Genomic DNA, 114836 nt, shown 5'->3' with positions numbered 1-114836 from the left:
ATTAATCGATCAATTGATCGGATACATATAGTTATATCAAAAAAAAATAATTATAGTTTGGGAACATGTGATACAATTAAATTTTAATATTATAAAATTATAACACGTAACAAATAGTTTTTTTTTCTATATCTATTTGCCAACAACTAAAACATGTTTTCATTTATCGTAAGTATTATAAATTTATATATAAATTGAAGTGTAATTTTTAAATAAAATAAGAACTATTTCTAAATTAATTGATTGAAATGTTGGATCCTATAAAAATAAAGTCGGTTATTTTACTCCATCTATATCCAATAATAACAAATTAATTCTACGATGAAAATGAAAAGAAACGCATAAACCCACATTGATGAATTTAGGAAATTTGATTTGGTAACCATATAACTATTATCTTTTATATATATATATATCAGTTTTGTTATAATAATAATTATTATTCTTTTAATCACGCGGCGTACTATGTAATTAGGCGTAACAAGTTATTGTGATTTTTCTACACTTGTAGGTATCTTTCTTTAAGTATTAAAAGCTTTAATGGAAAGTTTAATTTTATTAAAAAATAGAATTATTTTAAAATATTTAATATAAATTTGATTGTTAATAAATATATAGACAATATCTTTTAAATACACCATTAAAAATAAAAAGAATAATGTATGTTTGAACCATTTTTAAATGAGTGGGTGCTCAAAGTTCAATGGTATCTAGAATAGTTTTTTTTTTATATTTTAATTATAAAACTTTGAAAATTGATAATTTACTTTTACATTGTTAGTTTTTCATTAGCATGATCTAATTACACAAATAAGAAAGAGAGTTGGTGAAAGTTTCTGGAAGCAGCCAGATTTGAATCTGATTTGGTCCCAAAGAGTAGTTATTAACAAATCACCAGCGTAAAAGTATTTAAAAAATGGATGGAAATGAAACTTTACTAATTAACCAAAGCAATAAGTCTGTCTTCAATATTCTACATTCATGGAGCACCAATACCTCTCCTTTCCAGCAGTCTCCGCCTTCATTATCTTTTTGTTGATGCTGGTGAGACTGGGGAAGCGATTCAGAACCGAAAGCTCGACACCAAATCTACCTCCAGGTCCATGGAAGTTGCCCGTCATAGGGAGCTTGCACCTCCTTGCTGGTCCTCTACCCCATCAAAAATTAAGAGATATGGCAGAGAAATATGGCTCCTTGATGCATCTTCAGCTCGGACAACTTTCCAACATCGTAGTTTCTTCCCCGCAAACCGCTGCAGAAGTGATGAGAACTCATGACATCATTTTCTCCAGTAGGCCTTCTCTACTTTCCACAACTATTTTAACTTATAATGCCACAGACGTTGCGTTTGCCCCCTATGGAGACTATTGGAGACAGTTGCGAAAGATTTGTGTGCTGGAGATGTTAAGTCTAAAACGTGTGCAATCGTTCACTCCGATTCGGGAAGAAGAGGTATCGAAGCTGGTTACAGCAATTTCTTCAAAAGCAGGATCACAAGTCAACCTCAGTGAGTGCTATATTTTCTCACATACGAAATCGTTTCGAGGACTGCTTTTGGTGGGAAATGCAAAGAGAAAGATGAATTCACAATACTTTTCAGGGAAGTGTTACGGTTCGGTGCAGGTTTCAATGTTGCAGATTTGTTCCCTTCAGCCAAATTACTCGAGTATATAACCGGATTGAGGCCTAAAGTTGAGAGGCTGCACCAAAACCTGGATAAGATTTTCGAAAGTGTCATCGATGAACATAAAGCTAGCAAGGGAATTGAGGGTGAACCAGATGGTCTTGTAGATGTTCTTTTGAATCTTCAGGAGAATGGAGACCTCGAATTTCCTTTAACAACTGATAACATCAAAGCAGTAATCATGGTCAGTGAGTCCATTAATTATTTCATATACCTTTTATATGTTGCATTGGAAACTTTGCTCTATTGATTAATGATCCATTGATACGACTTCAGGATATTTTCATTGCTGGGAGTGATACATCGTTCACAACACTAGAGTGGGCAATGTCAGAAATGCTGAAAACCCCAAGAGTTATGCAGAAGGCTCAAGCAGAGGTGAGACAAGTTTTCAATAGGAAAGGTAATGTTGATAGTGAAGGGCTACATGAATTGGAGTATTTGAAACTTGTTATCAGTGAAACATTTAGATTGCACCCTCCTCTTCCATTGCTACTTCCAAGAGAGTGCTCACAGGGATGCAAAATCAATGGATATGATATACCGGTGAAGTCCAGAGTCATCGTTAATGCATGGGCGATCGGAAGGAACTCTGAGTATTGGGATGAAGCCGAGAGATTTTATCCAGAGAGGTTTATCAACAGTTCAGTTGACTATAAAGGGGCTAATTTTGAACTGATTCCATTTGGTGCCGGAAGAAGGATGTGTCCTGGCATGTTGTTTGGTATTGCAAATGTTGAGCTGCCTCTTGCAAAGTTGCTCTACCATTTTGACTGGAAACTTGCTGGTGGAAGGAAGCTTGAAGATCTTGACATGGATGAGGTTTTCGGGGCTGTTGTTAGAAGAAAAAATGATCTGTGCTTGGTTCCAACGCCTTATTCGCCGGTTGCCGGTTGATTTCCATTGCAGTTCTATGGTTTTATGCCTTGAATGTGTTTAGCTTGTAGAATCCATCTGGTGTAATAGAATAAAGGAAAACGATTGTATCAGAATCTAGTCTTGAATAGTACCCCGGGACAATAAGAAAATGAAAAATAGTTTGCTAAACAAAGCTCGACTTTGAATTACAATGTGAGAGAACTTGATGATCTGGTTAAGTAATATACATATAAGGTGTGCTTGAACTTCGAAAACGTGCCCTTATAATTTAACCTAAATCATTAACTCCATTAAAAAATATCAATGATTAATTAAAACATGTCACGGCACCTCTTAATTTTTTATTTTCTTTGTTTATTTTTCAATCCTGTGCAATTTCACAAGACTGCTTAATACGATCTTGCACCTCTTGGGCAAAACTTTTCTAAACTCACGTACATCTAGTGTTATCACCACGTCAAATGATTTTGAACATATTATGGTTCAAATTGATTGTACGGATGTTCACCATCATTTTCTTCATCTTCTTTAGAGAATTCTTTTTCTCTGCTAAGATGTATTGTCTTTTTTTTTATATAATAAAGTATGGTTAGTTGAATTTTTTTTAATACATCACGGCGCTAATACGACTGTTGAGATTTTCTACTAAGAAGGAAACTTTTGTGTTGATATCCCTGAGTGAAACTTCAAGGGGTCAAGAGGAGCCTTGGCTCCGCCATTTTTTTTTGTAAGTTTTAATTAATATTAAAAAGTATATATTTTTAAAAATGAAAAAATTATCCGTCCCTCGATTAAAAGTATAGTTTTAATAACACGTAACGATTTTATTGTATTATCTGTTTATAATTTTAAGAACCCGCCAGAGTTCTTATTCAAAAATAATCCCTACCCAGCTCTCATTATCTCAAGCTTTCCTTGCTAAAACATTCGGATTGGTAAAAACTGGTACTTTTGGGAATCTAGCATGTTTGGTGTCGTTAATTGAGGAAATGAATGAAGTAGGCAGTTAAATCAAATCATAAACTTAAATTATTGTTTGTAAGTGTTATAATATGTGAAGAAAACGACGAGCATAAAAGATTGTAAAATAAAATAAAGAAATTTATAAGGACAAATTCTAAATAAGAAAAAATCATAAATAAAGGATAAACAGTTTTAGTAATACTGAAAAACAAAAATATAAGAGAGTTTTTAATTTTGTAGACACGATAGAAACCTTTAATCATAATTTAATATCTATTTATAATATAATTACGTGATTATAAAGGAAATTTAAATAGTAATAAATCTACTCAAATTAAGTTCCTATTGTTCAACATTTAAACAAAAAGTGTAAGTTTTATACGGATTCAAATTATACAAGCTCCCTCCTTTCCGTTCACATATTCCCCATATTTTATTTTATTTTCTATTAAGCTAGTTGTATCATAATTTTTTAGGTAAACTATGCGTTTAGTACCTAAATTATAAGCTTCAGTTCGTTTTAGTATCTAAATTTTTATTTTTTCAAATCATACCTAACGTTTAGTTTTTGGTTCATTTTAGTACTATGCCTTTAAAAACTTAATGGACAGACTCGTCGATCACTGCGTCTACAGTCGTGACTGTCGTATACGTCGATGAAGTCCAAACTTTCTATCCCATAACTTTTTAAACCCCTAAACGCTATTCTAGCCTCGTTTAACCGGGAAACGCCAAAATCTTCCCAAATTGATGATGGACTCTTTGATTTCTTCATCCTTGGATATCCATGATCCATTGTTTGATGGGCCTGAAATTGGACTAATGTTGGTCTACTCGTCATTCTCTCGTGATCCACCGTTCAGATTGGACATCCGTCCACCGGAGCTATACCACGTCAACCCGTTTGTTAAGTTTTTAACATCGGGTACTAAAATGAAACAAAACTAAATGTTTGGTATGTTGAAAAAAATGAAAATGTAGATACAAAAACAAACCAAAACTGATAAATTAGGTACTAAATACTTAGTTTACCCTAAGTGTTTGTGAGCCAAACCAAATAAAATTTAAATCACCAAACCTCTCTAGCGGTTTATTGGTCAATTATACGGTGTGATGCCTGGTATTTTGGTCAAATATGGGGAAACTACGCATTTAGTCACCAGCTACCACTTTGGTTCCGTTTTGATCACTCAACTATATTTTTCAAAATATACTTACTGTTACAATTTGATCACTTACCGTTAAAAAATAAATATAATTAATGATGTATTTTTTTTATTTTTTAATGATGACATGACATTATCTTATGGTGACACGTCGGCATCACCGTTAATTTTTTAATGATGAGTGACCAAAATGGAACCAAAATATAACTTTAGGTATGTATTTGAAAAAAATAATAGTTTAGTGATCAAAATAAAACCAACGTGATAGGTGATTTACCCTAAAATATTCATGCTTGTAGATCAAAATCAATTCTTACATGCAGTCCATGTGGTGGATGGACTGTATCCGAGTTGATTGGCGTGGGCGTGGCCCTGAATTTGATCCGTGTCGGGCGTAATATCTGCCCATTTGGTTTTGATTCTGAGAAATTAATGTCCAATGGCGTCAACGTGTTTGCATTGATGAATCTGCGGAATAGTGTTAGCTTCTTATATTCAAACTTTTACAAATCTCTAATTTGCTGTCCTACAGATTCATCACGTAAACACGTTGGTGTAGAAAAAATTGACTAAGAACAGTAGCTGTTACTTTTCCCATGGTGGACATACTGCCATTTAGTACAACTTATATCAGTATAAATATGTTATAATACCTGATAGAATGACAACAAACATGATCAAGCAGTAGCTCCATCAATGGCGGATTATAAAATTTCCATGTTTCCTCCATTCATCATCATCCTCACCACCTTCTTATTCTCATTCACGATTACCAGAATCATGAAAACATTGAGATAAGAAACCATTCCCAAGGCTGCCTCCTGGGCCATGGAAACTACCTCTGATAGGAAACATTCACCAGCTTCTTGCTGGCTCACAACCCCATTGCACATTAAGGAACTTGGCTCTCAACCGTGGCCCCTTGATGCACCTGCAACTTGGAGCAGTCTCCACGGTTGTTATATCTTCACCCGAAATCGCCAAAGAAGCTATGAGAAAAAACGATACCGCTTTCGCTTCCAGGCTCTATCAGTTAGCTCCCAGCATCGTATCTTATGACTACTAACATTGTCTTCTCCCCTTACGGTACTTATTGGAGGCAGCTTCGAAAAATTTATGTGACCGAGCTTTTATCCGTGCAGCGTGTGAGGTCATTCAGAAGAGTTAGAGAAGAAATGGTTTCGAAATTCATCGAGACTATATCGTCGTGCCGGAGTTCACCAATCAATTTGAGTCACCAAATTTTCTCATTAACATATCGGATAACAGCCGCGGCGGCTTTCGGTTCAGTATGCAACGAAGAGGAAAAGTTTCAATCTATCATCACAGAAGTTATTAGGCTGGCAACCGGCCTTACAATTGCAGATTTTTATCCTTCAATTAATGCACTTCAGATGGTTAGTGGAATCAGGCCAAAACTTGAGAAACTGCACGGAGAAGCTGATAGAATACTTGAAAATATAATTGCAGAACATAAAGAGAGGAGGATTAACGAAAATGGAAGTGGTGGAGAGGAGAAAGATATAGTTAATATGCTTTTGGACCTTCAAGAGCATGGCAACCTTGACTTTTCCCTATCTTCAAACAACATCAAATCAGTCATATTGGTATGTTTGCTTTAAATCCTCATCCTTCAATAAGTAATTTGCTGAATTCAGATTCACTTTCAGGACATATTTGCTGCGGGGAGTGAAACTTCATCAACAATTGTTGAAAGGGCCATGTCAGAACTGCTGAAGAATCCAACACTAATGGAAAAGGCTAAAGCTGAGGTGAGAAAAGGCTTTAATGGAAAAGGGTTGTTGACAAAAACGGGTAAAGAAAACAAAAGAACACGAGAATTTTACGACGTTCGGCAATGTGCTTACGTCCTCGGTGCCTAGGCGGCGCAAGAAGTTTTATTCAATGATATTTTAGGTCTAGGTTACATCTCTATTTATAATAGAAAACACTGGTACATAATTACAAAATCAACCCTGTACCGTACCGCGGGGGCGCACCCCCAACCCACATAATTCGTAACCCCACAACGAGACTTTCTTTGTAAGGACAGTTTATGTTCGTTCGCTCACTCCGCTCCATCTCCTGTCCTCTTTACTGGTATATTTATGAGCCATACCTAACAAATCTCCACCTTGGCGAATATCCTGCCCCTTGGAAACTTCAATGTGGGTTGGGTTACCTTGCTTTTTTAACAACTCGAAACATTCAACAAGTCCAAGCAATGCTTGAACTTGTCTGTCGTAACTGGCTTGGTGAACATATCAGCGGGATTCTCATCAGTATGTACCTTCTGAAACAAAACCTCTCCAAATGCAACCAACTCTCTGATCTTGTGGAACCTTACATCAATATGTTTAGTTCTAGCACGATACACCTGATTCTTAGCCAAGTGAATAACACTTTGATTATCACAAAGCAACTGAACTCCACCATGTTGAACACCCAACTCCTTCACTAAACCAGTAAGCCATAAAGCTTCTTTTGCAGCTTCAGCCGCTGCCATGTACTCAGCTTCAGTTGTAGATAGAGCCACAACAGATTGAACAGTAGACTTCCAACAAATAGGCCCTCCACCAAGAGTAAAGACATACCCTGTCGTAGATCTTCTATTATCCAAGTCACCTGCATAGTCTGAATCCACATATCCTACAACCAAAGGATTATCCCGCTGACTCCCAAAAACAATTCCATGTCCCACAGTACCCTTTAAGTACCGAAAGATCCACTTGACTGCTTCCCAATGTTGCTTACCAGGTTTAGACATGTACTTACAAACTTGACTAACAACATGAGCTAAATCAGGACGAGCACATACCATCGCATACATCAAGCAGCCAACAGCATTAGAATACGGAACCTTTGCCATATCTTCAGCTTCCTTATCTGTCTTAGGGCACTGTTCTGATGAGCTTAAAGTGATTCTCCAATGGAGTGCTAACTGGTTTCGCGCTGCTCATCGCAAACCTTTCTAGCATTTTCTCAACATAACCCGTTGAGATAGCCGCAGTTTCTTGAGTCTCTGTCCCTGCAAATTTCCATTCCAAGATTTTCTTTGCAGCACCTAAATCTTTCATATCAAATTCCTGACTCAATAAAGTTTTCAAACCGATAACATCATCCATGTTCTTCGCAACAATCAACATATCATCAACATACAGTAATAGAAAAATAAAAGAACCATCATCAAGGCTCTTAACATAGACACAACAATCATACTCACATCGGTTGTAGCCAATCTTGATCATATAGGAGTCAAACTGTTTATACCACTGTCTCGGAGACTGTTTCAACCCGTACAAAGATTTATTCAATCTGTAAACTAAATACTCGTTTCCAGGTTGAGTGAAACCTTCAGGTTGCCGCATGTAGATATGCTCCTCTAAATCACCATGAAAAAAAGCAGTTTTAACATCCATCTGCTCTAAATGCAAATCCCAACTAGCCACCAATGCAAGTACTGCTCGGATTGAAGTGTGCCTGACCACAGGAGAAAAGATTTCATCATAATCAACTCCTTTCTGCTGTGAAAAACCCTTCGCTACCAAACGAGCCTTGAACTTCTCCCCCTCTTTTTATGTTACTGCTGGTTTCTTCTTATACACCCATTTGCAACCAATCGGCTTCTTACACTCAGGAAGGGGAACTAACTCCCATGTGCGATTGTGATTCAAAGACTCCATCTCCTCAACCATGGCTGCCATCCACTTGTCGTTTTCCTGACTAGTAACGGCATCATGAAAAGTAACCGGATCATCACTGCTAACAATAAGTACAAAAGATACCAAGTCTTCAAAACCCAATCTGTTCGGAGGCTTTATATTCGTCCGTCTCACCCTGTCTCTGGCGAGACTATAATCCTGCAAATCATCCGTAGTGGAACCACCAGAAGTCGGTTGAGAAGTTTCTGGTTTCTCAACTGGAAACTGCTCGAAATCCACCATTGTCGTGTCTTGCTTCTGCTGCAACATGGATTGTTCATCAAAAACGACATCTCTACTAATCACAACTTTCTTCGCAACTGGATCCCAGAACTTGAATCCTTTGACACCTTTCTTGTAACCCAGAAAAATGCACTCATTCGATTTTGCATCAAGTTTGGATCTCTCATCAGCAGGACAACAAAAAATCCGTAAGTTATCAAAACTAACATCATGACCAGTCCATACCTCTTCTGCAACTTTCGCAGCCAGCGATGCCCTTGGCGATCTGTTGATAAGGTAACACGCCATGTTAACAGCCTCAGCCCAGAAGTGTTTGGGAAGCCCCGCATTCAACCGCAAACATCTGGCTCTTTCATTCAATGACCTGTTCATTCGTTCCGCAACACCATTCTGTTGTGGTGTCTTGCGCACTATAAAATGCCTCTGAATCCCATGCTCCTTATAGAATTGTAGGAACTATGAATCTGTGTATTTCGTACCATTGTCAGACCGTAAACACTTTATTTTTCGTCCTGTTTGGTTTTCTACCTCAGTTTTCCACAGCTTAAACTTCTCAAAAACTTCAGATTTCTGTTTCAAAAAATACACCCAAACTTTCCGTGAAAAATCATCAATAAAAGTAACATAGTACCTAGATCCACCCAAAGACGATGTCGTGGAAGGCCCCTATACATCAGAATGCACATAATCAAGAATCCCTTGAGTTGTGTCGCAGTCTTAAAACGACTTTAGTCTGTTTACCAAGAACACAATACTTGCAAAAATCGAGCTTACAACTTTTGACACCATGCAACAAGTTTCTCTTGTGTAATTCTGCCATAAACACGTTCACTAAGATGAGCAAGGCGCATATGCCACAATTTGTCGTATCATCACAGGACTCAACAGAGTGAACTCCACCTGCAACGGTACTCCCTAACAATCTGTAGATATCCCTGCAGTCATCTTGCCTTTCATCACAGTCAATGCTCCTTTAACAATCCGAATGGTTTCTTATCCTCGTCAGCCTTAGGGATAAAACCATTCTTATGCAAAGTGCCCAAGGAAATCAATTCTTCTTCAAGTCTGGATATGTCGAACACCACTCAACGTCCGAACGGAGCCATCGTGCATCTTAATTCTGACATCACCAATACCAACAATATTACAACATCGATCATCACCCAAATAAACCGAACCAGAATTAACCGGCCTGTATGTCGAAAACATTCCCTATTTGCGTGATGTGATAAGAACATCCAGAATCAAGAATCCAAGCATCCGTCAATTGTGTCGTTGAAATAGAAAGCATATCACCCTCACTGCAATCAGAATTCATCCTCGACCACTTCAAGACTTGGAGCCATCACGCTTCTCATCAGTCTGTTTTTCAACTTCGGACAATCTCGCTCATATGTCCCGCCTCCTTGCACTGTAACAGTGAATCGTCTTCTATCCCTGGATTTGGATCTGGAATTTCGCTTCCCGGACCCTGCCTTCTCTGGCTTCGTCCACGATCTCGATTACCCTTACATATAAGCTATCGGCTTGAGAGCTTTCCCCTGCATTCTGCTTCGCTGGTTGTGAGCCAACAAGGCTGCAGTAATCTCCTCAACGTTGATAGTCTCTTTCCCATATGTAAGAGTAGTCACCATGTGTTCGTAAGTGGGAGGCAACGAACACAATAGAATCATCGCTCTATCTTCATCCTCAATTTTCACATCAAGCCGAGCCAGATCAGAAACGATTTGATTGAAGACATTCAGTGTTGCGCCAAATCGTGATCGTCCTGCATCTTCAACATAATCGTATGATTCCTGCCGCTCGCTGCTGCAATTCTTCCTAATCTTCCTCATCCATCGACCCTTTAAAGGTCGCAAAGCCTTCAAGATCCCTTGCTGCGCCAATAGATCCTTCACCCTCGTTTTCCATAATCCGAAGTTACCCTGACCATCGAATTTCGCGACTTCAAATTTTGCTCCTGACATCTGATACTAATTGTTGACAAAAACGGGTAAAGAAAACAAAAGAACACGAGAATTTTACGAGGTTCGGCAATGTGCTTACGTCCTCGGTGCCTAGGCGGCGCTAGAAGTTATTCAATGATATTTAGGTCTAGGTTACATCTCTATTTATAATAGAAAACCTGGTACATAATTAAAAATCAACCTGTACCGTACCGCGGGGCGCACCCCCGCACCCCCAACCCACATAATTCGTAACTCCACAACGAGACTTTCTTTGTAAGGACAGTTGATGTTCGCTTCGCTCACTCCACTCCATCTCCTGTCCTCTTTACTGGTATATTTATGAGCATACCTAACAAGGGTCTACCGATAAAGACGACTTTCGCGAACTGAAGTTCCTAAAATCAGTTATAAACGAAACATTGAGGTTGCACAATCCAGTGCCTTTAATACCAATGGAATGCCGTGAGAACTGTAAGCTTGGCGGATATGATATACCTGTTAAGACTAAAGTCATTATCAATTCATGGGCAATAGCAAGAGAGTCTAGGTACTGGAATGAGCCTGACACGTTTAATCCGGAAAGGTTCCTCGATAACTCACTAGACTATAGAGGAACTGATTTCCAATATATCCCATTCGGTGCTGGAAGAAGGATATGTCCAGGCATATCATCGCAAAGCCTTCAAGATCCCTTGCTGCGCCAATAGATCCTTCACCCTCGTTTTCCTAATCCGAAGGTACCCTGACCACGAATTTCGCGACTTCAAATTTTGTCCTGACATCTGATACTAATTGTTGACAAAAACGGGTAAAGAAAACAAAAGAACACGAGAATTTTACGAGGTTCGGCAATGTGCTTACGTCCTCGGTGCCTAGGCGGCGCTAGAAGTTTTATTCAATGATATTTTAGGTCTAGGTTACATCTCTATTTATAATAGAAAACCCTGGTACATAATTACAAAATCAACCCTGTACCGTACCGCGGGGCGTACCCCCCGCACCCCAACCCACATAATTCGTAACTCTACAACGAGACTTCTTTGTAAGGACAGTTGATGTTCGCTTCGCTCACTCCACTCCATCTCCTGTCCTCTTTACTGGTATATTTATGAGCTATACCTAACAAGGGTCTACCGATAAAGACGACTTTCGCGAACTGAAGTTCCTAAAATCAGTTATAAACGAAACATTGAGGTTGCACAATCCAGTGCCTTTAATACCAATGGAATGCCGTGAGAACTGTAAGCTTGGCGGATATGATATACCTGTTAAGACTAAAGTCATTATCAATTCATGGGCAATAGCAAGAGAGTCTAGGTACTGGAATGAGCCTGACACGTTTAATCCGGAAAGGTTCCTCGATAACTCACTAGACTATAGAGGAACTGATTTCCAATATATCCAATTCGGTGCTGGAAGAAGGATATGTCCAGGCATATCATTTGCTGTTGCTAATATTGAGCACCAACTTGCACAATTGGTGTACCACTTTGATTGGAAGCCCCCCAATGGAATGAAATATCGACTTGGACATGACAAGTGCACCGGGTTTAACGATAAGATGGAAACACGACCTGCTTGCGATTCCAGTTCCTTATCGTCCTACTCTTGAATAAAGCATGCATCAGAAATCAGAGATGTTCATTTGGCTTGTATTTGTTCAAGTCATTGTAATACATTGATAAAACAAGTATGAGCTTTATTCTGTTAAACCGTGGCAACGGGCTAAAACTTGGTAGTTTTATATGATATATAAAGTGTAATCAGTTATCTTTCATTATTTTTAGTGATTCAGTTTCATCTCCTAATGGATTCATTCTGCTTCTGCATACTTTTGGAATTCCAAGTTTTGTGATTTAGTTTAGGGATTGAATTGTGATTTTAAAATTTACGGGGACAAGTTTTGTCATTTCCCCTTCACTCCCCACTTGCAGAACGCAGCAAGCAAAACCTTTTCTTCATCAAACACAAGCCTTATTCCAAGAAGCCCCTAATGGTCTCGTGAAGAGACCACTCTTCCATGGGAGATTCTGTTTATTCTAATTGAACCTGAAATTTCTTTTTTCCTTTTCCCTACTATTGTTCAGAAAAGTTTAGATTTTTTTAAGATTATTGACCTTTTTAATGGAAATGGCACTTGAAACCTCAGTTCTCAGCCGACCAACTTTCTTTTCTTCAACAAAGTCTTCATCTTTCAGGATTTTAAATCGAAATTTTAAGTACCCATCAAAGTTTTTATCTAAAACTAATCACTACCCAGCTCCCATTATCTCAAGCTTTCCCAATTCCCATGTCGCTAAAGCCTTTGGATTTCCAAACACGGGTACTTTTGGAAGTCAAGCACGTTTGGGGTCGTTCATTGAAGAAAAGGAAGAACTGGGAAGTTATCAGAGCTTGATTTTTGTGAAAAGAGGAATTTTGGTGGCAATGGTTTGTGGTGTATTAGCATTTGGTTGCAAAAGAGTGTTTGCAGTAGATGGAGTGGTTAATGCCGGCTATGGAGTGATTGGGCAGTCCATATTGCTGTTGAAGAATACTTGGCCAAAGCTATCTATGCTTATTAAAGTTTTCAAGGAGCAAGGTTTGGTTTTGACAGCGCTTTTGGGTCTGTCTGCCTTCTTCTCAATGGCAGAGACTGCTATAACTACACTATGGCCTTGGAAGGTATTGGTTTCTTTGTCCCGGTATTGTATTACTTTTATACCTACTGGGTGCATTTTTTGGTTGTTAAAATGATGGAAATTAGAGTGAATAAATGTTGCAAGTTAGAACTTGAAAAGAATGCAGATGCTTTGCAATTTATAAATTCGGCCTTAGGGATATTTTGATTTTCTTTTTCCTGCTTGTGGTGCAAATTGCTTTGGTAATTTGATATATTTGGCTTAAGTTAATAATGTACTAGATTAAATTTTGACTTGCTATGATAACTCTCGGTATCAATCTCTTACTGATACGTGCTCAATCATAGTAATTTAGAAAAAGGAACCAATGATGGTATGCATGAGCTTAGAAATATTATGGAGAGAAAATAAAAATAGTATAGAAACACTAAAACACATTAGAAGGACATCATATAGAGATAGAAAGAGGAAAAACAGAGTGACAGAGAATAGAGAGAGAGAGCCGAGCAACTTAAATAAGCCATAGAGAACAACAAAATAAAGTGCGTATCGATTCAACTATTAAAGCCTAACACCTACTAATGTTGTTTAGTGTTGCATTTTGGTGAAGGATAAGGACAAGTATTTCGAAGTACAGATTTCAATTTAGTGTTAATTTAAAGTGGGTTGAAGTAGAAATATCATATGCAAGTTTTCTTCATCGATTGCTCATTTGTGTTAATCTGTGTAAGGTACGCGAGCTGGCCGAAAAAGATTCTGAAGATGGTGTATTCAAGATGCTTCGTAGTGATGTAACTCGGTTTCTCACAACCATTCTTATTGGAACCACGTACTTCTCTTCTCTTTCCATCACCTTGCTATGTTACGTTTCCATCTTTTCAGCTTAAACTTAAAAGTTTTTCTTATTGTGGATTTTATTTCTCTACTTAGTGTGGTTAATATTGGAGCAACTGCTTTAGTCACAGATGCTGCAACAGCAATATTTGGGGAAGCTGGTGTTAGTGCAGCAACTGGAGTAATGAGTGTATGTATCAATATCCTGTGCTTTGGTTTGTTTTCTTGAGGGGCTGTGTGGTGCCTAACTGCACATCTTTGAGTCTTTCTCTATCATGCGAAAGCCAGTAAAATAATAAATCAGTTAACTTATGGTTGGCCAGCATATGAATATATAAACATGAGAAATGGAATATATAATTTGGTGAAATAAATACAGAAACCAGTTAACTTTTCTTGAATGGTGCTAGGTTGCCATATTGCTTCTCACTGAAATCACTCCAAAGAGTATAGCTGTTCACAATCCCACAGAAGTTGCCAGATTTGTGGTACGATTTTTCTTTTCACCCCCCATCATTTGGGTATTTAAATTTCACTACAAGTCGGATGTATCTTAAAATAGTATAGCTTTTTCTTCCTTCCTTTTTTTTCCTGTAGGCTTCAGGGCTCTCTTGGTACTTTGCGGAAGTTATCATTTCCAATTTAAAACTGACTGCCTACTTGTCGTTGCAATATTTCTAGGTCAGGCCAGTGGCATGGCTTTCTGTAATACTATATCCAGTGGGACGAGTTGTCACATATTTATCAATGGGAATGCTCAAAATTTTTGGTCTAAAAGGAAAAAGGTGAAGAAAAAACCTCTCTCATTTTTAATTATATCTACAGCTTCTAAATCATTGATTATTTTCTGTGCTGTTTCTTTCTATTGATTTTGTCAAAATTTCAACATATGTCTTCATTGTGTTATTTGCTTTCTGAATGCCTTATGCATTGTCTCTTTGTTTTCAGTGAACCTTATGTTACTGAAGATGAATTGAAGCTAATGTTACGAGGAGCAGAACTCAGTGGGGCAATAGAGGAGGAGGAGCAGGTAGCCACATATATCACATGCTGTACAAGTTCACATCTCGTTTAGTTTTCGATTAACGCATTGTAATTTATCTGCAATAGATATTTTTTCTATCATCCTCGGTTCTTGAAACGCCCAGTAGATTTTATTTGTTGTTAGACCAATCTGTATGTAGAACTTTATCCTCGGTGAACTTCTCAAATTATGTTATTGATGTTAAGTTATCTTCTGAATTGGGATTGTTTTCTGTTTGTACATGTATCAATAAACAAATTTTTGAGTTCAGTGAGGTGCATAACATGAAACGGTTCTGTTGCATATAGTAAGTCAGAACTCCCATGCAAAATGGATCTTTAGAACTCGTTCTCGGTTTCTCTATTGGGCTGAAGCTCAATACGATTATATTCTTCCCCCCAATGGTATCTGGTACAATGCCAATGTACTGTCCCGTTGCACTTATTGCTCTCTATGGTCCATGTTTATACTTGATACAGCTCAAATCCAAACCTCTCTCTTTGTTTATGGTTTTCATGTGCTCTTATTGCTGGAATCCTCTTGCAGGATATGATCGAAAATGTGTTAGAGATAAAAGATACTCATGTTAGAGCGGTGATGACACCTCTTGTTGATGTAGTTGTAATTGATGCAAGCTCAACTCTTGTTGATTTCCACGATTTGTGGTTGACTCATCAATATTCAAGGTAGAGAATCTTATTAACCCATCACTCAGGTTCTTTTCAACTCAATAACATGCTAAGAAATTTGTTGACATTTATTTAGGGTGCCTGTTTTTGAGCAGCGTGTTGACAATATAGTGGGTATTGCATATGCTATGGATCTACTAGATTCTGTTCCAAAGGTCTGACAATTTCTGGTCTTAAATCATTTTCCGATCATATATAAGACATTAATGTGTGCAAAACTACTATAGTGTGCAAAATTATAATATGCTTGATTTTGAAGGGTGGACTGCTAGAAAGTACTACTGTGGGGGATATGGCTCACAAGCCTGCATTTTTTGTGCCTGGTAATTTTGAAACTTATATCTTCTGTTTATTTTGTGCGTTGAATTAATTTGCAGATGAATTTTGCCTTTTTGTCTCTCTATCCATTAGACCGAATGACAGCTTCAGTTAATTACCATTCATTAACATGTTTTGTCAACATGTCATTATGGATTATATTATGAGAAGCGATTACAAATAGAATTGTCAATTTGTTTTGCAGATTCAATGCTAGTCTGGAATCTTCTTAGAGAGTTCCGCATTAGGAAGGTTCACATAGCTGTTGTTCTTAATGAATATGGTGGAACAGTTGGAGTAAGTACTATAAATTTTTGAATTGATTTTGAATTTATATTAGTAGTCTTTAATAATTCCTACCTGTTGAGAACCTCGAAGTAAGACAGTTCAACATTAACATGAGAATTGAGATTGAGCGTGGAACAGTGTTCCTGCATTTGCAAAGTTGAAAAAGATGTCAAAGTGTTTCTAAATCCTTTTATCTCTTGTTAAAAGTTCGTTGAGTGGAGTCTGCGATGTGCTCGAATCTTAGCAAATGCGGCAGGCAACAACTAATCTGCATTTCTACCTACCCCTGCTCTCTTTAGGATTGCCCCTCGTATTCTTTTGTCTTATTTTTTTAATGCTGAAACAGATAGTCACCTTAGAAGATGTGGTTGAGGAGATTGTTGGTGAAATTTTTGATGAAAATGATTCAAACGTAAGTCTTGCCATATCTTTGATGACTTCATCAATGACTTAGTTCTTCTGCTACAGACTTTAATTCCTAATCATTAAGATTTATTCAAACTGCTGCTTTTCATTACAGTCCAAAACCAGTTAATATGATTGATCTACATCAATTTTCTGCTCAGTAGTACACTGTGCTGGTTCCCTAGCTTGTGAACTTTATTTTCAAGTTTCTTTGGGCTTGAAATATTTTTATTTTTTTCTTGCTATGACAGGAGGAGATCCAGAAGAAAACTGGCTACATTGTGATGCGAGCAGAGGGAATCTTTGATGTTGATGCTAATACATCTATTGATCAACTTTCTGAAGATCTAAATATCAAAATGTCCGAAGTATGTTACTCGTATTAATTGATATAATGCATAAGTTCTCATTCTACTCGCTAGTTTCAGCTAGTATAGTTGAAATGTTTATGGATATGCACTGAGGTGTTAAAACGGAGTGTCGTCTGTTAATATCTATACTACATGAAAAGGAGCTTTCAATTGGACCTCCCCTCACACCATCTTGTATATTTCTTTCATTCTCTTTGCTGTTTTATAGGAACATCAATATGAGACAGTGTCTGGTTTTGTCTGCGAAGCATTTGGTTATATACCAAGGACAGGTGAGAGTATTAAGGCAGTCCTTGAAAAGGAAAATGAAGAAGAAGATGATGAGAATTCTGAAGATGGATCTGATCAACAAGATCTGAAGGAAAGGCATCAAATATATAAACTTGAGGTATGGTTTGAACCGTGTACCATATGTGTTTATATTGTTTGGCATTGCTTTTGAATAATGTCATTGTTTATAAGTGTTCCTCAATGGTGTTTGGTCGGATCTGGACGGAACGAGTGCAGCTAGAATATTTTTACATATGGAAACTAATCAGAATCTCTTAACCAAGAATGGAACAGTTGAAATTCCAAACATTTAGTAATTGGAATTATGAGAAACTTCGGTTATTAGGATATTATCCTTGTAAGTTGTAAATCCGGGTCTTCTACCTTAATGGTGAAAGCGAAGTGATCCATCTCCCTTTCTCTGCCAAATCACTAAAATATGATATTCCTGACGAATATCATGAGATTTATTCCAAATTTTAGTATATCTTCCTGCAGATATTTCATTAACCTGACAACACATGGGCTAGATGATCAGTTATGTCACTAACATATTATTGTGGCCAACATGTTTCTGGTGCAGATATTAGCAGGAAATGCCCGGAAAGTTAGTGCCGTTCGATTTGAGCGGATAAACAATGAAGTAGAACTATTACATGCCACAGCAGTAACTCCGATTATTCCGAAAATCATAAAGAGGAAATGGAGCAGTGATGAAGACCCAAATAGTGGTAACTATGATGAAGATAGATTAAAAAAGAGGCAAGAGGAAGAAATATCAGATCATTATGTAATTGCTGACTATAAAGAGGATACTGATAGTCCCAATGAACAGTAGTTAATAATAAACCATTTGTCAATAATTTCCCCCTGAACACCCTCCTCTTCCCCTTCCCCATTTCTTACACCTCAACAAGAAGAGGTAAAGGTTTGAAAAACGGGACGAAAAAAAGAAAAGAAAAGAAGACTAACATTGTACAATTTTTCACAGATGAAGTGAAGTGTCAACATCTGAATCATTAAAGGTGGATGCACGCATGACTGTATCTCTCAGCCACAAATTTGACAAACTTGAAGTATCAATAACCTGATGCCGAGCATGCATGCCAGTTTGACTGTAGATAGATCCTTGGAGAGGAGGTCTTGGCTGAAGGATCAATTCAGAATGAAAAAACGATTGGGGAGCCTGATGAAGTGTGGCATGATTGATCCGCTGCGCTTCAGAGAGCAGCCGTGAAACCTCTCTCTCCTGCCTCATTTCCTTGGCTCTCTGCAACTGTCTGAACCTCTCTTGCAAGAGGGCAATCGACGAATGAACGGCCAGGTCACTCTGCCCACCCATTTGCAAAAACGAAACGAAGCCTACCTAGGGTGCTAAGCAATATGGTATAAGATGATTTGATATTGCTATATTCCTATATATAGGACAGTAGTAAGCTTTGAAATCGTTAATCTATTCAATGTGAAGCACTTTAAGTGATTTCTCAATGATGTAAAAGATAAAGGCACGTAGAATCGGCCACCGAAACGCGAAGTCAAGAAGGCAGAGTTATGTGGCAATGTGTTTGAGGTAAAAGTACATGATAAGAAGGAAAAGGTGAGAAATAAAAATCCAAACTTTGATGGAATGTAGCATTTGGAATGGCATGTTTTGCAGAATAAAAGGATGGTCTATGATGCTCTGTCGACTTGTTGCCAAGAGCTATTGGCCTTTGAAGAGGATAGTGCCCCTTTTTGGTGGGGGATTTGGTGAAGATCTTATATTATTCTCACCTTTCAACATTCTCTTTTCGCTTTGTTGAGAAAGCAAAAAAAGAAAAGAAAGTGGAGACAAAAGTTGGAACAGGGAATATATTTTGGACTTTGGGGTTTTGATGTTTTTCACAATGGAACCCCATTTTTTTATCAGCAAGTAGTTGGATGAAATGGCATGAAAGGCAGCAAGATGTTGGATTCGTTTTGCGGCTCTTCTTGTTGGTATGTATTTTGCCTTTGAACCCTTCATTGTTGGAAGATGGTGCATAAGCTCAAAAGCAGCCTACCCCAAACGAAACCAGCTAAATGGGGAACCGAGTGATGTAACTTTTTTTTTCTAGTTTTCTTTTGTCTGAGACATCAAATTTCCAATGGTGATGGTGTTGGTAAACAATACAAACTATATTGGTTAAATATAGAAATTAAATTCCTTTCATCCTATTAACAAATTATAGCTCATGAAACTGCTAAAACCAAGCTTATAAATAATGATGAATAGTGATTAAGCTTGTATTGGATAGTAATGGATGAAAGCTTGATTCATTAATGGATGAATAGTGAAAGTCTCCTGCATTTGATTCCAGTCTATGTTCATATCTTTGGGATCCCTAGCAATAACAGCAAAAGCAATTCAACTGTTGGTAGTCCTAATCATTTGCAAAGACTCAAAAACCAGAACCAAATACCTGGAAAAATATATAAACCACATGTCAAATTTCAAATAAAAAGTGTATCTGTTTCCACCATGTGGTTCACTGATTGTTTCTTGCTGTAGTCTCCTTAGGGTCTGATAACTCTATAAAATGACTCATTGTTAGTGCTTCTTCTGGCAACCATAATGCCAGATCAAACAAAGCAACTATTCTGGTGAAATCTCACAATTATGGAGATAAACTACTTGTTTTCTTCCTACACTTTGTTTCAAATAAAATTGAAATCTCAAAAAGTTTATTTGATGTTGCAGCAAAAGATTGTTGTTAAGGTATCAATGCAGGGTGAGAAACGCCGAACCGGGGCTCTCAAAATAGCTGCTGCAGCAGATGGTATGTATATATAATATATATCTGTCGACCAAATCTTAAATTATCAAAAGAGATTTAAGAAATGGTGCTTTTGGTTAATCTTTATTTCGTTAATGACAAAGGTGTGGTATCAGTGGCATTATACGGTCCACGGAAAGATAAACTGATGATAGTTGGAGATGGGGTTGATGCAGTCTGCTTGACTAGTTCCTTGAGGAAACAGCTTTCCCCTGCAAGCTTGGAGACAGTGGAAGAAGTGAAAGACCCAAAGCCCATGAGTAATCCAATTATATGTTGTCTTCCTCCACAACCTCAGCCAGAGTTTTTCACAGTGGTCACTGATCCCCATCCAAGCCCTTGCGCTGTACTTTGGAGATATAACACACACACACACAGACTCATTATTATCATATAATTGGCATCAAGCAGCAGAGATTAATATTTTCCTAGTCTGCTGATTTTTCATACAATTTCCAGCTTTGGTTCTTCAAATATCCAGGTTTTCTTCAATAATCACATCATGATTTTCCATGCAATTTCCAGCATTGCATCATCAGTACACTTCAAATATCCAGCTTGTTATACAGTGTAATAAGTTTTTTCTCCTAATTTTCTTTCTTAGTTCTCTTGGTAATCCGCTCAATCTCTTTTTCATTTTGTCTTTGTTGATTGTCGACGACACCAATTTTAATGTTGGTTGTCGACCGTCGGTATTCTTTATTGTCCTTTTATTTTATTTTCTTTTGTTACAAGATTAAGAATATTAATGGGTAATGGCAATCAAAAGAAAATAGATAATTATAATTAAGGTCCAAATCCTTTAAACAATGTTTTTCTTATTAAAAAAAATCCAGAATTCTCTTCATCCATATATTAGGAGATATTAAAAACTTAAGCGCACTCGATCTCACATCCTCTTGTGTAAATATATCAACAACAATAACAACTAAATTAAACTAAACTTCAACTGTCAATAATTGTTTCTTAAATGCCTGCAAATTAGAAAGAGAATAAAAATAACCTAATTAAAGAAGGAAATGGTCTCAATCAATTCCAAGTTATAGTAAAAGGATGACCTCTAAAGTAAAGGGACCAAAAGTTGTCATCATCAAAATGCACAAACAACACTATATATACAAATAAGACAGACAGGGGCAATAGCTGTGCCGACCATTTGTTGATGGGGCCCCAATATGTAAAAGACAAGCCTTGATAAAGACCACGCATCCTTAAAATCTATGTTTGATGTTGATAAAGTCCGATATTATTGGCTATCTTTCATGTGCCACCAATGGTTGTATGATACTGTCATATCAACTCAATGTATGAACATGTGAATAGTTGTATAAGATTAACACAGAGTTAAGACAAGTTATCTTTTCGATAAATTATCTTATTGATCCCTTAATTTTGAAAGTACTCACATTTTAGTCTCGGGTTCGAGATGAAATTCATTAGAAGAGAGATGGATTGTATAATTTAAGTGATTAAGATGGTGATGTAACCAGGAAACAGACCGGGTCGAGATTTCGGCCAATTCAACATGACTCGAGAAACATACTCTCTCCACCCGGACCTGACCTAAATTAAGTTTAGAGAAATCTCACTCAATTCAAAATTCGATCTGAATTTTGGGATAAAAATCATCGGTGGATCCAGGAATATTTTCTTGGGTTAAAAACCTAAAACTTTTGTATATGAGTAGCCACAAATATGATAGACAATGAAATTGTGGGGGTTAGGACGTGTATGTAGTGCTATATAAGCCAATAAGCTCTTGTGTATTAAGTCAAGTAATTTACATTAATTGTGATTTCTTCGGTGATGGATTTAAAAATACTTTTAAGAATAGACATATGTGTATTAATAACATAACATTTTTGTATATAGATGGACACAAATAAAATCTCAAAATGGACACAATGAATAAAAAAATCTAACAAAAAATTAATTCAGATTTTAGGACCAATACGTAAATCTATAAGTGCTCCTCTCTCTCTACACTAGTGTGGAAGTAATTAACCAAGATTTTAAAGCCTAACAAGGGCAATGGAGTCACTTTCTCTTCATGTCAACAAACCCTTTTGAGAATGACTTTGGGTACCAAATGGCTCAAATTAAGCTACAAATAAGTATGCACAAAAGAGAGAGAATTGATGCATTAGAGGAAAAATTAAAATGGGTTCCCTCCTTTTTCCTTTTGGATAGCCTTTTTGAATCCAATTTGGCCTTGTTTTTCAAACATATGAACCATATATTGCCTGGAAAAGATTGGCACTGATTAGGTGGGAAACATGTGAAGCAACTCAGCAAAAAGAAAAGAAAGAGACCTTACTCATTAGCATGCAAAAAGCAGCTCATAGCCATGTTAAAGTTTGACTAGCTACCAACAATCGGGTTTCAAATGATTGTCCATTTTTGAAATTTTCTAGGATATTTTGTATATGATCCCGCCCTATATTGCATGTATTTTTCAATATATATGATGAGAGAAGAATTTCGAAAAATATTTTTTTAGAATAGAGGAAGGGATAAGTGATTGATCAATAATCAAATTCGAGACTGATGTTAATTAGCATACTATTCACGATTCAATTAATAAATTGAGGTTCCTTTTATACAATACATGTATTATCTATATAATTTCTCAGAACTTTTAAGATAACTGTATTTAAATATATTCAGTTAAATTGAAATTTAATAAACGGCGGTAATTAAGATAGCATGTATATATAATAATGTAGGCAATAAATGTTTAAAATAATATAGTAATAATTCAGTGATAATTAATCATAAATAGTATTATGGTAGAAAATATTAATTATAAATTGAACTTTGTCTAGAGGATACGAGTTCCTAAGCTTCAAGGTCCACTCCAACAAAGATACACTTCTAGCGGAGGATCTTCATGAATTACATAATTAAATAGATCCGGAGAATAATGACAATCAAACCACGACATTAATTATTTAATTTTATTTTTTAAATACAAAATTCTTTTGTTTTGACCTATGAACCCCTCATGTCCAGCCTGTAGAATTGGTCACCACCTTCATGAATATGTCCTCTTCAAATTTTCCTCTACCCCACCATATTTTTAGGTAAATTATCCATTCTGTACCTCACCTATTATTTTTTTTTTCAATTAACCTTTTTTCATAAAATTATGTCTAACATTATGTTTTATTTCTACTTTTGTCACCGATCATAAACTTTTCATTAAAAATTAACATAGATGATATGTAATGATACAATAACAGTTTTAGTTTCAAAACTTATATACTTTAACAATTAGATCCTAAGTCTCAAGTATATGGACCAAACTCCAAATTTCTTAATTTCTCAACCTCTTTTTCAATTTTCCCATGCAAGAAAAGATAACGACATACCGTGACACTGACGAGAAACAATGAAGGCAACTACCACATCGACATTCGACCACACCCTATACTTGTCCACCACCATTTTCATTCACTTAACATTAGTGAATGAATTAAAGAACTATACCATGTCATATTATTTTTGTTAAATTTTAATAGAAACTTAATGATTGAAGACTAAAATATAAACAAAACATAACATTAAGTATGATTTTATTTAAAAAAATAAGTAAGTGATCAAAACAAAAACGCAAAATAAGTGAGATACCAAATAAATTGTTTAACCTATTTTTAAAAAATTATCAATCTATCCTGACTGTTCATATTTGTCTCAAAACATTTTTTTCAATTTATTATATTTTTGTGAAAAATAAAATTAAATTCACCAGTGAAACTAAATTTTAAATGATTACATCAATAACTTTTTCAAGTATATGGTAAATTAATTTATAATTGTATATTTAGAAATAAACTTAATACACTTTTAAATGCCTAAACTATATCTCAAATTGACTTTTGGTTGTTAAATAAAATTTCGCTAAAAATAGGTGCTTAACGTTTCCAACGTTAAACATTTAAGTCCCAAGACCGTAACGACTATTAAATTTGGTCGTTATCTGACACATGTCATGCATATAAATTTTCAAAAAAAAATATTTTTAAAAAAGATTTTATATTATAAATAAAAAAACCCAAAATTTATTTTTTTACCATCGATCGGTTACTGTCGGTCTGTGGCCGTCACCATTGACACCATCAAAACCGTCTTGCCACCGCGACCAAAATCCAGTCTCCCACCCTCCTGCAACTGCACCGTTCATCGTGAAAAAAGCCACAAAGTGTTACCAAATTTCTAAGTTTTCCTTCACCTTTTCGACGATTTTGATAACTACAGCTAGTCGTACGTTACACAACTGTCACCATTGAGATCTTTACGTTTTTATGAACAAAATCTAGTCGGTGGTGACCCTTTGTCGTCATATGAGGTGGGAGGATGGAAAGGAGAGGGATGACACGGGGTTATTTTTTAAATTTTTTGTTCTTTTTTACAAAAATAATATTTTTATTATTAAAAAAATCATAAAATATAACGATATGCACCTATAAGTGTAACGGAGAAAACGTTAGACACTTATTTTTAACAAAAAAAATTTAGACACAAAAAATCAATTTAAGATATAATTTATACAGTTGAAGGTGTATTAAGACTTAGAAATATATATAAAACTATAAAAGTGTGTGACAATAAAGGTGTGTACATTAGCATGTAAAGTGTGTTTAATATGTAAAATCATGTTAAGTTAATATTACTTTTAGAGCTAATTGCATCATATGTCCTCAAACTATATTTTAAATTGGTCATTAAGCTTTTGAATATTCTAATATCATCCCCAAACTATGCCTATCATTCTAAACTAGTCCTTAAACTTTTGAACATTTCAATTTCATCCCTAAACTATGACCCTCTTTCTAAATTAGTACCCAAACTTTTTTAACATTCCAATTTAATCCCAAATTTACCCAAACTTGTAATTAGTTTCAACCCTAATTTAACCTAAATTTTATTTTTTCCAAATATATAATAATATAACTTGGCCTACCGGTTTTATTAACAAGAGATGTGATTAGTATTTAGTATATATGTATAGTTTGGGATGAAATTGGAATGTCCAAAAAGTTTGGGGACTAATTTAGAATGAATGTCATAGTTTGGGGATGGAATTGAAATGCTCAAAAGTTTAAGGACTAATATAGAATGATAGTCATAGTTTGGGATGAAATTGGAATATTTAAAAGTTGAGGGATCAATTTAAATGATGGGCATACTTTGAGGACATATGATGTAATTAACTCTTACTTTTAATATCAATGCAAATTAATTATGGTAAATATATTTATTAACGCTTTAAAAATAATATTATTAAAATAATAATTATAAATCTTAAAACATAGACGTAAAACATACCTCAATGATAACTTGGTTCTAAAAAATATGAAAAAGAACATTAATTTGCAAAGTATAGTAAGGTGCATGTGATCTCTATGGCCCTCAGCAATCTATACCGTTGACTAATCATTATCATTTGCCATCGAACGGTAAATGTTTAAGTAGAGTTATCTCCTTCGAAGATAAAATACAATCCACGTTTGAGCCACTCAAGATATTCAATTTTGCCTACACGTGTATTGGAAATCTAAATTTAGCACATTGGAATTTCCGAAAATAAAATAATCAATTTTTTTTTTAATACAATGAGTAAATAAATTCAGCAACTTTGAGTTTCTGTACTATTTTTTAATGATTTTGTAATATTAAATAGTCAAAACTGTTAGAATCAAAATCGAAAACCAAGCAAATTATATTGCCTTAATTCTCTGAAACTTACTTACGAAATCTATCTGTCAAAGATTTAACATTCTCTGTTAAGTTTTACTTAAAATTATAAATAATATCGAAAACAAGAAAAAAATTAACATTTAAAGGGACTTTCTTTTTTCCTTTATAAAAAGTTGTAAAGTTGTGTTAGAAATGAAGGTCGTAGACATTACAAGAAGCCAAGCCAAATTTTCTCGGGAGACAAACAGAGCTTTATTTTGTAGTTTCAGCTATCAGTGAGCAGCTTTGCAATTTAAAACTCAGCACTCAAAAAAGATATACTTTTGGTCGGTAAGTTTAGTGATTGTTTGTTTGTTTGTTCTACTTTCATATTTGAATCTTGTTTTTCTAAAGGATTACTTTTTTTTTTCCAGAGATTATCGTAAATGTAATATTATTTTTTAAAAATTGCTACGCTATTTTTTCCCGATAAAATTTCTGGGTTTTCTGTTTTGAAAACTTTGGACTCTTAAAAATCTTTCCTTTTAGGCTGGGAATTAAGTTCCAAGTTCTCTCACTTTTTTTAACATTTCTGGAAGTTTTTTTTCTCCTTTGAATAATCTAGTATGTTTCTTTGGATGGAAAAAGAATATTTTTTGTTTAATGGTTTTATTTGTTTGCCATATTTGGTTTGTTTGCAAAAATAAATTTTGTAATTTTTAAGATTGCTTGTTGAGTGGATCTGCAATTTTTTTCCCGAAGACATAGATTCTCTGCTTTTAACCTAACAGTTTACTTGGATGTCATGGCTGAGATTTGGATGTAATTATTATTATTATTATTATTCTGAATAATTAAATTTTTTCTTTAATTTGCAGTGATTAAACCGATGGAATTCTCGGACTATACACAGATGTTATTCGATAGAATCAACAAAATTGATCCAGAAAATGTTTCAAAGATCATAGGCTATATTCTTTTGCAAGACTATGGTGAGCAAGAGATTGTTCAATTGGCTACTTGCCCCGATATAGTCATGCAGGAGGTCATTTATAAATCGAAGCTCGAACTGCAGCATCTGCCGTTCAAATCCGCCTCGCCCCCGCCCCCGATGAACCCCGTCCCTGCTCTCGAATTGCCCTCACAGTTCACTTCCTTTTCACCTCCTGTTTCACCATCAGTTTCCTCCAAGCTTTTTCTGTCCCCTACAAGTGTCCAGGTGACACCTCCGTACTGGGAACAGCAACTTGTTGCTAAGCATAGCCCGGATTTTACGACATCTGTTTACTTGGATTCGATGTCCAACTTGCAGGCTCAAACTCAGCTATTGAGTTTGGAAGATCCAACGGAGTTTGTGGAGAATGGCGGATTTTCGATTGCTAATCATGATGTTAAAGTAGGACGTCGATATCAAAATCCGCACAACTTACCTGTTCAGACCTGCCATTATTTCAACAAAGGGTACTGTAAGCATGGAAGTAACTGTAGGTACTTTCATGGTCAAGTTTCGGATGGCTTCCCTCACATGTTTATCCATAATTCGATGGATGCTGTTAGTGACAACCATGTTATGTCGCTAGAGAAGTTAGAGGTTGAGTTAGTTGAGCTTCTGAAAACGAAGAGAGGGGATCCTGTTTCGATCACATCGCTCCCTTTGTTGTATTACGAGAAATATGGAAAAGTTCTGCAGGCAGATGGTTACCTCACCGAGAGTCAGAGACATGGTAAAGCAGGTTACAGTTTGACAAAGCTTCTGGCACGATTGAAGAATGCGATTCGAGTAATTGACAAGTATGATTTATGAATTATGTTCTAAATTCACAGCGAAAAACAATATCTTTGAGGATTCATTCGATTTGTTCTTTCGTGATTGAGTTGCAGGCCTCATGGACAGCATTCTGTCATTTTGGCCGAAGATGCACCAAAGTACATGGAAAATCAAAACGACAGAAACGATCCAGGTCCAATTGTAAGCGGATCACGACAGATATATCTCACATTCCCAGCTGAGAGCACTTTTAGTGAAGATGATGTCTCCAACTATTTCAGGTAACATGATAATGAGTTCTTTTGCAGACTTAATTGTAGTCATATTCGATATCCCGAAGTTTTCTTACTTTTCTGAGTTTCTGAATGCAGCAATTATGGACTAGTCGAAGATGTCCGAATTCCCTGCCAGCAGAAACGGATGTTTGGTTTTGTAACCTTTGTCAGTGCAGATACCGTGAAGATGATTTTAGCCAAAGGAAATCCACATTATGTCTGCAGGGCTCGTGTTCTTGTCAAGCCTTACAGGGAAAAACCGAAGCTGGTTGACAGGTAACTATAATTGCTTCTCTTCTTCATTTCTGCATTCCGAAACTGCGAATAATAGGGATTTATGTACGAAGATCTTATGTTCGTGCAGGAAGTACCAGGAAAGAATAGAGTCTCCAATGTTTTATTCTCCCCATTATATAGACATGGAATCACAGCTTCACTCAAGTAATTAGCTTCTTTTGTAACTTTCTTTATTCTGGTATAGCAAATGCCATCTATTTTTCTCTAGGAACTTAACACAGGCGTTTCAATAGGCGTGTCGTCGCCCTTTTATATTCAGACAACGATTTAACTTCATCGCCAAGTCTGTTTTCTGCGTAACATAACTTGTACTCATCTAATATTTGTGATTTCACAGTTCCGAGAGGATATGCAACATCTAGGTTGTACAAGAAGCAGTTTGTAGAGGATCCAGAGCAATTCTTTCAACCTCCAAGGAGGCGCCCTTCGGATATTCATTTGGCACAGAAGCCTCTGGCCAATCGGTCCTTTGCTTACTCCATGGACGAGTTAAAAGTCTCGGAAGGTATCAAACTTTTCTACATTATCAGACCTCCTCTTTAATTCTATCGATTAAATATCTTCTCCGACGAGCAGATCCACTCGGTTTCCCATCAACCAAATTCAATTTTCTGCTGGAAGCTCTCAACACTTGTACTGCATCTGATGAAAAAATAAAGCATTTAGAGACAGACAACAATGACCAGGAGAGGTATAAGATCTTAGAGCTCAAACTACACATATACATCATCTTATCCGTCGGTTATAATGATCGTTTCGAATGTTCATGCATCTGCAGCGAAGGACTCAATCTGCCAGATAGCCCCTTCGCTCCCGCCATACCTAGCAGCATTTCCGCTGCCGTCTAGGCCCCAGCAACAGGCATAAATGGAAGGAGGAGTTAGGTTACCAGTGACAATCCGCTAATCTATACATGAACAAAAGCACTTTTACGCTTTTTCCGTTACTTTTTTACATCTCCCGCAAGTACATAATATCCGGACGAAGTAAATCTCCGATGGGACTATCTGCCCCCTCAGTTGATTTCGAAGCGGCGGAACGAGAAAGACATGACACATAGAAGCAATATATATAAAGAAGGTTCTACACTTTATTTATGTTAAAATCACTTGAAGAAGGCAAGAGAGAGTATGGATCTTTAGAAGAGGATGTAATATAGGTCTTTTTTTAGGTGAACAAAAGAAATAGAGCAGTGTACAGAGTTTCAAATGTGTTTGAAGTCACTGTAACACTAGCAATAGAATTGAAAAATAAACTTCAACCCAAAGTAGAACCATTTTCAGCAATTTACACCAAGTTCATCCCTGGTTTTCATCCGTTTCCGTTACGAAATAACAGCGTATATCCGAATCAATCGTAACAAGTACTGAACTACACAATTAATTCAAGATAACGGGCATGTATGGATGTAAATGAATGAGCTTGAACATATAAAGTTAAGTTTGTGTTCCTTTATTTACTTTTAAAAGTATTTATGTTGGTTTGTATTTTATTTACTTTTAAAGATGTTCGCGTTCGTTTGATTACATTCGCGAACATCGTTTGATTACATTCGCGAACATGTTTTTTTAATGTTAGGCAATCAATATTCTTTAACGTTAGACAATCAATATTCTTTTCTATGTGTTTTTCAAGCCAAAAAATAGTGAAATTTGTTCCTTAGGTTTCACTGTATAAATTTTAAAGTTCACCTTATGTCGATTTAGTCCTTATTTCCACCGATATTTAAAATGTAAAAAAAAAGGAAAAGAGAATAGAATAAACGAGCTTATAAACGAATTTATTCATGAACATAAATGAACCGAACACACATTTATTAATGTTTATTTGTTTATCAAATGTACATAAAAATTTTGTTTATACTCATTTAACTTAATAAACAAACATAAATAAATGCTATCCGAACGATTAACGAACAATTCGTCGTATTATGTTGATTTATACATCGTTACATGTTTATTGTTGTACATGAAAGTTTCAAAATAGTTTGAACGTTTAGTTAATGCAAAATTCCAATTAAACAAGATGACAAATAAACTTTTGAAAAAGAGATTTGAGAAAGACTGAAGCCATCATTCTTGAGATTTGTCTCATTCATTAGCTTCTGTTTTAGCTTTGATTAATATGTGTAGTTGACAGCACAACCACATGGTGGGTACTGGGACCAAATAATAATATTTTCAACTCCAAAGGGGACCTACATGCGCATAATTGACCTGCTACTCTCAGGTCCAGAATTACAACATGAATCCGCCATTCACGCTAAAGTAACTGGTCGGTCCCTGCAAACGAAGCTAGAAAGTTATGTTGCTTTGCTTCTTAATTCTTGAGAAATGTTTGTTAACACATTTGGTATGAATGTAATTATTTTATATTAGGGAATTCATTTAGATTAAATGGAAAAAAAGAATGTTATTTTTTTAGAGAATTCGGGTGTATGTACATTATCGATAAGTTGAGAAATATTTTGAACATATATTACCTTATAATCATCTTATACTATTAAATAAAAAATTATACTATCAACAACCAGTTGATCTAGTGAGATATAGTACTAGATCTTTTAAGCAAGGTCAGTGGTTCGAATCCTAGTATTTATGAATAGAGCAAATTAGGTTGAGAGGGTCGTCATTGTCTCTATAATACATAATCTAGATTAATTGATTAACATATCAGATATATTAGTAGTTATACTTAAAAAATTAAAAAATTATACTAAGGCGGGTTACAACAACAAGAATAGATTATATTTAAGCGTTAGTCTAACTTATCTTGGACGTGATTGGCGCCGAAGCGAGGCAAAAACAGCTAGAGCTGTACTCGATTCCGCTGCAAATGGCAATGCATGCCGTCAGCGCCGAATGTTTCGACGTGGTTGCTTTCCTTGGTTTGTTTTTCTATTTAAATGGAGGAAATAACCTGAAATGTCAAAAAAGACAGTTGTATGTACGAATATGCATCTGCACTCACGTTCATAGTTAATGACCAATCTAAAAATATTTTTAAGAGTTGAAACACATATATTAATAATAGAAAAATTTTATGTAGGATATACACAATCAATAAAATAAATAATTATTCGATGAAAATTTGGTTCCCACTCTCACACAAACATGGATCTGCCACTGTTCATAGCTATAAATTATATGATAATAAGCATGCAGGTGGACGAAGAAAAAGCGAACTTTTACACACGAGGGACCGGTTCCAACGATAATACATGTTAAAATGAATAAGAAAATAAAATAACATCATTCATTTGATCGATAACATTTTGAAATCTACCCAAATAATCATTGATTTGATTAAAATTAATGATATAACATTTGTTTTTTTTTCATAATTAAACTTTCATCTTCCAACGTTAATTTCTTTCGTCATTTTAATCTCTTTTGTTATTTTAATCCTATTATAGGGTGAGTCTCAATCTTGTTTCGTGTTCTACCATCTCAATGGCCGAATGGTTGGTCGTCGACGGGGATTCAAGGTTGAATTATTCAAGGTGTGATGGTGAACATCGCGAATGCTCGGTGTAGTTGGTTTGATGTGGGATGGTCCGTTTTGGTGTTGTGTTGTTTTCGGGTCTTTGTCCGCGTTGCTTTAACACTACAACAAAACAAGTCTTTCGCGGCATTTTTAGGCATACAACGGCATTTTTAAGCTCAGCTAAAAGCTCTCCCAGTGCTAGTAAGAGCGCTGGTAAATCAAACGCCACAACAGGTTGGGACGTTTGTAAGCATAAAATGCCGCAACAGTTAGAGATCTTTAGCAGTGTTTAAAACGCCACTAATAGACATGATATATAGTAACATTTTCACCCAAACGTCGTTAATAGTCACGATATATAGTGGCGTTTTTCACCCAAACGTCGTTATTAGTCATGATATATGGTAGCATTTTTTCACCCAAATGCCGTTATATTTTATGATATTTAGTGGCATTTTTTCATACAAACGCCGTATTTGAGTATGTATATAGTGGCGTTTTCGTCACAAACACCACAAATGCCTACTACATTAGTGGCGTTTTATTCGCAAATCATCATAAATCATCATGACTCGTAATGGCGTTTTTATTAACAAAACACCACTAAAGTTAACTGATTTGAAAATTATTATTTTTTATTATGTACCACACAATTTTAACATCATGTACCATTATTCAATCATAACAAATTTCAATTTTAATCACGACAGTAATTAAGTTGAAACACTTAACAAAAAATTAATTAAAAAAATCCAAAAACAATAAACAATAAATTAGGGATCATACTAAAGACAAATGGGGATATATAAATTCTATGGCGGCGATTGTCAAACAAGGAAAACTATTTTTGTACTTCATTTCCCAACGAAAGAGCAACGAAGACTAAATTCTATTGAACAATATTTTTTTAATTGAAAGTGAAAGAACCTAGACTAAATTCTAGAGAAAGGTAATTAGCAGCGTTTGTATCCAAAAAGCGCCGCTATAGATCTAATCCTTTGTGGCATTTGTTCCAAAAACGCCGCTATAGATCTGATATTTTGCGGCGTTTGTTTAAAAAACGCCACTATAGATCTCAACCTTTGCGGCATTTGTTCCAAAAACGCTGCTATAGATCTCGACCTTTTGTAGTTTGTTCCAAAAACGCTGCTATAGATCTGAACTTTTGTGGCGTTTGGTCCAAAAACGCCGCTATAGATCTCGAAATTTTGCCGCGTTTGTTCCAAAATTGGCGCTATGGATCTTGAGAGGGTCTAGTGGGATAGATTACTAGATGTCTTAAGTAAGGTCAAAGGTTTGAATCCTAGTGTTTGTGAATAAAGCAAATAGGGTTGAGAGAGTCATCTTTGCCTCTGTAGGACATGATCTGGAATAGTCGATTAACAAATCAGATATAAATAGTTATATTAGAAAAAAAAATACTAAAGCGGAATACAACAACTAGAATACATCATATTTAAGCGTTAGATCTTGGACGTGATTGGCGCCGATGCGAGGCAAAAACAGCTAGAGCTGTACACGACTCCGCTGCAAATGGCAATGCATGCCGTCAGCGCCGAATGTTTCGATGTGGTTGCTTTCCTTGGTTTGTTTTTTCTATTTAAATGGAAGAAAAAACCTGAAATGTCAAAAATGACAGTTGTATGTATGAATATGCATCTTGCACCCACATTCATAGTTAATGACCAGTTAATGAACTATCTAAAAATAATTTTAAGAGTCGACAGATATATTAATAATATAATTTTTTTATGTAGGGTAGACACAATCAATAAAATAAATAATTATTCGAAGAAAATTTGGTTCCCACTCTCACACAAAAATGGATCTGCAACTGTTCATATCTATAAATTATATGATAATAAGCATGCAGGTGGAAGTAGAAAAGCGAACTTTTACACATGAGGGACCGGTTCCAACGATAATACATGTTAGAATGAATAAGAAAAAAAAATGAAATCATTCACTTGATCGATAACATTTTGACCCAAATAATCATTGATTTGATTAAAATTAATGATATAGCATTTGTTTATTTTTTTCCATAATGAAAATTTTAGCTTCCAACGTTAATTTCTTTCGTCATTTTAATCTCTTTTGTTATTTTAATCCTATTATAGGGTGTCTCAATCTTGTTTCGTGTTCTACTATCTCATTGGCCGAATGGTTGGCTGTAGACGGGGATTCAAGGTTGAATTATTCAAGGTGTGATGGTGAACATCACGAATGCTCGGTGTAGCTGGTTTGATGTGGGATGGTCTGTTTTGGTGTTTTGTTGTTTTCGGGTCTTTGTCCGCTTTGCTTTAACACTACAACAAAACAAGTCTTTCGTGGTGTTTTTTTAGGCATACAACGGCATTTTTAAGTGCCGCTAAAAGCTCTCTCATCGCTAGTAAGAGCGCTGGTAAATCAAACACCACAACAGGTCGCGACGTTTGTGAGCATAAAATGCCGTAACAAATATAGATCTTTTGCGGCGTTTGTTCACCAAAACACCGCTAATAGTCATGATATATAGTAAATTTTTTTCACCCAAACGCTGTTAATAGTCACGATATATGGTGACATTTTCACCCAAACCTCGTTAATAGTCATGATATATGGTAGTGTTTTTCACCCCAAACGCCTCTATATGTTATGATATTTAGTGGCATTTTTTTACTACAAGCGCCGGTATTGAGTATGTATATAGTGGCGTGTTTCGTCACTAACACCACAAATGTCTACTCCATTAGTGGCATTTTAATCATCATGACTTGTAATGGCGTTTGTATTCACAAAACACCACTAAGGTTAACTGATTTGAAGAATATTATTAATTTTATTCTGTACTACTCAGTTTTAACATCATGTACCATTATCCAATCACAACAAACTTCAATTTTAATTACGACAATAATTAAGTTGGAACACTTAACAAAAAATAATTAAAAAATTCAATAACAATAAACATTAAATTAGGGATCAGACAAGAGACAAATGGGGATATATAAATTCTGTGGCGACGATTGTTAAACAAATGTTACTCATGCGACATTTGTTTGTCAAATGCCTCAACTAATATATGAGGATATAGCGGCGTTTGTTTGATAAATACCACTAATGTACGCACCTATAGTGGCGTTTGTTAGTCAAATGTCACCAATGTACGCGTATATAGCGGCAGTTGTTACTCAAACGCCACTAATAAGCGTCTATAGCGGCGTTTGTAAGACAAACGCCGCTAATATATGAGGATATAGCAGCATTTGTTACAAAAACGCCACTAATGTATGCATCTATAGTGGCACATTCACGTAAACATCACTAATTTTTCCATTTTGTGGCGTTTTGTATGTAAACGCCGCGAGGTGTACAAGATTAACGACGTTTTTTTAGTAAATGCCGCTAAATACCAATCTTATTGTAGTGTTTCGTTTTATTCTTATATGTATGCTTTTGTTTGTTTTTTATTGTCTTGTTCTCGGTGGAATGTACTCTTTTCCCCATTTTGGTTTAGGGGTTTTTAACGAGGCATACTTCCAAATGAAGTCTTTATAATAAATATTTTTATTGCTGATAATAAAAAAACATCAATGAAAACAAAGAAAATATACCTCTAAACCTTGTATTTATCTTCTGTCCTAATTTATCTAAAAAAATACATATTTACATTTGATAATTGACTCGGTACACGGATGTGTTATCTCTAGTTTGCTTTCATGCATGAAACTACCAATAAGTAAAGTGTGCCCATATTTTAAGTTTAAACAAAGGATGCTTCTACCCAGCTCCGAATTCTCTCAAACTTCAAGCTCTGACATTATATCTTCTTATATATTCTAGAAATGGAAGTGTGACACAATACTAGTTTTATTATTGGAGTTCATAATTATCATTTTTGATAAGTGAAATATTATTACATCACGAGTTTAAAAAAAAGTTATAAGTTTATTAAGCTTAATATTTTTTAAAAGATGTGAATGTCTAAAATAAATATAATGTGTATAACCATTATTTTGAAAACACGCACAATCATGAACTAAATAAAGAGAAATAAACTAAAATTAGCAATTAGGGAGAAAAAATTACATTTTTTTGGAAAAATCATATATATTTTATTATTGTATGGCTATTAAACACTAAACCATTCAACAAACGTTGAAATCACCGAAAATATCTCATCCTAAACTCATTAAATTCCATCTCATTTTCAATCTTAATGATCACTTCTGAACAATTCTTATTGTTTTAGGTTAACGTTAAAGAAGAGAAGAGATGACAAGGATCGTTTTTATTTTGTTCTCATTGGCCCTGATTCTCTCAATGCAATTAGTGGAAGGAAAATCTGAAGAAAAGAAAGAAGACAGTAAAGAAGAGGTCCAAACTGGTAATAAGGCTGAGAATAAAAAAGTGATAGAGGATGAGGCGAAAAAAGACTCCAAGATGCCGTCAATAAAGGCCTTGTGAAAGATACAAATGAAAATTTGGATCCATCATCTTCACCTCAACAGGAGGAAGAATTTCTGATGAAAATATTCTTTGAATCCATGACAAAGATGGCAACCGAAGGAAGGATGGATCCTAAAGTTATGAAGCAGAAGCTTTTTCCAGGGGGAGGTGAAACAATAGATCCTAAGATTAAACCAGCAATCATTGAAGCTTTGAAAGATGCATTGACCGAAATAGAAAAAGTTGAAGATGGTACAACAGATTCCCCAAAACCTGCATTGTAATTGCTTTGTAAATGCACGTGCAATATCTATGTATGTATGCATGCATGCATGCATCTAAATGTTATGAAATTTTCTCAAAATAAAAATAAAATTATCTGTTCACCTACAAATAAAACATTTTTTCGCTAAGTTAATTTGATTAATTCATTACTCAAAATAACTTAAGCCCCAACAGTGAGCCTCATTAAATCCCCTCCAAGCCTAGTCGGAGGAAAAGAGTACACCACGATCAGGGAAAGAGCCTATACAAGAGAAAACAACAATACAACCACTAGATAAAGGAACAGAACAGCAGGTGCAGAACAAATACAAAACGAAACTATAACCCCTTCACTATTCCTGTAAGAACAGCATTGAACAAAAAAAGGAACAAATAACTCTTCCAATATTGTCTTATGATGGTTTCTATAAAGATATCTTTTAAGGAAAATACTAATAGTTAAAAAATAAAGTTAGTTGTATATTACTTGATTCTTGAGTTCATTAAAGTTTTATAAAGCTTAAACATTGAACAAGTAAATTATCAAATCAAGTTTATCACACAAAAAATTTATTCTTTATACTTTAAATATTTGGAAGAAGTATTCAAATTTATGTTCATTTAACCTTAGAGGTCTAATTAGATAGTTATATGGTTCACTAAGATATACGTCAATTAAGAGACTAAATATGAGATATACATCAACTTAGGCAGTGTAAAGAATTTATAATGATATGAACTTTGAGTCAATATTCGTATATTGATCCAAGTAATGAATAAATCAATTAGTAAGTGTAATTGGGTTCATTTGCCCAAATTAAACTTAATTAGATGAAAATTTGATCTAGTTTAGTTTGAAAATGAGACATTTTATTAGAATGAAAGAGGAGGATAAAGTGGGTAATTAGTTCATTCCCTTATTCTCTATCTCTTTTCCATTTCATCCTCTCATCTTTCTCTCAAAAACCTAGAGCGTGACCATTAAAAGAGTAAACATTCTAACGTTTTTCATTTATATGAGATTGTTGAAGGTAAGAATCATTCTTTCTACCATAAGAATTCTAAGAAATGTTAACATTTGTAATGTTAGGCACATGGATTGATCGAGAAATAGTTTACGTACTTAAATGAGAAAAAAGTATAGTTCACGCACTTATTTTTGTATTAAGACAAAAAATAAATCAACTCTAGAACTACCAACCATAATCAACTGCCTTAAAATACTTTAAATTTGAATCGAGTTCCTTTAAAATTGATTTGTATTAAAATGACTTAATATTAAAATAAAATTTAGTCGGAAAAGGTTCCACTTGATGGGTCGGATTCGGGTTTCGAAATTTGTGGCATTACAATTTTGGCCACTCCCAACGCCTTTTCTATTTTATCTCGTTTTGACATCGATTCCTTCGCTATGAATGTCACCGTCAGTGTCATTCAACTCGTCTTGTTGTTTCCGTTCATCTGGTGCCTTTGGTTCCTCTGTCACCGACGGTGTTTGGGAGGAAGCATTATTTCAGGTTTTGCGAAAAACCTCATTTCTATCGTTCACCGCCACAAACCAACCTCGGTAAGAGACTCACCACGTCTTGAAAAATAAAAGTGAAACTTTTGGTGGAATTTTGATCACCGGATGACATTCCACGCGCCACACGCATGGTCGTAGCGCGTATGGGTGTTATTCAAGAAAATCACTAGTCTAAGCTGGTTTAATGGGTTGAGCCGATCTGATCGAACCAGGACTGAATCGGTCTGACCGAATCAGACCTGAACTGTTGACCGAGTCGAACTTGACACGAACTTATTTGACCTAACCCGTTAATTATTGACCGTTGATTTTAATCGTTGATTTTTTGGTTGATCGTTGACTTTTCTGCTGAGTCTTACATGTATGTTTTTTAATGTTCTGAGTTTATTTTCGCAATCTGTTTTGCCAAATTCTGATCCGAAAGTCTCGTTTTGCATCTTTCATTACTTTATATTATAATTATATTAAGTAAACTCTGGAATTTAAAGATTTACTCTTTGATGTTATAGCTTCAATATGTAAACATTTTTTATATATATATGTTTCTATAAACTTTATGATTGAATTTATTTATAATTACATATAATGATCAAGAACAAAAAAAAATTCAAGTAGTGATCACCTTGTGGACATGGGCGGAACTTCACGGGGTCAAGAGAAGTCTTGGCCTCCGTCAATTTTTTTAAGTATTAATTAATATTGAAAAATATATATATTTTTAAAAAATAAATAAAGAAAAATTTACTCGGTCATCTCAATTAAAAAATTGTATTTATGAAAATAAAAAATATTTTAACCCCGCCTTAATAAATTTCTAGTTCTTCCCCTACTTATGGACCAAAGTGACACACTAGATTCATCTTGTACCAGAACAGATTTAGGGTGTCACAGTACCCATATTTTAAACAAAAGGTGCTTCTACCGTTAAGCTCTAAAGTATTTCAAAAGTTCAAATTCGACATTATATTTTCTTATATATTCTAGAAATGCAAGTGACACAATACTTGTTTTATTATTGGAGTTCATAATTTTCATTTTCGATAAATAAAAATATTATTACTTCACTAATTTTAAAAAGTTTTTAAAAGTTTTAGTAAAACTAATTAATTTTATTTTTAAAAAGTGTCAATTTCTCAAATAAAAATAATGTTTATAAAAATTATCTTGAAAACAAGTACAATCATCAAGTAAAACAAAGAGAAGTAAACAAAAATATCAATTACGGAGAAAATATTGCAAATTTTGAAAGATTATGAGAAAAAGTCATCGCTATCTTATTCGTGTGTGGCACTTAAGCACTAGACCAATCAACAAACCTTAAAATCGCCACAAATATCTCATCTTAAACGCTTTAAATTTCATCTTTAATTATCACTTTTGAATAACAATTACTGTTTTTGCTTAGCATTAACGAAAAGAAGAGATGACAAGGATCGTTTTCGTTTTGTTATCATTGGCCCTGATTCTCTCAATGCAATTCGTGGAAGGAAAATCCGAAGAAAAGAAAGAAGACAGTAAAGAAGAGGTCCAAACTGGTAATAAGGCTGAGAATAAAAAAGTGATGGAGGATGAGGCAAAAAAAGACATTTCAAAAGGGCTCCAAGATGCCGTCAATAAAGGTATTGTGAAAGATACAAATGAAAATTTGGGTGCATCAGCTTCACCTCAACAGGAGGAAGAATTTCTAATGAAAATATTCTTTGAAGCCATGACAAAGATGGCAACCGAAGGAAGGATGGATCCTAAAGTTATGAAGGAGAAGCTTTTTCCGGTGGGAGGAGAAACAATGGATCCGAAGATTAAACTAGCAATCATTGAAGCTCTGAAAGATGCAGTGACGGAAATAGAAACTGTGAAAGGTGGTTCCCCAAAAAAGGCATTGTAATAGCTTTGTAGAGGCACATGCAATATCTATGTATGTTATGCATGTATACTTGCATCTAAGTGTTATGGAATTTTCTCAAAACAAAAATAAAATTGTCTGTTGACCTAGAAATTCAATCTTCTCTAGATAACTCTTCCAATACTGTCTTATGATGGTTTATATAAGGATATCTTTTAAGGAAGATACTAATAGTTAAAAAAATAATTAAATTTGATTGTATATTACTTGATTCTTGAGATCATTAAAGTTTTACAATGCCACTAATCATCTTCCAACGTTACTCCTGTCACACCAAACATATTAAAATTGTAATTATAAAATTGTAATAGAATTTCTGATGAAATATTCTTTGAATCGATGACAAAGATGGCAGCCAAATGAAGGATGGAAAATGGTACTGCAGATTCTCCAAAACCTGCATTGTTTAAGCAGATTCTCCAAAACCTAGCCTCCATGAATGTTTAAGCACGTCGTGGATAGCCCAAACCTCTGCCATAAGGACCGAACACCTTCCCAGACTACGTGTGAAACCATAAATCCATCGTCCTTGTTCATCTCTAATCACCCCACCACATGCCGCTGCCTCATCCATAACTCGTACAGCGCCATCCGCATTCGCTTTGGTCCATCCTGATGGAGGTCGCTGCCAATTATTCTTCTCTGTGATCTGCTGCTTGTTGATTTTATTACCTTCTATATGCAACTTTTCTTTATCAATGATAGTGAGTGCACCAATCAACAACTTTTGATCTTTCGGGTAGCTTAGTAGGATCGCAAACTTCACAAAGAAGACCCTTCTTGTCGACCCAAGTATCATACCAAAGCACAAACCAACTTACCTTAATGGTTAAAGGAATCATTGCTCTGCTTAGAGGTCATAGGTTCAAGCACCAACGACTGCAAAGGGTGATTGAGCATTCATTGTCATATAAATGAGGGTACTTAAAACAAATATTACTATATAGATCATACTGAAAATTAGTTTGATGCCCAAAATAAGTGTTTAACAATTCATAAAAAAAAATTCAAAAAATAAAATCATAATTCTAAAACTATTCTCAACCTTTCCCCCAAAGTTTAACTAGTCCTAAACCAAAATTAAAGATGAATATATAACAAAACAAGAGAGAATATACATCTAAATCTTGTATTTATCTTCTATCCTAATTTATCTCAACAAAAATAATACATATTTACATTTGATACAATACAAGCATGTGTTATCCCTACTTTTCTTTCATGCATGAAACTACCAATAAATAAAGTGCGCCCATATTTTAAAAAAAAGGGTGCTTCTACCATTAAGCTCCAAATTCTCATGAAAGTGACATAGTACGTACTAATTTTATAATTGGAGTTTTTGATAAATGAAATATTATTATATTGCGAATTTTTAAAAAATCATAGTTTTATTAAGCTTAATTAATTTGTTTAAAAAATACGTGTCTAAAATAAATGTAATGTTTATATATCTTGTAACACCCCAATTTAGGGGCTAAATTTTAGGATTTATAAAGCATTAAATTTAAAGTGGTATTTTGAAAGAAATTGAGGATTAAAGTGCAGAAAATTCAGTGTCTAAACTCATAATTTAACAAATTTTCTTTTGGAGAGAATTATAAACCTCTCACCGTATGTTTTCTAGAGAATTTTTCATTTCCTCTCCTCCGGTCAACCCACTTTGAGCTCCGATCTATTTACCGTCTGACCATCGTTTGACGAACCAAAACAACCATCGTGTTCGTTGTCGACCGATGAACAAAACCCCTCAAACCTTTCATCGTGAATCAACGTCGTTTCTCGTAAATCTTAATCAGAAGTATCGTCGGTTTTAACTCAATCTTCGTTGGTTTTTCGTCGATTCACGTCGATCCGGCCACCCATTTTCAACACCCCCGCACCATCGTGTTCCTTGCATCGTTCCGAGTCCACCGATGCCCTTCTCGTCTCCGTCGTCGTCGGCGTGTGAAGGGGTGAGGAATTTAAAGTTTCTGATGTTTCGGAATTGAGCTCTCCACTTTTCAAAATTGTGAATCGAGCTTGGTAAATGTCTCAAAATGCCTTAAACATTTTTTAGAAATTTTTCGGACACCATAGCACTGTTCACGCGCCCCCACGCGACGCCCCTGCGAGTGGGGGAGGTTCGAAAACAGTTGGGGCAGTTGACCCGGTTTGACCCGACCCGACTCGTTGACTTTAACCAAAAAGTCAAATTTTATATTTATTGATGTCAAGAGTCCGATTCCGAAGTATGTTTTTCCAAATTCGGACCCGAAAGCCTCGAAATTGTCAATCAAACTCGATGCCTTTGACTTTGACCAAAAAGTCAAAATTTTCGAAAAGTCATATTTAATGTTTCGACGTCCTGAATCCGAATCCGAAGTCTGTTTCGTCAAATTCAAACCCGATAAGCTGTTTTTCACTGATTTATCACCATATTCGATCCGTTTTACGCAATTAAGCTCCGTTTCTAATGAAATTTCTGTTGATATGTATTCGAGGAATTATTGGAAGTTGATTTCAAGATCGAGGACGTTCAAATGGAGTTTAAATGGTCGATCAGTATGGCACAAAAATCGAGGTAATACATTACTACCTCTTTATGCTTTATAGAACATGTTGATAATGGATAAATGCATGGATGTATATGATTGGTCTATTATGCATGTTTGATTATGGGTGGATTCAAACCGAATACGGTTTAAGTGATAAATTAGTTAACTCTCTATTGAATTACAAGTTATATGATTCAGTAATAAAGTAATTAGCTCTGAATATGTAAATTATAATTTATCTCATTAAACCATACTTGGATGATAAATTATGAGAATACTTCGATTAGGTAAAATTACAAAAATACCCTTATCTTGTAAAAAGACAAGAATTGACCCTTGAAGTTGGATAAGAGGTTTGTTAAGGAATAATTTATTGTTTAGAGATTTTTTCGAAAAAATGATTAACCCTAGGATCTCCAAATTATATTATCATTGTTAAGAGTTTAATACCGAAATTATCGGGTTACAGAATTATGAAAATACCCTTGAGAGGTAAAAATAGTTTGAGTTGACTCTGAATGAGAAAGTAACCTGAGAATTTGTACTTAAACCGATAAATTACTGATTTAATTGTTGAGATCCTAATTTTGTATGGAAAATTCCTGATAAGTCGTTAGTAACATCTGAAAAGACTTAACCTGGAAATCTCCGAGTTATGAGTAAATACCTGAAGAATAATTTATCGAGGGTGCTCTTATATCAGAATTGTTCGAAGGGAATAGAATAGATGATAAGTCTGAATTAAATAATAAGATCGGACAGAAGGAAATGATTTAAATACATTGGATCTGTAAAATGACCAAAATACCCCTGTAATGGAAATGACTCAAGAATATCACCAAGCCCAAGAATAAAGGGATATCCTCAAGCTTTGAAATGAATGGAAAAATAATGATCAACAAAATGACTAAAATGCCCTTATGGACTAGACTAAGTAAATGTCTTGGATTAATTAAGCAATCCAAATAAACATGGGTGTTGTACTACCAAAGTTATGGAACAAATTAAGTGAGTTGATCAATATTAATGATATATTCGTACCTAAATGGCATAGATATCACTTGAATCCTTGTTCATCTCCTTAGTTTTGATCGATGATAATTCTAGAAGTACGTAACTCAACTCAACTCAAGATCGCATTCGGTATTAAGAAATGGATATTCATTAGACAAATCAGCCACGAATACCAAATTGAACTGAACAGAAGTATAACATGTATCCGAAATTCAGAAGCGTCCTAATTACTCTGAAAAGCTCTAGAGTAATAGGAATAAACTTGACTACTAAATGAATTAAGTAACCTTAATGATGGAGAATTTAGTAAATGATTGGATGAGTCTGGGAATACCAACAAACTTGTATGATGTACGGTCCCTATGGGTTATGAACTAAGAATCAAATACGTCATCAATTCCTTAAGGTATATTCTGTGATAATTGTGAAGATGATCTATGGACAAAATTTGTTGGTATTATAGAGTGAATACCAGGAAGGGCAATGAATTGACCAGTCGGCAGACATCAGTTATGAGAGTTGTTCAGCTCAAGTTGTTCGATAATCCGATCAACTAACATGGATGGTAATTGCCCTGAATATTCATTTCTTCTTTATCAACTCAATCACTCCAGTTATTCTTGAACACTTTCCTGATGCACATGAAAACATAGTGGGATTCTAAAGTATCAACCTTAAATGTCTGATTAGAACGGTTATAAATTGATTCTCTTTCCTGGAATCCGATCAAATTGTACAAGTTTCATGTTATCCATATTGATAACTACAAAATGCCTCTGAAAAATACTTGGATTCTCTAGTGTGTTCCATATGTACTACATGACGATTTTATATGTTTTAAAATAAGTTTTTAAAGAAAGTATTGATTTACTAGTTTGTGAGCCATGGCAACATGGTATATGATATCTGATTATGGTTTTCATCGAAAAATATGAATTTTTTCTGATTTATGGAATCATGGAAACTACTGGTTTATGAACTATGGTTTTATGTTTCACTGGTTATATTCGAACTGTTTTATTGGGATATTATATGGGTAGACTGGAGGTACATCTCTGATACCACTAAATGTAACCCCCTAAGACCGATGCGGGTAATCCGATCTGATCTGGAGTGTTACATTAGGGCCACCAGAGTGACCCACTGTAAAAATAGCGAAAAATTTAAAACTTTTATCACAACATGTAAACTCATAAAATCATTTATGAATACAAAATAAAATTTATCAGTATTCGAAATTAAAACAGATTTTCAGCCTCAGATATAAAAACAAAATACAAGTTACATGCCCCCTAATCACATGTACCATACTCTATAAGCAACGCCGGAAGAACTCCCTTACTGATGTTGATAGATGTACTGGCACGATTCTTTTAACCTGAAAAAGGTGAGTAACATAGTGAACTTTGGGAAGCACAGTAATACAATACTACCAATTGATGCTACATGAGATGCAGATAAATGTAAAGCCATATAATTCCCTTATTAAATCAGACGTATACCAATTTTTGAAATAATCTGGGTACCACTGGTAGTTCATCGAGTAGAAGCCATGAAGATCTCAGTTCATAGGAAACATTTCATACTATCACGTTTTTATGAGGTCGAATAGGACGTCTAGTGTGTTCCAATCAAAACCATTGAAAAGATATAAATCTTTTAAAATCATAGTGGAACCCTCCAACCAAACTCCATTATGTAGTTCCCCAGAATTGCGTCCGTAAGGCTTACCCTCAGCACACAGCAAAAATGGAGCCAACCTAAGGATATGCCTTGGGGCCTATGGGCCTACCCAAGGAATATCCTTAGGTTGGTTCCCTTTGCTGTGTGCATAAGGTAACCCTACGAACCTAAGGATACCCTTGGGTAGGCCCATAGGCCCCAAGGCATATGTTTAGGTTGGCTCCCTTTTTGCTGTGTGCTGAGGGTTCTGAGTTGATTTTAAAAGATTTATATATTTTCAGTGGTTTTGATTGGAACACACTAGACATCGTATTCGACCTCATGAAAACGTGATAGTATGAAATGTTTCATATGAACTGAGATCTTCATGGCTTCTACTCGATGAACTACCAGTGGTACCCCAGATTATTCCGAAAATTGGTATACGTCTGATTTAATAAGGGAATTATATGGCTTTACATTTATCTACATATCGTGTAGTATCAATTGGTAGTATTGTATTACTGAGTTTCCCAAAGCTCACTCTGTTACTCACCTTTTCAGGTTAAAAGAATCGTGTCAGTGCATCTATCAACATTAGTAAGGGAGTTCTTCCGGCGTTGCTTGTAGAGTATGGTATATGTGATTAGGGGGCATGTAACTTGTATTTTCTTTTTATATCTGAGGTTGAAAATCTGTTTTAATTTTGAATACTGATAAATTTTATTTTGTATTCATAAATGATTTTATGAGTTTACATGTTGTGATAAAAGTTTTAAATTTTCCGCTATTTTTACAGTGGGTCACTCCGGTGGCCCTAATGTGACACTCCAGATCGGATCGGGTTACCCGCATCGGTCTGAGGGGGTTACATATCTTGAAAACATGCACAATCATGAAGTAATATAAAGAGAAATAAACTAAAATTATCAATTACAGAGAAAAATTATAAATTTTGATTTTTTTGAGAAAAAGTCGTCTCTATTTTATTAGTGTATGGCTATTAAACACCAAACTATTGAACAAACTTTGAAATCGCCGAAAATATCTCATCCTTAACTCTTTAAATTTCATCTCATTTTCAATCTTAACTATCAATTTTTAATAATTCTTATTGTTCTAGCTTAACCTTAAAGAAAAGAAGAGATGGCAAGGATTGCTTTTGTTGTGTTCTCATTGGCCCTGATTCTCTCAATGAAATTCGTGGAAGGAAAATACGAAGAAAAGAAAAATGACAGTAAAGAAGAGGTCCAAACTGGTAATAAGGCTGAGGATAAAAAAGTGGTAGAGGATGAGACGAAAAAAGACATTTCAGAAGGGCTCCAAGATGCCGTCAACAAAGGCCTTCTGAAAGATACAAATGAAAATTTGGATGCATCTGCTTCACCTCAACAGGAGGAAGAATTTCTAATGAAAATACTCTTTCAGGCCATGGCAAAGAAGACAGTTGAAGGAAGGATGGATCCTAAAGTTCTGAAGGAGAAGCTTTTCCCAGGGGGAGGAGACCAAATGGACCCTAAGTTTAAACCAGCAATCATTCAACTTTTGAAAGATGCAATGAGTGAAGTAAAAACTGTACAAGATGGTACTGCAAATTCCCCAAAACATGCATTGTAATTGCTTTGTAGATGCACATGCATTGTCATTGCTTTGTAGATGCACATGCAATATCTATGTATGTATGCATGTATGCATCCATCTAAAGGTTATGAAATTTTCTCAAAATAAAAATAAAATTATATGTTGACCTACAAATTCAACCTTCTCTACATAACTCTTCCAATGTTGTCTTATTATGATTTCTATAAAGATATCTTTTAAGGAAGATAATAATAGTTAAAAAGAATTAGTTGTATATTACGTAGCTCATAAGTTCATTAAAGTTTCATAGAGCTTAAATATTGAACAAGTAAATTACCAAATCGGATAGTTATATGTTAATTACGAGGTTAAAAATAAGATACACACTATCTTAGGTAATAGAGTATTTTTCGCAATCTACATTTTGAGTCAACATACGTATGTTTACCCGAGTCATGAATAAATCAAATAGTAAGTGCAGTTGAGTTAAGACCCGATTTGAGTTTAATTGGATAAAAATTAGACCCAAATGAGTGTAAAAGGAGAATTTTTTATTGGGAATGAGTATATATATATATATATATATATATCAAAACCATGTGACGTATTAAATCGAACCTATCAATTAATTAATTAACTCAAATTGATTAATATCACGATGATTTCATCCAAAAATAAAAAATAAATCAAAACTCAATTGGACCATTTCTTAAAATTTTAAGATGTTACAATTCTAGTGTATATCATTCATATCAGATTGCTGAAGGTAAGAATCATCCTTACTATTATAAGAGTTCTAAGAAAAAAATCATCTATCTTATAACATTGACGAATTAAAATCTTAAACTTTTTTAACTGAAAAAGAAGTGTTTAATAATTTATAAAAAAATCAAAATAAAATAAATAAAATTATAATTCTAAAATTGTTTTCAACCTTTCCCCAAAGTTTAACTAGTCCTAAAAAAAATTGGAGATGAATAAGTAGTAATATTTTTCTCCCTAAAAGGTAAAAACAATTTAATAGCAATAAAAACAAAATAGACCATACATCCAGGTTCAAAAGAGGTCCAAAATGGTAATGAGAAAGAGGATGAAAAAGTGAATTCCAAAGAAGACAAAGAAGTACATTCAAAATGGGTCAAAGGTGATAAAAAGGATGAGGGTAAAAAAGTGGCAGAAGATGTTGCGGAAAAAAATATTTCAGAAGTACTCTAAGATGCTGCCAACAAAGACTCTGTGAAAGATACAGATGAAAATTTGGATGCATCAGCTTCACCTCAACAAGAGGAAAAATTTATGTTGAAAATATTCGTTGAAGCCATAACGAAGAAGGTAGAAGAAAAAAGGATGGACCCTAAAGATCTGAATAAGAAGCTTTTTCTAGGGGGAGGAGAAACAATTTATCCTAAGATCCGTGGAAATTGGTGCTGCAGATTCCGCAAACATGACTGTAATTGTTTGGTAAGATGCACATGCAATATATATATGTTATGCATGTATTCATGCATCTAAAGGCTATGGAATTTAGGGTCAAATAATGGTCGTCATTGACCGACGATGGTGAACAACTAAAATAAAATAGTTTGTGGACCATACACTAGGTAAGTTCCCAAGAAAGAGAGGTGGATCACACGGTTCGTTTAAATACCAAACCTTTCTCAGTACTTTCCTAAACACGCACCATCACACTATCGCACTACTTTATCAACAATCAAACAACTCTCACTGAAGCTTTAATACCAATTGTTGAATACCCCACAAGCCAACAAAGGTTCAAAACAATAAGAAAAAGAAACAAAAATCAAATAAAAGAGCACTTGATTTTATTTGGTGTGATTTAAAAGTTAACATAGAGCATCCTTAATATAGGAAAGGAACCACGTAACTTTTACAACATTAAATAAACTATTAAATAACTTCAACTTATTAACATTTATTGAAGTATAACATAATTAATATGCTGGTGTTAATATTTCAACACAGACATAGTATTCACGGTAAGATATTATTTATTTCAGAAACAAAAATAAATTCTTATTCGATTTAAGTTATGTCATTCATATTCACTTTTGATTATTAATTTAAAAAATAATATTTTAATTATTTACATTATCTATTTATAACATTTTGATGATTGAAATGTAAGATAATATTAATTTTGATGACCGATATATTTGTAAAAGAAAATTATTTTAAATTTAAACAAAAATCTTTTAAATAAAATATTAATTTAATTCTTAAATAAAATACTAATTTAATTCTTAAATTTTAGATAAAGTAACAATTTAACATTTAAATTTTATATAAAATAATAATTTATTTTTTAAATCCAATCAAAATTTCTCTCAGTCGTTCACCATCATCGGTCACTAACGACCATTATTAGACCATGAATTCCATAGCCTTAGATGCATGGATACATGCATAACATATATATATTACAAAAAATTACAGTGCACGTTTTGCGAAATCTGCAGCACCAGTTTCCACAGACTCTGTTTCGCTTATTGCATCTTTCAAAGCCTGAATGGTGACTGGTTCAATATTAAGATCAATTGTTTCTCCTCCTCCTGGGAAAAGCTTCTCCTTTAGATCTTTAGGGTCCATCCTTCCTTCGTCTACCATCTTCGTCATGGCTTCAATGAATATTTTCAATAGAAATTCCTCCTCTTGTTTAGGTGAAGCTGATGCATCCAAATTTTCATCTGTATCTTTTACAAGACCTTTGTTGGCGGCATCTTGGAGTCCTTCTGAAATGTCTTTTTTCACAACCTCCTCTGTCACTTTTTTATCCTCATTCTTATTACCACCTTTGACCTCTTCTTTGGGAGTCTCTTCTTTGGATTGTCCTTCTATGAATTGCATTGAGAGAATAAGGGCCAATGAGAACACAACAAAAACAATCCTTGCCATCTCTTCTTTTCTTTAAGGTTAAGCTAAAACAATAAGAATTACTTGGAAAGTGATAATTAAAACTGAGATTGACATGAAATTTAAAGAGTTTAAAATGAGATATTTTCTGCGATTTTCAAGTTTATATATTGATCTAATGCTTAATAGCCATACACGAGTAAGATGGAGATGACTTTTTTCTGAGAAATTTTCAGAAATTGCAATTTTATCTCCGTAATTGGTCTAATGCTTTCTAGCCATTTATTTTAACTTTATGTTTGTGCTTTTCTTTTTTCAAAATAAATATTACAAACATTATATTTATTTTAGGCATTCATACTTCTTCTTTAAAAAGATAATTAGGCTTAATAAAAAAGTTTTATGAATTTTTTTCTTTAAAGATAATTAGGCTATGAAATTTTCTCAAAAAAAAATTGTCTTTTGACCTACAAGTTCAACTTTTCCTACATAATTCTTCCAATATTATCTTATGATAATTTCTATAAAGATATCTTTTAAGAAAGATACTAATAATTAAAATAAATAATTTTGGTTGTATATTACTTAATTCTTGAATCCATTAAAGTTTCATAAAGCTTAAATATTGAACAAATAAATTACCAAATCAAATTGATCATACTAAAATTTATTTTATATTCTTTGAAGGAAGTTTTCAAATTTATGTTGATTTACCTTAGTGATATAATAATAAAACACTTGTTATTGTGTTTTGCTCCCCTTTAATAATAAATTATAATTTTTGATGTTCAAAAAAAGGATATATATTAATTATGAGGCTAATTATGAGATATACATCAATTTAGGTTGTGTAGAGAATTTGTTACAATATGAATTTCGATTCAACATTTGTACGTTGATCCGAGACATGAATAAATAACTGCATTTGAGTTCATTGGTGATGTTAGTAATTAGAGATTTTCCTTTCCAAGTCGCAGTCGCCCAAACCAGTAAATTAGCCCAAGTGAAAGAAGGTTTGTGAAGACCAGAGAGAATAAGAATAGAGTTCCAAATGGAAGCAGCAATCTTGCATTCTGCAAAAAAATGATTCCTGGATTCACTTGCTTCAGAACAGAGGATGCATTGATCATTAGTAACTAATCCAAATCTTTGCAGCCTATCATTGGTGGGTAGTCGATCCAGAATTACCATCCAAGAAATAATGTTGTGCTTAGGGATGTGAAGAGGATACCATATCAGCTTTTGCCTTGGGACTTTACTATTCTTCGAACGTACCTCTTCATAAATTTCCTTAGTGCTCGCGACTCCTGCAGTAAGTAGGGGTTGAGAAACACTTCGAAGCTTCAAAATTTTCCTAAAGCTCCAGCTAGTGTTCAAAGAGTCTTCCATGAGCCAAAAATTTTGTTGCTTTTTTATGTAACTATGAATCCATGCAACCTATAATGAGCCCTCCCCAACAAGTAAATTTTTAATAAGAATGATCATGCACACTCTGTTCCAAGACTTAATGTCCTTGAGGCCTAATCCTTCTTTAGACTTAGGCATGTAAATTTTGTCCCAGCTCACTCTTGCTCTAGCAGCAGGTATGTCAGCTCCTTTCCAGAAATATCTAGAGCAGATTTGCTCAATCTTGTTGATGATGGATTGGGGTAAAATTAGTTCCTTGCAACATTAGTTGGCAACACTAAAGAGGAAAGTTTTAACAAGTTCAAACCTGCCTGCATAGCTGAGTTTCATCCTAGGCCATTGATGAAGTCTAGATTTAATCTTGTTGATAAGAGGATGACAGTATTTAATTGTGAGTTTTCTAGTGACCAGGGGAATTCCCAGATATCGAACAGGCAGGAGACCAAGCTTGAATCCAGAAATATTAGTAATATTATCAATAGCTTGAACAGAGATGCCAACAATAAATATCTCACACTTAAGAGCATTGAGTTTAAGACCAGAGAGCTCATAGAAATAGTCAAGAACTGTAATAACTCTCATGACAGATTCAAGGTTGCCCTTGCAAAATATTAACATATCATCAGCAAAAGTTAAATGGGTTAGATCAATTTTCTTGCATTTGGGGTGTAAGTCAATTAGGGAGAAAATTTTGCATTTTTTTGGGGAAAAGTAATATATATTTTATTAGTGTATGACTATTAAACACTAAACCATTCAACAAACCTTGAAATCAACGAAAATATCTCATCCTAAACTGATTAGATTCCATCTCATTTTCAATCTTAATGACCACTTTTGAACAATTCTTATTGTTTCAGCTTAATGTTAAAGAAGAGAAGAGATGGCAAGGATCGTTTTTATTTTGTTCTCATTGGCCCTGATTCTCTCAAGGCAATTCGTGGAAGGAAAATCCAAATAAAAGAAAGAAGAGAGTAAATAAGAGGTCAAAACTGGTAATAAGGTTGAGAATAAAAAAGTTAAAGAGGATGAGACGAAAAAAAACATTTCAGAAGGGCTCCAAGATGTTGTCAATAAAGGCCTTGTGAAAGATACAAATGAAAATTTGGATGCATCATCTTCACCTCAGCAGGAGGAAGAATTTCTGATGAAAATATTCTTTGAATCCATGACAAAGATGGCAGCCGAAGGAAGGATGGATCTTAAAGTTATGAAGGAGAAGCTTTTTCCACGGTGAGGAGAAACAATAGATCTTAAGATTAAACCAGCAATCATTGAAGTTTTGAAAGATGCATTGAACGAAATAGAAAAAGTTGAAGATGCACTACAGTAGAATAGGCCTACAATGGCGTTAATAGCGGCATTTTTTTATAGTAAACGTCATTAAGTTTAAACATATCGCGGCATTTTTAACCCAAACACCAAAAAATAGTACATTAGCGACATTTTTATAAAAACATCACTAAAAGCTCATACTATAGCGGCTTTTTAGACAAATGTCGCAATAGATTAAATATATAGTGACGTTTGTATTAAAAACGACGCGATATAATTGTACATTACTGGCGTTTGTTATAAAAAATGCTGCAAAAACACATGCATTAGTGGCGCTTTTTCCTCCAAACGCCGCGAAAGGATAAATATATCTCCCTGCCCAATCACTATTTCTTTTGAACTTTTTCTTTCCTATCTTCCCTCTTCTTCCCTAAAATTCTTCTCTGGTACAATATCTTCTCCGCCACACGCCATCCTTGTTGCCGTCAATCTTATTGATGCCGTATGATGTCTCAAATCTATTTATGAAACTGCACCGGCTAAATTAGGGCGCCATGTTTTTGTAGTTGTGGAAGAGAATTTGTTCAGAGACAGCTACAGAGATCAACCTTTTTCTTGACAATTGGAAATACCTTCTTGCCGGAATAGTTTTTCAGGTTTTATTCCGTTTCAGATTTAACCCATATTCGTTTTTTCGATATGTTGCGTTTAAAAATTTTCAAAGTTAATTTCTTTCTGAAACAATTTTCGTATTTGAAATAGTAAATGGTGAGTGGCAAAGCTCCCATCTTTCTTAAAAAACAGAGATGCTTGTTTTGATTTTTTATTTTTGGCAAGTAAAATCTGGCACACTGCTACTTGTTCATACATATAATATTGCTTTACCATGATTTTTTTAATTTTTTTTTACATAAATGGATGTCATTATCGTTTGTTTAAGCTTTCATATGTTGCATTTCATTACCTCTCAATGAGTTTTGGGTGAGCTTGTTTAGTGTTTTTGTATTGTCCAAACTTCAAGTATGCTAAATTAGAACATTCATTCATAAGGTTGTTGGTCTAATATCTGGTTTTGTGTATGTAGTATATTCATGGTTTAGCTGGCCGAGGAGTTCATTATTTACATCGGCCAGGGCGAACACTTCAGGATCTTGGTTTCTTTCTTCTTCCCGTAGGAAAAGCTTTATTTTGGTTTTGTTCTTTGTTTTATCTCTAGTTCATACCAATTATTTGGTGAAATATCTTATTATATCTAGTTTTCGCGTAAATTTAGGAGCTTGGCCAAGATAAAGGCTATAACAGTGAGACATTGTTCAGCTGTGTCTTTTTATCATTTGTATTGGTAAAGTTACTCTTATGTTATTGGTGTTTCTTTTATTACTTTTGTTCAGTTCTTACATTTTGAGTACATCTGTACATGACATGCAGTTCTTTTATTCTGCTCTATTAGCATCTTTTATCTCCATTTCTAACTTGTGAATTGTTCTATTTGCAGTGGACTTTCTATCCTTTCATCTTCAAGAGAAAAAAGATCTATACAGTTCTAGTTTGATGTAGGGTGCTAGCATTCTTAATTGTAAGTACGGCCAACATATGGCCTTGTTGTAAGACTTGTTTTTTGTAGGTCATTCCTTCTGTCAAAGTATGCCTATGTATGTCATTGTGACTATTTACATCGGCCAAGGCAACAACTTTCTTTTGATTTTGTTCTTTGTTATGTAAAATTCCATCATACATATGAGTTCATTTGGGTATAAATATATATTTTCTGTTTTGAAATAATACATTATTGATACAATTTAATTCCTATCTAATTTTACTAGATGGTTTATGAATTTATTTGGGACTCTTTATCTTGACTCTAAACACATGTAGGTATTTTATACTCAGTAATGATTCACTAAATCCTCTGCATTATGAGTTCATTTTGGCAAATAGATGTTACCTAACCTTGTTCCAAGTTGCATATCAGAAAATAAGATTGTTTCATGTACTAACTTTGCAAATTAAAATAATTTGCTACGATATAGATATGCTACTTTGATAAAAAAATATAATTGTTTGCTGCTAATGTCAAACTTTTGCTGCTCTGTGCATGAACTTAATTGGAGAGACTAGTCATGGGAGTTTCATCTAGATTTTTCCTCTTGTTGATTTTTTGTAAGCCAAGCTAGCTGCTGTTTATGAGGCCTGGAAAGATAGGGAAGCTGTTGTTTTGACTCTTGGTGCAGTTGGTGAAGGTTGCATCAGTGGTCTCTACCCTCATTTGTCTGAGGTAATTCTTGTTGTTCTGTACTGATGCATGAATAATAGTGCATATATAACATTTATTTGTTTTAGTTAAAATCAATTTATGATCCTTAATTTATCATTGTTTCTTTTTTCATTGCTTTTTCATTATTTTGTTTTCATGCTTTTGAATGAATAGAAAAACTTATTTCTCCAACTCCAAGGTAACAATCTTTGAATCTTTTCGCCGCTTTTGGTTTGTGTTTACTAATGTTAACACATCAAAAGACATACAGTAAGTAACTCGATCACCCATATTTATGGACAGAGTAAGAGAAATTGATTGTGGATTAAACTTTAGAAAATTTTATCCATAATCCCTAAGCAAAATCATCGGAATGTCCACGTGGTGTATTTGCTCTGACGACATATCAAATTATCGTTGGGAGGCTTTCGGTCCGTTCTTACCGTCGAAACACGATGATGACTCGAAAGAAACTCCTATTGATTCATACCTTTCCATGGCTGATCTCCTACTTCAAGGTAATAATCTCTGAATCTTTTCGTTGATATATTTTTATTTTGTACTCTCAAATTTCATAGATCGTACGCAGGATGTTCGAAGCTTATTGAGAAAGATGATAGAGGAGTGGATAAATACCCGGTATTTAGAACCGGATTAGGGAAATCTGTGGCATTGAAAGAATCTTCAATTGCAAAAGCATTATCTATCCTCAATGAAGGCGACACTGCCTCTACTTTTACTCCAAGTAAACACTTCTCTCTTTTACTTTAATTTTTTTGTTTAATGTTTGATTCAGTTCCCATGCCACCTTCAATCAAGTTTCATACTGTAGGTGGAAGGTCGTTATCTATTTCAAGTGAAGCATTGAAGCGCGCAAGGATTCTTCTTGGTGAACCAGAGCTAGGGGATTTATTTGGTGAAATGGATGAAGAGTTTCTCCATATACAGTTTACACGGAGGAAAAACTTAACAATGCTTCATCAAACAAGGAAACCTGTTTTTGTACTTCCTTTCCCCATGAAAGAGCAATGAAGACTAAATTCTATTGAACAATATTTTTTTAATTGAAAGTGAAAGAACCTATACTAAATTCTAGAGAAAGGTAATTAGCGACGTTTGTATCCAAAAAGCGCCGCTATGGATCTAATAATTTACGACGTTTGTTCAAAAAGCGCCTCTATAGATTTGACATTTTGCTACGTTTGTTTCAAAAACACCGTTATATATCTCAACCTTTTGCGGCGTTTGTTCCAAAAATGTCGCTATCGATCTCAACCTTTTGTAGCGTTAGTTCTAAAAATGCTGCTATAGATTTGAACTTTTGCGGCATTTGGTCCAAAAACGCCGCTATAGATCTTGACCTTTTGCCGCGTTTGTTCCAAAAACTACGCTATAGATCTTGAGAGGGTCTAGTGGGATAGGGTACTAGATCTCTTAAGCAAGGTTAGAGGTTTGAATCCTAGTATTTGTGAGTCAAGCAAATTGGGTTGAGAAAGTCGTCTTTGCCTCTGCAGTACATGATCTAGATTAGTCGATTAACATATCATATATAAATAGTTATACTAGAAAAAAATACTAAGGCGGGATACAACAACTAGAATACATCATATTTAAGCGTTAGATCTTGGACGTGATTGGCACTGATGCGAGGCAAAAACAGCTAGAGTTGTACTCGACTCCGCTGCAAATGGCAATTCATGCCGTTAGCGCCGAATGTTTCGATGTGGTTGCTTTCCTTGGTTTGTTTTTTCTATTTAAATGGAGGAAATAACCTGAAATGTCAAAAATGACAGTTGTATGTATGAATATGCATCTTGCACCCACATTCATAGTTAATGACCAGTTAATGAACTATCTAAAAATATTTTTAAGAGTTGACACACATATATTAATAATATAATTTTTTTATGTAGGGTAGACACAATCAATAAAATAAATAATTATTCGAAGAAAATTTGGTTCTCACTCTGACACAAACATGGATCTGCCACTGTTCATAGCTATAAATTATATGACATGCAGGTGGAAGTAGAAAAGCGAACTTTTACACATGAGAGACCGGTTCCAACGACAATACATGTTAGAATGAATAAGAAAAGAAAATGAAACCATTCACTTGATCGATAACATTTTGACCCAAATAATCATTGATTTGATTAAAATTAATGATATAGCATTTTTTTTACCATAATGAAAATTTTAGCTTCCAACGTTAATTTCTTTCGTCATTTTAATCTCTTTTGTTATTTTAATCCTATTATAGGGTGAGTCTCAATCTTGTTTCGTGTTCTACTATCTCAATGGCCGAATGGTTGGCTGTCGACGGGGATTCAAGGTTGAATTATTCAAGGTGTGATGGTGAACATCGCGAATGCTCGGTGTAGCTGGTTTGATGTGGGATGGTCTGTTTTGGTGTTTTGTTGTTTTCGGGTCTTTGTCCGCTTTACTTTAACACTACAACAAAACAAGTCTTTCGTGGTGTTTTTTCAGGCATACAACGGCATTTTTAAGTGCTGCTAAAAGCTCTCTTGTCACTAGTAAGAGCGCTGGTAAATCAAACGCCACAACAGGTCGCGACGTTTGTGAGCATAATATGCCACAACAAATAGAGATCTTTAGCGGCGTTTGTTCACCAAAACGCCGCTAATAGTCATGATATATAGTAACATTTTTTCACCCAAACGCCGTTAATAGACACGATATATGGTGGTGTTTTTCACCCAAACCTCGTTAATAGTCATGATATATGGTAGCGTTTTTCACCCAAACGCTGCTATATGTTATGATATTTAGTGGCATTTTTTACTACAAACGCCGATATTGAGTACGTATATAGTGGCCTGTTTCGTCACCAACACCACAAATGTCTACTCCATTAGTGGCGTTTTATTCGCAAATCGCCGTAAATCATCATGACTTGTAATGGCGTTTGTATTCACAAAACGCCACTAAGGTTAACTAATTTGAAGAATATTATTTTTTTATTCTGTACTACTCAGTTTTAACATCATGTACCATTATCCAATCACAACAAACTTCAATTTTAATTATGACAATAATTAAGTTGAAATACTTAACAAAAATAAAAATAAAAAATCCAATAACAATAAACATTAAATTAGGGATCAGACAAGAGACAAATGGGGATATATAAATTCTATGGCGACGATTGTTAAATAAATGTTACTCATGTGGCATTTGTTTGTCAAATGCCACTAATATATGAGGATATAGCGGCATTTGTTTGACAAACGCCACTAATCTACGTGCCTATAGTAGCGTTTGTTAGTCAAATGTCACCAATGTACGTGTCTATAGCGGCGTTTGTAAGACAAACACCACTAATATATGAGGATATAGAGGCATTTCTTACAAAAATGCCACTAATGTATGTATCTATAGTGGCGTATTCACGTAAACATCACTAATTTTTCCATTTTGTGGCGTTTTGTATGTAAACGATGCGAGATGTACAAGTTTAACGGTGTTTTTTTAGTAAATGCAGCTAAATACCAATCTTATTGTAGTGTTTCGTTTTATTCTTATATGTATGCTTTTGTTTGCTTTTTCTTGTCTTGTACTCGGTGGAATGTACTCTTTTCCCCATTTTGGTTTAGGGGGTTTTAACGAGGCATACTTCCAAATGAAGTCTTTATAATAAATATTTTTATTGCTGATAATAAAAAAACATCAATGAAAACAAAGAAAATATACCTCTAAACCTTGTATTTATCTTCTGTCCTAATTTATCTAAAAAAAAATACATATTTACATTTGATAATTGACTCGGTACACGGATGTGTTATCTCTAGTTTGCTTTCATGCTCCGAATTCTCTCAAACTTCTAGCTCTGACATTATATCTTCTTATATATTCTAGAAATGGAAGATGTGAATGTCTAAAATAATTATAATGTGTATAACCATTATTTTGAAAACACGCACAATCATGAACTAAATAAAGAGAAATAAACTAAAATTAGCAATTAGGGAGAAAAAATTACATTTTTTTTGGAAAAATCATATATATTTTATTAGTGTATGGCTATTAAACACTAAACCATTCAACAAACCTTGAAATCACCGAAAATATCTCATCCTAAACTCATTAAATTCCATCTCATTTTCAATCTTAATGATCACTTCTGAACAATTCTTATTGTTTTAGCTTAACGTTAAAGAAGAGAAGAGATGACAAGGATCGTTTTTATTTTGTTCTCATTGGCCCTGATTCTCTCAATGCAATTAGTGGAAGGAAAATCCGAAGAAAAGAAAGAAGACAGTAAAGAAGAGGTCCAAACTGGTAATAAGGCTGAGAATAAAAAAGTGATAGAGGATGAGGCAAAAAAAGACATTTCAGAAGGACTCCAAGATGCTGTCAATAAAGGCCTTGTGAAAGATACAATTGAAAATTTGGATGCATCATCTTCACCTCAACAGGAGGAAGAATTTCTGATGAAAATATTCTTTGAATCCATGACAAAGATGGCAACCGAAGGAAGGATGGATCCTAAAGTTATGAAGCAGAAGCTTTTTCCAGGGGGAGGTGAAACAATAGATCCTAAGATTAAACCAGCAATCATTGAAGCTTTGAAAGATGCATTGAACGAAATAGAAAAAGTTGAAGATGGTACAACAGATTCCCCAAAACCTGCATTGTAATTGCTTTGTAAATGCACGTGCAATTTCTATGTATGCATGCATGCATCTAAATGTTATGAAATTTTCTCAAAATAAAAATAAAATTATCTGTTCACCTAAAAATAAAACATTTTTTCGCTATGTTAATTTGATTAATTCATTACTCAAAATAACTTAAGCCCCAACCGTGAGCCTCATTAAATCCCCTCCAAGCCTAGTCGGAGGAAAAGAGTACACCACGATCAGGGAAAGAGCCAGTACAAGAGAAAACAACAATACAACCACTAGATAAAGGAACAGAACAGCAGGTGCAGAACAAATACAAAACGAAACTATAACCCCTTCACTATTCCTGTAAGAACAGCATTGAACAAAAAAAGCAACAAATAACTCTTCCAATATTGATCTAAGTCATGAATAAATCAATTAGTATGTGTAATTGGGTTTATTTGCCCAAATTAAACTTAATTAGATGAAAATTTGATCTAGTTTAGTCTGAAAATGAGACATTTTATTAGAATGAAAGAGGAGGATAAAGTGGGTAATTAGTTCATTCCCTCATTCTCTATCTCTTTTCCATTTCCTCCTCTCATCTTTCTCTCAAAAACTTAGAGCGTGGCCATTAATAGAGTAACCATTCTAACGTTTTTCATTTATATGAGATTGTTGAAGGTAAGAATCATTCTTTCTACTATAAGAATTCTAAGAAATGCTAACATTTGTAATGTTAGGCACATGGATTGATCGAGAAATATTTTACATACCTAAATGGGAAAAAAGTATAGTTCAGACACTTATTTTTGTATTAAGACAAATAATAAATCAACTCTAGAACCACCAACCATAATCAAATGCCTTAAAATACTTTAAATTTGAATCGTGTTCCTTTAAAATTGAAGTTTTATTAAAACGACTTAATATTAAAATAAAATATAGTCGGAAAAGGTTCCACTTGATGGGTCGGATTCGGGTTTCGAAATTTGGGGCGTTACAATTTTGGCCACTCCCAACGCCTTTTCTATTTTATCTCATTTTGACATCGATTTCCTTCGCTGTGTCACCGTCGGAGTCATTCGACTCTTCTTGTTGTTTCCGTTCGTCTGGTGCCTTTGATTCCTCTGTCACCGTTAGTGTTTGGGAGGAAGCATTATTTTTGGTTTTGCGAAAAACTTCATTTCTATCGTTCACCGCCACAAACCAACCTCGGTAAGAGACTCCCCACGTCTTGAAAAATAAAAGTGAAAATTTTGGTGAAATTTTGATCACTGGATGACATTCCATGCGCCACACGCATTGTCGTAGCGCGTGTGGGTGTTATTCAAGAAAATCACTAGTCTAAGATGGTTTAATGGGTTGAGTCGATCTGACCGAACCATGACTGAATCGATCTGATCGAACCAGACCTGAACTATTGATCGAGTCGAACTTGACACGAACTTATTTGACCTAACCCGTTAATTATTGACCGTTGACTTTGATCGTTGATTTTTTGGTTGATCGTTGACTTTTTCTGCTGACTCTTACATGTATGTTTTTTAATGTTCTGAGTCCATTTCGCAATCTGTTTTGCCAAATTCTTACCCTAAAGTCTTGTTTTGCATCTTTCATTACTTTATATTATAATTATATTAAGTAAACTCTAGAATTTAAGGATTTACTCTTTGATGTTATAGCTTCAATATGTAAATATGTTTTATATATATGTTTCTATAAACTTTATGATTGAATTTATTTATAATTACATATAATGATCAAGAACAAAAAAAAATTCAAGTAGTGATCACCTTGTGGACATGGGCGGAACTTCACGGGGTCAAGAGAAGCCCTGGGCCTCCGTCAATTTTTTTAAGTATTAATTAATATTGAAATATATATATATATTTAAAAATAAATAAAAAAAAATTTACTCGGTCACTTCAATTAAAAAATTGTATCTATGAAAATAAAAAATATTTTAACCCTGCCTTAATAAATTTCTGGTTCCGCCCTTACTTATGGACCAAAGTGACACACTAGATTCATCTTGTACCAGAACAGGGGTCAAGAGAAGCCTTGACCTCCGTCAAATTTTTAAGTATTAATTAATTTTGAAATATATATATATATTTAAAAAAAAATTAAAATTTAATCGGTCACCTCAATTAAAAAATTGTATTTATGAAAATAAAAAATATTTTAACCCCGCCTTAATAAATTTCTGGTTCCGCCCCTACTTATGGACCAAAGTGACACACTAGATTCATCTTCTACCAGAACAGATTTAGGGTGTCACAGTACCCATATTTTAAACAAAAGGTGGTTCTACCGTTAAGCTCTAAAGTATTTCAAAAGTTCTAATTCGACATTATATTTTCTTATATACTCTAGAAATGCAAGTGACACAATACTTATTTTATTATTGGAGTTCATAATTTTCATTTTCGATAAATAAAATATTAATACTTTACTAATTTTAAAAAGTTGTTAAAAGTTTTAGTAAAACTAATTAATTTTATTTTTAAAAAGTGTCAATGTCTCAAATAAATATAATGTTTATAAAAATTATATTGAAAACAAGTACAATCATCAAGTAAAACAAAGCGAAGTAAACAAAAATATCAATTACGGAGAAAATATTGCAAATTTTGAAAGATTATTAGAAAAAGTCATCGCTATCTTATTCGTGTGTGGCACTTAAGCACTAGAGCAATCAACAAACCTTAAAATCGCCACAAATATCTCGTCTTAAACTCTTTAAATTTCATCTTTAATTATCACATTTGAATAAGAATTACTGTTTTTGCTTAGCATTAACGAAAAGAAGAGATGGCAAGGATCTTTTTCGTTTTGTTCTCATTGGCCCTGATTCTCTCAATGCAATTCGTGGAAGGAAAATCCGAAGAAAAGAAAGAAGACAGTAAAGAAGAGGTCCAAACAGGTAATAAGGCTGAGAATAAAAAAGTGATGGAGGATGAGGCGAAAAAAGACATTTCAGAAGGGATCCAAGATGCCGTCAATAAAGGTATTGTGAAAGATACAAATGAAAATTTGGGTGCATCAGCTTCACCTCAACAGGAGGAAGAATTTCTAATGAAAATATTCTTTGAAGCCATGACAAAGATGGCAACCGAAGGAAGGATGGATCCTAAAGTTATGAAGGAGAAGCTTTTTCCGGTGGGAGGAGAAACAATGGATCCGAAGATTAAACTAGCAATCATTGAAGCTTTGAAAGATGCAGTGACTGAAATAGAAACTGTGAAAGGTGGTTCCCCAAAAAAGGCATTGTTATAGCTTTGTCGAGGCACATGCAATATCTATGTATGTTATGCATGTATGCTTTCATCTAAGTGTTATGGAATTTTTTCAAAACAAAAATAAAATTGTCTGTTGACCTAGAAATTCAATCTTCTCTAGATAACTCTTCCAATACTGTCTTATGATAGTTTCTATAAAGATATCTTTTAAGGAAGATACTAATAGTTAAAAAAATAATTAAATTTGATTGTATATTACTTGATTCTTGAGATCATTAAAGTTTTACAATTCCACTAATCATCTCCCAACCTTACTCCTGTCACACCAAACATATTAAAATTGTAATTATAAAATTGTAATAGAATTTGTGATGAAAATATTCTTTGAATCCATGACTAAGATGGCAGCCAAAGGAAGGATGGATCCTAGAGTTATGAAGGAGAAGCTTTTTCCAGGGGGAGGAAAAACCTTAGACCCTAAGATTAAACCAGCAATCATTGGAGCTTTGAAAGATGCATTGACCGAAATAGAAAATGTGGAAGATGGTACTGCAGATTCTCCAAAAACCTAGCCTCCATGAATGTTTAAGCACATCGTGGATATCCCAAACCTCTGACATAAGGGCCGAACACCTTCCCAGACTACGTGTGAATCCATAAATCCATCGTCCTTGTTCATCTCTAATCACGCCACCACATGCCGCTGCCTCATCCATAATTCGCACAGCGCCATCCGCATTCGCTTTGGTCCATCCTGATGGAGGTCGCTGCCAATTATTCTTCTCTATGATCTGCTGCTTGTTGATTTTATTACCTTCTATATGCAACTTTTCTTTATCAATGATAGACCAGAGTGAGTGCACCAATCAACAACTTTTGATCTTTCGGGTAGCTTAGTAGGATGGCAAACTTCACAAAGAGGACCCTTCTTGTCGACCCAAGTATCATACCAAAACACAAACCAACTTAGCTCAGTGTTTAAAAGAATCATTGCTCTTCTTAGAGGTCATGGGTTCGAACACCAACGACTGCCAAGGGTGATTGAGCATTCTCATTGTCAAATGATTGAGTGTATTTAGAATAAATATTATTATATATATACATGTATCATACTGATACAGTTTGATGCCCAAAATAAGTGTTTAACAAATCATAAAAAAATTCAAAAAATAAAATCATAATTCTAAAATTATTTTCAACCTTTCCCCAAAGTTTAACCAGTCCTAAGCCAAAATTAAAGATGACTATATAACAAAACAAAAGAGAATATACATCTAAATCTTGTATTTATCTTCTATCCTAATTTATCTCAACAAAATTAATACATATTTACATTTGATACAATACAAGCATGTGTTATCTCTACTTCTCTTTCATGCATGAAACTAGCAATAAATAAAGTGCGCCCATGTTTTAAACAAGAGAAAATAACTTCAGTGACCGAAAATGCCTTATAATGTACTATTTTAACTAACTTTTTTTGGATTTGTGAAAATGACCAACAAATTCGCAACGCAAACTCCAATTTCGCAACTCAGTTTTGAAATTCGTAATTCAAATTTCTTTTCCGCAACGCGATTTTCCAAATTCGCAACACAGAAGTCAAATTCGCAAAGCGCGTTTATTTTCGCAACGCGAATTTTATTTTTGAATTCTAAACACAATATTAATTTCGCAACACAAATGTAAACAGTATAATCGTAACTCATAACCCTAAAACCCTAAATCACAACTAAGTCCCATCTCCATCTCTCACTCTCTACGGCGACATCTGTCCCCATCTCCGGTGAAATCCGTCCCCATCTCCGGCGAAATCCATCTATCTCCATCTCTCAGAGCCACCCTCACAACCATTCACGGCCACAAATGGAAAATCAACCACCGAGGGTTAGTTTTTTTAATTATTTTTATTTTGAATTTTTTGTATTATTATTAGATTTTTCATTTTTAAATTGATGATAAATTTACTGGTATATTGATATAGATTAACCATTTCACTTATATTGCTTAGTAAATTCATTCGGTTGCTGCCAATACTGCTAAACTTTTTAGTCTTTAACCCTGTGAAGTTAGTATTTGTCTTTTGGTTAAAGTAATTCAATTCATTCAAGTTTCAATTTGCAGAAGAATAATTTTTGAAACTTAAATTCGTAACACGAAAATAAAATTCGCGTTGCGATTTTCATTTTCGCGTTGCGAATTTCATTTTCGTGTTGTGAATTTAAGTTTCAAAAACTACTCTTCTTCTGCAAATTGAAACTTGAATGAATTGCATTACTTCAACCAAAAAACAAAGACAAATATTAACTTCACAGTGTTGCGAATTTAAGTTTCAAGAATAAACTACTACTTTTTATGTTGTCCTTGAACCTGCACTAAACCTATATGTTGTCCTTTTAAATGTTTATATAAGTGCTTACTTCTGGAATGTTATCTGATGCATTTTGTGAACTATGATAGAATAATAACTTGGGTGAATACCGTGAACATATTTGGCTGTATTTTCCCTGTTTAATATCATGTCTGTTTATAGTGTATAATTTGTAGTTTTTGGTATATCTAACTTGGTATGTTTATTGTTTTTGTTAGGAATTTTTTCGGCTTCATTGACTTTAAGGAATAAATTAAGCCTAGCCACTACAATTGCGTCGACACTTACACCTGTACAAAGAAAATTGTTTGAGAATACTTGTTTCGGGCCATGGCTGAAAGTACAACATCCAGGTGGAGATGCTATGTTGACCCATTTGTTTCTTCAGACCATGACTAACGATATACCCGAGCGGATGCAACGTGGTGATGAAGAGATATGGTTTCATTTTCCACTGGCGTATACTTGTTTTGGGCGGGAGGAGTTTTGCTTAATTACTGGTCTATGTTTCGGATGACACAATGAAGTCGGTGCATCAATAAAATAATAAACCATAGATTTCAATTTACCATATTCAAAACAGATAAAACAATTAAGTAGTACATAGGGAACACACCTCGATAATAGGGTCAGACAGTAGATCTGTTGAGCACCAGCCTCGTCAGGCTATGCCATAGTTTTCGAATCTAATTCATAATAACACTAAGTTACTAGCGGGGTAACATAATTAATTTATGAAATCGTAAGGTTTACGGGTCATACGAGTGAATACTGGCTCATGCAGTCTAGCGGATTGAGAGGAGTTGGGTTGAGCTATCGAGCGATCAAGAGAGTCTCTTGTAGCTTCAAATAACAATAACTAATCAGCCTCAAGTCTTAATTTAATCATTCAAAGATAAAACTCTTAAGTACATATGTATGTTCGGGTTTAACTGTCAATTTAGAAGCTTTTGGGTTTGAATTTGGAAAAACGGACTTCGGAATTGGACTCGGGACGTCGAAAAACATAAAATATGACTTTTCGAAAATTTTGACTTTGTGGTCAACGATCAACGGGCGGTCAACGGTCAACGTTAGACCGGGTCACTTCGGGTCGGACATGCGGGTCAGATCAATGGGTCGAGTCGGACACGGGTTGGGTTGGATCATCGTGTCGGGTCGGACAACCCATTACAAAAGCTGTCCACACTCAACGAACTTTCCCCACACGCAGGGGCGACGCGAGGGGGAGCGTGCGACGTCCTAAGAGGTCCTAAAAATTCTACAAAAAATTCTAAAGTTATTTTAAGGGATTTTGAGATACTTACCAAGCTCGGTTCACAACTTTAAACGGTGGAGAGCTCGATTTTAAAATGTCAAAAACTTTATCTTTCTCATCCCCTCACACGCCAGCGACAACAGAGACAAGAAGGACACCGGTGGACTCGGAACGATGAAAAGAACACGATGGTGTGGGAGGTGTCGAAAACGGAGCAACGATCGACGATAGATCAACGATTTTCACGACGATGGGGTTTAAAAACTTCGAAACTTTGTGTCGAAATTTACGGTGTTAAGCGGTATTTCACGACGATAGGTTTGAGGGGGTTTGTTTGCCGGTCGACGACGAATGAAACGGGAGTGGTGGCGCGAGCTGGAACGATCGGACGACGACGAATTTGACCATGGAAGAAAGGTCGACAGCGGAGGGATTTTGGGATTTTAATCCCAAGTTTTAAGGTTAACATATATATATGCCTGAAAAATAAACAACAACAATGTTTAGCATAGTGGTAGGGACATGAGTAATCATACCAGGTTCTAGGGGTTTAAAACCCCACGGCAACACTCATTTGGGTTCAAGTCCTTGAATTTTCTATAACTTTCTAAAACAACCTACAAGTTCCAAAAACTTTCAATTTGACCTCAAATTTCACCCAATTGATTAAATTTTCAATTTTTTCCTGGTTCTGACATGGATGCTAAAGTTATGAAGGAGAAGCTTTTTCCAGGGGGAGGTGATAACCTTCGTTTTGCTATCAAAATAATTTCGTCTTCTTAAATAGAAAGGAAAATGAGTATAGAGAAGCAGGGTCGATCCACATGGATTGTGGTGTTTCTGATTTAGTAAAACTGTTTCTTGATTTTAGGAGGAGATATAATTCCAGGTAAAATTGAAAAGATTTAATAAAATAAAATAGATAATAATAAATAAAAGAGAAAATAATAAAATAATAAATAATAGTAGTAAAATAAAAAGGGTTTTTTTAAATTATTCAAAGAAGTATAATGAGATAAAAATTAAAAAAACAAATAAATAAAATAAATAAATTGAGATAAAGAAAACTTATTGTGAAAACAGCTTCAGACTTCAGCTTCGCCTCAAATTCCTCGGATCATCGAAACATATTTTTACTTCAAGATTCACGTCAGCTTACAAGGACAATTCTTCGCTGCCAACTCGGATTGTGTCGTTTTAACAATAACTGATTCCGATCTCAGTTTCCTCTTAGCAAACAATTTTGTTAAGTGTGTTCACGGGAAGTTGAATATGCTTCAATAAGCAAATCCTTCTTCAAACGTTAACCATAACAATATCCGGACCAATGTCGAAATCGTTTGGATTGGAGAAGTAAGCTCAGAAAACAGAGAGAAAATCCGAAGCGATTTAAGTACCTTACAATTCTCACGTTTGGAATTGAGCATTCGCTTTAGTCTTCGGCTTGAAAGAAAATTAGCTAAGCATGATCAAAGTCATACTTAGCATAATTGAAAAGTATGCAAAAAATAGAGAGAAAGCTAGAGAGAAAAAGAAGATTTTATTCTTAGATGAAAGAGATATGTTTCTAGGCTTACCCTGAGAGGTATTTATAGCCTTCAAATTCCTAAAAACAAGCTAAAACATCTTAAATCCTAATTAAAACACTTAAAACTATTTAAACTAAAATACCTTAAAACTAATAATATTTAAAATAATATTCTAAATCCTAATTAAAAATATACTAAAACCTATTTAAACTAAAATACCTAAACAAAGATAAAATATAAAAATAATATCCTAAAACCTAATTAAAATACTAAAACCTATTTAAAACAAAGATAAAATATAATGTTTAAAATATTATCCTAAAATTTGAGTTTAATCCAAATCCGAATTCCAGTCAGCTTTGATTTCGAAAATAAAAAAACTACAGAATTCTGTCCTTTTAGTGTAATTTCCAAAATCTAACGTCCTGCATAGAAAATGAATGAAAACGAACAATTAAGCCACACAAACCAATGATTAAGGAGTAATTTAAAAGCAAAATATTAACTAAATTAAGCACTTATCAAATTCCCCCTCACTTATTCAATGCTTGTCCTCAAGTATTCATCAATTAACATATCAAAATCATAAGTTGCCATCTTCAATTTCAATTTATTTCTCAGACTTCCAATAGAACTAAGTCCATGATATTTGTCGAATTCAAGTTACAATCAAGCAAAGATACAGCCAATAAAATTTAAAGTAAGCAAGATATCACAATTAATTGCCAACTTCAATGAAACATGACTCAATACATCACAAAGATTCATACATATCCGCTCAAAGTGTTTGGGGTAAATGAAATCACTCAAACCGAAAATATTACCATAGGCTTGGAATCCAATCAAGTCTCTACTACAAAAAATGAACATAATGCAATAATCAAGGGGTCTTTAAACAAGATGTAATAGGGATTAGGTTAGGGTATAGAAAAGACTGAAAAAAGGTTTAAAATACCGAAACAAGAGATCAAAATAATTAAGAACAATCCACGAATTAACATGAAGCGCAATGAAGAACAAAACAAGGAAAAAAGAATAGATGAAAGACAATTGAAACGATCGATTTTTCCTTCCCTTTTTTTCCGAACAAGGGTATGTTTTTTTGTTCGAAACAGTGAATAGCTTGCTGTTTTTTAAGATTTTTTTCTTCTTCGAAACAATGAATTTTTTTCATCATTTTTTATTCGTGGAACAAGAGTGATACAAGATCTCAAGTCTCGGTAAGGGTGTGAAAAGAGAGGAAAAATAAAAGAAAGGCTTCGGGTTTAATTATGAGATGTAAAACAAAGAAAGAGAAATAGGATCAAATTTGGTATATATAAACGAGTAGGCTTTTTGGGAAAAAGTGTGTTTATCCTAGGTGCCCCTATCACATTAAAACATTACATTCAACATGTAGTCTCAATATGCATTGTAATTACAAGTTCTAGAACATCCTAATTAGTTCGGCACACACAAGTCGAACAATGAGCAAGAAAGAAAATGTATGCTCGTTAGGCCCAAATCTCACAAGAAAAGTTTATGTGCATTGAGTCAAGTTTATTTCTATCGACAAAAGCATGAAATATCAATACTCAACAAAAAATTCACCACCTATACCAATCACCAATCATGCAAATTAAATTCGATCAAAACATGATCACAATCTAAAAGGAAGCAAGAGTATAAAGCGAAATTCAAGACTAGCAACCAACGATCCCAACACATCAATATCATAATATCTCAATTTCAAACAATTAAACAAGTCAAGGAAAATTACGACGACATTCTTATCCTTCCCCCTCACTTATTCTGTTTTATCCTAAAACTTATATCAAATTTAAAAACAAAGAAAGGGAAAAAGAATACTCCCCAATCTAGTGGCGACCACAGCCACGTCAAGACAAGTTGTTGTAGAGTAGAATGTCCGATACTGTATTGTTCTGTTCAAACTTTTCTGCACAGTTTGAACCAAATCTGTTTTTTTCCTACACTATTTTTTCTGCACTGCATTGTTCGAATCTGCTATGTATTTATCTGCAATGTTCGAATCAAATCAGTTTTTTCTGCACTGTTCTATTCGAATTTTTCTGCACAGTTCGAACCAAGTCAGTTTTTCTGCACTATTTTTTCATTAAATATTCGATAGGAATTCGGATCTGTTCAGAGAAAAATAAAATAAAATAAATAGAATGAAAATAAAGTTTGCTAAAATATAAAATAAAAATAAAGCGAAAATAAAATGAAATAAAATAAAAAATAGAACGAAATGGGTTGCCTCCCATCAAGCGCTTTTGTTTAACGTCGTTAGCTCGACGACCTGATTTTTCAAAGTGTGGGTTCCTTTAAATTGATTTCTTCGATTAGACCAATCGGAGCATTTTCATAATACGACTTCAATCTTTGACCGTTAACTTTAAATCGAACTCCTGAGTTATCTTCAACTTCAACAGCACCTTGAGGAAATACTTGAGTTAGTGTAAACGGTCTAAGCCATTTTGATTTGAGATTTCCTACAAAAAGTTTAAATTTGGAGTTAAATAATAAAACCTTTTGACGACAGAAAAAGTTTTAAAAGAAATTCTACTATCGTGAAATTATTTTGTTTTTTCTTTAAATATCCGAGCATTATCATAGGCATTTCTTCAGATTACCTCAAGTTCTTAAATGTGTAATTTCTGAGCTTCACCAATTGCATCCATGTCCATGTGACATTGTTTAACGGCCCAATAAGCATGATGTTCTAATTCAACTGGTAAATGACATGGTTTACCGAAAATAAGCTGGTATGGTGACATCCCAATGGGACCTTTATAAGCAGTTCGATATGCCCAAAGTGCATCGGTTAATTTTAAACTCCAATCCTTTCTGTCCAGTTTAACAATTTTCTCAAGAATTGTTTTAATTTCTCGATTTGATACTTATGCATGTCTATTTGTTTATGGATGGTAAGCGATAGCAATTCTTTGAGTTACTCCAAATTTCTTCATTAGCGACTCGATCACTCGGTTTATGAAATGTGTTCTTCTGTCGCTTATTATAGCCCGTGGCGTGCCAAACCTAGAAATAATATTTTTTTTAAAAATAACTGTAGTTTTAGCATCATTATTCCAAGTGGCCTTAGTTTCCACCCATTTAGAAACATAATCTACAACTAAAATAATATAAGTATTTCCAAATTATGAAGTAAAAGGACCCGTATAGTCGATTCCCCAAACATAAAAAATTTCACAAACTTGTATAGAATTAAGCGGCATTTCATTCCTACGGCTTAAATTACCTGTACGTTGACATCTTTCACAAGTTTTACAAAATAGATAAGAATCCTGAAAGATGTTAAGCCAATAGAAACCACATTCAAGAATTTTATGGGTTATACGTTTTGACCCAAAATGACCACCGGAAGAGTAAGAATGACTAAATTGCAAAATTGAATTTACCTTACTTTCAACAATACATCACCAAATTACCTGATATGAGCAGTGCTTCCATAAATAAGGATCGTCCCAAATATAGTATTGGGATTCTCGCTTAATTCGATTGATTTCAGCTCTCGGCAAATCTAATGGTAACTTACCTGTGGCAACCATGTCTGCAAACCATAGAGTTATGCTTTGCGCCACCATCAATTTTTCTTCAGGAAATTATTTTCTAAGTGGTGAGTCGAATGTGGAAAGGGGAATTCGACTCAAGTGATCCGCTACCAGATTTTCACATCCTTTTTTGTCTTTGATTTCTAATTTAAATTCCTGTAAAAGCAGGATCCATCGAATAAGCCTTGGTTTTTCTTCCTTTTTGCTCATCAAATGCCTTATAGCTGCATGGTCAGAAAAAAACAGTAATTTTAGTGCCAAGCAAATAAGATCTAAATTTTTCTAAAGCAAAAATTATAGTAAAAAGTTCTTTTTCTGTAGTCGAATAATTTTTTTGAATTGAGTCCAAAGTTCGGGATGCATAGGCTATTGCATGTGGTTCTTTCCCTATTTTCTTACCGAGAACGGCTCCAACTCTAGTATCCGATGCGTCACCCATAAGTTCAAAGGAATAATTCCAATATGGCGACTAAATAATTGAAGCTGAAATAAGCTTTTCCTTTAATGAATCAAAGCTGCATTTTGAATTAAAGTCAAAGTCTTGATCTTTTTGAAGTAGATTGCATAAAGGTTGTGCTAACTTCGAAAAGTCCTTAATAAATCTATGGTAAAATCCTACATGGCCAAGAAAAGAACGAATTTCCCTCACAGTTGTGGGGTAAGAAAGTGAGCGTATAACATCTATTTTAGCTTTATCAACCGTAATCCCTTTTAAGGAAACAATATGACCTAAAATCAAACCTTTATCAACCATAAAATGACATTTTTCATAGTTCAAAACAAGGTTATATTCTAAGCATCTTTTAAGCACATTAGTTAAATTATCAAGACATTCATTAAAAGAGTTACCATAAACCTTGAAGTCATCCATGAAGACTTCAATTCCTTTCTCCACATAGTCAGAAAATATACTTAATATGTATATTTGGAAGGTGGCTGGCACGTTACAAAGACCAAAGGGCATTTGTCTATATGCAAAATACCAAAGGTACAAGTAAAAGTCATTTTTTCTTGATCCTATAGCGCTACTGGGATTTGGAAAAAACCTGAAAAACCATCAAGGCAATAATAATGAGTTTTCCCAGCTAATCTTTCAATCATTTGGTCTATAAAAGGAAGAAGAAAATGATCTTTTCGAATAAGAGAGTTCAACTTCTTGTAATCAATACAAACTCGTTATCCATTTTGAACTCTTGTTGGCACTAACTTCCCTTCTTGATTTTTGACCACTATGACTCCCTTTTTCTTAGGAACCACATGAATCAGACTTACCCAATTACTATCCGATATCGGATAGATTACATCAGCATTAATGAGTTTATGAATTTCCTTCTTAACTACTTCTATTATCGGTGGATTTAATCGGCGTTGTCCTTCTCGTGATGGCTTTTCTCTTTCTTCGACATTGATCTTGTGCATGCAAGTCGAGGGACTCAATCCTTTAATTTCAGTAATGGTCCATCCTATGGCTTCTTTGTGAGAGCGCAACACTAATATCAAAGCTTCATCTTCTCCTTCAAACAATTTACTTGAGATGATCACTGGTAAGGTTCCATTTTCACCAAAAAATGCATATTTCAAATGTTCCGGTAATTGCTTCAATTCCACCTCAGGTGCCTGCAAAACAGAAGGTAAAAGTTTAGTTTTAGAGGAAGATAAAGATAAATAAGAATTTATTGAATTAATATTTTCAAACTCCCTTTCTTCCTCTTCGTGACAAAGTTCAGGATCCTTAAAAAAATCATAAGAAAAATTAGATTCAATATATTCATCAATTAAAGGATCTAAAACATCAACATAATTAATTCTTTCAACATGATCAGGGCATTTCATTACCTTGTAAACATCAAATTCAACGATCTCACCATCAAATTCAATTGTTAATATACCACTTCTAACATCGATCTTTGTATGTGCTGCTCTTAGGAAGGGTCGGCCTAAGAGTACTAAGAGTACGTCAGAATAAGAATCCGAGCTATCATTTTCCATGTTAATGACATAGAAATCTGCAGGAAAAAATAATACATCGACCTTTACCAAGACATTTTCCATTACTCCTACTGGATAGATCACAGATCGATCAGTCAACTGTATGGTTATTCCTATTTCCTTCAAAGGCTCGTTATTAATCATTTTATAAATAGAAAATGAAATAACATTTATTGAAGCTCCTAAGTCACACATTGCACGTGTAATTTTAAAATCACCTATTTTACAAGGTATAACGGACATACCTTGATTCTTCATCTTTGGTGGGAGCTTTCGTTGAAAAATTACAGAGACATGTTCTCCCAAATTTACCTTTTCGTGCCCCATTAATTTCCTCTTTGTAGTGCAAAGTTCTTTTAAAAATCGAGCATACCTTAGTACTTGTCGAATTACTTCAAGAAGAGGTATGTTAACTTGAACTTTTTTGGAACACCTCTAAGATCTCATTTTATTTAGCTCTTTTATCACGCTTCATCAACCTTGATGGAAAGGGTGGTGGTGTGATTTCATGAGAAGAAAGAGAAAGATGTGAGTCAGGCATACCTTATATTTCTGAAAGTGGCGTGTCCTCTTGTTCTTCCTGATGTGCGGCTTTTTCTGTTGGAACTTCGGGTGAGATATCTTTTCCACTTCGGAGTATGATGGCACTAACATTCTTTCTCGGATTTAACTCCGTTTGAGAAGATAGCCTTCCTTGTGATTCCAATTGTCCCATAGTTTGAGCTAGTCGGCTTACTTGGTTATCTTACTCTTGAAGATGTGTTTCGATTCGGCTTTGGAATTTTTCCTGGGATGCAATGAACTTTTCTTGTGAAATTGCTAATTTCTCTATGAGTTCCTCCAATGATGGTTTTTACGTTTGCTATTGAGGAGGATAAGTTGGTCTTTGATTTACCGCATAGCTGAAGTTTGGGTGGTCTCGCCATCCTAGATTATAAATATTGTTGTATGGGTTGTATTGTCTTTGTGGAGGACCTGAAAAGTTCCCTATGGCATTGATTTCTGCATTACCTCATTCTTGTATTAGCGGGCAACAATCCGTTGGATGGTCTAGCTTTGTGCATATCCCACATGCTCTTATTGCTCCAGATTTTCCTGCAACAAGTGAATTAACTACTTCAGTTAATTTATCTAACTTATTTTCAAGGGAAAATGTACTTATCTCGTGAATTCGTCGGCTGGGTTCACTTGAAAACTGTTGAGAGTTGGATGCCATGGTTGAAATCAATTCCCTTGTTGTTGTTAGGGTCATGTTGACTAATGCTCCTCCACTGACGGCATCCACTATTTTCATCTCCATTGGTAAAAGGCCTTAATAAAAGTATTGAAGTAATGTTTTCTCACTTAGTCCGTGTTGCGGACAATGTGCGCAAAGTTTTTTAAATCGTTCCCAATAGTCATAAAGACTTTCTTCGGTATTTTGTTGAATGGAAAGAATGTTCCTTCGTAATTCGCTTGCTTTAGCCACTGGAAAGAACCTGTCAAGAAAAATTTGATTCATGTCAGCCTATAAATTAACTGAATTTGGAGGTAAATAAAATAACCAATCTTTAGCCAAATTGGCTAAAGAGAAAGGGAAAGCTCTCAATTTAATTTGATCCTTAGTAACTCCCTGTAGTTTCATGCTAGTGCAAACCATGTTGAATTCCAACAAGTGTTTGTGCGGATCTTCAGTGGGAAAGTCGTGGAAGGTGGGAAGAAGATGAATGAGTCCCGTTTTTAATTGAAATGGAGTCACGCCACTAGGAAAATTGATGCATAATGGCGTTTGAGTTACATGAGCTATGGCTAGTTCTTGGATTATCTGTTCTTCTTCTGCCATCAAAATGTTGTATGCGTATGCTTCAGAGTCCAGATTTGATTCCGTTTCTAATCTCTGCTCTTGTTCTTCTTGTCTTTTTCTCTTCTCTCGAAGTGTTTTTCTTCGTGCTCGTGCTTCGATCTCCGAATCTAGATCTACTAATTCAATTGGGTTTCTTCTGGTCATAAATAAAAAACTAGAAAAATAAATCATTACTTTCCATTAGTCCCCGGCAACGACGCCAATTTGATAACCGTCGTTTTGCTATCAAAATAATTCCGACTTCTTAAATAGAAAGGAAAATGCAGTATAGAGGAACATGTAGTATAGAGAAGCATGGTCGATCCATAGGGACTGTGGTGTTTCTGATTTAGTAAAACTATTTCTTGATTTTAGGAGGAGATAGAATTCCAGTTAGAGTTGAAAAGATTTAATAAAATAAAATATATAATAATAAATAAAGAGAAAATAATAAAATAATAAATAATAGTAGTAAAATAAAAAGGGGTTTTTTAATTATTTAAATAGTATAATGAGATAAAAATTAAATAAAAAAATAAATAAAATAAATAAATTGAGATAAAGAAAACTTATTGTGAAAGCAGCTTCAGACTTCAGCTTCGCCTCAAATTCCTCGGATCATCGAAACAAATTTTTACTTCAAGATTCACGTAAGCTTACAAGGATAATTCTTTGATGCCAACTCGGATTGTGTCATTTCAACAATAACTAATTCCGATCTCAGTTTCCTCTTAGCAAACAATTTTGCTAAGTGTGTTCTTGGGAAGTTGAATATGCTTCAATAAGCAAATTCTTCTTCAAACGTTAACCATAACGATATCCGGACCAATGTCGAAATCGTTTGGATTTGAAAAGTAAGCTCAGAAAACAGAGATAAAATCTTAAGCGATTTAAGTACCTTATAATTCTCACGTTTGGAATTGAGCATTCGCTTTAGTCTTTGGCTTGAAAGAAAATTAGCTAAGCATGATCAAAGTCATACTTAGCATAATTGAAAAGTATACAAAAAATAGAGAGAAAGCTAGAGAGAAAAAGAAGATTTTATTCTCAGATGAGAGAGATATGTTTCCAGGCTTACCCTGAGATGGCATTTATAGCCTTCAAATTCCTAAAAACAAGCTAAAGCATCTTAAATCCTAATTAAAACACTTAAAACTATTTAAACTAAAATACCTAAAAATAATAATATTCTAAATAATATTCTAAATCCTAATTAAAATACTAAAACCTATTTAAACTAAAATGCCTAAAACAAAGATAATATAAAAATAATATACTAAAACTTAATTAAAATACTAAAACCTATTTAAACTAAAATACCTAAAACAAAGATAAAATATAATGTTTAAATATTATCCTAAAACTTGAGTTTAATCCAAATCCGAATTCCAACCAGCTTTGATTCCGAAAATAAAAAACTGCAGAATTTCGTCCTTTTAATACAATTTCCAAAATCTAACTTCATGCACAGAAAATGAATGAAAACAAACAATTAAGACACAAAAACCAATGATTAAGGAGTAATTTAAAAGCAATTTTTCAGGAGGAAACCAAATGGACCCTAAGATTAAACCAACAATCATTCAACTTTTGAAAGATGCAATGAGTGAAGTAAAAACTATACAAAATGGTACTGTAAATTCCCCAAAACATGCATTGTAATTTCTTTGTAGATGCACATGCATTGTAATTGCTATGTAGATGCACATGCAATATCTATGTATGTATGCATGTATGAATCCATCTAAAGGTTATGAAATTTTCTCAAAATAAAAATAAAATTATATGTTGACCTACAAATTCAACTTTCTCTACATATCTGTTGAAAATATTCGTTGAAACCATGACGAAGAAGGTAAAAGAAAAAAGGATAGACCCTAAAGATCTGAATTAGAAGCTTTTCTTAGGGGGAGGAGAAACAATTTATCCTAAGATTGAACCATCCATCATTCAGGCTTTGAAAGATGCAATGAACGAAACAGAATTTGTGGAAACTGGTGCTGCAGATTCCGCAAACATGCACTGTAATTGTTTGGTAAGATGCACATGCAATATATATATATATATATGTTATGCATGTATTCATGCATCTAAAGGCTATGGAATTTAGGGTCAAATAACGGTCGTCAGTGACCGACGATGGTGAACAACTAAATAAAATAAAATAGTTTGTGGACCATGCACCGTATTTTCCTAAACATGCACCGTCACACTATCGCACTACCTTATCAACAATCAAACAACTCTCACCGAAGCTTTGATACCAATTGTTGAATACTCCACAACCCAACAAAGGTTCAAAACAATAAGAGAAAGAAACTAAAGTCGAATGAAAGAGCACTTGATTTTATTTGTTGTGATTTTAAAAGTTAACATAGAGCATCCTTTATATAGGCAAGGAACCACACAACTTTTACAACATTTAATTTTGATGACCCACATATTTGTAAAAGAAATTTATTTTAAATTTAAACAAAAAAATTTAAATAAAATATTAATTTAATTCTTAAATAAATTTTAAATAAAATACTATTTTAATTCTTAAATTTTAGATAAAGTAACAATTTAACATTTAAATTTTATATAAAACAATAATTTAATTTTTAAATCCAATCAAAATTTCTCTCAGTCGTTCACCATCATCGGTCACTGACGACCATTATTAGACCATAAATTCCATAGCCTTAGATGCATGGATACATGCATATCATATATATATATATTACAAAAAAATTACAGTGCACGTTTTGCGGAATCTGCAGCACCAGTTTCCACAGACTCTGTTTCGCTTATTGCATCTTTCAAAGCCTGAATGGTGGCTGGTTCAATATTAGGATCAGTTGTTTCTCCTCCTCCTGGGAAAAGCTTCTCCTTCAGATCTTTAGGGTCCATCCTTCCTTCGTCTACCATCTTCGTCATGGCTTCAATGAATATTTTCAATAGAAATTCCTCCTCTTGTTGAGGTGAAGCTGATGCATCCAAATTTTCATTTGTATCTTTCACAAGGCCTTTGTTGGCGGCATCTTGGAGTCCTTCTGAAGTGTCTTTTTTAACAACCTCCTCTGTCACTTTTTTATCCTCATTCTTATTACCACCTTTGACCTCTTCTTTGGGAGTCTCTTCTTTGGATTGTCCTTCTATGAATTGCATTGAGAGAATAAGGGCCAATGAGAACACAACAAAAACAATCCTTGCCATCTCTTCTTTTCTTTAAGGTTAAGCTAAAATAATAAGAATTACTTGGAAAGGGATAATTAAAACTGAGATTGACCTGAAATTTAAAGAGTTTAAAATGAGATATTTACTGCGGTTTTCAAGTTTATCAATTGATCTAATGCTTAATAGCCATACACGAGTAAGATGGAGATGACTTTTTTCTGAGAAATTTTCAGAAATTGCAATTTTATATCCGTAATTGGTCTAATGCTTAATAGCCATTTATTTTAATTTATGATTGTGCTTTTCTTTATTCAAAATAAATATTATAAACATTATATTTATTTTAGGCATTCATACTTTTTCTTTAAAAAGATAATTAGGCTTAATAAAAAAGTTTTATGAATTTTTTTCTTTAAAGACAATTAGGCTATGAAATTTTCTCAAAAAATTGTCTTTTGACCTACAAGTTCAACTTTTCCTACATAATTCTTCCAATATTATCTTATGATAATTTCTATAAAGATATCTTTTAAGGAAGATACTAATAATTAAAATAAATAAATTTGGTTGTATATTACTTAATTCTTGAATCCATTAAAGTTTCATAAAGCTTAAATATTGAACAAATAAATTACCAAATCAAATTGATCATACTAAAATTTATTTAATATGCTTTGAACTAAGTTTTCAAATTTATGTTGATTTACCTTAGTGATCTAATAATAAAACACTTGTTATTGTGTTTTGCTCCCCTTTAATAATAAATTATAATTTTTGATGTGCAAAAAAAGAGGATATATATTAATTATGAGGCTAATTATGAGATATACATCAATTTAGGTTGTGTAGAGAATTTGTGACAATATGAATTTCGATTCAACATTTGTACGTTGATCCGAGACATGAATAAATAACTGCATTTGAGTTCATTGGGTCAAATTAGGCTTAATTAAGTGAAAATTAGATCCAACTGAGTGTAAAAGGAGATTTTTTATTAGCAAATATTTTGGAAACAAGTTATGCATTCCATTTAATTTGTCTTGTTTAAACGTGGGAGAAAAAATGTCAAAAATTGATGGCATGAGCTCATTCCCTTCTCTATCTTTTCTTCATTTTTTCTCTCATCTTACTCTCAAAATGCTAGAGCGTGACCATGAAAGGAGCAATCGATCTTGTAACACCCTATATCCGATCTTCACATATTTTGTTTGTATCGTTAGGACGAGCATCGCTATTGTTACATCACGAATTTTTTAAAAAGAAATGTTAAAAGTTTTTTAAGCTTAACTTTTTTTTAAAGAATGTGAATGTCTAAAATAAATATAATGTGTATAACCATTATTTTGAAAACACGCACAATCATGAACTAAATAAAGAGAAATAAACTAAAATTAGCAATTAGGGAGAAAAAATTTCATTTTAAAAAAATCATATATATTTTATTAGTGTATGACTATTAAACACTAAACCATTCAACAAACCTTGAAATCACCGAAAATATCTCATCCTAAACTGATTAGATTCCATCTCATTTTCAATCTTAATGACCACTTTTGAACAATTCTTATTGTTTTAGCTTAACGTTAAAGAAGAGAAGAGGTGACAAGGATCGTTTTTATTTTGTTCTCATTGGCCCTGATTCTCTCAATGCAATTCGTGGAAGGAAAATCCGAAGAAAAGAAAGAAGACAGTAAATAAGAGGTCCAAACTGGTAATAAGGCTGAGAATAAAAAAGTGATTGAGGATGAGACGAAAAAAGACATTTCAGAAGGGCTCCAAGATGCAACCAATAAAGGCCTTGTGAAAGATACAAATGAAAATTTGAATGCATCATCTTCACCTTAACAGGAGGATGAATTTCTGATGAAAATATTCTTTGAATCCATGACAAAGATGGCATCCGAAGGAAGGATGGATCCTAAAGTTATGAAGGAGAAGCTTTTTCCAGGGGGAGTAGAAACAATAGATCCTAAGATTAAACCAACAATCATTGAATCTTTAAAAGATGCATTGAACGAAATAGAAAAAGTTGAAGATGCACTGCAGCAGAATAGGTCTACAACGGCGTTAATAGCGGCGTTTTTATAGTAAACGCCGCTAAGTCTAAACATATCGCGGTGTTTTTAACCCAAATGCCACAAAATAGTAACATTAGAGATGTTTTTATAAAAACTTAAATAAAAGCTCATACTAATCTTTTGCGGCGTTTGTATTAAAACGCCTCTACAGTGCTACTCTATAGCGGCATTTTTGGATACAAATGCCGCTAATTACCTTTATTTAGATAAAATTAATTGATTTTACATATTTCATTTCTACTCTATATCAACTAAATTGACTGATATATGTAGCTTTATCTAATTAACAACAATCATACATTTTAATTAAGCCACAAGTTACGCAGAATAAAACTTAATAACAAAATAAATTAAAATTGATAAACATTAAATTAAATGTATGGTTGAACCTATTGTGGCGTTTGTTGTAAAAAACGCCACTAAAGGTCAGTTATATAGCGGCGTTTTTTGATACAAAGGCTGCTAAATACATTGATTTATATAAGATTAACATTTTTAAAATATTTAATTATGCTCTACATAACATAATTTTACTATCTTGTAGTTTAATCTAATTACCAACAACCATACATTTCAATTAAGCCATAAGTTATGCATAAATATACTTAACAACAAAATACATTAAAATTTAGAAACATTAAAGTTATGCATAAATTGTCTTCACCATATTGTTCACTAGAATATATTTAGTTATGCTCCTTCGTGGGGAAAGGACGTAGGAAAGTTGTTTTCCTTGTTTGACAACGCATCGTTAAGTTTTTCCTCCCTGTAAACTCTATATAGAGAAACTATTCATCCATTTCACCAAATAAATCCCCTACCTCCGGTTCACCAAGAAGACTCCTTGTGCGCTTCAGTGCTTCACTTGAAACAGATAACGACCTTCCACCTACACTATGAAACTTGATTGAAGGTGGCTTGGGAACTGAATCAAACATTAAAATAAATTTAAAGAGATGATATAAACGTTTACTTGGAGTAACAGTAGAGGAAACATCGTCTTCATTGAGGATAGATACCGCTTTTGCAATTGAAGATTCTTTCAACGTCACAGAGTTACCAAAATCGGTTCTAAACATCGGGTATTTATCCACTCCTCTATCATCGTTCTCAAAAAGCTTCGAAGATCCTACATGCGTACGATCTATGAAATTTGAGTGACCGTAGAAAAATAGTATATAGCGGCTTAAAGATTTATAGATTATTACCTTCAAGTAGGAGATTGACCATGGAAGGGTATGGAGCAATAGGTGTTCCTTTCGGGTCATCATCGAGTTTCGATGGCGAGATTGGACCGACAGCTTCCCAACGATAATTTGATCCATCGTCAGAGCAAATACGCCACGTAGACATTCCTAAGGTAATTTCTCTTACTCAAGGCAACACCTGCTCCTTTTTTTCTCCAATACGTTCACTTTCTGGGTTTTCCCCATTTTCATAATACCAATAAAAACAAAAATGAAAAATATCATTAGTGATAAGAGGGATCAAACCGTGCAATTGTGTTATAGTTCGTCGGTCAGAGGGCCGATTTGGTCGTCGGGACATTCAAAAGATGACGTTGCTTGGAATCGTGCTCAACCTGTTGTAGTACCACAAAAGAAGCTTTGAGAGAAGAAGAGTTGAAATGATTTTAGGGTCTGGGTATGAGAAAGAGAGAACCATATATTTAACATTTTGCGGCGTTTTAAAAAAGTGCCACTATATCACATATTTTTTGCGGCGTTTATACAAAATAAGCCACTATTGATTAACACTATTGTGGTGTTTGTCTAAAAACGACACTAAAGTATTATTTATTGCGGCGTTTGTGGTATAAACGTCGCTAAATTACCACTATATTATGGCGTTTGGGCTAAAACGCCGTAAAATTTCTTCTCTGTTGCAGCATTTTAACAATAAACGCCGCTATTGATTAACCCTTCTGTGGCGTTTGTCTAAAAACGAAGCAAAAGTATTCTTCATTGCGGCGTTTGTTGGAAAAACGCCACGATAAACCACCCTATTGCGGCATTTTTGGTAAAAATGCCACTATATGTCTACTCTATTGCAGTGTTTGTACAGAAAACGCCGCTGAAGTATCACATATTGATGAAGCGTATTGTAGGTTTTTTAAAATCGCCACTATAAACAACCATATTGCGGTGTTTATCAAAAAACACCGCACCATTACTACTCTATAGCGGCGTTTGTATAAAAACGCCGCTAAATGACTACTCTTTTGCGGCGTTTGTTGATAAAACGCCACTATAAATAACTCTATACCGGCGTTTTTGCCTTAAACGCCGCTAAATTACCACTCTATTACGGCGTTTGTTGGAAAAATGCCGTTAAAGTATCATTTGGCGGCATTTGGATTATAAACGCCGCTATATTCCAAAATATTGTGGCGTTTACTCTTCAAACGCCGCTACATAACACTTTTGCTGTAGTGGTGGTTCTTCAAAAAAGGACTTGTAATAGCTTTGTAGATGCACATGCAATATCTATGTATGTTATGCATGTATGCTTGCATCTAAATGTTATGGAATTTTGTCCAAACAAAAATAAAATTGTCTGTTGACCTAGAAATTCAATCTTCTCTAGATAACTCTTCCAATACTGTCTTATGATGGTTTCTACAAAGATATCTTTTAAGGAATATACTAATAGTTAAAAAATAATTAAATTTGATTGTGTATTACTTGATTCTTGAGATCATTAAAGTTTTACAATGCCACTAATCATCTCCCAACCTTACTCCAGTCACACCAAACATATTAAAATTGTAATTTTAAAATTGTAATAAAATTGCTGAAGAAAATATTCTTTGAATCCATGATAAAGATGGCAGCCAAAGGAAGGATGGATCCTAAAGTTATGAAGGAGAAGCTTTTTCCAGGGGGAGTAGAAACCTTAGATCCAAAGATTAAATCAGCAATCATTGGAGCTTTGGAAGATGCATTGACCGAAATAGAAAATGTGGAAAATGGTACTGCAGATTCTCCAAAACCTGCATTGTTTAAGCAGATTCTCCAAAACCTAGCCTCCATGAATGTTTAAGCATGTCGTGGATAGCCCAAACCTCTGCCATAAGGACCGAACACCTTCCCAGACTACGTGCGAAACCATAAATCCATCGTCCTTGTTCATCTCTAATCACCCCACCACATGCTGCTGCCTCATCCATAACTCGTACAGCGCCATCCGCATTCGCTTTGGTCCATCCTGATGGAGGTCGCTGCCTATTATTCTTCTCTGTGATCTGCTGCTTGTTGATTTTATTACCTTCTATATGCAACTTTTCTTTATCAATGATAGACCAGAGTGAGTGCACTAATCAACAACTTTTGATCTTTCTGGTAGCTTAGTCGGATCGTAAACTTCACAAAGAGTACCCTTCTTGTCGACCTAAGTATCATACCAAAGCACAAACCAACTTACCTTAATGGTTAAAGGAATCATTGCTATTCTTAGAGGTAATAGGTTCGAGCACCAACGACTGCCAAGGGTGATTGAGCGTTTATTGTCAAATGATTGAGAGTATTTAAAACAAATATTACTATATATATCATACTGAAAATTAGTTTGATGCCCAAAAGAAGTGTTTAACAATTCATAAAAAAATTCAAAAAATAAAATCATAATTCTAAAATTATTCTCAACCTTTCCCCCAAAGTTTAACTAGTCCTAAACCAAAATTAAAGATGAATATATAACAAAACAAAAGAGAATATACATCTAAATCTTGTATTTATCTTCTATCCTAATTTATCTCAACAAAAATAATACATATTTATATTTGATACAATACAAGCATGTGTTATCTCTACTTTTCTTTCATGCATGAAACTGCCAATAAATAAAGTGAGCCCATATTTTAAACAAAGGGTGCTTCTACCATTAAGCTCCAAATTCTCATGAAAGTGACACAGTACGTACTAATTTTATAATTGGAGTTTATAATTTTCATTTTTGATAAATGAAATATTATTATATTGCGAATTTTAAAAAATCATAGTTTTATTAAGCTTAATTAATTTGTTTAAAAAATATGTGTCTAAAATAAATGTAATGTTTATATATCTTGAAAACAACGCACAATCATGAAGTAAAATAAAGAGAAATAAAATAAAATTATCAATTACAGAGAAAAATTATAAATTTTGAATTTTTTGAGAAAAAAGTCATCTCTATTTTATTAGTGTATGGCTATTAAACACCAAATCATTCAACAAACTTTGAAATCGCCGAAAATATCTCATCCTTAACTCGTTAAATTTCATCTCATTTTCAATCTTAACTATCAATTTTTAATAATTCTTATTGTTCTAGCTTAACCTTAAAGAAAAGAAGAGATGGCAAGGATTGCTTTTGTTGTGTTCTCATTGGCCCTGATTCTCTCAATGTAATTCGTGGAAGGAAAATCCGAAGAAAAGAAAAATGACAGTAAAGAAGATGTCCAAACTGGTAATAAGGCTGAGGATAAAAAAGTGATAGAGGATGAGACGAAAAAATACATTTCAGAAGGGCTCCAAGATGCCGTCAACAAAGGCCTTCTGAAAGATACAAATGAAAATTTGGATGGATCGGCTTCACCTCAACAGGAGGAAGAATTTCTAATGAAAATACTCTTTCAGGCCATGGCAAAGAAGACAGTTGAAGGATGGATCCTAAAGTTCTGAAGGAGAAGCTTTTTCCAGGGGGAGGAGACCAAATGGACCCTAAGATTAAACCAGCAATCATTCAACTTTTGAAAGATGCAATGAGTGAAGTAAAAACTGTACAAGATGGTACTGCAAATTTCCCAAAATATGCATTGTAATTGCTTTGTAGATGCACATGCATTGTAATTCCTTTGCAGATGCACATGCAATATCTATGTATTTATGCATGTATGCATCCATCTAAAGGTTATGAAATTTTCTCAAAATAAAAATAAAATTATATGTTGACCTACAAAATCGACCTTCTCTACATAACTCTTCCAATGTTGTCTTATTATGATTTCTATAAGGATATCTTTTAAGGAAGATAATAATAGTTAAAAAGAATTAGTTGTATATTACTTAGTTCATAAGTTCATTAAAGTTTCATAGAGCTTAAATATTGAACAAGTAAATTACCAAATCGGATAGTTATATGTTAATTACGAGGTTAAATATAAGATACACACTATCTTAGGTAATATAGAGTATTTTTCGTAATCTATATTTGAGTCAACATACGTATGTTTACCCGAGTCATGAATAAATCAAATAGTAAGTGCAGTTGAGTTAAGACCGGATTTGAGTTTAATTGGATAAAAATTAGACCCAACTGAGTGTAAAAGGAGAATTTTTATTGGGAATGAGTGTATATACATATATATCAAAACCATGTGACGTATTAAATCGAACCTATCAATTAATTAAGTAATTCAAATCGATTAATATCACGATGATTTCATCCAAAAATAAAAAATAAATCAAAACTCAATTGGATCATTTCTTAAAAGTTTAAGATGTTACAATTCTAGTGTATATCATTCATATCATTGCTGAAGGTAAGAATCATCCTCACTATTATAAGAGTTTTAAGAAAAAAAATCATCATCTTATAACCTTGAAGAATTAAAATCTTAAACTTTTTTATCTGAAAAAGAAGTGTTTAATAATTTATAAAAAAATCAAAATAAAATAAATAAAATCATGATTCTAAAATTGTTTTCAACCTTTCCCCAAAGTCTAACTAGTCCTAAAAGAAAAGTGGAGATGAATAAGTAGTTATATTTTTCTCCCTAAAAGGTAAAAATAATTCAATAGCATTAAAAACAAAATAGACCATACATCCATGTTCAAAAGAGGTCCAAGATGGTAATGAGAAAGAGGATGAAGAAGTGACTTCCAAAGAAGACAAAGAAGTACATTCAAAATAGATCAAAGGTGGTAATAAGGATGAGGGTAAAAAAGTTGCAGAGGAGGTTGTGGAAAAAATATATTTCAGAAGTACTCCAAGATGCTGCCAACAAAGACCTTATGAAAGATACAGATGAAAATTTGGATGCATCAACTACACCTCAACAAGAGGAAAAATTTCTATTGAAAATATTCGTTGCAGCCATGACGAAGAAGGTAGAAGAAAAAAGGATGGACCCTAAAGATCTGAATGAAAAGCTTTTCTAAGGGAAGGAGAAACAATTTATCCTAAGATTGAACCAACCATCATTTAGGCTTTTAAAGATGCAATGAGTGAAACAGAATCTGTGGAAACTGGTGCTGCAGATTCCGCAAATGTGCACTGTAATTGTTTGGTAAGATGCACATGCAATATATATATGTTGTGCATGTATTCATACATCTATAGGCTATGGAATTTAAGGTCAAATAATGGTCGTCAGTGACCGACGATAGTGAACAACTAAATAAAATAAAATAGTTTGTAGACCATACACTAGGTAAGATCCCAAGAAAGAGTGGTGGATCACACGGTTTTCTTAAACACCAAACCTTTCTCAGTACTTTCCTGAACACGCACCATCACACTATCACACTATTTTATCAACAATCAAACAACTCTCATTTGATACCAATTATTGAATACTCCACAAGCCAACAAAGGTTCAAAACAATAAGATAAAGAAACAAAAATCGAATGAAAGAGCACTTGATTTTATTTGGTGTGCTTTTGAAAGTTAACATAGAACATCTTTTATACAGGTGTAGACACCCGCTTTTTACTGGGCTTAAAAAAATATTATTATTATTATTATTATTATTATTAAGTGTGTTTACATATTTTGCAGGTTCAAATTACAAGTCTCTCCCAAGACCCAATTACAACATCCAACCAAGCCCAGATCCAGACCCAAAGGGATCCAAACCCGAGGCCCAAATTTGGCCCAAATCAATAACAATAATTTAGGGTTTTTAAACCCTAGAATATTCAGCCGCCGCCGCCAAACATCCTGACTGCCGCAACAGTGAACTCCGACAAGTGCGAGCCTTCTCCGACCATCGCAACAGTAAACGCCGAGCAATCTGCAAGCATCCAAAGTTATCATCGTCACTGCTTGTATCATACAACAACCGAAATCAAGCAAAAAAAAAAAATTAATCCACCACAAAATCCACTGAGCATATTTTTAATCAAACCAAATCTCAAAAAATTCGATATTATGCTCTACCCACCATTCAGACACCAGTGGAACAACCATTATCAGCAACCAACGTTTGCTATAAATACATGCATAGATTCGAACAGATGGGGGGGGAGATCTGGAGAAAAAATATAGCAATCAAGAGAGGAATCGAATAAAAAAATAGGTTTACCTTATTTTCGAAAGCCCTCGTCGGAGAAGAAACCTATCACGAAGGTAAGAAGTTTTAAGGTTGTATTTTCTAAATCCAAAGGAAAGGGGTCGGTTTTGGGATTTTTTAGGGTTTGAAAAATTTTTAAAAATGGAGAATGAGAATTTAGAAGAGAGATGCGGCTGAGAGGATAGGAAATGTGAATGGGAAAAGGGGTTAGAAGGATAAACCCTATTTTAATTCATGTTACAAAACGGTGCAGTTTTAAAAAAAGGGGATTGATGTGTTCACTATTGCAAAAAGGGTTATTTAATCCCCTTGTCCTTGTAATTGATATAGATCTTTTATTATGACTGCAGAATGAATTTGTTTTCTATTATGGGTGTATTGTTTTCCTCGTTTTTCATTTTGGTACTACTTTTCATATGTTTCTTGTTTTAGGATATTTCAAATTTTTACACTTAGTTGTTACATTTTCTTATTTTAGTTCTGAATGTAATTTATGGTTTATTTACATTTTTAGTACCTTCGTTGTCTAATATTTCCGATTAATACTCTGATTGTTGTAAGTGTTGTTGTTACGTCTTTTAAGTTGCTATTAATGTGATTATAATCCTTTGAATTACTAAGTTTGCTTAATTTCATATGTTTGAATTCTATTTTGCAATGATTCCATTTTTTTAATTTATTTGTTTTAGTCTTTTACATATTTGTACACAAATGTATGTGTATATTATATTTTAGTTTTATTTGTTTTACATATGTCCTATTTATTATATTATACACATGTGTTTGCTATATATATTTATTAAATATTTTTGTACCCTTTTTATATATCAAATGAGCATACATACTCATATAAATTAAAATCATTAGCCATGCTTACAAGTGTGATGATGCAATTTTCTATATTTCTGCATATTAAGGTTTATTATATTATATATATGAATATATATACAAATATAAATGAAAAAATAATCTTATTTGCACTATATCTATTTTTATATAAGTATACGTATATTTTTTATATATATACATTTTTCAATTTATTTTTCATCATTATTTTGTATTCTATTTATTAATGTTTTTTACTCATAATTAAAAGTGGTGCAATCCGATTCAACGTTCGAACAAAATGAGAGCTTGAAGTAAATCTAGTTTATTTTATGAATTAAATTCGTTATGATCCAATGATTTTTTATGTGGTAATTTATTTTACGCAGATGTTGATTTATCATTTATGTTCATTTCGCTTTTTTAAACCATCGATGAGGGATTATTCTTTATGGATAAAAAATAATAGTTTTTCCGACGAAAGATTGCTAATATCGAGATTTCTTTTCAAATTAAAGAATTTTCTCTTATTAATTAATTTGAAGCAAACTAATTAAATTTCAATAAATAGATCGTACTTTAACTTTGTATTTGATTCAGGATTTCCACAATTACGACAATGTGTAAGCGAAAGAGTACTAATTTTGGGCACTGTGGGGGTGCTAATCCTTCCCTACGCGTAACCGACTCCTGAATCCGTTTCAATCGAATCGTTGGTAGACGCAGACCAATTTTTGTCTTAAAAATAATTTTTTCTTAAAATTGTTTTTAAAAAGATGTTTTTATGTGTTCGACCTACCTAACTCAAAGGTTGATGGCGGCTCTTTAATTCAAATTGATCAAAATCACCCATTTTCCAAAATTAAAAGTCGAAACTGTTTTTTAACAATTAAACGATTGTCCCCGCCGGAAAACGGTGACCACAATAGACAAGGAACCACGCAACTTTTACAACATTAAATAAACTATTAAATAAGTTCAACTTATTAACATTTATTGAAGTATAACATAATTAATATGTTGGTGTTAATATTTCAACACAGACATAGTATTCACGGTAAGATATTATTTATTTCAGAAACAAAGATAAATTCTTATTCGCTTTAAGTTATTTAATTCATATTCACTTTTGATTATTAATTTTAAAAATAACATTTTAATTATTTACATTATCTATTTATAACATTTTGATGATTGAAATGTAAGATAATATTAATTTTGATGACCCACATATTTGTAAAAGAAATTTATTTTAAATTTAAACAAAAAATTTTAAATAAAATTTTAATTTAATTATTAAATAAATTTTAAATAAAATACTAATTTAATTCTTAAATTTTAGATAAAGTAACAATTTAACATTTAAATTTTATATAAAATAATAATTTAATTTTAAAATCCAATCAAAATTTCTCTCAGTCGTTCACCATCATCGGTCACTGACGACCATTATTAGACCATGAATATCATAGCCTTAGATGCATGGATACATGCATAACACACACACACACATTACAAAAAAATTACAATGCATGTTTTGCAGAATCTGCAGCACCAGTTTCCACAGACTCTGTTTCGCTTATTGCATCTTTCAAAGCCTGAATGGTGGCTGGTTCAATATTAGGATCAATTGTTTCTCCTCCTCCTGGGAAAAGCTTCTCCTTCAGATCTTTAGGGTCCATCCTTCCTTCGTCTACCATCTTCGTCATGGCTTCAATGAATATTTTCAATAGAAATTCCTCCTCTTGTTGAGGTGAAGCTGATGCATCCAAATTTTCATTTGTATCTTTCACAAGGCCTTTGTTGGCGGCATCTTGGAGTCCTTCTGAAGTGTCTTTTTTAACAACCTCCTCTGTCACTTTTTTATCCTCATTCTTATTACCACCTTTGACCTCTTCTTTGGGAGTCTCTTCTTTGGATTGTCCTTCTATGAATTGTATTGAGAGAATAAGGGCCAATGAGAACACAACAAAAACAATCCTTGCCATCTCTTCTTTTCTTTAAGGTTAAGCTAAAACAATAAGAATTACTTGGAAAGTGATAATTAAAACTGAGATTGACCTGAAATTTAAAGAGTTTAAAATGAGATATTTACTGCGATTTTCAAGTTTATCAATTGATCTAATGCTTAATAGCCATACACGAGTAAGATGGAGATGACTTTTTTCTGAGAAATTTTCAGAAATTGCAATTTTATATCCGTAATTGGTCTAATGCTTAATAGCCATTTATTTTAATTTATGATTGTGCTTTTCTTTATTCAAAATAAATATTATAAACATTATATTTATTTTAGGCATTCATACTTTTTCTTTAAAAAGATAATTAGGCTTAATAAAAAAGTTTTATGAATTTTTTCTTTAAAGATAATTAGGCTATGAAATTTTCTCAAAAAAATTGTCTTTTGACCTACAAGTTCAACTTTTCCTACATAATTTTTCCAATATTATCTTATGATAATTTCTATAAAGATATCTTTTAAGGAAGATACTAATAATTAAAATAAATAAATTTGGTTGTATATTACTTAATTCTTGAATCCATTAAAGTTTCATAAAGCTTAAATATTGAACAAATAAATTACCAAATCAAATTGATCATACTAAAATTTATTTTATATGCTTTCAACTAAGTTTTCAAATTTATGTTGATTTACCTTAGTGATCTAATAATAAAACACTTGTTATTGTGTTTTGCTCCCCTTTAATAATAAATTATAATTTTTGATGTGCAAAAAAAGAGGATATATATTAATTATGAGGCTAATTATGAGATATACATCAATTTAGGTTGTGTAGAGAATTTGTGACAATATGAATTTCGATTCAACATTTGTACGTTGATCCGAGACATGAATAAATAACTGCATTTGAGTTCATTGGGTCAAATTAGGCTTAATTAAGTGAAAATTAGATCCAATTGAGTGTAAAAGGAGATTTTTTATTAGCAAATATTTGGAAGCAAGTTATGCATTCCATTTAATTTGTCTTGTTTAAACGTGGGAGAAAAAAGGTCAAAAATTGATGGCATGAGCTCATTCCCTTCTTCTCTATCTTTTCTTCATTTTTTCTCTCATCTTACTCTCAAAATGCTAGAGCGTGACCATAAAAGGAGCAATCGATCTTGTAACACCCTATATCCGATCTTCACATATTTTGTTTGTATCGTTAGGACGAGCATCGCTATTGTTACACCACGAATTTTTTAAAAAGAAATGTTAAAAGTTTTTTAAGCTTAACTTTTTTTTAAAGAATGTGAATGTCTAAAATAAATATAATGTGTATAACCATTATTTTGAAAACACGCACAATCATGAACTAAATAAAGAGAAATAAACTAAAATTTGCAATTAGGGAGAAAAATTACATTTTTTTTGGAAAAATCATTTATATTTTATTAGTATATGACTATTAAACACTAAACTATTCAACAAACCTTGAAATCACCGAAAATATCTCATCCTAAGCTGATTAGATTCCATCTCATTTTCAATCTTAACTACCAATTTTTAATAATTCTTATTGTTCTAGCTTAACCTTAAAGAAAAGAAAAGATGGCAAGAATTGCTTTTGTTGTGTGCTCATTGGCCCTGATTCTCTCAATGCAATTCGTGGAAGGAAAATCCGAAGAAAAGAAAAATGACAGTAAAGAAGAGGTCCAAACTGGTAATAAGGCTGAGGATAAAAAAGTGGTAGAGGATGAGACGAAAAAAGATATTTCAGAAGGGCTCCAAGATGCCGTCAATAAAGGCCTTGTGAAAGATACAAATGAAAATTTGGATGCATCATCTTCACCTCAACAAGAGGTAGAATTTCTGATGAAAATATTCTTTGAATCCATGACAAAGATGGCATACGAAGTAAGGATGGATCCTAAAGTTATGAAGGAGAAGCTTTTTCCAGGGGGAGGAGAAAAATATATCCTAAGATTAAACCAGCAATCATTGAAGCTTTGAAAGATGCATTGAACGAAATAGAAAAAGTTGAAGATGCATTACAGCAAAATAGTTGTACAGCGGCGTTAATAGCGGCGTTTTTATAGTAAATGGATCTAAGTCTAAACATATCGCGGCGTTTTTGACCCAAACGACACAAAATAGTAACATTAGCGACATTTTTATAAAAAACGCCACTAAAACCTTGTACTATAGCGGCTTTTTTAGACAAACGCCGCAATAGATTAAATACATAATGACGTTTGTATTAAAAATGCCGCGATATAATTGTACATTACTGGTGTTTGTGATAAAAAAAACGCCGCAAAAACACATGCATTAGTGGCGCTTTTTCCTCCCAATGCCGCGAATGGATAAATATTTCTCCCTGCCCGATCCCTATTTCTTTTGAACCTTTTCTCCCTTATCTTCCCTCTTCTACCCTAAATTTCTTCTCTGGTACAACATCTTCTCCGCCACACGCCATCCTTGTTGCCGTCAATCTTATCGACGCCGTATGTTGTCTCAAATCTATTATGAAACTGCACCGGCTAAATTAGGGCTCCATGTTTTTGTAGTTGTGAAAGAGAATTTGTTCAGAGACAGCTACAGAGATCAACCTTCTTCTTGACAATTGGAAATACCTTCTTGTCGGAATAATTTTTTAGGTTTTATTCCGTTTCAGATTTAACCCATACTCGTTTTTTCGATATGTTGCGTTTAAAAATTTTCAAAGTTAATTTCTTTCTGAAATAGTTTTCGCATTTGAAATAGTAAATGGTGAGTGGCAAAGCTCCCATCTTTCTTAAAAAACAGAGATGCTTGTTTTGATTTTTTATTTTTGGCAAGTAAAATCTGGCACACTGCTACTTGTTCATACATATAATATTGCTTTACCATGATTTTTTTAATTTTTTTTTACATAAATGGATGTCATTATCGTTTGTTTAAGCTTTCATATGTTGCGTTTCATTGCCTCTCAATGAGTTTTGGGTGAGCTTGTTTAGTGTTTTTGTATTGTCCAAACTTCAAGTATGCTAAATTAGAACATTCATAAGGTTGTTGGTCTAATATCTGGTTTTGTGTCTGTAGTATATTCATGGTTTAGCTGGCCGAGGAGTTCATTTTTTACATCGGCCAGGGCGAACACTTCAGGATCTTTGTTTCTTTCTTCTTCCCGTAGGAAAAGCTTTTTGGTTTTGTTCTTTGTTTTATCTCTAGCTCATACCAATTATTTGGTGAAATATCTTATTATATCTAGTTTTCGTGTAAATTTAGGAGCTTGGCCAAGATAAAGGCTATATCAGTGAGACATTGTTCAGCTGTGTCTTTTTATCATTTGTATTGGTAAAGTTACTCTTATGTTATTGGCCTTTCTTTCATTACTTTTGTTCAGTTTTTACATTTTGAGTACATCTGTACATGACATGCAGTTCTTTTATTCTGCTCTATTAGCATCTTTTATCTCCATTTTTAACTTATGAATTGCTCTATTTGCGGTGGACTTTCCATCCTTTCATCTTCAATAGCAAAAAGATCTATACAGTTCTAGTTTGATGCAGGGTGCTAGCATTTTTAGTTGTAAGTACAACCAACATATGGCCTTGTTGTAGGACTTGTTTTTTGTAGGTCCTTCTTTCTGTCAAAGTATGCCTATGTATGTAATTGTGACTATTTACATCGGCCAAGGCAACTTTCTTTTGATTTTGTTCTTTGTTATGCAAAATTCCATCATACATATGAGTTCATTTGGGTATAAATATATATTTTCTGTTTTTAAATAATACATTATTGATACAATTTAATTCCTATCTAATTTTATGCACTAACTTTGCAAATTAAAATAATTTGCTACAATATAGGTACGCTACTTTGATAAAAAAAAATATAATTGTTTGTTGCTAATGTCAAACTTTTGCTGCTCTATGCATGAGCTTAATTGGAGAGAATAGTCTTGGGAGTTACATCCAGATTTTTCCTCTTGTTGATTTTTTGTAAGCCAAGCTAGCTGCTGTTTATGAGGCCTGGAAAGATAGGGAAGTTGTTGTTTTGACTCTTGGTGCAGTTGGTGAAGGTTGCATCAATGGTCTCTACCCTCATTTGTCTGAGGTATTTCTTGTTGTTCTGTACTGATGCATGAAGTTGTGAGGCAGATTATGAGGCGAAGAATAATAGTGCATATATAATATTTATCTGTTTTAGTTAAAATCAATTTATGATCCTTAATTTATCATTGTTTCTTTTTTCATTGATTTTTCTTTATTTTGTTTTTCATGCTTTTGAATGAATAGAAAAATTTATTTCTCCAACTTCAAGGTAATAATCTTTGAATCTTTCCGCTGCTTTTGGTTTGTGTTCACTTGTGTTTACTAATGTTAACACATCAAAAGACATGCAGTAAGAGGAATTGATTGCGGATTAAACTTTAGAAAATTTTATCCACAATCCCTAAGCAAAATCATCGGAATATCCACGTGGTGTATTTGCTCTGACAGCAGATCAAATTATCGTTGGGAGGCTTTCGGTCCGTTCTTACCGTCGAAACCTGATGATGACCCGAAAGAAACTCCTATTGATTCATGCCCTTCCATGGTTGATCTCCTACTTCAAGGTAATAATCTCTGAATCTTTTCGCCGATATATTTTTATTTTGTACTCTCAAATTTCATAGATCGTACACAGGATGATCGAAGCTTATTGAGAACAATGATACATGAGTGGATAAATACCCGATGTTTAGAACCGGATTGGGGAACTGTGGAGTTGAAAGAATCTTCAATTGCAAAAACATTATCTATCCTCGATGAAGATGACACTGCCTCTATTGTTACTCCAAGTAAACGCTTCTCTCTTTCACTTTAATTTTTTTGTTTAATGTTTGCTTCAGTTCTCATGCCACCTTCAATCAAGTTTCATACTGTAGGTGGAAGGTCGTTATCTGTTTCAAGTGAAGCACTGAAGCGTGCAAGGATTCTTTTAGGTGAACTAGAGAAAGGGGATTTATTTAGTGAAATGGATAAAGAGCTTCTCCATATACAGTTTACACGAAGAAAAAACTTAACGATCCGATCCGGGATGTCACATTAGGGCCATTGGAGCGACCCACCATAAAAATCTCAAAAAATTTAAAACTTTTATTAAAACATGTAAACTCATAAAATGATTTATGAATACAAAATAAAATTTATCAGTATTCAGAAATAAAACAGATTTTCAGACTCGTATATAAAACATAATACAACCTACATGCCCCCTAATCACATGTACCATACTCTGCAAGCAACGCCGGAAGAATTCCCTTACTGATTTCGATAGATGCACTAATACAATTCTTGTAACCGGAAAAGGTGAGTAACTGAGTGAGCTTTGGGAAGCTCAGTAATACAATACTATCAGTTGATGCTGAAGAACGTGCATATATAGATAGACATGTATTTCCTTATTAGTTCATACATCTACAAATTTTTAGGCTAAGCTGAGGTCCCACTGATATCTCAGGTAGTAACATACAGTAAGATTTTAGTTTAGAAAAATATTTCAGATGACTGAGTTCAGGAGATCAGAATAAGTTATCTAGTGTGTTCCCGTAAACCATTGAAAAGACATATCTTTTTAAAACATATTTTTTTTCAAAAACCATAGTAATCCCTCCAACCAAACACGTCCAAATATGTAGGTTCCCCAGAACCATACACCCAACAGCACAGCCAGTAAGGCCCTGAGCACAAAGCCGAGGAGCCTACAGATATACTTCCTTTAACATTACCCCCCTAAAATAAAACATTTTTCCATTAGTAAACGGAGATATTAGAAATAAAAACATAATTCAGATCAGATATCATATTAGAATTCAGATCAAGTATCAGAACATAATTCAAATAAAAAATCAGATAAAACATTCATGTGATTAGGGAACACACTAGTGTTTCTAGATATTATTAAGAAGAGTGTCAGAAGTTAGAATCACTATTGAAAGAGTTCATTAACTAACAGAATCATCAGTTATTCAGAATGTGATTTATCAAGATTATATCTTATTCGGACATTTTTCGGAAGCTCTACGTAATCATAAGGGTATTCAGAATCCTTTACATCTGAGTTACTTGTGTTTTTAGATATGATCAGAGTGATTTGAGCTGATAACGGAGGACAAAGATTCAGGACCTTTACAATCTATGTCGATTGATCGGATTATCGAACAACTCGAGATGAACAGCTCCCAGAACTAATGTTTGTCGACTGGTCAATTCTTTGACCTTCCAGGAAGTTTACTCTTTAATACAAAAAATTATTGTCCATAGATCAACTTCAGAATCATCTTTGAATAGATCTTCCAATGGTCTTTATTTTATTTCCATGTTTCAACAATATCAGGAAATGCTGACGTACTTGTTTCGTGATTCATGACCCATAAAGACAATACATCATTTAAGTTCATTAGCTTTCCCATACTCATCCAAATCAATTATTTAATCCTCAGTCATTGAGGTTACTTAGTTCAGTTAGCAGTCAAGTCTATCATGGTTACTTCAGAGTTTTCCAGAGTAATTCAGACGTTTCTGAATTTCGGATACATATTATATTTTCTTTTAATTAAATTTGGTATTTATGGTTGATTTATCTAACGAATATTCATTTTTTAGTACCGAATGCGCTCTAGAGTTGAGCTGATATGAGTACTTCCAGAATTATCATCGATCCAAACTTGAGGAGACGAACAAAGATTCAAGTAGTATCTATGTCATTCAGGTACTGATATAGCACTAGTATTGGTTGACCGACTTAATCTGTGTTCTATAACTTTTAATAGAAGTACAACATCCAATCATTCCTAGGCTTGGTGATATTCTTGATTCATTTCCATTCCATGGTTATTTTGGTCATTTTACAGATACAAGGTATTTCAATCATTTTCTTACATCCAGCTCATACCGGTCCAACCGGTCAACCTACTCCTCAGACTGGCAGACAAGGCCCATGCGCATGGGGTGGCACGTGCGACGGCTCTGATCGTCGGTTTGGCATGAAATTTTCCAGACTTGTAGATCGACACCCCATGAGTCTCGTGCAAGTGTTATTTTTCAACGAAATATAACGGATTATAAAATTTTAAAACGTACCAACCCCTCCAACGGTGGTCAGCAAGTGACGACGACGGATCAACAACGACATGATGATTTCGGTTGGGTTTTGAGCGTATGGTGACGGTGAGTCTGATGGTACAGGTGGTGAGATAAACGGGTGGCCGAATCGATCAGAATTGATAAAAACAAATGACTATCGAGTTAAAACCGACAAAGCTTCTGGTTGAGTTTTACGACGAATGGTGCCTATTCACGATAGGATAGAGGTCGGGTTTCGTTCTACGTTCAATGGTGAGTGTATGGGTGGTTTCAGATCGACGAACGGTGGTCAGATGGTGGAGAATTGGGTCTACAAAGTTGGGTCAATGGGGAAGAAAATGGGGGAAAACATCTGGGGAAAACCATATTGTTCGGGGAGGGGTTTTATTTTTCAACTTATAAGAAAAATGGGTAAATTCAGGATCGGGTCCCTGAATTTCTTGCACATTCTAAAACTAACTATAAGTTTCGAAAACTTAAAATTTGACCCCTAAATTAGGGTGTGACAATTCTCCCCTCCTTAAAAGAATTTCATCCTCAAAATTCATTCATGTTACAGAATTACAAAATTAAACTTCCATCAGTTCTTCCATGTCTTCTAGTAGCTTTTACAGTAGTATCAGTCCTCTACTAATCTTTAATCAATTGAGTATACATTTTCTTCATAACTTTTTCTCATTCCAATAAAAGAATCAGAACGAAATTATCCTTGTGGAATCAATTCAACCTTGATTACGAGAATAGGTTCATAGAGCGGTAGCATATCCTAATTTCATTTATGGAGTCAGGTTAGAATTTCTCAGATAAGTAACTCTCACATTACTCGTGAGGTATTTTACAGAATTTAGACAAACGTTACTGGTATTCCTTTATGCAAAGGTAGAGCCCTAACGAATAGAAAACTTAGGTTAGCTCGTTACATAGAAGGACTCAACCTTGAAGTTCCGGCTCAAAGAAGTACGATTGTAGTTTAGGGGCATGTACTGATCAGACATATTTTAACATTCGACCGACCGATCTATCTTGAAAATTTTAAATTAACCTAAGCTCTGATACCACTAAATGTAACCCCCTCAGACCGATGCAGGTGACCTGATCTGATTCGGGTGTCACATTAGGGCCACTGGAGAGACCCACCGTAAAAATCTCAGAAAATTTAAAACTTTTATTAAAACATATAAACTCATAAAATGATTTATGAATATAAAATAAAATTTATCAGTATTCAGAAATAAAACAGATTTTCAGACTCGTATATAAAACATAATACAACCTACATGCCCCCTAATCACATGTACCATACTCTACAAGCAACATCAGAAGAATTCCCTTACTGATGTCAATAGATGCACTGATACGATTCTTGTAACCTGAAAAGGTGAGTAATAGAGTGACCTTTGGGAAGCTCAGTAATACAATACTATCAGTTGATGCAGATACATATATATATATATTTCCTTATTGGTTCAGACATCTATAGGTTTTTAGGCTAAGCTGAGGTCCTACTGATATCTCAAGTAGTAACAGATAGTAAGATTTCAGTTCAGAAAAATATTTCGGATGACTGAGTTCAGGAGATCAGAATAAGTTATCTAGTGTGTTCTTGTAAACCAGTGAAAATATACATACCTTTTTAAAACATATTTTTTTCAAAAACCATAATAATCCCTCCAACCAAACACGTCCAAATGTGTATGTTCCCCATAACCATACACCCAACCGCATAGCCAGTAAGGACCTGAGCACAAAGCCGATGAGCCTGCATATATACTTCCTCCAACATTACCCCCCCAAAATAAAACATTTTTCTGTCAGTAAACGGACATATCAGAAATCAAAACATAATTCAGATCAGATATCAGAACAGAATTCAGATCAAGTATCAGAACATAATTCAGATCAAGTATCATAACAGAATTCAAATCAGAAATCAGATAAAACATTCATATGATAAGGGAACACACTAGTGTTTCTAGATATTATTAAGAGATACCGGATAATCTTATCATGCAGAGAAACATGGATCTTCAGTATAGCGATAGAGTGTCGGAAGTTAGAATCATTATTGGAAGAGTTCATTAACTGACAGAATCATTAGTTATTCAGAATGTGATTTATCAGGATTATATCTTATTCGGACATTTTCGGAAGCTCTACGTAATTATAAGGGTATTCAGAATCCTTTACATCTGAGTTACTTGTGTTTTCAGATATGACCAGAGTGATTTGAGCTGATAAGGGAGAACAAAGATTCAGAACATTTACAATTTATGTCAATTGATCGGATTATCAAACAACTCCAGATGAACAGCTCCCAGAACTAATGTTTGTCGACTGGACAATTTATTGTCCTTCCAGGGTATTTACTCTTTAATACAAAAAATTATTGTCCATAGATCATCTTCAGAATTATCGCTGAATATATCTTCTAATGGTCTTTATTTCATTTCCATGTTTCAACAATATCAGGAAATGTTGACGTACTTGTTTCATGATTCATGACGCATAAAGACAGTACATCATTTAACTTTATTAGCTTTCTCAGACTCATCCAAATCAATTATTTAATCCTCATTCATTGAGGTTACTTAGTTCATTTAGCAGTCAAGTCTATCCTGGTTACCTCAGAGTTTTCTAGAGTAATTCAGACGTTTCTGAATTTCGGATACATATTATATTATGTTCAGTTCAATTTGGTATTTGTGGTTGATTTGTCTAATGAATATATGTTTCTTAGTACCGAATACGCTCTAGAGTTGAGCTGATCTGAGTACTTCCAGAATTATCATCGATCCAAACTTGACTAAACAACAAGGATTCAAGTAGTATCTATGCCATTCAGGTACTGATATAGCACTAGCATTGGTTGACCGACTTAATCTGTGTTCTATAACTTTTAAGAGCAGTACAACATCCAATCATTTATAGGCTTGGTGATATTCTTGATTCATTTTCATTCCAGGGGTATTTTGGTTATTTTACAGATACAAGGTATTTCAATCCTTTCCTTCCGTCCAATCCTTTCCTTCTTTCCAATCTTTTAATTTAATCTAATTATTCTTCAGGTATTTACTCATAACTCGGAGATTTTCGGGTAAAGTGCCTTCTCTGATGTTATAAACAGGTTATCAGGATTTTTCTGTACAAAGACAGAATCTTAACAATTAAATCTGTAATTTATCGGGTTAGGTATGAATTCTCAAGGTACTTTCTCATTCAAAGTCAACTCGGACTATTTTTACCCCTCAATGGCATTTTCATAATTCCTTAACCAGGTAACTTCGGTATTAAAACTCTTAACAAGGATAAATATAATTTAGAGATGCTATGGTAATTGTTTTCCTGGATAATCTCTGAACTTGAAATTATTCCTTATCAAACTTCTAATTTCTTGTACAAGCCATCAGAATTTTATTAAGTTACCGACCTTTTTACCGCATTCGGATCGAGTGAAGGAATTAATTAACTACTCAGAGAGACCAAACATTTTCATTCACGCGTCTACCACTACCAACATGTTTCATAAAGCATGAAAAGGTAATAATGTATTATCTCGATTTTTATGCCATACTGATCGACCATTTAAACTCCATTCAAACGCCCTCGATCTTGAAATCAGCTTCCAATAATTCCTCAGATACATATCAACATAAATTTCTTCAAAAACGGAGCTTAATTATGAAAAACGGATCGAATCAAGTGGTTAATCCATGAAAAATAGTTTACCGGGTTCGAATTTGACAAAACGAACTCAGGACGTTGAAAAACGTCAGGATAGGTGTACCCGAAAAAAGTCAATGACCGGTCAACGGCTCAGTGACTTAGCAACTCGGCTGGGATGGGTTGGGCTCGGTGGCTCGGTTGGCTCGTTCTAGACAGGTCCAACCGGTTCAGACCGGTCCAACCGGTCAACCTACTCCCCAGGCTGGCAGACAAGGCCCACGCACATAGAGTGGCGCGTGCGGCGGCTTCGGTCTTCAGTTTGCCGTGAAATTTTCTAGACTTGTAGATCGACACCCCGGGAGTCTCGTGCAAGTGTTATTTTTCAACGAAACATAACGAATTATAGAATTTTAAAACATACCAACTTCTCCAACGGTGGCCGGATCGACCAAAACAAATGTTCTGGTTGAGTTTTATGACGAACGGTGTCGATTCACGACGGGATAGAGGTCGGGTTTTGTTCTCCGTTCAATGGTGAGTCTATTGGTGGTTTCAGATTGATAAACGGTGGCCGAATAGTGGAGAATCGGGGCTACAAGTTGGGTCAGTGGGGAAGAAATTGTGGTAAAGCATATGGGGAAAATGAGATTATTCAGTAAGGGGGTTTTATTTTTCAACTTATAAGAAAAATGGGTAAATTCAGGATTGGGTCCCTGCATTTCTAACACATTCTAAAACTGACTATAAGTTTCAAAAACTTATAATTTGACCCCTAAATTGGGGTATGACAAACTATTTTTTTACTTCCTTTTCCCACGAAAGAGAAATGAAGACTAAATTCTATGGAACAATACTTTTTTTAATTGAAAGTGAGAACCTATACTAAATTCTAGAGAAAGGTAATTAGCGGCTTTTGTATCCAAAAACGTCGTTATAGATCTAACCCTTTACGACATGTGTTCCAAAACGCTGCTATAGATCTGACATTTTGTGACATTTGTGAGTGTCAGTCATTTGACTCGTCTTGTTGTTTTCGTTCATCTGGTGCCTTTGGTTCCTCTGTCACCGTAGGTGTTTGGGAGGAAGCATTGTTTCAAGTTTTGCGAAAAACCTCATTTCTATCGTTCACCACCACAAACCAACATCGGCAAGAGACTCCCCACGTCTTCAAATATAAAAGTGAAAATTTTGGTGGAGTTTTGATCATTGGGTGACATTCCACGCGCCACGCGCATTATCGTAGCATGTGTGGGAGTTATTCAAGAAAACCACTGGTCTAAGCTGGTTTAATGGGTTGAGTCGATCTGACTGAACCAGGACTGAACCGGTCTGACCAAACCATACTTGAACTTTTGACCGAACCGAACTTGACACGAACTTATTTGACCTAACTTGTTAATCATTGACCTTTGACTTTGATCGTTGATTTTTTGGTTGATCGTTGACTTTTTCTGCTAACTCTTACATGTATGTTTTTTGATGTTCCAAGTCCATTTTCACATTCTATTTTGCCAAATTCTGACCTGAAAGTCCCATTTTACATCTTTCATTAGTTTATATTATAATTATATTAAGTAAACTCTGGAATTTAAGGATTTACTCTATGATGTTATAGCTTCAATATGTAAACATGTTTTATATGTTTCTATAAACTTTATGATTGAATTTATTTATGATTACATATAATGATCAAGAAAAAACAATTTTCAAGTAGTGAACACCTTGTGGACATGGGTGGAACTTCACGGGGCTAAGAGAAGCCTTGGCCTCTAAATTTTAAGTATTAATTAATATTAATTTTTTTTAAATAAATAAAGAAAAATTTACTTGGCCCATCAATTTAAAAAATTATATTTATAAAAAATAAAAAAAAATACTTTAACCCCGCCTTAATAAATTTTTGGTTCCGTCCTGCTTGTGGACCAAAGTGACACTAAATTCATCTTGTACCAGAACAGATTTAGGGGGTTACAGTACCCATGTTTTAAACAAAAGGTGCTTCTACCTTTAAGCTCTAAAGTATTTCGAAAGTTCAAATTCGACATTATATTTTCTTATATATTCTAGAAATGCAAGTGACACAATACTTGTTTTATTATTGGAGTTCATTATTTTCATTTTCGATAAATGAAATATTATTACTTTACTAATTTTAAAAAGTTGTTAAAAGTTTTAGTAAACCTAATTAATTTTATTTTTAGAAAGTGTCAATGTCCCAAATAAATATAATGTTTATAAAAATTATCTTGAAAACAAGTGCAATCATCAAGTAAAACAAAGCGAAGTAAACAAAAATATCAATTACAGAGAAAATATTGCAAATTTTGAAAGATTATGAGAAAAAGTCATCGCTATCTTATTCGTGTGTGGCACTTAAGCACTAGACCAATCAACAAACCTTAAAATCGCCACAAATATCTCATCTTAAACTCTTTAAATTTCATCTTTAATTATCACTTTTGAATAACAATTACTGTTTTTGCTTAGCATTAACGAAAAGAAGAGATGGCAAGGATCGTTTTCGTTTTGTTCTCATTGGCCCTGATTCTCTCAATGCAATTCGTGGAAGGAAAATCCGAAGAAAAGAAAGAAGACAGTAAAGAAGAGGTCCAAACTGGTAATAAGGCTGAGAATAAAAAAGTGATGGAGGATGAGTCAAAAAAAGACATTTCAGAAGGGCTCCAAGATGCAATCAATAAAGGCGTTGTGAAAGATACAAATGAAAATTTGGGTGCATCAGCTTCACCTCAACAGGAGGAAGAATTTCTAATGAAAATATTCTTTGAAGCCATGACAAAGATGGCAACCGAGGGAAGGATGGATCCTAAAGTTATGAAGGAGAAGCTTTTTCCGGGGGGAGGAGAAACAATGGATCCGAAGATTAAACTAGCAACCATTGAAGCTTTGAAAGATGCAGTGACGGAAATAGAAACTGTGAAAGGTGGTTCCCCAAAAAATGCATTGTAATAGCTTTGTAGATGCACATGCAATATCTATGTATGTTATGCATGTATGCTTGTATCTAAATGTTATGGAATTTTCTCAAAACAAAAATAAAATTGTCTGTTGACCTAGAAATTCAATCTTCTCTAGATAACTCTTCCAATACTGTCTTATGATGGTTTATATAAAGATATCTTTCAAGGAAGATACTAATAGTTAAAAAAATAATTAAATTTGATTGTATATTACTTGATTCTTGAGATCATTAAAGTTTTACAATGCCACTAATCATCTCCCAACCTTACTCCTGTCACATCAAACATACTAAAGTTTGCTCATAAAACGCCGCTATAGATCTCAACCTTTTGTGGCGTTTGTATATAAAAACGCCGTTATAGATCTTGATTTTTTGTGGCGTTTTTATTTCACAAACGCCGCTAAAATTAGCGGCGCTGGTTTGGCTGGCGCTTCTTGCGGCGTTTTTACTATCGCCGTGAGTGCTTTTAGCGGCGCTTAAAAATGCCGCTATAGGACTAAAAAAATACCGCTAAAACTCTATTTTGCTGAAGTGTATAAAATTGTAATTATAAAATTGTAATTATAAAATTGTAATAGAATTGCTGATGAAAATATTCTTTGAATCCATGACAAAGATGGCAGCCAAAGGAAGGATGGATCCTAAAGTTATGAAGGAGAAGCTTTTTCCGGGGCTTAGGTCCTAAGATTAAACCAGCAATCATAGGTCCTAAGATTAAACCAGCAATCATTGGAGTTTTGAAAGATGCATTGACCGAAATAGAAATTGTGGAAAATGGTACTTCAGATTCTCCAAAACCTGCATTGTTTAAGCAGATTCTCCAAAACCTAGCCTCCATGAATGTTTAAGCACGTCGTGGATAGCCCAAACCTCTGCCATAAGGACCGAACACCTTCCCAGACTACGTGTGAAACCATAAATCCATCGTCCTTGTTCATCTCTAATCACCCCACCACATGCCGCTGCCTCATCCATAACTCGCACAGCGCCATCCGCATTCGCTTTGGTCCATCCTGATGGAGGTCGCTGCCAATTATTCTTCTCTGTGATTTGCTGCTTGTTGATTTTATTACCTTCTATATGCAACTTTTCTTTATCAATGATAGACCAGAGTGAGTGCACCAACCAACAACTTTTGATCTTTCTGGTAGCTTAGTCGGATCGCAAACTTCACAAAGAGGACCCTTCTTGTTGACCCAAGTATCATATCAAAGCACAAACCAACTTACCTTAATGGTTAAAGAAATCATTGCTCTTCTTAGAGGTCATAGATTCGAACACCAACGATTGCTAAGGGTGATTGAGCGTTCATTGTCAAATGATTTAGGGTACTTAAAACAATTATTACTATATATATATCATACTGAAAATTAGTTTGATGCCCAAAAGAAGTGTTTAACAATTCATAAAAAAATTCAAAAAATAAAATCATAATTCTAAAACTATTCTCAACCTTTCCCCCAAAGTTTAACTAGTCCTAAACCAAAATTAAAGATGAATATATATATAACAAAACAAGAGAGAATATACGTCTAAATCTTGTATTTATCTTCTATCCTAATTTATCTCAACAAAAATAATACATATTTACATTTGATACAATACAAGCATGTCTTATCTCTACTTTTCTTTCATGCATGAAACTACCAATAAATAAAGTCGCCCATATTTTAAACAAAGGGTGCTTCTACCATTAAGCTCCAAATTCTCATGAAAGTGACACATTACGTACTAATTTTATAATTTTCATTTTTGATAAATGAAATATTATTATATTTCGAATTTTTTTTAAAAAAAACATAGTTTTATTAAGCTTAAATAATTTGTTTAAAAAATATGTGTCTAAAATAAATGTAATGTTTATATATCTTGAAAACACGCACAATCATGAAGTAAAATAAAGAGAAATAAACTAAATTTATCAATTACAGAGAAAAATTATAAATTTTGAATTTTTTGAGAAAAAATAGTCTCTATTTTATTAGTGTATGGCTATTAAACACCAACCCATTCAACAAACTTTGAAATCGCCGAAAATATATCATCCTTAACTCGTTAAATTTCATCTCACTTTCAATCTTAACTATCAATTTTTAATAATTCTTATTGTTCTAGCTTAACCTTAAAGAAAAGAAGAGATGGCAAGAATTGCTTTTGTTGTGTTCTCATTGGCCCTGATTCTCTCAATGCAATTCGTGGAAGGAAAATCCGAAGAAAAGAAAAACGACAGTAAAGAAGAGGTCCAAACTGGTAATAAGGCTGAGGATAAAAAAGTGGTAGAGGATGAGACGAAAAAAGACATTTCAGAAGGGCTCCAAGATGCCGTCAACAAAGGCCTTCTGAAAGATACAAATGAAAATTTGGATGCATCGGCTTCACCTCAACAGGAGGAAGAATTTCTAATGAAAATACTCTTTCAGGCCATGGCAAAGAAGACAGTTGAAGGAAGGATGGATCCTAAAGTTCTGAAGGAGAAGCTTTTTCCAGGGGGAGGAGACCAAATGGACCCTAAGATTAAACCAGCAATCATTCAACTTTTGAAAGATGCAATGAGTGAAGTAAAAACTGTACAAGATGGTACTGCAAATTCCCCAAAACATGCATTGTAATTGCTTTGTAGATTCACATGCATTGTAATTGCTTTGTAGTTGCACATGCAATATCTATGTATGTATGTATGTATGCATCCATCTAAAGGTTATGAAATTTTCTCAAAATAAAAATAAAATTATATGTTGACCTATAAATTCAACCTTCTCTACATAACTCTTCCAATGTTGTCTTGTGATGATTTCTATAAAGATATCTGTTAAGGAAGATAATGATAGTTAAAAAGATAATGTTAGTTTCATGTTAATTACGAGGTTAAAAATAAGATACACACTATCTTAGGTAATATAGAGTATTTTTCGCAATCTATATTTGAGTCAACATACGTATGTTTACCCGAGTCATGAATAAATCAAATAGTAAGTACTGTTGAGTTAAGACCCGATTTGAATTTAATTGGATAAAAATTAGACCCAGCTGAGTGTAAAAGGAAATTTATCCTAAAGATCTTAATGCGAAGCTTTTCCTAGGGGGAGGATAAACAATTTATCCTAAGATTGAACCAACCATCATTCAGGCTTTGAAAGATGCAATGAGCGAAACAGAATCTGTGGAAACTAGTGATGCAGATTCTGCAAACGTGCACTGTAATTGTTTGGTAAGATGCACATGCAATATATATATGTTATGCATGTATTCATGCATCTAAAGGCTATGGAATTTAGGGTCAAATAATGGTAGTCAGTGACCGACGATGGTGAACAACTAAATAAAATATTTTGTGGACCGTACACCAGGTAAGTTCCCAAGAAAGATAGGTAGATCACACAGTTTGCTTAAATACGAAACCTTTCGCAGTACTTTCCTGAACACGCACCCTCACACTATCACACTATTTTATCAACAATCAAACAACTCTCATTTGATACCAATTGTTGAATACTCCACAAGCCAACAAAGGTTCAAAACAATAAGAGAAAGAAACAAAAATCGAATGAAAGAGCACTTGATTTTATTTGGTGTGATTTTAAAAGTTAACATAGAGCATCCTTTATATAGGCAAAGAACCACGTAACTTTTACAACATTAAATAAACTATTAAATAAGTTCAACTTATTAACATTTATTGAAGTATAACATAATTAATATGTTGGTGTTAATATTTCAACACAAACATAGTATATGTGTGTGTGAAAATTTCCATAAAACAAAGAAGATGAACGGTTCATCGCCAACTCAGGTAATTTCTTTGTTTGTGGAAAATATCCCAAGGGCATTTCATTGGAAGGGTATATGGTTCTTATTTGCTCGATATGGGAATGTTGTTGGTGCCTTCATTGCAAATAAGCTAAGCAGAAATGGTATGCGATTTGGTTTTGTTAGGTTTGGAAGCAAGGTAGAGGCAGAACGTGGTAAGGAGAAGCTAAATGGTTTTGTTCTAAATGGTTTCAAATTATCGGTTCAGTTTGAAAAGTCTAGAGGATTATCAAGAGTGGGAGGTCATAGAAACGTTGATATGGAGATAAGGAGATGGGGGTTTCATTCAAGCAGAATCATCTAAGGAGGCCTTTCTAGGGAACTTGAACCAAGAGCAGGAACAAATTAGTAATTTTCATGCGAAAAATAAAGAAGGGGGAAGATTAGGCATAAATGAGGTGAGTCCAATGAAGCAAATAAAAGGCTTTGTAGAGAATGAGGCCTTGTTGAAATTGAAAAGATGCTTGGTAGGCAAGATGCCAACGGTTTGCAGCATGAGGGAGATTAGTTTTCGTTTACAGAAATGGGGATTGAAGAGCATCAAAGTCCAACGTATCGGAGGTAAATCTTTTCTATTAAGCTTTGAAGATGATGAATTGTTCTTGATGTTAGAAGACTTGAACTAGTCATATCTCAAAGAAATCTTCTTGAAGATTGAGCTCTGGTAAAAATCGTTGGATAATTCAGAGAGGGCGACCTGGATTAAGGTCTCAGGTGTCCCATTGCAATGCTGGAATCATATTACCCTTAAAAGGGTGGCGGAGTTATGGGGAAATTTTGAATCTTTAGGTGAGAATGCAGACCATTCCATTGATTATGAGAACGTAACAATTCTGATAACTACAAACCAAGATAAGAGGATCGATGAAATAGTGGAGATAGAAATTGGAAACAACATTCACTTGGTTCGAGTATTGGAGATTGGCATTTCAGATTATGTTGGAACATCGACTCAATGAGGAATCAAACAAAATTTAAAGGGAGGTTCGAATGATCATAAGGAGGATTTCCATATGAGTTCAACGGAAGAGGATAACTCTGGTGCGTCTTCGGCTAAGTTTGAGAGAACTGAAGAGGTGGGGGATGTTGAATTAACTGCGTGTTGCTTTGGAACAAATTCAATAGAAATTATGACACTCATTTACACGAGAAATCACGCCTTCTGAATGAATCATAATTGAGTGGAGGAGGAGATATTATGGCGGCTCATGATCCTTCTCGGACTGATGGTCCTTTTGAAGTTGATACTAAAAAAGTTGAAGGCTCAATAGGGAAGGTTAAAGCTTCACTTGAGGAGCACGTTGAAATCAATTGAGATGCTGGCAAGAATGTCGAGAGTAGTGACTTGAATAATAGAGATGCTAGTTTCAATATGTGTAGCGATACTAATTCTCCTGCAACTAATATAGACTTGAATCACTTACGGAGGACTCTTAAGGACATAAAGGGTCGGGAAGATTTTGTGACTGATGATTTGGACAATTTCTTTCCAAAAATTGAGCATTTGAGAAAAAAGAAAAAGTCGAAAATGTATGGATCTCTTCTGAAACTACAAAATCAAGTTATATCGATTCCAAGTAGAAGAAAAAGGGATCAACCATTTAAGAAACTCAAATTGAAGATAAAATATTTGGAGTCCTCAGAGTTATCAGGAAGGTCATTATCTGATTCAGATTTAAAAGGTAGATGGTTGGCTACATAAAAAGAAGCCGAGAAAACTTTGGAGTTGGGTAAAAGCCTTGGTATCCAAATATCTGGCGAGGAGCAGGAGGTGATGAAGGAATTAACATTGTTAGAAATGAATTAAAGTTGCACTGAATCGTGTTAGGGTCTGATGGCAGTTAGTAGTATTGTGATGATAATTCTCTATATGTTTGTTAGACGTTTTTAGGAGGGAGCAAAGTCTTTTGTTTGTTGCTTGTTTTTGTAGGAGTTTATAGTTGAGATGTTATCGTATGAGTGTGAAGATAAGATTTTAGTTGACTCTGACTTTTGTCGATTTTGGGTGGATTTCGCCTCTTTTATCAGTAATCATGATTGGTCGGAATCACAAGGAAATTGGTATAATGTCTTGCTAATGTTGGTTGTCTCAGCCATTCTTTATCGTCTATTCCTGGTTATTTATTGGCTTTTGTGAGGGAGATGAACACTCTTTTTGTTGTGATAGGAGTTGTTGGTCAAAGTGGTATCCCCAGAAGAGTATATCCAGTTGTTCTTCCTGCAATTTGATAGGATGTTTGGTTGATCAAAGTAGTTCAATGTTGTTACGTGCCTTGTGATTGAAATAGAGTGGCGCATTGCATTGTGCTTCATGGGGTGCATAGAACCGATTGCTTTCGGGATATTTCTGATGGAAGTTGGTTAATGTCGTGCATGCTTACGGTGCTGGTTTTTTAGTGTCTAGAGGGAAAAGTGTTGTGATGTTGCTAGTCGATCTGGAGGACCTCTTCAGTTGATGGAGTCTTCGTTAGTTGTTCTGCTTGTTATGTTGGCCTTGTCTTTGTCAATTAGGTCGATAAGCAATCAAAATTTCGAGGTATGGTCTGGAGTGTTTTTGTCGAGTCAAGCAGCTGTATTCTGTTCTTCATCTAGATGATGTTAGCTTTGTTTTGTTCTGCTCAGTTTGTATGTGTTGGTTCTAGAGATGATGTTTGCGTTAAGTCTTTTAGAGTGTCAGTTGAAGGTGCTGATGTTGCACAAAGGTTGTTGTTTGTTGTAACGTTATGTTGCCGAGCAAAAAAAACACAAACATAGTATTCACGGTAAGATATTATTTATTTTAGAAACAAAGATAAATTTTTATTCGATTTAAGTTATGTCATTCATATTCACTTTTGATTATTAATTTTATAAATAACATTTTAATTATTTACATTATCTATTTATAACATTTTGATGATTGAAATGTAAGATAATATTAATTTTGATGACCGACATATTTGTAAAAGAAATTTATTTTAAATTTAAACAAGAAAATTTAAATCAAATATTAATTTAATTCTTAAATTTTAGATAAAGTAACAATTTAATTTAAATTTTATATAAAATAATAATTTAATTTTTAAATCCAATCAAAATATCTCTTAGTCTTTCACCATCATCAGTCACTGACGACCATTATTAGACCATGAATTCCATAGCCTTAGATGCATGGATACATGCATAACATATATAAATATATATATATTACAAAAAAATTACAGTGCACGTTTTGTGGAATCTGCAGCACCAGTTTCCACAGATTCTGTTTCGCTTATTGCGTCTTTCAAAGCCTGAATGGTGGCTGGTTCAATATTAGGATCAATTGTTTCTCCTCCTCTTGGGAAAAGCTTCTCCTTTAGATCTTTAGGGTCCATCCTTCCTTCGTCTACCATCTTCGTCATGGCTTCAAGGAATATTTTCAATAGAAATTCCTCCTCTTGTTGAGGTGAAGCTGATGCATCCAAATTTTCATCTGTATCTTTCACAAGGCCTTTGTTGGCGGCATCTTGGAGTCCTTCTGAAGTGTCTCTTTTCACAACCTCCTCTGTCACTTTTTTATCCTCATTCTTATTACCACCTTTGACCTCTTCTTTGGGAGTCTCTTCTTTGGATTGTCCTTCTATGAATTGCATTGAGAGAATAAGGGCCAATGAGAACACAACAAAAACAATCCTTGCCATCTCTTCTTTTCTTTAAGGTTAAGCTAAAACAATAAGAATTACTTGGGAAGTGCTAATTAAAATTGAGATTGACATGAAATTTAAGAGTTTAAAATGAGATATTTAGTGCGATTTTCAAGTTTATCAATTGACCTAATGCTTAATAGCCATACACGAGTAAGATGGAGATGACTTTTTCCTGAGAAATTTTCAGAAATTGCAATTTTATCTCTGTAATTGGTCTAATGCTTAATAGCCATTTATTTTACTTTATGATTGTGCATTTCTTTTCTCAAAATAAATATTATAAACATTATATTTATTTTAGGCATTCATACTTCTTCTTTAAAAAGATAATTAGGCTTAATAAAAAAGTTTTATGAATTTTTTTCTTTAAAGATAATTAGGCTATGAAATTTTCTCAAAAAAAATTGTCTTTTGACCTACAAGTTCAACTTTTCCTACATAATTCTTCCAATATTATCTTATGATAATTTCTATATAGATTTCTTTTAAGGAAGATACTAATAATGAAAATAAATAAATTTGGTTGTATATTACTTAATTCTTGAATCCATTAAAGTTTCATAAAGCTTAAATATTGAACAAATAAATTACCAAATCAAAGTGATCATTCTAAAATTTATTTTATATGCTTTGAACTAAGTTTTCAAATTTATGTTGATTTACCTTAGTGATCTAATGATAAAACACTTGTTATTGTGTTTTGCTCCCCTTTAATAATAAATTATAATTTTTGATGTGCAAAAAAGGATATATATTAATTATGAGGTTAATTATGAGATATACATCAATTTAGGTTGTGTAGAGAATTTGTGACAATATGAATTTCGATTCAACATTTGTACGTTGATCCGAGACATGAATAAATTAATAACTACAATTGAGTTCATTGGGTCAAATCAGGCTTAATTAAGTGAAAATTAGATCCAATTGAGTGTAAAAGGAGATTTTTTATTAGCAAATATTTTGGAAACAAGTTATGCATTCCATTTAATTTGTCTTGTTTAAACGTGGGAGAAAAAAGGTCAAATATTGATGGCATGAGCTCATTGGGTCAAATTAGGCAATTTTAAGTGAAAATAAGAAAATAAAGAGTGTAACATTGAAAATTGAATATGGTAAAAAAAATAGCCTCAAGCCTCGCTTTGACTCAATTTCCTTTAGATCATCGAATTAGATTTTCCCTTCGGGATTCACGTCGGTTACTTTGTCTACAAGGACAATCCCTGTGACTCTATTTTGTATACCGAATACCCAAGGCAATCTTTGATTCCGGCTTCAGAAACTGATCTAATCAACATCAATTGTCGTAGATCAATTACCGTTTAAGTTCGTGAAGACCGACTCAGATTGTTGCTTCAATAACCACTAATTCCGATCTCAATTCCCTCTTGGCAAGACTATCTCGCCAAGTGTGTTCCCATGAAGTCGAATGCGCTTTCAATAAGCCAATCCTTTCTCCCACACATTTAATAGCAACAACCTCTTGACCAAAGTCAATCTTTGATTTTGAAAACTGTTTTGATTTTGAAAAATAAGCGCAGAGATTGAGAGAGATATTTCGAAGTTATTAAGGGTCTGTTTCAATTCTCCCGTTGGAATTGAGTCATCGCTTCAGCTCTCGGCTTATGAGAAAATTAGCTAAGCATGACAAAAGTCATGCTTAGCATATTTAAAAACAAAGCTTTAAAAATAAAGTAAAAACTGAAAAACTTGAAAAATAAATGTGTGTTTAGGCTTACCCCAAGAGGGTATTTATAGCCTCTAAAATCCTAAAGGTAAACAAAGAAATCAAAATAAAAATAATCGTAAAGATAAATGTTTTCTAAATTCAAACTTTAAAATAAGTCTCCTAATGCAACTCTGCCCGTCGTCCATCTTCCTGAAGGTGCGCTGACTAGATCTTCTAGAAACTGTCGCTGACTGGACCTTCTAGAAACTACCACGTCAGATCGCATCATGCCCAAAGTCGTGCCCATGTCTCCAGCCGTGACCAAATAATAAAAAAATGTATAATGCTCCCGTTTTGCCACTAAGTTTGGAAAGTAAGACCCTGCACGAAAAAAGCATAACACAACCAAATCAGCAACAATAAATACATAGATCAAAGAATTAACGAGCAAATACTACCGATTCTGAACACTCATCAAATTTCTCCTCACTTATCTCATGCTTTTCCTCAAGTATGATATAATCAAATAAGTCAAAAATTTCATTTACCTTTTTTGTCAAGTTTCACATTCAAGGAAGCAAGGTAGAGACCACAATAATTATTCAAATGCAATTGTAAAATCCATTCATTCATCAATCTCAATGCTTATAACTCAACACCTTACCGGGATTCACTCAAATCACTCAATGTGTTTGGGGTAAAGAAACGTTCAATGTCAGAACCGACACGATATTACCATAGGCCTGCAAGTAAATCAAATCTCCACTACTAATAAAAAAAATTCATAAATCAAAGTGTCTTTTATTGGTTGTAACAGGGCCTAGGTAAAGGTGGGGAAAAGGCTAAATATGTGGCTAAAAATTCAAGGCAATGAACTAGCAAATAACAAATTCAACTCCATCAAAACATTAAGCACAACAAGATAAAAAGACAAACTATCAAACAATAAAATTCTTTTCGAAATGCATTTGATTTTTTTCTCTTTGTTGTTGTTTTATTTTCCATTTTATTCATGTCTTTTTTCTTTTCTTTTCTTTTTTCCGAACAGCATCTTTCTTCTTCTTCTTCTTTTCATTTCTTTATTTCTTTCGAACTACTGCTACCTTTAAGCTCGAAAGTATTTCGAAAGTTCAAATTCGACATTATATTTTCTTATATATACTAGAAATGCAAGTGACACAATACTTGTTTTATTATTGGAGTTCATAATTTTCATTTTCGATAAATGAAATATTATTACTTTACTAATTTTAAAAAGTTGTTAAAAGTTTTAGTAAACCTAATTAATTTTATTTTTAGAAAGTGTCAATGTCCCAAATAAATATAATGTTTATAAAAATTATCTTGAAAACAAGTACGGAGAAAATATTGCAAATTTTGAAAGATTATGAGAAAAAGTCTTCGCTATCTTATTCGTGTGTGGCACTTAAGCACTAGACCAATCAACAAACCTTAAAATCGCCACAAATATCTCATCTTAAACTCTTTAAATTTCATCTTTAATTATCACTTTTGAATAACAATTACTGTTTTTGCTTAGCATTAACGAAAAGAAGAGATGGCAAGGATCGTTTTCGTTTTGTTCTCATTGGCCCTGATTCTCTCAATGCAATTCGTGGAAGGAAAATCCGAAGAAAAGAAAGAAGACAGTAAAGAAGAGGTCCAAACTGGTAATAAGGCTGAGAATAAAAAAGTGATGGAGGATGAGTCAAAAAAAGACATTTCATAAGGGCTCCAAGATGCAATCAATAAAGGCGTTGTGAAAGATACAAATGAAAATTTGGGTGCATCAGCTTCACCTCAACAGGAG

At 33.9% G+C, this 114836-nt stretch overlaps 5 protein-coding genes, 1 long non-coding RNA gene and 1 pseudogene across 7 annotated transcripts; 6 read left to right on the top strand and 1 right to left on the bottom strand.

The window, feature by feature from the left end:
* Positions 1–963: 963 nt before the first annotated feature.
* Positions 964–2581, top strand: LOC120160661 (cytochrome P450 71D11-like). Its single transcript, XM_039171023.1, is given in 3 exon segments — positions 964–1525; positions 1528–1868; positions 1961–2581. Coding segments are annotated over 3 exon segments (1506 nt in total). The 5' UTR covers positions 964–981.
* Positions 2582–5388: 2807 nt separating this feature from the next.
* On the top strand, positions 5389–12334 carry LOC120160660 (annotated as a pseudogene).
* A 175-nt stretch (positions 12335–12509) lies between these two features.
* Positions 12510–18429, top strand: LOC120160754 (putative DUF21 domain-containing protein At3g13070, chloroplastic). The gene is made up of 14 exons (XM_039171107.1): positions 12510–13249; positions 13938–14035; positions 14137–14230; positions 14451–14528; positions 14722–14825; positions 14989–15070; positions 15611–15750; positions 15830–15908; positions 16013–16076; positions 16277–16368; positions 16706–16771; positions 17016–17132; positions 17344–17523; positions 17989–18429. The coding sequence occupies exons 1-14, from the start codon at positions 12710–12712 to the stop codon at positions 18241–18243; spliced, it is 1989 nt and encodes a 662-aa protein (XP_039027038.1). The 5' UTR covers positions 12510–12709; the 3' UTR covers positions 18244–18429.
* LOC120160659 lies at positions 18391–18747 on the bottom strand. Its single transcript, XM_039171021.1, has one exon. The coding sequence runs from the start codon at positions 18745–18747 to the stop codon at positions 18391–18393; it is 357 nt and encodes a 118-aa protein (XP_039026952.1).
* Positions 18748–20115: 1368 nt separating this feature from the next.
* On the top strand, positions 20116–20774 carry LOC120160658 (heavy metal-associated isoprenylated plant protein 47-like). Its single transcript, XM_039171020.1, has 3 exons — positions 20116–20203; positions 20305–20546; positions 20682–20774. The coding sequence occupies exons 1-3, from the start codon at positions 20116–20118 to the stop codon at positions 20772–20774; spliced, it is 423 nt and encodes a 140-aa protein (XP_039026951.1).
* A 5330-nt stretch (positions 20775–26104) lies between these two features.
* On the top strand, positions 26105–29395 carry LOC120160740 (zinc finger CCCH domain-containing protein 18-like). 2 transcript variants are annotated; one of them, XM_039171089.1, is made up of 8 exons: positions 26105–26230; positions 26758–27670; positions 27761–27928; positions 28019–28198; positions 28287–28363; positions 28557–28724; positions 28796–28910; positions 28998–29395. In XM_039171089.1, exons 2-8 carry the CDS (start codon positions 26769–26771, stop codon positions 29065–29067), a joined length of 1680 nt encoding a protein of 559 aa, XP_039027020.1. In that variant the 5' UTR covers positions 26105–26230; positions 26758–26768; the 3' UTR covers positions 29068–29395. The 2 variants fall into 2 exon arrangements, with proteins under 2 accessions (XP_039027020.1, XP_039027021.1); XM_039171090.1 differs by having other exon boundaries at positions 26114–26225; positions 26739–27670.
* A 23337-nt stretch (positions 29396–52732) lies between these two features.
* On the top strand, positions 52733–93463 carry LOC120160254. Its single transcript, XR_005519421.1, has 3 exons — positions 52733–52831; positions 53260–53346; positions 93395–93463. It is a non-coding gene; the product is annotated as an uncharacterized LOC120160254 (long non-coding RNA).
* Positions 93464–114836: the final 21373 nt, after the last annotated feature.

The sequence above is a fragment of the Hibiscus syriacus genome, unplaced genomic scaffold (assembly GCF_006381635.1).
Source record: "Hibiscus syriacus cultivar Baekdansim isolate YM2019G1 unplaced genomic scaffold, ASM638163v2 tig00111392_pilon, whole genome shotgun sequence".
Lineage (NCBI taxonomy): Eukaryota > Viridiplantae > Streptophyta > Magnoliopsida > Malvales > Malvaceae > Hibiscus > Hibiscus syriacus.
This window is presented reverse-complemented; position numbering and strand designations above follow the sequence as displayed.

Bases quoted from the DNA above. Each gene is read 5' to 3' on its own strand.
- LOC120160658 (XM_039171020.1), top strand. From the start codon at position 20,116: ATGTTGCAGCAAAAGATTGTTGTTAAGGTATCAATGCAGGGTGAGAAA. The intron at 20,204-20,304 runs GTATGTATATAT...TTAATGACAAAG, and splicing joins AATAGCTGCTGCAGCAGATG to GTGTGGTATCAGTGGCATTA. The intron at 20,547-20,681 runs GTACTTTGGAGA...TCAAATATCCAG, and splicing joins CCCATCCAAGCCCTTGCGCT to GTTTTCTTCAATAATCACAT.
- LOC120160740 (XM_039171089.1), top strand. From the start codon at position 26,769: ATGGAATTCTCGGACTATACACAGATGTTATTCGATAGAATCAACAAA. The intron at 27,671-27,760 runs GTATGATTTATG...ATTGAGTTGCAG, and splicing joins GCGATTCGAGTAATTGACAA to GCCTCATGGACAGCATTCTG. The intron at 28,725-28,795 runs GTATCAAACTTT...TCCGACGAGCAG, and splicing joins CGAGTTAAAAGTCTCGGAAG to ATCCACTCGGTTTCCCATCA.
- LOC120160659 (XM_039171021.1), bottom strand. From the start codon at position 18,747: ATGGGTGGGCAGAGTGACCTGGCCGTTCATTCGTCGATTGCCCTCTTG.
- LOC120160754 (XM_039171107.1), top strand. From the start codon at position 12,710: ATGGAAATGGCACTTGAAACCTCAGTTCTCAGCCGACCAACTTTCTTT. The intron at 15,909-16,012 runs GTCTGACAATTT...TTGATTTTGAAG, and splicing joins TACTAGATTCTGTTCCAAAG to GGTGGACTGCTAGAAAGTAC. The intron at 16,772-17,015 runs GTAAGTCTTGCC...TTGCTATGACAG, and splicing joins TTGATGAAAATGATTCAAAC to GAGGAGATCCAGAAGAAAAC.